Source organism: Amblyomma americanum, chromosome 1, assembly GCF_052857255.1.
Source record: "Amblyomma americanum isolate KBUSLIRL-KWMA chromosome 1, ASM5285725v1, whole genome shotgun sequence".
Lineage (NCBI taxonomy): Eukaryota > Metazoa > Arthropoda > Arachnida > Ixodida > Ixodidae > Amblyomma > Amblyomma americanum.
This window is the reverse complement of record NC_135497.1, coordinates 30,694,618-30,838,796: the sequence shown is the minus strand read 5'-3', so window position 1 is coordinate 30,838,796 and position 144,179 is coordinate 30,694,618. Positions and strand designations below refer to the sequence as shown.

Sequence of the window (144,179 nt, the reverse complement as noted above, 5' to 3'; positions counted from 1 at the left end):
CGACCTCTGTGACTCTCAAGTGTGAATGGGCTCTTAAGCAGCAGTTCCATTGCTGGCACTTTCGGACCAGGCCGGCTGTGTCTGTGACTGGCAGTTTGCTTTTCTATACGTGCTGTTGCTTTCGTCACATTGACACCAAGGCCAAATGAAAGAGACAATGGAATGGATCCTTACGGAATAGTACGACCCTTGGTGCGTGCTCAGGTCTATTCAAGCCATATACAGCCTGTTTTACAACATAATGAAAGCCACTTTGCTTCTTTATGTTGGCAACAGTGGAGACACACGAAGTGGATTGGCTACAAGAAGAGGGGCATTTGTCTGTGGGGTGGACAAGGTGCACTTGTACAGCGGAATTCCTTCCATGCCTTTGGAAGCTAATATGTGGCTTCAGGTACAGAGAGAGTACAGACACAACTGCAGCATGCGCTGGGCATGGTTGATGCATAGAGGAGGTCCAGGCCAGCCGGACCTGCGACGTCTGTGGCGCGAGCTACACACATTCCAGTAAAGAGCATTGAAAACATTCATGGTCATCTGTCATCTTTTGTGACTTGTGTTGCCACCTGCCGATTGCTTCAATTACACCACAAAAGGAAGATCAGCATTTCCATGAATGACCACAACAGAAATAGAGGGCATTTAGATGTAAGCATTCAAAATGACAAAAAGAACATGGATGAACCATCTGCTATGTCTCATCTGTAACTGCAGCTTTCAACGTGCCAGCCACGCCAAATGACAAAGTGGAAGTATCAGACACAGAGACTGAACCATCAAGAAATTGTGTTCCCTTTAAGTTTAGAGAATAACAGTTTCCGCGACAATAATTTAAAAGTACACTGATCTGCAATGGCTAGCAAAGGCATAATCTGTACGTTTCATAGCTCCTGCACTGCTCAATAATAAAAGCTCGCATTTTAAGCATCACATGCCAGAAATGCGTGTCATGTGCAAATATTTGAAATCACGTTTTGTTTTACACAGCGTAATGCATTAACCGGCCATAAATAGCACTACAGACTGCTTCGTCTGAAATAACTCGGTACAAATGACACGTGGCTCCACGTGCACTAGATAGAACCGAAAACGCCTGCGCCGTTAAGCAAGTCATCTAGTTTCCGTGGGAAAGATAAACGCGGTTTTACACAGCAGAAAAATAGTATCACTGGGTGTGGATTCACCAGGCGGTCACAGACACCCACTGGTTCATATGTCCAACACACACAGCGGGATCGAGGCACGCATCGGTGGATTCCTTGATTGCAGTCACCGCGTCCTGGCAAACACATAGTCCCTGGTACGCTCCCAGAGGCGGTACACGAGCTCGATGTCCAGATCCGGGTGGCCCAGCAGCGGGGGGCCGGCCGTCGCCGCGCAGCCAGGCGCGGGCATCGTCGGCGTCGCGTGCCAGGCGCGGGCCCAGGTCGCGGTGCACTATGCCCAGCCTCTGGGCGAGGATGCCCGTGACGAGGACGTCGTCGACCCAGAAGTAGGGCACGCCGGCTGAGGCCCGGTACAGGTCGCGCACCACGTCAGGAGACATGAGGATGGCCCACCCGGAACAGTAGGGCGGGTAGCGGTGGGGCCGGTACTCGCGGAAGCTGACACGCCACTTGCTGCGCTGGCTCCGTTTGACGTACGGCCTCCGAATGAGGCCACACATGAGCAGGCCAGGCGGGGCCCGGGGCCCCGTCTCGGCGAGTAAGTGCGCAGTCACTTGGAACAGGTCCATGAAAACGTCGTCATCCGTCTTGAGCACGTAGCGCGCCTGCGCGCAGCGGCTGGCCACCCACTTGAGGCCCATGACGTGCTTGTAGGTCAGGTTGTGGTAGCTGTCTACGAAGTTGCCCATCACCAGATCGCCGTGCGCGGCGCTCTCGGCGCGCAGCGCGCCCTCCAGGCCGGGCGCCGCCCTGCCCACAAGAAAGACGAGCGCCATGGCGTGCGCCGTGGCCGCGGCCAGCGCGCTCGCATTGCCCCACGTCTCGCGGATGGCGCGCCGCCGGCCGAAGTGCGCCGGCGCAGAGTGCACGAACACGGCCAGGAACAGGTCGGGCCGGCCCCGGCAGCGCGCGCTGTCCAGCACGAAGCTGAAGTCGCGCCGGTCCACCAGGCGGCCAGGCTCGTCCGAGGACACATTGCTGGGTGCATCCTCCTGCTCTGGCAGCCCGCTGCGCCGCGCCACTGACCACAGGGCCACGAACGCCAGCAGCAGCAGCAGCAGCAGGCGCTCGCGGCCCGCGCCGCGCGGACCCAGCATGGCCTGCGAGAAAAACAAAATAATGCATTTTCAACAAAGCCACCCAAGGCAAACACCTGCGGGTATCTCGAGGCGACAAATTTGTCCCCAAGAACTACCCACTTCTCCTTGGGGGCTAATTCAACCGCAATATGGACTGACCACGGCAAGCAAGAGTTAGACTGAGCAGCATCGCCCTGAACCTATCGCGGTGTCGGGAAATGACGATTTGAACACAAGAAGCGCTCACGGGCCAAAGCGGACCGATCGACCGCGTTGGAAGGTGCTCCCGATCCATGAATGGAACTCGGCATCTGAATGCAGATGAACCATTCTGCTCAGTTCGTGGAGCAAGAAAATGTGCTCCAGATCGCCGATTGGAATACGCCCTTACTAAGCCGGCATTGTCTGGAAACCACGCTGAAAAAGGCGCATTTAGCACGGCCATTCTGGAGGCTACAGCAGCACAACCTTAGAGTCCCGGGACATTCTGTATTCATGTATCACTACCATTACGTCGTTACCCTCCCCCTTCCTCCTCCTTCTCTTGGACCCAGCGTATGATCAACGGGCCGTCCCAGTCTTTAAATCCGAACCTAATGACACATCTTGAATCTAACAACTTCTTTTATCCGCACCAGCATGGTTTTAGGAAACCCCTTTCATGTGAAACCGGCCGCACCGGTGGCCGAGCGGTTGAGCATCCGCCTCGCATGCGGGAGGTGCGGGGCTCGATCCACAGTGCCGCTGGGTGCCCACCAGTGACACAATGGGTACAAGCTTCCCATGGCCTGGTGCTCGGCTTAATCAGGGTGAAATGCTTGGGAAATGGTTGTTTGACCCCACCTTGAGTATAACGAAAATACCTTGTGCCATGGCACTCTTTGGCCATAGATGCACTTGCGCCCTAAAAATTCATTACCATCATCATTTCATGTGAAACCCAACTTGCCGAGTTCATACATGATTTGCTAGAATCCATGGATGACAAGCTTCAAATAGATGCTATATTCCTCGATTACTCCAAAGCATTCGATCAGGTCCCCCACAATCATTTACTTCAAAAGCTTTCATCACAAGGAATTCCCATCAACCTAATCCACTGGATCGAAAATTTTTTTTCAGGGCGCAAGCAGTTCACTTCTACAAATGATAGCCCCTCTCCTCTTTCCAATGTAACATCGGGAGTCCCTCAGGGCGCCGGACTGTCACCACTACTATTCCTAATTTACATTAATGACCTCCCTTACAATACAAAATAGGAATTATGGCTTTTTGCGGACGATTGCGTCATATACAGAGTGATCAGGGCAACCAACAATTCATCTTAGCTTCAGTCCGATCTTGACACACTCTCCTCCTTGGTGTGATAATCCCTCTCCTGAAACATTAACAAATGCAAATCCATGTCATTCACCAGAAAACGCACCGTGAATCAGCATCAATACAGTATTGGCTCATTTTCCATTGCCCTGCATTATCCTACAGATATCTTGGCCTCCATCTAATACAATCGCCATCATGGGTGACAAGTTCAAAAGATCTGCGCTGAAGCCTCGCGCACACTCGGATACCTGCGCCTTAATTTGAAGGCCGAATCCCCTGACATAAAAAAAAAAACTAGCACATATAACATTCATTCGTCCAAAACTAGAATATGTGTCATCCACCTGGCACCCACAACAAGCGTATCTCGCCGCTGACCTTGAAGCCGTACAGAATCGCGCCGTCCGGTTTATAACACCTTGCTATTAAAGGAAAACCAGCATCACCATGCTGAAAGTCCCTTGCCATTCCATCACTCGAGTCACGCTGCATCACATCTCGCCTCCGCCTTCTTCATCATTTCTATTATCACCCAAGCACAAGACAGAAAAAGCTACAACCCCCCACAGGACGTCTAGCCAGCTGTCTAAGCCACGACCATAGTATTTCAAGCATCAACTGTCGTACCTTAGCACTAAAGTTTTCATTTTTTTCTGGACGCGATAGCACTATGGAATACCAAATCCCATCGCATCATGCACTAACCGCAAATCATTCTGGGAAAAACTACATGACCATTTTTCATGAGGGCAAAAAGTTTCTGCCATATTCACTTCGGCACTTCAAACGGCTGTTTGCTGTACTTTTCTTTTTGATGTCATGCCTTTTGCACTAGGTTTTTCTTTTGTAATGATTGAGTGCTGCATATATAAATTTTGTTTTTGTTTCGATCCCGTGCGTTCCAATTGGCATTGAATACTCGTCATAAGATCATTTAACTGTTACATACCGTTATTTTTCTGTTTTATTTTATCCAATTATTGTTTCTGTTTTGATACGTTCTTGTCTAAAAAATCTTGATTTTGCCCCCCCCTTACATAATGCCTTCGGGCCTTTAAGGGAAAAAATTAATGAAATGAAATAGCATAGCGGACACTTTCTTCAGGGACCTTGGCCTTGAGTAAAGTTTCTCCCGGGAAATACAACTCTGTTTGACAAATTAAAAAACAGCGCTCACCACGGTGCGAACTACTCCGAAAAGATGAACGAAACATGCAATCAGCTCCGCGCCACTGAGCAAGATGAGCTGCTCCTGATGGAAATAGCAAATGAGAGTACAGGCGCACATCTGCCTAGCCATTGCACAAAGTGCATTTGTAGCCCAGTTTTTAATGAAAAGTTCCAGCGAACTCAAGCGTTCAAGAATGTCGGCGTTGGGTGGCGATTTCGGAGAAAGTTTGTTTTCGGTAGTTGACCTCAACTTTGACTGCTATAGTTGAGTGCTTCGTTTATGTCCCTGTAAGTTTCATCCCTGCGCTGTTCTTTCTTGGTCACATGTTTCGGGGAATCCCCCAAGGTGGAGTAGATTTGTAATAAGGGAGTAATTACTCATTGGCATCCACCCAAGCGCAGCCATACGGCTACGAAGGAAAGCTCTACAGCTTTCTCAGAAACTTCGTCCTGGTCCGGGGTTCGAACCCGGGACCACTGCTTCACCAGAGCGGTCGCTCTACCAACTGAGCTAACCGGGACGGCAAGCTTATGGGAGGGCAAGAGCGAATTGATCAATAACTCGAAGTGGGAACAGTGTTGGTCAAATGTTTAGGGGAATCCCCCAAGGGACTGGCTGCACTTGGGTGGATACCAATGAGTAATTACTCCCTTATTACGCTGTTCTTTATTTGTCACACTTTGCTCCCCCTCCTCCAGAATGACTTGTGTTTACGCATCTCCCATAACTTGACCCCTTTGTGATCCGGCGTGATTATGCAGTGTACACGCCGGTCCCACGTAAATAAACCAACAGTCACCAGCACTATGCTATGTCGAGTTTGCATTTAGAGTGAACAGAACGGTATTCACCTGAAATATTGCTGATACGTCGCGAAATAAACTAATAACCGAGCGTCGGACCCACCCAGACTGGTCGTGCCTGTCGCAGTCGGTGGCGCCATCTGGCAGGCGCACTGACAAATTCGTTGCACTCGGTCGTTCTAAAAACACAACGCGTCCCATTGATTCAGAGAGACCTGTTCCCGCATTCTTGCGGTTTCAATGACCACGGACAAGTGCGAGATAGGAGTATTGGGACGAGGGCGAGCTACTCAGAACAACTACCACCGATATAGTTCAGGGTTCGATGGAAACCCGCCTGGTGAGGGAAATTCTGCATCTTAAGAAACAAACACTTGCCAAGGTGGAATGAAGATAAACGAAAAAAACATTGACGTTTTGGCACTGCTACGGCTGCAGATTTCACAATGAGACAGAAACAGATGGGCCGTTGCTTATGAAGGAAAAACGTGGAGTACAGAGCACGTGTACCACGTATTTCAGCGAACACTTTCAAAAATAGGTTTTTGGGGGTAAAAATATTGCTTTTGCGGCATAGTATTACCAGTGCTGACGAACACCAGAAAACTGGTGAATCGTCTTAACTAGTAACCATGGTGAGGGAACAGCGCGGAAACGTGACACAGGGAATATTAAAAGACATACACGGGCGCTGATTATCAACTGAATTTTTATTTCAAAGTACAGACAATATATAGCGAAGGAAAAAGGGGCGGTACATTGATAAGGGGGTTGCTCCGTCACTGGAATTCAGAAAATAGTCATGTCTGTGAGTAAAACATGTATTTATCAAAAAAGTGGCGGTGAAAGGCGATAAAGGGAGAGGTGAGTGTAGTGGCCCATCGCGCAAGCAACAGATAAACACTAACCGAAGGTGAAGTAACAAGTGCCCAAAACAGGCTAAAATATATATAAAAAACTTCAAGAAAAAACCCACTAAAACCTAATGGACGGTAGTGTTATAGGGGCCCAAAAGAGGCTAAAAAATTTAAGGGCCACAGAAAGGGGTGTTTGAGCTTGGCTTTAAAATGCTTTCACTGTGTAGAGTGCAGGCCACCGAGCGTCCATGCCGCGTACGAGGCCCCAGAAAAGAGCGGGAGATTTAAAATGCATTTTTAAAAATTCCCGCTTTCGCACCTCGCGGCGACGCGCAGTGCCGGGCTTCCGCGCGAAAACCTGGCATACGAAGTCACGTCGTGCAAATGACGTCAACAGCCGGGGTTATCATTGGTTCACAGCGCCAAATTCTTTCAGACGTCACGCCCTACCGCGGCCACGGCCACTCCGCGCGCGCCGCAGCTGGCGGAGGCAGGGGAGGGGCCGAGCAAATGGGGCCAGCGGAGGAGCGCCGCCGTTTTGGCGTGCGAGAGAAAAAGGCGGGAAGACGCGGAAGTTCAAATTTTGTCTGCATATAACTCAGCGTCCACAGAACGCATTGATATAATTCTTTGCTGGGGGATAATTATGAACCGTCGTCTTTTAACATCCCAGACATATCGCACCTTCATTGAGAGCCCCTTTCTGGGTCCCTTTAAAACCAGAAAGCTGCGAGTGGAAGAGGGCCTTCAAGCAAAAAAACATTAAATTCAGTCTAATAATAAAATAAAATAAAAGAGGGCCAAACGCCCAAAAAACTAGGAGTTAAACGATAAAACACAATGATGTGAACAGTGAAACACTCCAGCCAAGTGACCGGTCACAACGCATGCCCAGCTGTGCTTAAAAACTTCCAATTCTTTTTCAGAAAGAGATGGACGGCGCCCGTGTGTGTCTTCCGATGTTCCTCGTGTCTCGTCCCTGCGCTGTTCCCTTAATACGCAAAAGAACCAACTAGCCCGCCAACCCGCTCTTCATAACTAGTAAGCTGGTTAATATTTAATAACCAACTTCTTAACTTGTAGAGTTCGGCGCCTAGTCGCAATTAGAGACTTGTTGCCGGTCGTTAGTAATATCAGTTTTTATAATTTCGAAAACGCTGTTACCCTTGGTGCTGTGGCTCGACAAAATTTGGCTTTTTCGACTAGTTACGTGCACTGGAGGGGCTGCTTTGCCTGCATGCTTTCAAAAGCGCATGTATTTTCACACGATGCAGCCAAATTTTCTCGACCCACAGCGGCGTGGGTAATCGCGTTTCCGAAATTCTAAAAACTGATATGGCCATTACTAACGACCGGCTACAAGTCTAATTTCAACTATAGGCGCCTAACTCTACTAGTTAAAAACTTAATTATTAAAAATTAGTTAACCAGCTTACTACTTAAAGGGGCTGTAATAAAGCTGCGGTATGCCTGGTATGTTAAAGCACGCCGCTTTACGCATATTGTTCAGCAAAAATTTCTTTAATGCGCTTTGCAGAAGCAAAGTTATCCGTAGTCCAAATTTGAATTTCAGCGTCTTCGCGTCTTTCCCTCCCCTGTCGTCACTTTATGCACACTGGAAGGTCCGCGCTCCAGACAGGAAGGTCCGCGCCGGGCCCCCTATAGCCCGTTTCACATGCAAGCGAAACGCTCGCGAACTCCGCCGCGGCGGCGAGTACACCCTCTCTCAAGCGGCGGAGAAAGCCCCAGCGGCTGGAGCGGCGAGGTTCGGGCAAGTTGGAAATTTTCGCGGCGGCGACGCGGCAGCACCGCATCTCAACCAATGACCGCCCGGCAAGGGTGGCTAGACTGGCCCGGCGTTGCCACGCGAGTTTGTACGCCGCACGTACGAAGTTTTGTTTAGGACAGAAATTGTATAAAGCGCTGTTTACTGCTTAAAACGCAATAATTATATTTATTTAAATAAACTATGAAAAGAAAAGACAAAATAATGCTTTTATATTACGCTTTTTTTGTGTTTGCAGGCCACCAAAACCGGTTGCAGGCGCATATCTTTTGCCCGCAACATTGGTTTTCGCAGCGGTGGGAAACGCGCAGCGGCGAAACGAAAGCTCGCGAACCGCTTCGCAGCGCCGCGCCGCTGTTCGCTCCGTTCGCCAATTCGCTTGCATGTGAACCGCCCTTATGGGGGCGGAGCTTCCTGACCCACCGAAGCTACGCAGCTTATTGGCCCCAGCCACGGTAGCTGCCTGTCGTCTGAATATGGCGGAGGGTGCGATCGATAGAGGAAGTTGCGAGCATGAAAATGACGCCGGGAAGGGCTCGCCAACTTTCGCGCGTGATTGTGGGTTCTCTGCTGCGTGTGAAGTGTATTACTTAGCTCAGGCTTTCATGGCTCAGGTTTTCATGACAACACAAGGCAGTGAGTGAGCGAGTTGAAGTGCTCCCCTCGGAAGTGCTTCAGAGCCCCTTTAAGACGATTCACCGGTTTTCTGGTGTTCGCCAACAATGGTAATACTAAGCCGCAAAAGCCATATTTTTATCCCCAAAAGCCTATTTTTGAACATTTTTTTAATGTTTTCGCTGAAACACCCGCTATATATCGGGTAGATTGCTCCGCGTCCTGTTTATCGCTTCGCTAGTCACGAAGTTTTGCCCTCTGCAGCAAGGATTCGATTCAGCTACCGCGACTTTGGATACCGAACGCCTTGCCTGTTTCCTTCCTTGAAACATCATAAGTATGCGAGGATCACCACGTGGAATTTCACTAAGCTCGGTAAATAATTTATATTAAACTTTCCTCTCATGTGTCGGTTTCAACAGCCCAATGGTTTATATGGCGTCAATTTTTAGATGAGCTGACGTGAGGCACGAAGAAACTGCGATACAATCGCTGCGTCACCGTCCTAACTGCGTCACCGCTGCGTCACCGGCCAGCCCACCCCAAGAGAATAAATGATAACGAGTTAGAAGAACCCAGTTTTTCTTATGCCTCGCGTAAGCTCAAGTCAAACGCGACGTCAAAGCAACCGTTCGCCCGTTGAGACCGGTGCCGAAACAGAATGAAAGAAAATATCGATTATGAATACAGCCCTTCGTTCTTGCACCCCGAACTTATTTCTTGTATATCGGGTGAAACTCGATTTCTGCCTGAAAATGAGCCTTCTAGAGAATGCTGGCTATCCAGTTCACAAAGCTAAATAGACTGCAAGCAAACATTTATGGATATCTAGTGCTTATTCCAGAAAGGTGTCTTCGGTCAACTGGGGATATTAAACCTCTTTTAAAGGGGTTGAGACACCAAATTCTGAGGCTATAAAAAGTTTGCTATGGACGTCCTCTGTAGGTAAGGTCATCCACGGCCAAGTATTGGACGCACAAGAACTTAAAATATATTTTACTTCAGCTCCAGAGTCCTTAAATGCTTTCTCAAGACAGACCCATTGCTAGCGGAATTGCTAATGACGTCACAGCACAACAACGAGACGTACTTTGAACGACAACGCGCGACATCGGCAGATATGCGGTCGCTGACGCACCAGTCGGCACCAATATCGACGGCCGAGCGAAACCTTCACGTCCATGAGACGACGACCCGACTTCACATCATATGTTCACACTGGCACCCGCCGCGGTGGCTCAGCGGTTAGGGCGCTCGATTACTGATCCGGAGTTCCCGGGTTCGAACCCGACCACGGCGGCTGCGTTTTTATGGAGGAAAAACGCTAAGGCGCCCGTGTGCTGTACGATGTCAGTGCACGTTAAAGATCCCCAGGTGGTCGAAATTATTCCGGAGCCCTCCACTACGGCACCTCTTCTTCCTTTCTTCTTTCACTCCCTCCTTTATCCCTTCCCTTACGGCGCGGTTCAGGTGTCCAACGATATATGAGACAGATACTGCGGCATTTTTTTTCCCATAAACCAATTATTATTATTATGTTCACACTGGCACTCACCAGCGGTAAACAGTGAATTTTAGTCGACGCCAGCCCCCTCCTGCGCCGAGTAGACCTAGCGTGCCCGCGGGGTTCGTATGTGCGATGTCGGCGCTTGTGGAGTTCACAAGTTTCAGAGAATGCAAATGGCCATCGAGTATAGTTTTGACAACAGTGACCATAAATCGATGATTACTAACATCTTAGGACGCATATGCAGTGAACGGGAAGTGCCCCTGCTAGGCGGTCTGCCGACCAATGCTACAGGCACCCGGCAGCAGTCGTCAAAGTCGCGAGTGGACAACAAATTAGACCATATTAATTATTGCAAATGGGCGCCGCACATACTTCTAGATAAAACAATCTAAAGTCAAGCAACACATCAGAAAAGCCAGATACAGTGAGAAACGCCGGCCCAACGTAGTGTCAACCTATGAAGCGTAGAGCTTCCCAAAGCTGGCGCTCGCATTCAGCGGCGCTGCCTGTACAGTTAACGCCCTAAGTACAGAACTAAACGTACAACCGGCACAAAAGAGAAGAGACTGTTCACTCTAAGTAGAACGCAGCTTACATTTCGTGCTGAACGAACGCGCAGTTGCTGCCTATAGGTGGGTATGTAAAACAAAAGGTGTAGTCGTCGTCATGGGCGCATTCCTAGCGGAATTACGTACCTGAGCGATAAATGCCGAGTCCTGTACGCTTGAAGCATTTATTTAGCGAATATATCGACTGCATGCTAAACAGCAGCACAAAAGCAAGCAGAAGATATCGGCAGCCACGGGACCCACGCAGCCTATCGGCGCGGCTCCGTGAGCGGGTCGAGGAAGCGAGTATCGGTCGGTACTACGGACGGTCAGGCATCGTGCGTTGCTATGCAACCAGGGTATCTGCCGACTACGGGCCACCGGCACGGACGACCGCCGAGCATCGGCGTCGGCGAGGTATAACGAATCGAAATACAACGCAGAAACCGCGTTGGCATACGCGGTGTGCCGACTGAGATCGGCCCGAGCGAACCGCTAGGTTTCAGAGCTCGGTGTTGTTTGCCCGGCATTTCGAAAGGCGCCGGTGTACGCGCAGCATGTTGGTAAAATGTTTCGGGGAATCCCCCAAGGTGGAGTAGATTTGTAATAAGGGAGGGAAATTTTTAAACTGAGAAGTTTTTGAGAAATCTATTTAGGTTTCTTCTGTAGCCGTACGGCCAAGCTTGGGTGGATGCCAATGAGCAATTGCTGCCTTATTACAAATCTACTCCACCTTGGGGGATTCCCCTAAACATTTGATCAACACTGTTCCCACATCCGAGTTATTGATCAATTCACTCTCGCCCTACCATAAGCTTGCCGTCACGGTTAGCTCAGTTGGTAGAGCGACTGCGCCTGTGAAGCGGTGGTCCCGGGTTCGAACTCCGGACCAGGACGAATTTTTCTTCAACTGAGAGGTTTCTGAGAAAGCTGTTTAGCTTTCCTTTGTAGCCGTATGGCTGCGCTTGGGTGGATGCCAATGAGTAATAACTCTCTTCTTACGCGCAGCATGTTCACGAGAGCAGACGACGCAGCCATCCGTGAGTCACAACTTTGGGGCCCGCTTGACTAGAGCTGCTGCTCCTCCCTAGCTGTGACGTCATAGCACACCGCCAGCGCTCGGAAACCGAAATCGCTCAGTATAAACGATGCAGTCACAAATTATCTGCCTGGCATATATGGACCACGTAGCGTGGATATCAGGGCCCGTGGGCAATAGGCGCTTGAAACAAAGAATAATAATAATAATTGTTTTTTTTTTTGGGGGGGGGGCAAGGAAATGGCGCAGTATCTGTCTCATATCGTTGGACACCTGAACCGCGCCGTAAGGGAAGGGATGAAGGAGGGAGTGAAAGAAGAGAAATAGGTGCCGTAGTGGAGGGCTCCGGCATAATTTCGACCACCTGGGGATCTTTAACGTGCACTGACATCGCACAGCACATGGGCGCCTTAGCGTTTTTCCTCCATAAAAACGCAGCCGCCGCGGTCGGGTTCGAACCCGGGAACTCCGGATCAGTAGTCGAGCGCCCTAACCACTGAGCCACCGCGGCGGGTAAACAAAGAACGCCTAACCGAAAATTTGGGGCGTTTCGTTTCGTTGTTTTTTAAACGCCTTTGCAATTTGAAGATTTCCGTAATACTGTCCGACGATGAGAATTCAAATTGGCTATACAATTAGAAACTAATGAAGAAAAGTTCATTAAGCTTCGCACACAAGAGGTAAATGTATTGCTGCTGTGCATCCCGATACAGAGCAGATATTCGTGCCCAAAACAGCCAAAACATCTATTTCATATGTAAGCCAAACGAAACTGTCCTATGAAGTAGTTTCTTCAGAAACTTTCTCTAAAGTAGGTCATATCTACATATGCAATACGACATCTTGTGCAGTTCATAATGCAGCTACACTATAGCGGTGTGCACGTTAAGCTATCGAATGACGCCTACATTGTGCTGTTTCAACAAGAACAACGCGCAGAATGCTGGCGCCAACATAGCCTAAAATGGAGCATTCGAGCTGCCGAAGTGGGGCTCGGTTATGTTTTTTTCTTTGCCTATCACCGTTAGCAACCGTTCGGCTGTTGAAATGAGAGGAAAGGATTGCCGCGTCAGGAAAAGAAAAGGTCTCCGCCAACGCATCCTTCAGGGGACGACCGAAGGCGGGAAAGTGACACCGGGAGAACGGCTGCACAGATGGGCATTCACTTAGAATGTTTCTGGATGGGACTGAGAAGGCTGGCCCAGAAGGTCGGTGTACTCCCTTCAACTGGTGGCCACCACCGTGTGCCCAGCGTATCGGTCACACGAGCGGCAGGCGCACCGCGCAGCCTTCCGCTCGCCTGTGGCCCAGCAGCCCAGATACCTACTACGTACGGCTGTCTCAAAGGGGCATGATAACGTATGAACAATAGACTCCATTGTAGTACCTAATCGTATCCGCAGCATCGGAGAGTGGGGCATGATGATTAATCACCCGGGCGTCTCCAACCCCTGCGTCTGAAGTGCCTCTATCGCTGTGCCCATGCCTGCAATCTGCGCTGCCTGAAGTGACACAGGGGAGGCCATGTTCCCAAGCCGTGTGTCTCGCGATGAGTATTCATCCATATGCAACTCATCACCGACCAACTCGGGGCTTTTGCCAAAGTGGCGCTTCGTTAGCCGAAGCGGCGAACGGCGGCAGCTTTGAGGCGTCCTTCATTCTACGGTGGCGTCTTGAACCCGGCAGCGAATAATTTCTTCGTTTACGCCGCACACAGCCTTTTGAAAGCAGGGGCCTGCTTTTAAGCCGTGGGCACCTGTGTAGGCTTTCAACTTCGGAGCCTTTTCAAGAGGTTTGGCGATGCACAACTAGGCGTGGAGCGAAATTGGGCTTTTGGCGTTTACTTATCCCACATATCAAGAACGCACTGCGAAGCACAAACGAAAGGCATACCACCAGTGAATGAATGCGTGAAGCCGAGACGGCCACTGATATCAGCCAAGTGTAGCTGTCGCGGAAACACAACCGGCGCTTCAAGCATCCTCGGTCGCCGTATGAAAAAGAGCATTTAATGTGCACTGCTTTTTTGCCACTTGCCTATTCGCTCACCGGAGCCAAGAGCGACGTAAAGCACACCGCGGTGCGATGTACGAACTGCTCGCTGTTCACGCTGACCTCCGTCGCTTCTAAATCATTCTGTGCTCAGTGGGCCCACTGAGCACAGAATGATGTCTTGAAACGTCTGTAGGTCATAGACATCTTGGACTACAAAATATATCTACAAGACGCTGTTCGATACTTGTCTAGAAGATACGGTTTTTATGGGGGGATTTAACGTCCCAAAGAGACTCAGGCTATGAGGGACGCCGTAGTGAAGGGCTCCGGAAATTTCGACCACCTGGGGTTCTTTTACGTGCACTGACATCGCACAGCACACGGGCCTCTGGAATTTCGCCTCCATCGAAATTCGACCGCCGCGGCCGGGATCGAACCCACGTCCTTCGGGCCAGCAGCCGAGCGCCATAACCACTCAGCCACCGCGGCGGCTATGTCTAGAAGATATCTAGCCAAGATGTCTGGAAGATGTCTTAGGAAGATTTTTACGCCTTCAGCAGCTACACAAGACTTACTAATCCACTTAAAAGCAAGTTGTTTTCAAGGCATTCTGCTTCAGAATGCCTGGAGGGCTCCTTCACAAGATGTTTTACAGCTTGACCTATATGCAACTGCAATGCAATATTTACATCTAAACAGGAAACACCTAGAGAGAAGCGTGGCCACCAGAAACATAACAGAAAAAAGTTCACGTTATCAACACATATACGCATGCATACCTGCCTACGGCAGGAGTATTTTATTACCCCGGGCATGCTATTCCGATTCCAGTGCCACATGCGTGACAATAAACTCTCTGCGCATGGAGCATCAATCCATCTACAAGACAGATATAATGCTTCTTGCCAAGATCACCAAGCCGTCTCAAGGCCTCTCAACTGACCTCTGCGACAGTTACTGAATGTCTATAAAACATCTTGACAAGATGTGCAAGACATATTTCACATGATTACGAGGAATTTCTAGACATCTTGAAACACTTTGTAGACACCTTCTAGCTCAGCTAATGCTTCCACTTTTTTGAGCTACAAAACTTTTTGCAAGACTTCTTGTAGATATCTCAGACAAATTGTAGAGGTCTACAGAGGCTTGAGTGAGTGTCTACAACAAGAAACATCTCAATAACTCAATTTGGCCTGGCCGCTCACTGATCATAGTAGGTCTTGAAGACGCAAAAATCTAATCGTAATTTTTTAGTAAAAATTGAGACATCTTTCTACATGACGTTTCTACATGACCTTTTTTACATTGAATGCATGCGCGTGCTCATAAAGTAGCTTTCATTTCTGAGTTTATTTTTCTTTTCTGGTAAGAATAAAGACTTGCAACTAACAGAATGTCACATTGAAACCAATCTAATTCTAATGCACCAGGAATAAATTAAAAGACACGAAAATACCTTCAGTAACTTTGTGAAGAAAAACAATGTTAAACATTATAAGCAGGTCACTGATTCCGTTTAAGGAAACCGGCATCAGTCTACTAGAATGCTTAAAGCAGAACTTTAAATACAGAAAAGCTGGAAGCAAAATACAGACACACAACCAACAGCGCATATGTTTCGTTTCTTTGGCCAACGCACATATAGTACACTGTGGCGAACTAGGGCCATATCGACTACCATGCAACGAGCACATGCCCTCTGTTTTCACAAGGTGCGGTTTTGCGTTACCGTGCGCTGCTGGAAATTTAAGCCGTGCAGAAACCAAAAGGGATGGGCCCTCAATGATACGATCAGTCGAAGGTCGGCTGTTTGAACCGAGATCCGTCTTTCACATTTGGCGCCTCAACTGCAAGCTTAGCGAGCTTTCTCAAGTTGCACAACTTGCTGCTGACAGGCCTTTTTTGTTTGCCGAAATGTCACATCCTCATTGTAATAGAGTAATTTAGAAGACGTGCTATTAGATCAACTTTGTTCTCAGTGGATGGAATGCGATGCAAGCATTTCATCGACGGTGAGGTTGTATGCATAAGGCTTTGCAGCAAGTCTTCAAAAGCTGCTTCAGCTGGCTTAACCACTGTTGAAATGCTTTTCGCACTGATTTCACGAGAGCACGGTCGGTAGAGAGAATGGCCTTTCGTGATGCTTCCAGGAGAGTACAGTCTTTGGGAGTGCTGAAAAGTGATACCTCCTCATAGCAGGTTGCGTAGCCACTATTGCAGTCAGGCACAAAGAACTGCTTGCCCATATTAGGACATAATTATGCATTTCTTGCACTAGCTAAATGCACAAAAAAGTCGTAGGGATTCAACATAGTTAAACCGAGTAGAAGTGCAAAAGCAGGTGTTCATTCTTCAATTGGGGGGGACACTTAAACTCGGCCTGAAGGTTATGACGCGGTAGCTTTAGTGGGTTAATGCCCATGTATGCAAAATTGCTCATTCTCTGCTTAACATTCATAAATCGTGACGAGTCCTCATACAGCTAGCAGCGCAGTAGCGCAGCGGTGAAGTGATGCGCCACTGCCCTGGCAGGTGGTTGTTTCTATCACAGCTACCAGTAGGGATTGTGCAACCCATGCTGCTCTTCCCGAGCAACCCCTCGTGATTAATCGTTAATTTAGCTGTCACCTACTAGGGCAGGTTGTGATGAATGCACAAGGTTACGTGACCTAGTGGCGAGATGTCATCACATTGGCTGCAGCAGGTGCAACGCTCAACTTACACGAGCTTCCTTCCATTGGCTGCAAGCTTACCAGAGTAACACGGTTAAGCTCGGGTTAGTTCGGAGCACAAGACAAGAGGCACAAGACAAGATGACAAGATTCTTGCTCGGGGTTGATACGTCTGGAGTAGTGTTTTCGCACCAAACATTCAAGACAGCGGATCAAAGCAAGTCTGCAGTTACGGTTGAAGAGGATGCATCAGACGGTGATGCACGTTGCCGTACTCCTGTAAGCTGAGCAGCCAGCCACCCGATCAGGGACTGCTATCAATGCCACAATGTCATGAGACGGCTGTTTAATTGGCGAGCCAAAGCAACAAAACAATGTATCAGCCTCCGGTTCTTTACGCTCCAAGGCGCCACGCATCATCTGGTCAACCAGACGACATGTCTCTCTGATAGGAAATGTAAGTATTTGGACAGTAAGCAGTATGAAAGCATCAACCTGCTCAGAATTAGGCAGTTAAATAAAACAGGCATATATACTGTTTCAGGTCTTTCAAAACTGACTGAGGTCGCAAATGTTCAGTGCGTGTGCCGCTGCTCCATAGAAATGCTCGCAGAATCAGCGGAGAGGATAGCCACCTGAACACGTGTTTCCCCTAACGGCGGAGTTCACATCCAACCACAATACCAGCCTCTCTCTCTCGCCACAGTGTGGCCATGCCATCGGCGCACCTCTCTTCACTCGTCGCGGTAGCTCAGTGGTTAAGGCACTCGGCTACTGTGCCAGAGTACTCGGGTTCGAACCCAATCACGGCAGCCGCGTTTCATTGGATGCAAAACGCTAAAGGCATCTGTGTGCTGTGCAATGTCAGTGCACGTTAAAGACCCCCAGGTGGTCAAAATTATTCCGGAGCCCTCCACTATAGAACCTCTTTCTTTCCTCTTTCACTGCCACCTTTCTCTCTTCCCTCACAGTGCGGTTGAGGTGTACACTAAGATGCAAGACAATTACTGCACCATTTTCTTTCCTCAAAAACCACTAATTCTCTTTCATCCACCCTGCTCATGCAACTCACGCCAGCCACGCCACAGGGCTCCAGCAGGGAGCAGAGTTGCGCAACTGCTTTCCTCCGCTGACATCAAAAGTTCCATTTCATTTCGGCATATAAGCTGGAGGGGGCCTGCTGCTCCCACCTTAAGTGCTGTCTATATTGTTGCCCAAATGAGGGACCGGGAAGAGGAGGGGTGCCTCCAATATGCCACTTTATTAGTTTCGGCTGAGCCGACATCACTGGTGCAGTGCTCCTTCACCGCATGCGCAGGCTGCCCCGAGTATCACGGTCCTGCCACACGAGAAGCAGCTTTCCCGCAGAGTATGGAACATAATGGCGGACCTTTGTGCAACTATGCTCCCTGCGGTAGCGGTCCGCAGGAGCCCAGGGCGGAGGCACCTACCATGGATGGATGGGATGGAACATAGGAGCGTCCTCTTTGCAACAGGGTGGTGGCTGTTGCCACCATGCTTGGCTTTTTTCTTTATTATTGCTTTAAAAATGTTATTAATAGTGTTTTTAATCGTACAATTCTAACCTGAAACCTCTCTGCTTTTGAGCCACCAATTTTCCAATCGCTTTTTACCAGAGCTGCATCTCGCGCATCATATCTTCATGCAGCAGTGCACTGCTGGCTGCTTAGTTCTGGCGGCTAGCGCCAGTACACCAATCAGTTGCTGCCACGCGAGCCGACCAATCCGGGATGTTTCGCTCACAGCCAGTATTTATCCAGCGTCGTCCGGTTTAGCAGCCAAGGAAGGAAGCAAAAAAAAAGGGAAGATACACCACAGTGGACGGCTGCTAATCATTGCGCCTTTTGCCTTTCGCGTTAATCAAAATGTGGTCACGAATTCTAGCGGTGTCTTTATAGTAAGCAAGACTAAAGGCCTGATTTCATCCCACATCCTCAGCAGCTGGCTGTCGTAGAAGATGCGGTAGCAAGCTTGGAGTGCACATGCATACACAAAACCAACCACAATAAGCCACACAGCATTGGATGAGATATTTGGAAACAGTCTACGTAGTGTCGACTGTCTAAATTTAGCGTCAGAGTTCGGCCATAAATTCTGCAAAGTCCTAGAGTATGCGTTAGCGCAGTGCGACTCTGCACAGTATGTCTGGCGGCGATCAGCACTGCCTCAGATCTTAGGCCATCGTGCTGCACACCCAAAGATCGCATGCATTTCTGATATCCGTGCCACATGCGCACAAAAAATGGCAGTAAATGAAAGCCTTAAGTTTGTTAATGCCATTATTTTCGGACTTGGTGCTACATGTCCGCATTTAATGCCATTATCGAAAGTGACGATGATAATGCTTGCAAGGCAGTCAAAAGTTTCACCTGAATATAAAAAGCGCTAATAAGCACAACATCTCGGGAATGTTGTCCAAATGTAATGTAAAAATGATTTTCCAGAAAATATGCCTACTCTTGCTTATCAACTCGAAAAAGTAGCCATAAACTCACATGTCGGCACACAAGTCAAGAGTATCGGTCAGAAATTCTGGTAAAAATGGCATCCTTCGCTTCAAAAATGCAGTATAGATGCCTCACCTGACTGAAAGTTACGAATGAACCATTTGCTACTGGTTAGGAAGTTGTTACTGACAAAGTTGCATGCTTTTCTGCATGTGGAATGGGGACAAGAGTATGCATTGCGCGGGCGAATGAGTTGTAGCTAACTCAGTAGGTCACAAAAGGCAGTAAAGCTAATGCCATTAAATTCATGCCTGTTGCACCACATGAATGCCATTAAAACTTAAGGCAGTCAGCACTTCATGGCATTAAATCTACCCTTGTGGCACAGGTATAACAGGCTTATTGCCCGCTGCAAAGGTGAATGTCGGAGCAGGTGGCGATAAGCAGATTAGGCATGCCCGCTGGTTTTCGCTGTGCTACATTCACCACATGGCTGCCAAAATACACTCTAGGCAGGGCCAGGCGTGGACCTAACATACCAAAAGTAGAATGTGACATAACACATGGTCCGCGGGCCATAAACCAGCCCGTGGTCCACAGTCCGAAAGGGCGGTTCACACAAAGCATACTGGGGCTCTAGCTCTACTGCAACTGTACTGTTTGGGCATTTCTGGCAGTCATTGGAGCCGATATTACTTTTTCCTGAATATGATATGTTATTTGTTTTAAGCACGTTTACACACTCCTTGAAAGTGTTCAGCCAGAAATAAATGCCCACGCTTGGACACTGTTACATGGCTGGTCTTCAGTATACCATTCTCATGCAGAACGTTTCGCCACAAGCAGGTAAATCACCACACGCACAGACCCGCTGTCGTGAGATTGGCTCCTGGCCGCAGGAGCCCCATTTTGATGGAGGTGAAATACAAAGGCCACCCATGTGCTGTGCAATGTCAGTGCATGAAATTAACCTGGAGCCTTCCAATACGGCGCCTCTTTCTCTATCACCTCCTCCTTTATCCTTTCACTCACGCTCCAGTTCAAGTGTCTACTATAAGTGAGACAATTACTGTGTTACCTCACACGAGAGTCACTGGGCCTTCCCTACACTCATAATCAATTAATATTATCCACTGACATGCACACAGATTCTCAAACCCAGGTTGCAAATGTTTCCAATAATAATGAAATCTTGAAAAATGTGAAGGTTATGGGAAACCAAATGTCAAGTTTTTCGACTTAACTTCGGTGTTCTTAAAACCTAAACTCTAAAAATGTCTGCTGTTATATCTAGTAGGTGATAAGAGAACAATGAAATACGGCGCGCAGAAAGAAGAAAACGACGTCGCCTCTGGCTTATCCTGTTTCTAAGGGCTGTTTTTTCACCCAAACAAAGACGAGTTTGACTACAAATAGACTTCCCATATGCGTAATGGTCAACCATAGCCCTTCAAATGGAGGATACAACCCGCACCTGCTCCACAAAGACACTAGAAAAGCCGCGGCAAGCTAAGAATTGCGCATGTACTAAGAGAGAAACTACCGAACTTTCGAGCAGCACGTTACCGTTGAAAGCTTGTTACGTGCAACGAAAGCTACGCCACGCCACAACCGGTTTCCTAAGCACTGCGTTAACACGACCAGAGGCGTACTTTCAACGGAAGCGCCTGACGTGATGACGCCGCAACGTCCAGCCTCGGACAGTCGTCTGCTCAACGCCACTTCATCCGGGCTTCTCGCGGTGCGCGCCGGGATTGCACTGCGCCCGCCAACCGCCGGTGCACCACATCAGTGCTGGCCACATAGAAGCGACATTGTCACGAGACACACTGTCTGGCGCTTAGAGGTAGATGAGCCACAAAACAGACAGTAAAGCGCTCGGTAACTGCGCGTAATCAATAAGCAAAAATGGTAGTTTGCGCGTAAAACACCACCCGCCATGCCTGCTACATTCTACGCAGTTCCAAAACAGACATAGTCGACACAGAAGCTAGAGGAAAATGCGACAGATTCAGTCAAGCGCCGAGTGTCAGGGTGAAATCATCTGATGCAATAGAGCCATCCTAATGTAAAAGACGTAGCGCTATCAAGCGTGGCTGGAATCAACCGAGTGAGGCAAGATAAAACAACTGCACATTGTCAACATGCCGGGTAAGCTCCTAGCAATAATCGGAAACACACACTAGATCATTGAGAAGAGCGCACTGTGGGACTGAAACGCAAACGTTTCAAAGGCCTGGCAACGATATGCCCAAGATGTCATCACTCCAAACAAACGCACCTCAAACAGTCAGCATGCAAGTGTACTCACTGTGTCAATGTCGCGACTCCCCGTGCCCGTCTCGCATGGCTGCAGTGTCGACAAAACGCACGACTGGTGGTGCTGGGGCGTCTTTGCGAAGCACTGAGCACCGCTGCTTCTCGCCAGTGGTGGCCGACGCACACGCCCGTAACGCCAGCGTGACGCGTCGTCCGAGCCGCGACCGGCTGGCCGGTGCGAGCTTGGGCAAAGCCCCTTCCGGACTCTTCCTCAAAGAAGCGCGCGAATACACTGCGCGTGCGCCAGCTCCATGGTCTCTGACTGCAGCCACTGTAAGTTCATTCATTGCTATCCAAACGCTGCATAGATGACCACAAGCGCTCCTGCCGGTGGACGCTCGTACTGACAGCAAAAAAGTCGGAAAAACGCATTGAGCGGCGTTACTGTAGCGGCGTGTAAAAATATCGTGGTTGGAGTGCGCAGCAATGCACTGGCTCCGTCTGATCGACATTTTTCTGAAGTGAAAATATACGTAAAATTTTTGAAACGTCAAGAGCTGCTGGTGAACGCGGACAAAGAGACTTCTATTGCGCGCGAAATTTGATGTGTGGCTTCATTTCAACCGCTTGTGAGGCAATCAAAAGAACTCTGAAACACTTTTCTTGGCCCGTTCAGTTCCTGCGCTTCCTTCAGTCAGTCGTAGGAGAGGACGGCACAGCTTCACATCTGCAAATGAAAATTTTTCAGAAAAGTACGAACGCAGCGGTCGACGATTGCGCGTTTTGGACAGTGTGTAGGCGTTACCGCAAAAAAACAAAACAAAAATAACCTCATACGTAACTCGTTACGCTAAAAAAAGAAAGGAACGCACGTTACTTTGCCGTTACTCCATGCCACAAATTTTAATTAGTGCGTCTTCGCTGCAAGAATTCACGACGGCAATTTTAAAACGCTCATACTTCACATAAAACTTCTAACCCAAACAACGATTTTACCCGAAATCTTGAACTAACGAGAATAATTTGCACAAATGGGCAGGAGCTTAGCAATTTTATAGCGGCCTAAAGTTGCTTGTTACTCTGTGACACATGGTGAAGCCATTTTGCGAATGTGTCATTAAGCACAAAATGACACTTCATCATCAGTTCTAATTTCACAAAGAAATTAAACATCGCTGCACTCTCAACGAATTTACAGTAATTCAGACAAATGTAATGTTCCCAAAATGCTCGGCATGCTTCCACTCTTTACAGAGTTGTGTGTGTGTAAGTGACTTGGGGAGGGGAGGTAGGTATATATAGGCAATTGTGTGAATTCGTGTTTCGTGCACGTGTATATACTCTGTCTTTTTTTTTTTTAGCTGGGCGCGTCGTCAAGGGCAGGTGTTTTGTGGCCTGCAGTAGGGGTTGTCGAGAGCACATGTACATTTTGTTTATTTGCAACATCACTCTAAGCGCTCTGCACTTTTTTTTTCTGAAAAAGGGGTTGAGGGGGGGGGGGGGGGGGGGGATTGGAATAAAAAGTAACTAGTAACGTCACACCTCCCGTTACCGAAAAATGTTCACGTAAGTATACGTTACCCGTTACAGTTCCGAAATGGTATCGAGTACGTTACTAAGTTACCGAAAAAAGTAACGAGTTACTGGTAACGCCGTTAAAAAACTGAAATTGAAGATTGGTTTTTTGGGGAAAGGAAATTGCGCAGTATCTGTCTCACTTCTCGGCGGACACCTGAACCGCGCCGTAAGGGAAGGGATAAAGGAGGGACTGATAGAAGACAGGAAGGAGGAGGTGCCGTAGTGGAGGGTTACGGAATAATTTCGACCACCTGGGGATCTTTAACGTCCACTAATTAACGTACGCGGAGGGGAGCGTTCCTGCAGTCCTATTCGCCGCCTTTGTGAGCCGGATTTGCCATGACTAGACATGTTGCCTCTTGAACAGGTTTGGATCCACGGCCACCCGTTGCACTAGTGCTTTCTGGTCCTCCAAGCGTGAGTTGGTCATGCAGATACCCTCCCATATGCTCAACTGTGGGGTTTCTGATGATCCATTGCTCCTGTTTTTTTTTTTTGGCATGCCCACACCATACAAAATATATTCAAGTATTCCTTAGAAAATGGACATTTTTCTTAATATAACGTGGGATCGATGTATCTAGCTATGCAGAAGACTGAGTGAGGTGTGTGGGTATGAGTTTGTAGTTTGCATAACACTACTTCTTCCTCCTTAGTTCTTTGCGAGCCTGTGGGTATGTTTCCCTTTCCGGTTTGTAGTGCTGTAATAGCTCCCGGGATGTGGTTAGTATTTCCTTCTCCTCACCAACCTCGGATAACGCCCGGTAAGCATGGTGCTCGGACTGCGGCGTGGGCGCCATTGTTACCTCGAAGAGTCTCATGAGCAGGTGTCCATATTACGGTGACAATTTGTATCCTTTTGGAATGTTGCTTCAGGATTGTTGCCGCCTTCTTGCCAACTCTCCCTTTGACGAGGTTTCTGCAGGCAGCTTGCGAGTCTGTGATCACAAGTAGAAGTTGTAAGTGGTTTATTAAAATAATAGTAAAAAGGAAGGAAAAGATTTTTGCTAGCCCCGGCATCTGTCATCGATACTGAAGCACCTCAGCTGGGGCAGCGGAAATAAAGGGCAGCAGGCAGAATGGAGAACTGAAATGAAAGAGGTGAGGGGATAGGAAGAGAGAATAGGGGGAGAGGTACGTAATATACATAGTTATTTACACAATAATAAATATTTACAGGTTGGGCGCGTGATTAGTTCATGATGAAGCAATGATCACAATCTGATTATTTGTATCTGCTATGGCTAGTGCAATCGCTACCTCCTTGGCATCCTCCGGTTTAACTCCTTTAATTGGGGGGGGGGGGGATGCGAGGCTGAAAAGTCAACCTTGGAACTGCTGCACCAATTGAGATAAAATTTTTATGGATGATGCATCTTCTTCTCATTAGACTATTTTAAAAATTTTAGCTTCCTAGCTCAAACAGAAAAAAAACGTTATAGCTGTCATATCGAGCGATCAGGTGTGTCAGCTTAGGAAAACTATCATTTCAAAAATAATGGAGATATACTAATAGTTTGAAATTAAATATCTTCTAGACGGTTTATAGTGCAGGATAACGCCATGTTTTTATACCATATATGTAAAAATGTCATCACTCAAAAAACAAAGTTCAATTTTTTGTGGTCTATCTATGTCAGACGTCTCAAACTATTTAGTGTTAAAAATATTTAGCGACTTAAAAAGTACCTTATCTTGTTCCTCAGAAATTTTGAGTCGAGAAACCACCTTGAAAGCAGCGTTTGGAGATGCAGTTTGGAAATTGTAGTTATCCTAACGGTTTTGTTTTCTCAAAGAGTGGAAACTGAGAAAAATAAGTTCAAAGATTTCAGAACATGCTATTTTATTTTGGGGTAAAAAAAATAATCTAAGGGCCCTGCTCCATAGGTCGTCGGGCCTTCCTCTTCAACATGACACTGCCCTGTACATGTGGCAAATGCTTCAAACCTTCTTTTCTTTTTCTTGAGCTTTAGAGGTGCCCATCGCCCTTGCCTTCGCTCATGAAATACTTTGATGGGTTGCTCGCCGGACGCGCTTCATCGTCTGGACTCCGCGTTCTAGTTCTAGCTTGTCAAACACTCTCTTGATGTCATGTGCACCCTAATTAATTAACTTCTAGTAGAGCCAAGGCTGCTGTAGTCTCTGTGGTTCTTAGTGATGAAAATTCGATCTTCGGGTGATGAACCATCATCGGCGTTTGAAGGGTTCGCTTCGGTCGCCGGCGGCAAGCCTCGTTGGACTAAGTTTTCCTACTCCTTTATTTAATTTTTTTTACATTAAGTACTCTAATGCTATAAAAATTTAAACCAAAACAGTAGGCTTTCCTGAAATGCATATTATTTGACAATATCATTGATGTATATGATTCCATAACGGAAGGAAAATAGTCTTGATTCTCATTCAGACCTGTGAAAAGCTGTGCTCAGCCGTGCTTTAAAAAAACCACATACGCACTTGATCGCCTGGGGGTCGTAAACCATTTAAAATTCGTGTCACATCCCAGGTAGCATGCAAGGCCTTCAAAATATTTATTTTGGACATAAAAAGGATAGAAGATTTTCGACCAAAATAAACGCTTTCAAGAGGTCGTTTACCATCAGGATTCGATCTGTCCTAACGATACACTTAAAAGAGGACTGTAGAAAATGGCTCCTGGCCGGAAAGGCATCTTATTTTGGCGGGCTTTTTGGCCTCGGTATGGGTACGGGGCAGAAGCCTAGCTGGCTCTATGTCAACCCTATTTGATAAGACGACAGAAGTTCGGGCTGGAAAGCATATCTAATTTTGGCGGCCTTTTCAGTCTTGCAGTGTGCGGGGTTGAAGACGGGTTCTATTAGTGCCCTGTTTACGACAGATAATAGACGACAGAGGTTTCTGCAGAAATGCGCATCTAATTCTGGCAGGCTCTTTCGGCTCGGCATTTTTCTCAGTGGGCAGTTGCCTGCCTCGGCGCTTGCAGGCGGCGGCGGCCCCGCCATCTTTGCGTCCTCCACGATGCACTCCTGAAACCGAGCGCGCTCTCTTCAGAATTCCTGCGCCAAGCCTAATTCATGATGTCCAGTTTCCTTATCGTGGTGCCAACTTTGAGGGCACCTATGTTTGCCCGTAACCCTTGCCGCAACTATGACATGTTTCAGCCGCGGATCCCTTAATTGTCGCTCGTTCTGCTTCTCTGCTGCACGGCGGCCACTGCTTGTGCCAATATGTGCGTTAACCGGCCTGCTCTCCGTGCCACCGCTATGCGTGAGTGCCCAGTGGACCTCTCATTGTCGCCTGGTACTCATCCTGCGGCAGACTTCGCGTGAATCTTTGCGTGCCTGCAGCCCTGTCCTCGTCGCTGCCTATACACCGGTGGTTCCCTTGTCTTCGTGCGGTTTCCTCGCTGCACGGTGGATATTGTGCGTTCTTCCCTTCGCGTCACCACAGCGCTGTGGCATCCAACAGACTCTCTGTCGCTGTTCGACCTCCCCGCCGTACAGCGACCATCCAGCGCGCACACCTCTTCGCATCGCTATGTAGTTGTAGTGGATCCTCAGCGATCTTCCCCTGCTCGCGCGGCGTTTCCGCCGTGCTGCGTCCAGTTCGCTCACGTGCCTCTGAGTGTATACCATTTATCAGTGCTGCCGTACGACCTCGGGGAACTGTGGCCACCTCTAAGTGCGCTTCGACCGTCGCTCGATCATAACTCCTTCCCTGGAGCTGTTGCAGCTGCAGTGTCTCTTAAGGTGTCTCCGCGCTCTGCTGCTATTTGGGCGGAGCTGGTGGTGGAGACTCTAGTGATGGATCGTGCTTCCATGGATTGAACACAGTGACAATATATAATGTCTCCGAGGGCTGGTGTCGCATGCAGCAGATGACGTCACCAGCCAACTGCAGCAGTACACCATTGGGTGTGGTATGTGGGCCTGGAGACCCGTCTGCTCTTGCGGGTGTCATATGAACTTATCTACCGCCGCACGTCCCGCCGCCTGTTGTCATTGTCCTGTACCAGCTACGGTGCGCGGCGCTATAAGTGCGTTACTCGACCCATCTTTCCCATGAGTCCTGGATTAGCACTCAGAAACCACATTCCTTCCTACTCACTCCGTGTCCCCCTCTGCCTCGGTGTCTCTACCACAATTCTTACACCGTGGTCTCTACACATCCAATCCCCCCACAATCCTTTTCTCCAATCTCGAGTGAGCAGTGCTTTTTAAATGGCAGCAGAATTGTGAGTATGCCCCAATATTGTCGCACTACACCTCCTATCTTGCTCGCATGCATGGGTATGGCTTGATTCGCTTCTTTTTACAAGTTAGTATGCAGAATCTACTTTGGCTCTTGCTAAGATAATTGATTCACCGTGCTTATGCAGTCTCGATCCTCACCTTCGGGACAGGCGAATAATGTGCGCACAATTTACACTGGACCAGAGCTGTACTAAAAGCGCCATTACTTTTTTATTCAGAGACGAAGCCGCTATATGCACGCCAAGCAGAGGGCGCATTCATCTGAGTCAAAACAATATCGACGCATTTCCTTGCGCGCGTTTCGCGTAACTGTTCTGTTTTTGAGTTGCAGCCTATTGGTCAATAATATTGCCGCTATTGCGGGATGAAACAACAAGGAGGCGGGAAGGTTCATGATCTGTTGCCTCAATATTTATTACAAATTGGTTTGGGCCGTTGCGCCAAAGGCGGCGCGGTCAGGGCCATTTTTATTTTTTTCTTTGGCTACACACCATCTAAAAAATGCTTCGTGACATACCAAGCGCGGTCATGCATGTGCATGTCACTGCAACTAAAAGTGAAATACTCATGAGATTCCGAATGGGATCTTAGCTGCTTGTGCCGTAATGCTGCTTTTTTTTTTCTTCAGATACTGGCCGGTGATATGGTTTATTACGATCTTTTTCTCCGCTACCCCACTTAGTGCAACCAGCTGACATGCTGCTTGTGCCATTTGTTTTGAATATTTTATTCACTGTAATAAAGAGTGTTGCTTTGATATTTTTTCATTTACGCAGTACAGCAGCAGTTGACACCAGCATCAAGTTTGCAGCATGCAGCAGGGTTGTTGTGCAGTGCGCAGTGCAAGCTTGATGTGGGCCCAGTGTTCTAGCTCCTCTTTTGCAGAACAAAACGAACAAAATTCGCTGCAACAAAATGCGTGCTACAAATCTTATTTTAAACACCTTCTAAACTACATACATTCGTATAGAAAACGTGTTCCTGTTGCTCATTACTAGACATTTTTTATGACATTTTGAAGATATATTCTGTAGACTTCTAGAAGTTGGCTACGCCTAGAAGACGGATTCTGAAGAGTCTTTTGAGCCAGAAATTAGACGAGCTATATTACTGATTTGAGATGTTAACAAGTTGAAAACGGATTTTCCAGACAAGTTTTTTAACCGCCGCGGTGGCTCAGTGGTTAGGGCGCTCGACTACTGATCCGGAGTTCCCGGGTTCGAACCCGACCGCGGCGGCTGCGTTTTTATGGAGGCGAAACGCCAAGGCGCCCGTGTGCTGTGCGATGTCGGTGCACGCTAAAGATCCCCAGATGGTCGAAATTATTCCGGAGCCCTCCACTACGCGGCACCCCTTTCATCCTTTCTTCTTTCACTCCCACCTTTATCCCTTTCCTTACGGCGCGGTTCAGGTGTCCAACGATATATGAGACAGATACTGCGCCATTTCTTTTCCCCCAAAAACCAATGAAAAAAAAAGTTTTCTAGGCGTTTTTTTTTCGTTTCGGATAGTTGCTTTGAGGACATCTTATATCTAGTAATTATTCACAACAACGCAGGAAACGCAAACAAAAAGAGAGAATAGAGAGCACAAGCGCTGATTTCAACTGAAATTTATTACCGGAAGGGAAGAATATATACATATTCTAATCTTACAAAAAAATTGGCTGTGGTTTAGCTCTGGTTAACCCTAGTTGAATTGCGAAAGCTTCGTTTCCTCGGCACGTCGTCTACGCAACGTCTCATTCCGACGCTGTCGAGAACTCAAACTGGTCTCTTTCGCAGTTGAAGATGTCACTCCAGGACGTGGCACTTCTTTTAGCCGCATCTTCGCTACGACGCTTCCCGGGTCGTGCGGCGCGCTCTCTCTTCCTCGCTTCGTTCTGTCGTTGCGTCTCTTTCGCGCTCTCCGTAACGACTACAATACAGCGAGGCGAAGCGCGCATACATATTATATATATACCCCTCACGAGGCGACACCTCCTCTCCCTCTACCCCAGCGGAGCGAGCGGCGACGGCGGCGCCATCTGTGGGAGCGCGGCTGCGGAGTTGCTAGATAACGGCGGCTCAAGGTCGTTCGTGGGCTATGCATATGACATACGGCGCGACGAGCCGAAATGGCTCGCTGGCTGGAGTAGTAAAGCTTTCACTTTAAAACAAATGTAAACAGAATCGGCATACAAGGAGTGACCCTATGCGCACGTGTCAAACAAAAATTAGAACACTCTGGCCAGAGGAAGATAACACTTGAACACGTCCTTAATTGCGCTATCAAGGTGGGCACCCTTGAGGAAATCTAGTTCATTCTGTGACACCACTACTGAAGGCCAACTGACACAAGTGTATCCAGAATTATGCATGTTATAGGCTTCCATTATATATCTAGCCAATTGGTCCTTATGTCTAAAAAGAATGGTAGCAACTCGTAAAAGTCGTGCTATCTTCCTCTGGACAGTGTTATTTTTGTTTTGGGCACATGCGCATTTGTTCACGCCTTGTGTGTCGATTTCGTTTGTTTTTATAAGATTAGAAGATGTATATATTCTTCCTTTCCGGTAATAAATTTCAGTTAACGTCAGCGCTTGTGTTGTCTATTCTCCCCTTTGTCCGTGTTTCCTGTGCTGTTGTGAATAATGAATACGTACCAACTCGCCCAACTTTGTTCTCTTATATCTAGTTTGTACTACCCAAGATATTAGCGAAAAACTTTATTTTGTCCACGTGGTCTTAATGTGTGCAAGAAATGAAATTTGATAGCAGCTGCCCGTCACTGTAATTATACAGTGCACGCAGCTGTTCGGAGAAACAGTTGTGTGCAGTATAGAAAAATACTGTACTGTACTCATGGATTTATATTCAGTGATAAGCATTGGTATGCTGCAAACCTTGGTGCATGAAGAGCCTTGTATCATTAACCGTTATGTGAACCTTTCCAACCTTAGCATAATATTGCTGCCTGGACGGCTTTTTATACCTGGCGTTACTAATTTTCCACCAAGCTTGCATCAGGTGCGTGCAGGAGCATAGCGAACATTAAGACAACACCCAGGGAGTGCTTCGTAGAACAAAGTGCAAGACGAAAGGTATACAGTGTTTTTTATTGCATGTTAGGTCTCTTAAATGGGACTATGTTGAAAATGTGTTTTCCCGAATTAGGTTGTGAGAAAAGGTTCTGATGAGAAATAAGTAAGTCAAAATGTTTCCTGGGCTCGAGAATATTAAAGCTTTCTTAAGGAACCCAATTGCGTACTTGCGTTTTGACAAACTACTGCAAGCAAGTTGCAGTCGATCAGGTCGGCCCTGCGTCGGTGGCCTCTATGTTGCCCAGTTTTTGGCCGACGTCAGTCCCTAAGGATGGGCAAACCTTAGCAGGCAACCATGAGCCGACTGGAAAGGTTGGCCCCGTATGTCAGCCTTATGTCTGCGGCCTGTACGTTAGCCAGTGACGGTCAATCCCCAGTGTTTGGCCAACAGTGGTGGTGAACGTTGGGCGGGCCTAATTATGTTTGGCCGCAGTATGGCGGTTAGACGTACAGCGAAGGTTTTTCTATTTGGGACCACATTAGAGCAGTCTTTTATTTTTACCCAACAGCCACTCATAAGGCAGCAAACTGGGCTAGGAAGTCGCTTACTTTTGCACTGAGCACTGTGTTGACAAATTTCGACACGAGAGTACCCGGTAGTAGACACTTGATAGTCCGCGCTTCGTCAGTGTGTTGTCACTTTTCCGCGTCGGCTTCTAACACAGCGGACTATGCAGAAATTAGTGTGCTGTTTTGGTAAAGATCGAAGTTACCGCGCCTGCTCACGAGCTTGCAGTATCACCCCAACACAAGAATTTTACATGGTCCACGATAAAAGACACCGCCTCGGTGGCCACGACTACATCGAAAAGCGAACCGCATGCCTCAAGAATTCATTTCAAGGTCCAAGACAGCACGAGGTCACATACTTTCATTCAACTCTAAGCAAACATTGGTGGCCGTCCTGTGCTTTTCTGGGATGCACTTTGTCCAAAAAGTTCGCAGGTCACAATAAGATTAAAATATGAAGCATTATATCAAGGTCAGATATGTAGTAGAGCTCAGAAATTAAAGGTTCTGCGCTGATATGCACTCCACAGTTATGCAAGGAGCACTGCAGACAAGCCGCAGCTACCGAATGGCTGGATCACCGATCTCTTCCCCATGAATCTACCTGAACTATATGCGGCTCTCCAGATTGACGCAAGTGCTGCTGTCACTACTATCCAAGCTTCGATCCCAGAATCTAGTGGAACCAAACCCGCGACAGACTTTTGTTGCTGCGCTCGTTTTCTCGACCGGCTTGAGCAGCGCTAACAAGCAGTGACACCTTCCTTAAAGCGGAGCACCCCCGCCACTCGTGCCTTTCGCAGTGCACATGCACGGCAATGAATCCACGCAGGTCTTCTCAAGCCTGCCTTGTGCACACCCATGTGCATGATGGTGGTCTGGGAGCGTAAAATAAGAGTAAACATTTTTTATATATATACAAACCAGGGTAATAAATTAGATGCGCCAAAATTATGCGAGTAAATACGTATACACAATTTCCCCCTCCTTTATGAATTCCAGGTAGGCCTTTTAAGTACAATAAATTATATGCAAAATAAAATGTGTGCACATCTGCTTTTTTTCATAGCAGCGATTTATGAAGAAGCTGGTTCGATTCACAACCAATTTTTGTTATTCACGTTGGCTCCACAACAAAATATTTGGTATTCACACACACCTACTAATTGTGAAAAGCCGGCTAGTAGGGTGTGCTGTGTTTCAGTATCCTGCACCAGAGGTGTTGCTTGGGTAAGTGGCACATGGTGTGTGGCCTGGTGGGTGACAGCCCCCTTCTTTGCACTCCACCCTCAGCACCGCACCCAGTGTGGCTACACCACCCTTGGCGACGCCTGTGCTTCATAGACATGCTCCATCTGGGCCTCACTATCAAAATTCTCACATTTCCTCCTTTTATTTCTCAAGGGCCATCATTAAGCACAGCTGTTAACACAAAGATATCTCTGAATTTCCATAATGCAGGTCAGGATGTCACATTATGCAGTGTGCTCCCTCAAGTCTGCTGTGGTTCAGAAACATGTGCCAAAAGTATTCTGCAGTGCCATGTTCATGTTCCCTAATGATAAGCTGCCACCCAGTTAGTTCGGCTAAGTAATCAGAATGTGGAGTGGTGCCTCGCGCATGAGCCCTGATAAGGCTCAGATTCAAAAGCACACACGTCTTTGGCTACAATCTTTCAGCTTTAATGGTTCAGGTCTGTAGCCCACAGTATTCAATGCTCTATGCAGATGCATAAAACATGCGTTGCTGCAGCAAAAACACTGCCAATAAATAATAACTTGTTCCATGCAAGTCCGCCATAGTCCCCTGCACAGGAAAAAAAAAACAAGTCTGGTAGACAAAAGGGAATGCATTGGGTTGTTGGAGCTTACTCGTAAACACAGTGACAGTGAACTAGCATAGCTGCAGGATGGAAAAAAACAGCCCATGAACATGATAAGAGTGCTGCACAAAAATCACTACTGTCTTCCGCAACAAGCCAGAGCCCATCTAGCAGTACTGGAGCACGTCCATTCAAGCAGCGCACAAGAATCTCTGCATGTTCTACAGACAGCAAGTCAAAGAACGGTCCATGACCTGTCTGTTGTGAAAGGACCTGCCAGGCCAAGCTGTACAAAGCACTGCTACATGTGAGAGAGTACACCACTAGTAGGTCTCTCTGACCTGTCCTACCTCAAGAGCTGTGCAAAAGCCTCACCAGAGTCACATCAAGTGATCAAGTGCACCATTTACATTAGTAAAGAGACCACTGGCATAAAAAAAAAGCATTCAGAACATGGTCTGAAGCTGGCCACTTTCCTATGCACTGCTGCAAGTACCAGCTGTGGCAAACCCAGATGACTCAGGTACAGCGGGAGGATTCCACTGATGCGTGGTATACGTGAACAGTTGTTCTTCAGCGCAGGGCCCCTGCGACAATTTGTTCACGTACGATTATTACACTCCCAAGGATTCCTCATGCAATGCCAAGACCAGTGCAAGTAGAGATTCCCAAAATCGGTGCAAGCCAGCTATTCAATTCATAAAAATCAAAACACAAGCAAATGAAACAACCATGCTTCACATGTCCAGTGACAACAATGGGCACTACCAATCAGTACAGTGACTTCCAAACATACAGTGGAAGCTTAAATGCCATGTTTACTTCCCCAGAGCAGCCCACGTCCATGCTACAGGCATGCTTTATACAATGTCATCACCGTGATGTTCAGGCAGGTCAGGTTTTATTAGCCATGGAGTCATCTGATTTTTTTTAAATGTTATGTTCATGGTGCCTGTAGTTCATGCAGCAGTGCTCATTTCCAACAAAATTTAAAGTCCCTCACATTAGTGTAGCACTTTTCATTTGGTTCAAATGTTCCTTTTGAGCTTGTCTTCTAAGCAAGAAACAAGCATTAAGGAATGAAGTGCAAACTGTATGCTCAAGCAATCGCAGACGCAGTGCCAATAACACTGGCCACCTCAAACCAGCTGCCAAAAGCCATCGCTATATGGCGACACCAGGAGCCCCAAACAAGGATTTATAAACATCAATACCTCTGTGCTCTCATGACCCTGAGGCATTATACCTTATGCAAACAAATCACAGAAACGTGTGTTGAAGGGCTCTTTTATGGTGGTAACATGTCTGCAGGCCTGTTGCGACTGCTGCCAGATAAAATGTAGCTGCAGTTGGCAGCCCTATTCATAAGAACCGAGATGTAGGGGCACCCACAAGGAAGGTACCCCATGGGAGCTTTGACCAAGCAGATCCCGTCAAGCATTGGAATCCCCCTTTTCCATAGCACATTTTAGCAGGAGCTCCTCGTGTGCCTCAATGCATATACATTAAGACGCTCAACAGTCGACAGCTCACAACGAAGAATCAGAACACCGAAGCAATGACCAATACACCACTAACAAGCATATCCTACTGCTAGGAATAGCTCCACTCTCTGTGACCCACATTCAGGGTCAAAAAATAGGCTTTGCGCATTTCGAAGCAGCCAATATACCGTATTCACTCGCGTAATTTGTGCACCTTTTTTTTCTTTAAATTAAGGCTTCAAAAAGGGGTGCGCAAATTACACTGAAATTTTCTGAACACGTCCTAAAATACTTTACAAAGGTGATTATGCGCAATATATACTAGGTGATTATGCGCAATATACACTGTATATTGTGAAAGGGGGTTTGTGCACAAATAGATCAGGGGAAAGAGTTCACGGCGGGTGACACAAAACGGCGAGCAGGACGGCGGGCAGTGCCGACGGCCAGTCCAAAACCAGGTGATCTCGTGCAGCGCGGCGACGTCTTTCATTGGTGCCTCCTCTTCATCGGCGCCTGGTCAGTGATCTGCCTATGCGGCATCAGGCGTGGCCGTCATGGTTCGCTACAACGGCCCCGGGAACGAAGAGGAGCCACCCTGGCGACCTACGGGGAGGACAAGAGGAGTGGGTCGTAGTAGGTCTTCAGGCGGCTGACGTGGACGGTTTCTCGGAAGCGATGGCGCAAGTCCGAAAAGGGGTTGAGCGGCTCCACGATGTAATTCACAGGCGACGTTTGCTGGACGACGCGATAAGGGCCATGGTATTCTGTACGGAATTTTGACGACAATCCTGGTGGTGTGCCTGGAACCCAGAGCCAAACTAGGGATCCTATCGGAAAAACGTGTTGCCTGTTATTGTTATCGTGACGATGCTTTTGGCGGCCTTGGGATGCCGAGGTAAAAGAGCATGCCAACTGGCAGCATTCCTCTGCATGCTTTGCGACTTCGGAGAGGGGCGTCCACTTGGAGGCGTCAGGAGTATATGACAAGATGGTATCCATCGTGGACGACGGCTCATGCCCATACAGCAGGAAGAAAGGGGCAAAACCGGTGGTTGACTGCGTGGCGGTGTTGTACGAGTACGTCACGAAAGGAAGGACAGCGTCCCAGTTGGTCTGATCCGCTGCAACGTACATCGTGAGCATGTCTCCGAGAGTACGATTGAAGCGCTCGGTTAGCCCGTTAGTTTGGGGATGGTAGGCAGTGGTGGTCTGATGTACGATGCGACACTCGGTAAGCAGAGCTTCAACGACGTGGGAAAGGAAGACGCGGCCTCTGTCACTTAGGATCTCGCGCGGTGCACCGTGGCGAAGAACAAAATGATGCAGCAGGAACGTCGCAACTTCGCGGGCAGTAGCGGCAGGAAGCACGGCTGTCTCGGCATACCGGGTGAGGTGGTCAACGCCGACAATAATACAGCGGTTCCCAGAGACCGTACAGGGAAGCGGGACGCAAAGATCAACACCAACGCGATCGAAAGGAAGTGCCAGGCAAGGGAGTGGTTGCAATGGGTAGGTCACACGAGGAGCGGAGGTCTTCCGCCGCTGACATGCGATGCAAGATTGGACTTATTTCCGAACATAGGCGTACATGCCGTGCCAATAGTAATGCTGAGAAAGTCTTGAATGTTTTCAGCACACACCGACCCTCAGTGTGTGCACACTGAGGGTCGGTGTGGTAAGAGGCGCAAATCTGAGATTGTAAATGGCAGGGAATCGCGAGAAGCCATTGCCGTCCATCAGGCATGTAGTTGCGGCGGTATAGAAGGCCTTCCCGGAGGGCAAAGCGCGGAGCTTGACACCGTAATGTTCTTGAATGCGCAACATTTTATGACGAAGACACGGAGTCTATTAGGGAAGCAAGCCACGGGTCTTTCCGCTGCTCCGCAGGCATATTAGCGATGGTAAGAGACGAAAGTACGGGATCTGCCGCCGAGGAGCAGGCAGCATCGCTGGGAATGGGAGACAGAGACAAAGCATCGGCGTCCATGTGCTTATGGCCGGAACGCTAGATGTCAAAATCTTGAAGGCAAAGAGCCCATCGAGCGACGATAACCAGCAGAGTGCATGGTGGTCCGTAACGACGTCAAACCGGCGACCGCACAGATAGGGCCGGAATTTTGTTAGTGCCCATACAATAGCTAAACACTCCTTCTCCGTGACGGAATAGTTGGATTCAGCTTTGATGAGCACGCGACTCACATAGGCAACTACGTATTTTTCAAACCCATCTTTTCGCTGAGCCAAGACAGCTCCGAGGCAAACGCCACTCGCATTCGTATGGACCTCGGTAGGTGCTGTTGGGTCAGTGTCGGAGTATTGGTGGGGAAGTCAAAAGATGGCGCAGGGTAGTGAATGCTTCGTCGCACTCGGCCGACCAGCCAGACATGTCATTGTTTCCGCCAAGTAGCTTCGTCAGTGGCGCAATGATCGACACGAAATTGCGTACGAGGCGCCGGAAATAGGAACACAAACCTACGAAGCTTCGAAGTTGCTTGAGCGACATAGGTTTAGGAAATTTCGCTACAGCACAGAGCTTGGCCCAGGTCAGGGAGAATGCCCTCCTTGGAGATGATGTGTCCCAAGATGATCAACTTCCGAGCTGCGAAGTGGCACTTCTTGAGATTCAGCTGCAGGCCGGCGTCAGTCAGGCAAGTCAAAACCTGTCGTAAGCGTGCGAGGTGCGTGGTGAAATCGGCGGAAAAGATAACAATGTCGTCCAGGTAGCAGAGGCACATCTGCCACTTGAACTTCCGCAAGATGTTATCCATCATCCTTTCGAATGTGGCGGGCGCGTTGCAGACCGAATGGCATCACATTGAACTTGTAGAGGCCATCGGGTGTAACAAATGCTGTCTTTTCTCTGTCAGGTGCAGCCATCGGTACTTAGCAGTAGCTGGAACGTAGGCCAAGGGAAGAAAAGTACTCAGCGCCTTGGAGGCAATCAAGAGCGTCGTCAATGCGGGGAAGAGAGTAATTGTCCTTGTGGGTAATTTTGTTGAGGAGGCGGTAGTCGATGCAAAATCGGATTGAGCCATCTTTCTTCTTTACAAATACCACCGGCGAAGACCAAGGGCTGTGAGACGGACGGATGACACCACGGTGTAGCATGTCCTCAACTTGTTCACCAATCACGCGATGCTCTGCTGCCAACACACGATATGGCCGCTGTCGAAAAGGCGGGTGAGAACCGGTCTCTATGCGATGAGCGACAGCGGAAGTCCGGCCTAGAGGAGTGTGGGCGACGTCGAAAGCGGAGAGAAATGTGCGCAGAAGGGCTGAGAGTTGCGTCCGGTGGGCGGAAGGAAGAGCGTCGTCGATGGCGGCTTGGAAAGTGGTGTCAGGCAATGGATCAGGTGCCGAATCGGAATGAAGAGCGTTCATGAAGGAACGGCGGGAGGTCACGGGGGCATCCAGGTCTGAGAGAAGGTGGGCAGGTTGAATTGAACCAGGAGATACGCCACGTAGCAGGGTAAGCGGGCAAGGAGATGGATTGTTGATAAGCATCTTCGTGAGACCTCCGGGATCATCGAGAACAGCAGACGGCAGCGGCAGGTTTTTGAGGTGGACAAAGGAAGAAGACGGCGTAAATAAAACGGTGACGGCCGACGTGGCAGGACACGAGAGGGATACAAGCGCTGAAGCCTCCGGAGCGATATGGACGTCTTCAGTGACGGTAAGCTTCTGCGGACACACGAAATGGAGGTCGTCGGCTAGTTCATCACAATTTACAGAAAATTCTACCTCAGCGCAGGCGCAGTCGATCACGGCGTTATTTTTTGACAGGAAGTCCCACCCGAAAATCACGTCGTGGGAACAAGACAGCAAGACCAAGAATTCGAGACTGTACGAAATGTCAGCGATGACAACCCGCGCTGTGCATGTGGCCAAAGGTGTGATCCTCTCTTCGGTTGCAGTGCGAAGCGACAAACCAGAAAATGACGTTGTCACTTTCCGTAGGCGACGGCACAGTCTCTCATCACAATCACTGACACAGCAGCACCCGTGTCGACAAGCGCGGACACAGACACATCGTCGACAGACACCACCAGAATGTTCGTGGGAGAACGATGAGGCCTTGAACTGTTCGAAGAGTACGCAGTTTTTGCCTCTGGAACTGCGGAACTTAGTTTCCCTTGTCACAGGACGTAGGGCGACGGCGCATAGGCGACAGTGAACGGCGACGTGGGGACGGGGATCGACAGGTCATATACAGACGCTGGTCGGTGGTGTACGCTTCCGGAGGTGGAGCAGCCCGAAGCAGAAGGCGCAAACGCTGGAGGGGCGACATTGCGGCGACGACAGAGGCGGGCCCCGTGGCCGGGGAAACCGCACGAAAAGCATATAGGACAACTGTCCGGTGTACGCCAAGGGTTGTAATGTGGCGAAGAGGGAGGATGAAGCGGGGCCGCTGGTGGGACCGGTGCCAAACGCAGGACAGGCTGAATGGGTGGAAACGCCACAGGCCTAGGCCGTGCAGCGACGGTGGCGTACGTCAAGGGAGCCGCCACAGGAGTGAGGGGCTATAACATGTCGCGGCTTCGGCGTACGACAAAGGAGGAACGGAAGGAACTTCAGGCAGGGTAGGAAGAGAGCCTCGGCGACTTGTTCTCAGATGACGCGCTGAAGCGAAGACGCAAGAGGAGAGGCAGCGTCAGGATTTAGGTGGACGAGAGAGAGCTGACGAGCAACTTCTTCGCGAACAAACTGCTTTATCTGGGGTAACAGTGGTGACTGGTCGGATTAAGACGTCAAAGCCCCCAGAGACTCCAGGTGCGAGAGTGGAGAGCGAGTGAGAAGACGGCGGGCGACACAAAACGGTGGGCAGCGCCGACGGCCAGTCCAAAAACCAAGCGATCTCATGCAGCGCGGTGACGCTTCGTCTTTCATCGCCGCCTCGTCTTCATCGGCGCTTGGTCAGTGATCTGCCTATGCGGCATCAGGCGCGGCCGTCATGGTTCGCCACAATTGCTGACTATATGTGGATCCCCCATCTTGCGCCCCCTCCTGCCTCGTCCCACGTTATGTAGTTTCCGCGGGATGGCATGACGCCGTGTGCGCAGCTCAAAGCAATAAATGCGCAACGATACAATCGCTAAGCCAGCAGTGGGAGGCAAAGAAGATAACGGGTGATAAAATGGTGCCCTCGCGGGCTGCTCGGCTGACTAGCGACAAACAGAACGGCAAACGGTTCGGTAGTTCCGAATTCGGGGCGTGCGCGCACCTGTTGGGCGGGAAAGTGACCGCCAGCGCGAGCGAGCCGGGCAAATTGCACAATTCATGCTTTCGCCACTCGCACCTTTTGCAACCGCACACACGGACGTGGCCGCGCCTATCTTCCCAAGCTGCCTTGCGCGCGCCCACATAGCATACATGCTGGTGGTCTGGCGCAGCAGAGGTGCAAAATGTGCAAGTAAAACTTTTTTTTTTCACAATCCGAGTAAAAAGTTGTGGGTGCGCAAATAACGCGAGTAAATACGGTAATAGTACAACAGGTATTTCCAACCAATAGCTCACAATGAGCGCAACTGGAAGATGCAGCTTCATTCCTACTCTTTGCACTCTCTATTCTCAGGTTAACATGCCTACTCCAGGCAAAACGCTTAGATAAGACTGGCTGGCTAAAGCCAAGCTCTCCACATGGCAAGCCTCCCACCAGACCTCTGGGACCCAGCAAACACAGCTGCAATGTAATAATAAATAAGTAAAAGGGCATTATGCCATCTACCTTTTCTTGCCAGCAATCATTCTGGGGCTCAAAAGCTGTGGGATGACTGGTCCCAGAGTTGGGACTGGACCCCTTTGTTCACTTTCAAACATGTCTTGGAATGTCTGATGAGCATTGGAAAACAATGATAGTCTGAACAAAAACAAGACTGAAAAAAATACAGCTCTCAACACAAATAATGTGCGGAGGTGCTTGGCATGAAAAACCAGCATGGTCTGCTGTCTGCACTGTACACGAGGTGTCTACCAGACGGTCGTCTCTGTGTGGCCCGTCTCGCTGTTCACGTGTGACTGGCTGGGTGAGCTGTACGTGTCGCTGATGGTTGGCAACGGGTTCTGCACAGACAGGGACCACTGGTTAGCATTTCAACAAATTATTTCAGAAAGCATGCCATACTAGGCCACAGATTTTTTTTTCCCAGTCTGCATGCAAGCCAAAATTACAGGAATTTTTTTGCCCATAAGCCTAATTAATATCAGGTATATTTGCATTTACAAGAGAAAGGCATGTCAAATGTCTATAGTAGACTGCCTTCAAGGGACCAGAAAATTTGTTTGTCCCAACAGAAGTGCCCCTAAAAAAATACGTGAGCATGCTAGGTGTGTCCATACATATGTTACGTGAAAACAATGAATAAAATTGCATTTCAGTGAGAGGATAATTGCACATACAGCATTTGTTGCACTATGCATGAAGCGAGGTGAAGACTGAGAGCATAAAAAAAGCTCTCTTTATCCTACATGCAAATGGCATTGGCCTAGTTTCTTTTTCCGTACTCTTTTTTTGTCACAATGAATGCTGTTTGCACATTTTTCTTTGTTTTCCATCCTGCCCAGGGGCTTCAAAGGTGCCCAGTAGGGTAGCCTTGCATCTCTCCTATCTCGCTCCTTCTGCAGCATAGTTGTTACCGACTCCACGAGTAAGCATTCCACGCGTCTTTCCATACGCCACAGTGCATGACGCAGATATCTGGCCATCTCTGCGCCGCAATAATGCACGTTGTGACACTGCGTCAGCTGAAAATGCGGCCTTGAAATTTTTAAAGGGACACTGGGGAGAAATTGATGTTGGCTTGAATCGATAGAATACCAGTTCCCGATCACAAAAACGCCACTCTTCCTGAAAACAAAGCTCTTGTAAGGTGGAAAACAGTAAGAACCAAAATACAGGTATCGGCCCCACAGGCCAATCTCGCAAGTACAAGCGTGATGACATCAGAGGACAAGAAACGCCACCTTGTAGGAATTTTCCTTACTCCATGAGCCACAAATCTCTGAGGCTGACAAAGGAAGGTTGCACGGTTCAATATTGAAGTAAGTTTTGTTTTGAAACCGATAGTGCACTTTTATCACACAAAGAAGACAGACAAAAGACAACCTGAATGTTGAAAGCAAAGGAAACCGATGCTTGGTGGCGCCACAGGCGGCCAGGAGAGTTTCGGTTTGTTATGGCACTTCCCGTCTATGACCTTTGTGTGCCCCATGGTTTTGTTTTTGATGCACCTCGATTTACAAGCGCCGAACAGCAGAGGAACTGCAACTGCTGCTTCAAGTGCTAATTAACCTTTGAAGGAGCCTGTTAAGGCTGGTCAGATGATCGCCACGGTTGATGAAAAACAATGCTGGCACGATGGTCGTTGATCGTACAAGGCTGTTAGCAGTATAACGAGCACTTGTGTCTTCGTAAGCTTGCTCGGCGAAACGTTCCCGGCTGCAACAGACAACTTCGAACTACTTAACGGAAATCGTTTATTAGGGACGGGAGACAAGATACAAGGCAGTTAAGAAAAAATTGCTGATGGCCTAGCTCTGTTAGGCCAGGATATATGTAGCTAAAGCGCAGAGACTTCCGCATCGAAAGAGTGCATTCACTAGATGCGCTTTTATTCATGGCTCATGCTTGAGCCATGAATAATTTTGTGGCAGGCAGTGCACCTTCTTGAGTAGAAGCATTTTATGTAATGTTTTGCTTTCCTTGACAGTGCCGTGCGGACACCCCGTGAGTTCTGTTGGGAGGGATCACAGTGGTTCATGGCTGATCAAAGTTCGCCTTAAATAAAGGACACACAAAACAGTTCGTCTCAAGTGATTTTTTTTTTTTATGCATTGAGTCCTGTGGGAAACCAATCAAATGGCCTTGCATTGTTCCATCTTATCTGGGAAGTCATCTTAAACAAGTTCCTCTTAACAGGAGTCTACATGACATACACATACACATGTACTGTGGCAAAAGCAGAGTGTTGACTGCTTGAACACATAAAAAATAAGAATATAAAAGATAGTTTTAAACTTTCCCTGTGAAGACGTATCCTCAAAGGAGACCACAGAAAGCAAGGAGGTGGAACTGAATACAGTAAAAGCTTGTTAATTCGAACTTCAAGGGACCGGACAAAAATGTTCGAATTATATGAAAGCTCAAATGATCAAATGACCCCCAAAAACTGTGAAGGACTGCTTGCATCACTGTGAATTTATTTGGTAAAAGTCTGGGCAATGGCTGCCTGATTTGACATAAGAACAGCAAGGAAATGGCTATTTTTAACGCTTACATCAACACTGCATTCCACGCATACTGTTGGGAGCATCAAAGCAGAACTGCTCGAAAATCTTAAGAGCCTCCTGTATCCTTCACAGTCTGACTCAGTGGAGCTCCATCGCTAGCACGTCACACCCATCATAAGAGGTGCCGCCGTGCGTGTGGAAGCTTCATGGCACAAACAGCAAATGGCACATAAAAGTGCATACTTTTGACGCACTGGAAGAACAGAACCATGCGAATGGAAGTGAAGGAAATGGCTCTCCAACACCGATGTGGCTAGAAAAAAATATGAGAAAGAAAACACCAGCGACTGGTAATAAGTGTCCAAAACAGTGCTCATCTGGGTTAGGTTGTCTGGTAGATGCTGGCTGGTCGAGATGCAGTTGCTATGGGGCGACGTGAAATTTGGAAAAGTGAAACCAAAACTACTCAGCCTGACTGTTCTTGGAGACAGGGCTGGTCGTTTTTCGTCAAGCTTACTGTTGTGCACACATCAGAGGTGTGCGAGCGACTCTGCAGCATGGATCTCACGTTTTCAGAAGGGCTATTTTGACGATTTTGCGCCACACCAGACATACCTGGATGCAGCCTCCTTTGGAAGCCCGTTCAAATTATCCGGTGCGAGACCCGTAGTGTCTAAATTCGTGAGCGTCTGACACCATAGATTTACATGGTCGTCGGTCAGGACCGAGCAGGCAGTTTGAATTATCCGGATTTCCAAATTAACGAAGGTCGAAATTAGCTTTTACTTAATGTAGCAGCTACCCTAACAGTTATGGCCAAGATAACCTGACAACACTCAGAAACAGTCTTTTTTGCTTACCTCATAATTCGAACATTTTTTCCAACGTCTTGAAATTCAAATTAATGAGCTTTTACTGTCGTAGTCAAAGTTGCTGGAACTCATTTGTGCAGAGTCCTTTCATCCAAAACATATGAACTGGCAGCAGTGAAGTGTGTAAGACGTGTAAGGCTTCACGGAAATGGCAAGCAGAAGAAATTGGCAGTGCTTTGCAAAGCAAGGAGCTTGTACCTGTACCCGCTACAAAATGCATCGCAGCCCCGGCTGTTCTATTGCAACACCGTGAAAACTGGCATTATGATGACAGGCAAAATGCCTCTTGTTACATGCAAGCCACCACAAAGTGCATACAATAATGTATCGCGGGTTCTAAGATTGGCTTTCAGCCCTAGTCACTAGGCCTAATGACAAAAGCCAACGCTGACGGTGTGCTTGCTTCTGCCGTTTGTTGGTTCTTTCTTATTTTTACTGCCATCTTTGCTTTTTAGTTGCAGGCCCTCCACACAGTACGAGCAACACAGTTCCCACAGCAATGGTTTTGCATTTGTATCTGGACCTTGTCCCAATCTGTGCGTTCCATGGACCTGCTGAAGGCCGTACAGCAATCGAACACCGAGCTCATGAAAGCATTCACTGCCCACAGACTGTGCACATGTCAAGATTTAGAGTAGTAGCTTAAGAATGAGCCCAAAACTATTGACGCTTTCCTTCACCATACTGCCAATTAGAAGGTTTTTTCCCCGAAATTTGATTTTTCGGACTGCCTGATTTTTTGTATGGTTTTGTGGTCCCCAGAGAGCCCGAAAAATCGGTTGACGAGTGCACTCAATATTATCCAGTTTTGATATACCTAGAGGTCGGACTATTTTTGGAAATTTGGTGGATTTGTTTTTATTTCAAAATGCAAGTTTCTTTTTTTTTTGCTAATATTGTTTTCGATTAATGGAATACTGACTCTTTTCAGTGGTTTAATGTAGCTATCCTGAGTGGTCAAAGTCACTCTCGGTGTTCTTGTCAGCATGAACAGTTTGTTTACCAGTAATTGACGTTGAAATTGTAGTACTTGGAGCTGTGCTTGTGCAGAAATCGATATCACCATTAAAAGAGTAATTCAAGTTAAACAAGACAATCAGCAGAAAAAAAAAAAACGCAAGTGGGAGTTTACTTCTAAGAACTAGGTTGACATGTTATTGCCCGTTTGTCGAGCTGAATTGAGTGCGAGGGCGGGGCATCACATAGTCTGCATGTTGATCGCAGAGATGGAACTGCTGCTCAGTCATCACGGTGATCAGAAGATACTTATTCGTGACAACCCTGCACGATTTCGTGTTGATTAATCTGCTTAACCGACTAACTGCCATAAGCAGGAGACAATAGTGAATAAACAGTGCTTGGATAACAGGCAGTGGGGAGGTGGTGCTTCCCAAACTGCAGAGGTGTGTAAGCTACCAGAGCAACACCTCCAATCACACAACTGTACTTTAATCCAATAACAGTACCCTTGCAACATGCCCCTGGTTTCCTTACTTAGTTAATTTTTAACTTTGCTGCAACTCACATTCAACAGCTGGCTAGCAATGCCTTGCATGCCAAGAATACTGACAATACTGACCTTTTTCGGTTAAAACCAAATTTCGAAAACTGAATTTGGAGTACTTTTATTGGTTTAAACCTAAAAGTCCAACCCCTAGATATACCCTGGATAAATTGCGCTGTGCGTCATGCAATGCACCAACACAAGTAGCTCTGCCATGCTGTATTCTAAGCAGGCAGCTTGAGAGCCTGCAGTTATTGTGTGGCTTCCCATGGAAATGCGATTGGTGACCTCCTCTTTTTCGCAACAGAAGTAACAGGACCTACCCGCTTGAGACGCAGCGGCGGACGGCGCGGGGTGCGTCCGCAGTCACGCACATCCGGGTTGGACAGGCTGGACAGCAGCTCGGCAGGGGGACAGCTGGAGCACTCACTCGTGTTACCCTCCTCTTCCGACAGGTTGCCTTCTGAGCTGAGAGTCGAGATAGATTGACCGCTCACCGCTTGCCGCATTTTCGACAGCTGCCTGCATGTTGACCAGGAGTATGCTAAGGCTGGCACTTAAATCACAGATGGCCATTGAACACAAGATATAACAAGATCCTTGCAAAAACAAAAACTGCTTTTCTCAAAACAATATTGTAAAGAATTCAATTAGTTAATGCTAGTTTTTCAATTCCTAATTCTCCCTGTACAAAGCAGGCCTAGCTCTTCTGTACATTTAACTCTGTCTTCTTGAAGAGAGCCAAGCAACCGAGCAAAGCACACCAGGTGTTTGGGCACATAGATTGTTCTGGAAACAGCCTCACAAAGAAGACTGTTCAAGTTTTCGGACTCAAATTCAATCACGGCACCTAGGTGACAATTGCTTGAGATGCAGAAGTGATCGTAGGTAATGAGAAACAGTGACAACAAAATCAAGGTGAAGTCAAATGGCATCTGAAAAGGAAAAGCTACACGAGAAATGTATTCCGCGTCCAACTGCATCCCTACCATATACATCAGCACAGCTCCACTGCACTACCACAGCAACAGGCGTGACCTACCCTTGCCGTGCAGTGTACTCGTCGTCCACTTCACCCTCCTCTTCTGAGGTCGTCAAGTCCTGCACAAGAGCACAGTTCAGCCCTGCCCTTAGCCTTTCTGCTCATTTGCACACACTGTTTTCACTGCCCTCTTGATGCTCCGAGCTTGCACCTCACATCTTGAAAACCACTTAGCTTGCATAATTTTGATGCTTTGTCTGTACTTTTAAACAGCAGCTACACAAAATGCTCACAAAGAAATATGCAGCTAGCTGGCCCAAGGCGAAAGCACGCAGCCGGGATCTAGTCAGTGCCAACTATATGTTCTGGGACCAGGCCAGCTGTACCAGCTAGCAAGTACACTTGAGAATCTTGACTGCAATGGGCCAAGCATGCTTGAATAAAGAAAGACTGAATTTGGGCATGCTTGAAAATGACCACTGAGAGCTGGTAAATGTGCACTAAGTTTTATTAGCACTGGCTTAAGCATGGTCAAAAGACTAGCCTGCAGAAAATGTATTCCTGTTGATACAGAACAGAACGAAGACACAGGGACAAAGAATGGAAGGGGCTGGTTCTTGTCTTTGGTAACCAATCGGGGACTGTAGGTGCCAGCAAGAGACCTAGAAACACACCATTTCCCTGAGCCAATCCATACGGAGCAAAAGAGAAGGAGCAAAGAAATTTGTAACCTGGCTTCCCCGGCCAAGACTGCTGTGTGCCCTGCTGGGTGACTCATCACTGTCCGTCATGGCTCGCTTATGGCGACTGGGGGGAGGCAGCACAGGGCGCTGCTGCTCACAGGGTGTGTCGGCCGTCGAGGTCTGCACGGGGGCCCGATTGCTGTTGAGGTCCTCCTCCACAACGGGGAAGGCATCATCGCTTTGGGGTGTGCTCTCGGGCAGCACAGGAGAAGCCAGAGAGGGTGAGCTGCTCTCACTGAGCAGCTCGAGCGCATCCGTTTGCGTCTCGCTATCCACCATCACTGTGCGGCAGCAGCTGCTGCTCCCAGAGCCACTGCGGCGGTGTGTGGCTCGTCGAGAACGGGCCTTTGTGGAGGGAGAACCAGCTTGCTCCAAAGGCTCTGGGCTGCACATGATATGCCCCCAAGCATTCCTACCAGCACTATTATATGACATTCCAGCATGAAGAAACGCAGTCAAGGTTATTTACCTAAAGAGCGCTCTAAGTCCCTCATAACCTTCAAACAGGAGCACAAAACCCAAGATGGGATACAAAGGGAAGGACCACAAAAAAAAAAGACAGACGTCCGAAACACCACACAGGATGCCCCTGTGCATCTGGTCCTTTCCTCACTCCCATCTGGGTTTTGCCACTGCATTTCTGCACAGATGCGAGGACAGCTTTTCTTGACAATGAAGGGTAGGAGTGGAGCATCTGCAACAGTGTCATTCTGCCAAATAGTCTGGCAGTATGACGGTGTGCCTGGCCACCAGGCGCATTGCTCTCCATAGTAGCTTCAAAGTAGCTGGTATAACTGGAGTCATTTATGGAAGCTTCTTACAACAAGACATGCCATGTAAGTTTGTTGTAATCAAGAAAAATGTTTTTTCCTTGACTTTGTAATGTTGCGAGTCGGAAGTTGTGCTAGAAATACACCTTAACTCTACCCGTGCCATGGGTAAAAAGGGTGTATTTTGTGAGTTTTGGTTAAATTTTTTTTTTGGTCCAAGAACTATCAGGTTAAAAATTCAGTGCAATACATCAAAATGACTCCAGTAAAACTCCAGTAAAAGTAAGACTCTTTTTAATAATGTGAGCTTCGTTAAGGTGTTTCATGTCTTACTGTCAAATTTTACTGCTTAAATAAAAAAATTTTCAGATAAAATTTGAACAAAACGTGCAAAGATATTTTGAAGAAACTTAAGAATATACAAAACATCTGTCCATCCAATAGCAAATACTGTACTTACACGTAAATAATGCGACAATGAATATACCACAAGGGAAGAGGTTTTGGCCGTCCGAAAAAGAAAAAAAGTTTACAATTTTAATGTGAGCTCGGAACTCTACGGGCAATGATGCTTAAAAAAAAAAAAAGACTGCATAAAAAATTCAGAACACAAGTACCTGTAGGTGGTTTATTCACAGTCAATATTTAGTTCCTCATCACTGTCTGCGAACAGAACATCTGGAGCCGTTGCCAGTGCGAAGCTTGCTGCCGAGGCCACACCAGCAGCCCTCGCCGCGCCATCACCCATTGCTACACAGTGCCACGGGTTTTGCCCTTTCCAGTAATTTCCTATTCCCTACAGTTCTTGCCTGTCTTCTCTTTCTCAACCACCATGCCTGCCCCTCCTTTCCACTTTCATAGCCTCTCGATGCGCTTCGTTCCACAGCCCTGCCAAAAAGTTGGTTTCTCCTCAGGTGCCTGGTGGTAGAGCTATCTCGACAATCAGCCAAAAAAAAATCATTATATTTGTATCTTGTTTTTGAAATAATGCCAGATGCATTCTCAAATATATGATTTCCAGAAAAAAAACCTCATGTTAAAATCTTGCAAATATGGTACTTCTTAAAAAAAAAAAATCAAAATTCTAGTGCGTACAGTTTTCTGGCTATAAAACAATCACCACTTTGGGGCCAATAGTTGGCCATGCCATTGGGCGAAACAGTCGGGCGAACCATACACAGCACAGGCAGTGTCAGATCCTGCCTAAATGATGTCAAAACCGTTCAAACGAGACAAATAACAACGGTAACACCAATATCCTTTTCAAAACAGCCGATGAGTCGAGCAAAACAGGCCCAAATAAGAAACTAACAGAGGTGTAGCCACCGATGTTCTGGGCTGGTTTCTAGGTCTTCTTCGCCCTCTGAACTAAAGTCTGAGGCAGCATCCTCAGAGTCACTGTTACCTAGATCGTCAATCATGGATGCAGCTGAATCACGAGATTTGCCACGTTTCAGGACACAAGGCATGCTGGCGGAGGTGGCCATCCTCAACTTCTACGCTCTGCTGTTTTCACAAGCAGTCCAAAAATCGCTGCCCCGTGGAAAAAAGACAAACTGAAGAGAAAATTAAACTGTAGTTTTCTAGCTTTAAGGCAGATTGCACAGCACATTCAGGAATGGTGCGGTAGCATCTGAAAATGGCTTTCGCATCCATCATTAGCAGGCTAACAATAGTCAATGAGCATGGCACGGGAAAAGTTAAGTAACAAATACTGACAATATATTATGTTTTAAGAGAAAACTAATAACTGCAAGCGGGGACTATATTCCACTGCACAGGAAGAAAAGGCATGTTTCTGCTCTGTAGCTTCCACTCCTCGGCCAGGAAAAGTTTCGCATAGTATCAGTGAATGCACAATAGCATATATGACCCCAAGTACAGAACAGACGACTGCTCTCAGCTGCTTGCGAGGCCATCCATGGAAAAGTTCTAAAATATGCAGGCACAGGACACCATTTCATGTAGGCAGTCCTCAGTGTTCCTCCCACTGATTGGCATCTACTCAAATGTTACCAGTGTTTGTTTCTTCTTAAAATCTGCTGCCATGCTTCCCTAAAACAGCACTAGTGATTGCTGAAATTCAAGGCAAAATTACGTCTTTCAGCACATGCCTATCTTATGTCTTAACTAAGGCCCTCCAACTTTCTGCAGTGGAAAATCCCAAATTCCGCGGATACCAAATGAAGAATCCGCGAAATTCTGCAAATGCAGTATCAAGAATCCGTGAAATTTCGCGGTAACCATAAGACGCATGAAAGAAACCTGCAAGTTTATTTTTTGAGCAACACACATTGCATATTGCAAAGGTCCATCTTCTAAATTTGAAGGTGGCTGATGTAACTGAGCATCGAGTGATGTTTCGTGTTTTCTTAACTCAAAGAATGGTGCCGCCGCGGTGGCTCAGTGGTTATCGCACTCAGATGCTGACCTGAAAGACGCGGGTTGGATCCCGGCCTCGGTGGTCGAATTTCGATGGAGGCGAAATTCTAGAGGCCCGTGTACTATACGATGACAGTGCACGTTAAAGAATCCCAAGTGGTCGAAATTTCGGGAGCATTAAAATTTTGTGTGTGTAACAATACAAGTCATTGCAAAACAGGTGCGAATTACAACTGACAGTGTGTTAGAATCAAGTAAATATAGTAAATTCGCAATTATTTGTGAAATTTCGGAAAACTAGGGGCCCTACTCTTTAAGGAGAGATGCAGGTCTTGAAATTAAGATTTATATTATTAATGATACTGTACTGAAATTAAGCGTGTACATGTGTTTCTTCTTCCATTTTTCAAAAATACACTTAGTTTCAATATATCTCAGTTAATTGGTTTGAGAAGTAGGCGGTAGGGCAGTTCGACAGGATACCGGCAAGCTATCTCAGGAGACGAAATTTAGATCTGATTAAGAAACGTCAAAGCCTGAGGGCGTCTAACCCTACAGACAGGATAAAACTAGCAGAGCTACCGAAGTTTAAAAATAAGCGCAAGGTAACCGACATAAGGCAGTTCAATATGGAGAGGATCGAGTATGCTCTGAAGAACGAAGGTAGCCTGAAAGCGGTGAAGAGGAAACTAGGCATACGTAAAAATCAGATGTATGCATTAAGAGACAAGGAGTGCTATGACATTAGCAATATGGATAAGATAGTTAAAGCAGCCGAAGAGTTCTACGCAAATCTATACAGTAGTGAATGTAATCAGAGCTTTAATTAGAGAGACAGTAACGCACAGCAATGCATCATCCCGCCAGTAACGAAAGAGGAAGTAAAGGAAGCCTTAGGAGCAATGCAAAGGGGAAAACAGCTGGTGAACATCAGGTAACAGCAGATCTGTTGAAGGACGTAGGGGAAATTGTGCTAGAAAAACTAGTCACTCTGTATACACAATGCCTTATGACTTCGACCGTACTAGAGCTTGGAAGAACGCAAACAATCTTAATTCAAAAGAAAGGATACGCCAAAAACTTGAAAACTTACAGACTGATCAGCTTCCTGTCTGTTGCCTACAAGGCATCTACTAAGGTAATCGCTAATAAGAGTCAGGGCAACCTTTGACTTTAGTCAACCAAATGATCAGGCCGGCTTTTGTAAAGGATATTCCACAATAGATCATATTCACACTATCAATCAGGTGATATAGAAATGCGCAGAATATAACCAAACCCTATATATAGCCTTCATTGATTACGAGAAAGCATTTGACTCAGTGGAAACCTCAGCAGTCATACAGGCATTGCGGAATCGGGATGTAGAAGAGCCTTACGTTAAAATACTGGAAGATATATATAGGAACTGCACAGCTACAATAGTCCTCCATAAAGTCAGCAATAAAATTCCAATAAGGAAGGGCGTCAGGCAAGGCGACACGGTCTCGCCAATGCTATTCACCGCCTGTCTACAGGAGGTATTCCGAGGCATGAACAAGGAACAGTTGGGGATAAGAGTTAATGAAGAATACCTAAATAATCTGCGATTCACTGACGACATTGCCTTGCTGAGTCACTCATGAGATGAATTGCAAAGCATGATCAATGATTTAGGCAGGCAGAACAAAACGGTGGATCTAAAAATTAACATGCAGAAAACCAAAGTGATGTTCAACAGCCTAGCAAGGGAACAGCAGTTCACAATTTTCAGCGAGGTGCTGGAAGCGGTAACAGAATACTTAGGGCAGGTAGTGACAGCTGACCCGGATCATGAGAGGGAAATAACTAGAAGGATAAGAATGTGGTGGAGCGCATATGGCAGGTTCTCTCAGATAATGAATGGCAGTTTACCGAGGCCTGATTTGGGACCAGTTGGGAATAAAGGTTTATGAAGAATACCTAAATAGTCTGCAATGTGCTGATGACACTGCCTTGCTGGGTCAATCAGGAAAGAACGGCAAAGCATGATGAATGAGTTAGACAGACAGAGCAGAATGGTGGGTCTAAAAATTAACATGCAGAAAACGAAAATAATGCTGAACAGTCTAGCAAGTAACCAGCAGTTCACAACTGGCAGCAAGGTGCTGGAAGTGGTAAAAGATTAAGTCTACTTAGGGCAGGTAGTGACAGCTGATCAGGATAAGAATGGGGTGGAGCGCATATGGCAGGTTCTCCCAAATCATGAATGGCAGTTTACCAATATCCCTCAAGAGAAAAGTATACAACAGCTGCATCTTACCAGCACTCACCTATGGGGCAGAAACGTGGAGGCTAACGAAAAGGGTTCAGATTAAGTTAAGGACAATGCAGCGAGCCATGGAAAGAAAAATGACAAGTGTAACATTAAGAGACCGGAAGCGGGAAGAGTGGGTGAGTGAACAAACGCGGGTTAATGACATCCTAGTCGAAATCAGGAGAAAGAAATGGGCTTGGGCAGGGCATGTGATGCGAAGGCAAGACAACCACTGGTCCCTAAGGGTAACGGAGTGGATTCCGAGAGAAGGCAAGCGTAACAGGGGGCGGCAGAAGGTTAAGTGGGCGGATGAGGTTAAAAAGTTCGCGGGCATAGGGTGGGCACAGCTGGCAAAGGAACGGGTTAATTAGAGAGACATGGGAGAAGCCTTTGCCCTGTAGTGGGTGTAGTCAGGCTGATGATGATGATATCTCAGTTCCCATTATATAGAAAAATAACTGAAGCCTAATTACCTAAATTCTTATGGGGCGCTGAGTCACTTTCTTTCTACATTTTTTGGTTTCGGTTGAAATAAGGTTGTAGCCAATGACCTGCCATTTTGAAGCTATGCTAATTATATTGTGGTTGAAGTACAACATCATATAACAATGTTAGATTTTGTCCAAGCACCATAATTATGAAGCAAAGTTAGGTGATATTCATCATCATCATCATCAGCCTGACTACGCCCACTGCATGGCAAAGGTCTCCCCCATGTCTTTCCAATTAACCCTGTCCTTTGCCAGCTGCGGCCACCGTATCCTCGCAAACTTCCTAATCTCATCCGCCTACCTAACTTTCTGCCACACTCTGCTACCTTGCATCCACTCCGTTACCCTTAAGGACCAGCGTTTATCTTGCCTTCGCATTACATGCCCTGCCCAAGCCCATTTTTTCCTCTTAATTTCAACTAGAACGTGATTAACCCGCTTTTGGTCCCTCATCCACTCTGCACGCTTCCGGTCTCTTATCATTACACCTCTAATTTTTCTTTCCTTAGCTTGCTGCGTTGTCCTTAACTTAAGCTTAGCCCTTTTCATCAGCCTCCACGTTTCTGCCCCATAGGTGAGTACCGGTAAGATACAGCTGTTGTATGCTTTTCTCTTGAGGGATATTGGTAAACTGCCATTCATGATCTGAGAGAACCTGCCACATGGTTCACAAAATTTTTGAACTTTTGACTCAGCCACACAAAAGCATCACAGCTCCACAGTTTAGTTTTTTTCTGAATTATGTGGTATAAGACTCAATAAAAGTGCAGCATAAGAACAATAATAAAAACTTCCATAAGGCTAGTCGTGTTGGCAAAAAAAAACATGAAGCTGAAAAAATCGCATTTGAAGTGCGTGTGCCAGCCCTTCAGAGGTCATTGAAGGGGCCACAAAAATAGCATAATGCAAACGTCAAAAAAAAAAAAATTACAGGACTGCACTTCAAGTCTGCTTAAAAGCGGAAATGCAAAAGCCTTTCCCTTTCCTCTCTTCCTCCCTCCATTTTTCATTCTTTATTTTTATTTTTGTTTTCAATTTTTTTGTTTTTATTTCATTCCATAAATGTTGCTTATCAACTGTTGTTTAATCAACTTTTACATTTTATTTTATTTACCATACAACCTATGATTGACAGTTCGTGCGGACACTTCCGTCTACAACTTCTGTCCATGCCACTCATGAGCCAAGAAAGGCTTACGCGTTAATATTTTGCCATATTGAGTAATACCAGGTAGTGCGAAAGGGTCCCAGCATTCAAACAAAACCAAGATGGTGGTCATAGGGGACACGGTCGTGGGAAGCAACGGGCGCAAAGACCTGCCCCATTTAACTCTGAAATCGCCATTTTTGAGCTTCGTAGGCGCGAAACATATACAGATATTTTAGCAGTTGGAGGTCGAATTTAGGCCTTGACACTGTTTAGGCAGGAACTTTAGAGTGTATTGATCCCAAATACGCCATTTTTGCAAAATCATAATTTTCGCATTTTTTGATCATTTCAAGATCCACGTCTATGCCAAGTCGGTGAGCACATCCAGTGTACTCACATACAATTGTGCCATCCCAAGTAAAGAGACCTTCCTTTTCTTTATTGCCCGAAAAGTTACTGTGTGCACCTTTTTGTGATACAGCACTCGAATATGAAGTCTGCTTCGCCTGCCTGCGTGACGGATGACATTCCGAAAGCATTGGCAGAAAATGTGCAAATTGAAGTGCCACAGGAAATAAAAACAGCCTCTTTTGTCCATAATGATGCCACAAGCAAGTGTTACCTGCCCAGGAAATTGTATTCAAGCAAAGACAAATGGTGAGGCGATGCAGCATTCAGCTGCGGAGTGCCTTAAATCATTCAGGTTGCACGAAACACAACACTGCATCCTATTCCTGATATGTAAAATCTGCTTTGCATTACCTTCAAACTACAACTGCAGTAGTGCTCATGCAAGCATATGCCAGATAAATATAAAAAGCTTGCGTTGCAGAACGACTTAGCAAATGAAACTTGCAAGTAACTGCCAAAAAAATTGTAACAAATGCTTGTATGGTATGAGGGCTATGAGAGATACTACATTGAAGGGTTCTATTTGACTTTGACCACCTGACACAGACATTGTATTTTGCCTACAATGAAATGTGGTCACTGCAGTTGGAATTTGATCTTATCACTTTGGGTTCAGCAGCCAAACGTCATAGCCACTAAGCATTTATAGCGGTTAAAGTGTAACAAATGCAAGTGCATTTGGTTCAAGCAAGAAGACAGTGTCATGCAATTACTGCAAAAGAGCTTGCAAGGAACAACCAGTAGAGAAAATAAAACCCAGAGAAAGGCCTCCATAGCAACTGTTATCAAGCAAAAAGTCACCCACAGTTTTCCCAAACTATCCATTTTTTTTGCATTTCTTAAAAGAAAACTACAGTAAAAGAACTGCATGCAAGCCCCAGCCAGTGAGTGGCCGTTTGTGTCTTAAGATATTTCTTATTTTGCCAGTGGAAATGAAGACCAAGCCATTTGCCCCTGAATTGCCGAGCGAGCACTGGAGAGCTGGCTGTACCTGGGAGGGTCGGTGGGGAGCCGGTAGCTTCGTTTTTTGCCAAACCGTTCCTGAGCCTTTATGAGGGGCCGCACAATGCGCTTCTTGTAGGGGCGGTAGCCAGGACCCATCTCAAGGCTCTGCTCGCGCCTGCAGTGACAGACCAGCTGTTAGCAGACCATCCGAGAAAAGGACCACAAGAAGGGTGGACTGACCGAATAATCTCGCGCTCCCGCTGCTCCAGCTGCAGCAGACAGGCGGTGAACTCCATGTAGAGGTTGTTGGTGCGCTCTAGTTTACGCTCGTAATGCAGCCGGATGTCCTGGGCATGGCGCAGCTCCTCACGGCGCCGCCGGATGAGCTCCTGCTCACCCTGTGGCCCATGCTGGCTGTCCTGCTTGATGCTTTGCATGTATCGTCGAATCTCCTCCTTCCATCCAGCTTGTGCTGCAAAGTAGCTCTCCTTGGGTGTGCTGAGGATCTCTACAGCTGCTATGTCCAGGTGCATCAGGATGTGCCGGAAAGAGGGACGGTTCCGTGGCTTGGGGCTCCTGAACAAAGAGCAAGTGAATGCTGCAGGACGACAATGGCTGCCCAGCGCACCTCGAGCAAAGGACACTCCTCCAATCTTACTGATGCTCACAAATACTTGTTCAATTTTGATGTGGGTGCTAATGACTTCGCACATCATGTTTCAATTTCTTGTGTCTGCAACGCAAAAGGTGAAAGGTGCAAGAGGTGAAGTGATTTTCGTGGTGAGTACGTCAATAGGCAGCGGTCACAATTACATAATTTCAAATATGCACATTTACTGTATTTACTTGCGTAACGCTCACACCCCCTCCACACTGGCTATCAAAAGTTTTAATTTTTTTTCTCCACATAATCATCGCACCCCAAAAATTACTGCCGCGAGAGCCGACTGCTTGTGGTAACAAGCGCCATGTTCCAAACGCTACTGAAACTAGTTTGCCCGGTTGGGCGCGCCACCAGGCAGTGTTAGTGTGCTCTGCTCCCTGTGTGCAAAGGGTCCCTTTGCAAAGGGTCCCCTGTTGCTGTAAGAAAGAAAGAATGAGAGACGTATTAAGTGACATATTGAGAATTAATGAAATCCCAGAAAGCTGATGAAATAGTATAATGAGTATGATATACAAATGCAAAGGGGGTGGGAACCAGACCACAGTGGCCATGTTTCGATGCAGTGTACTTCAGTGCGCGTTAAAGATCTTCAAGTGGTGGAAATTCACTAAGGCACCTCTTTCTTCCTTTATTTTTCACCCCCTCCTTTATCCCTTCCCTTGCAATGTGGTTGGGGGTGTCCACCAAGATATGCGAGATATGTGAGACAGTTACTGCGTCATTTCCTTTCCTCAAAAACCAATTTTCAATTTTCAAACAGATCGCATTAAGTCCTATAGGCATGTAACGGTTGACATAGGTATATTTTATCGAATAAATGCAAGTCATCAAGAAACAACTACAAGGTTGGACAGAAGAGGGTTTTGGGAGAACTGCAGAATGGATTCAGAAAGGACGAAAACTTGTTCCCAGTAACCCAATGCATCGAAATTGCTGCAAGCGAAGAACGACCACTGTGGATGGTGTTTTTAGACATCAAAGGGGCTTACGACAATGTAAACCTCACACTGTTTTACGACAATGTAAACCTCACACTGTTATGGCAAATTTTGAAAGAAGGTGTGGGCTATGAAACAATCTGTTCATTAAAAGAAATTTACAAGGAGAACAACGTAGTTGCGAAATTGTAGGAAATGGAAAGCGCAGAGAGAGTTGCAGTTAAAAAGGGACTTGGGCAAGGATGTCCTTTACCGCCCCTCCTATTTATCTCTACATCAGGTAGATTGAACGAAAGATAGAAATGAGCGGATAAGGGTTTATTTACTGTGTCGTGGCAGCGAAGGACCCAACTGGAGACAAGTCGCAGACTAGGATTAATATATGCGATGAATTCATTCTTCTAGCAGATGGCACGAGAGGCCTTCAAGACTGGCAGAAATTTGCGGAAAAGAGGCCGAGACTGAGATTAGCCCTGAAAAATTGGGAGTCATGGTTTATAATGATAAGCCTGGCGTACAAGTATCTTAGTACCTGGATAAATGATGGCAGAGACTACGTGCAAGACCAAAGGCAGAAATTATTAAGAAAGCAAAAAGAAACGCAGGTGTCATGAAGAATTGCACGCTCTGGGGATATAACAAATATAAAGTTATTCTTGGAATCCGGAAAGGTGCAAAAGCTGTGGTGTGCCTTGGATCTGCCACAAATTAAGCACTTGAGATAAAGCAGAGGACAGTCAGAAGGCTTGCCTTGGGGGCACATGGAAACTTTAGTAATGAAACAGTTCAAAGTGGTATGGGGTGGTCAAAATTCGTAGCACGTGGGACAACAAGTAAGGTGCAGTACGAAGAACGGTTGAGGAATATGAATAAGAAACAATGAGTGGCAATAATTTTCAGCTACTTATACCGATGCAGTATCGATACTACATGAAGGTGAAGGACTAGATGGCTTGGTAATAAATACAAATGTCAAAGGGAAGAAATTGATAGTAAGACAACCTTGAAACAACGATGCTCAGAAAACACTCACTGGCAGAAGAAAATACTGGATAAGCCAACGTTGGAGCTCTATAGGACAGCTAATTCTAAGATTAAAAGTAGGGGTGTGCGAATATTGAAATTTTTAAATACAAATATGAAGAAAAAATGCCTTCGATTATCGAATATCTGTTGAGAAAAAAAAATATTTCAGAAAACAAGAAACAGGCAAATGTTGTTGCTCTTACTTTTCAAGATGGTGTAGGTCTTTGCAATTGAAACAAACAAACCTAGTCTGACTCAGCACCCCATAATAAAACATGATGTGCACAGAAATGTGTACTATTAAACAGGCCAACCGTATGCAACCTCTAATGCGGTCATACAAAATAAATCCATAAAATTACACATGACCAGCTACTAAAGATAACATGATGACCAGTAAAACCTTATTAATTTTGATTTCAAGGAACTGGAAGAAATGCCCGGATTATCCGAAGGTCCATTTATGTGAAATTCCCTGCGCCCCTGAAAAAAGAAAAGAAATGTTGAAAATGCGAAAATGGCGTGAAGCCCTATGAGGAGGATTCATCACAGAAACACCAAAAAGCCCGTGACGAGTGAGCAGCTTCAGCGTGCTGGAAGAACAACACAGACGTAAGCAAAGAGAATGCACATTGGCGTCAGAACGGCGATTCTCCTTTTAAAAAGGAAAAGTGACCAGCGATGCACCAGTTGGCGCTTGAAAGCGGCGTGGAACGGCCAACCGCTGCCGTCACTGTGCGTTAGCGGCGAAGCTCAGAAACCAGAACTATACAGGCAGGCTATTTTATGGCTAGCGATAGGAGCCCTCCCATCGTCGTCATGCATGCCATTAAGCGCATATAAGAGCTGCGTGGGTTACAGTGCGCCATTCGCGGAGTTTTCACACCGTCACTTGCGCTGCTGTGTGACATCTCGACTCGCCCCTTCGGGAGCCTCAAGCTAAGTTCCACAAGTGGGCTGTCCCGCGCATTGCAGTTGACCAAAACCAGACGGCGTAGCTCACCGCATGAGAGTTGGCAAGGCAACAAGATGAACGCCATGGGTGTGGGCATTAAGTATGCAACACATTAGAGCAGGATAACAGAAAAAACAGTGCACTTTCCCATTGTGATTGTTCAAAACGGGTGGTCGGCCGTCTTGTTTGTATCAGGGGTCATATGTGGGAAAGCCCGCTTACGGAATTTTGCAGTAGGCCAAGCCTAGAAGCATCCGAATGCGATAGGTCCACATGACAAACACCGAAGAAGAAAGCAAAGAGGACGCATTTGTATTGTTTTCCTGACATTTTAAACTCTATCGTCAGATAATTTGCGCAGATATCGTGGTTTTCCATGGTAAAATTTATGTAAGCCAGCGCAGTATATGATCACTGGTGAGTATTAGAAATTTTTTTGAATAATCGAGAATTTTCTAATATTTTCTCGAATAAGAATATGATCCGAATATCAATATATTCAATTTGTATTTGAAATATCGAATATTCACACACCCCTAATTAAAAGGGAAAACTTTTTTGACAATTCCAAAGGGAAGGGAATGGTTTACTTTTTGAGGCTAGGGATGGATGCTTGAGGAAGAAATGTTGCCGCAAAAAATTTAACACCACAAATGACATTTGCTCTGCTGCATGCAAGATAGGGAACATATTCTTATGCAGTGTAAGACTCTAACCCTTAGTGCATGATGCTGCCGCAGAAATCCGCAAAGCACTAGGGTTTTGGAATAGCCAGAACATGTTTAATTTTCAAAAGGTAGAAACAAGAGACGACTACAGCAGGGGTCCTCAAACTTTTTGCCTGAAGGAACCCCAACAGCCTTCAACATGTGCCAAGGAATCCCCCTCCTGCCCATGACAATCGGTCGTCACAAGCATCATAATTGGCCGATGTTGCCTGTGAATAGACCATATGTCTTTGTTCTTGCCGTTTCATCCACTTTTGTAAGTACCGTGTTTACTCTCGCAATTTGGACATTATTTTTCTTTAAATTAGGGCTTTCCAAAAGGGGGTGTGCAAATTACGCGAAAATTTTCTGAACATGTCCTAAAAACTCTACAAAGGTTATAACGCATACAGTATATTGCCGCCTACATGTAGACCCCCTATCTCGCAACCCCCACTGGCCAACAAAAAGTTGACTCCAAATATAAGACGCATCCCGTCCCGCCGCACGTTACGTAGTTCCCCACGGGATGGCATGATGACGCGTGCGCAGCTTAAAGTAATAAGCCAGCAATGATGCAATCACAAGGCCAGCAGTAGGAGGTAAAGGAGATAACAGCCGTATAAAACTATGCGATCGCGTGCGACCCGGCTGACTAGCGGAAAACTGAACAGCAAACAGTTCACTAGTTTCAGATTCAGGCACGCCTGCAACTGTTCGTCCGGAAAAGCGACCACCAGTGCTAGCGAGCCGGCTAAACGGTGCACAATTCGTGCCCACGCCACTCACACCTTACGCAACAGCACACAGCGACTTGGCCGCGCCATTCTTCCCAAACGTGCCTTGCAGGCACCCATGTACATGCAGGTGGGCTGGCGCAGCAGTGAGCGCAAAATACGCGAGTAAGTTTTTTTTTTTAATCCAGGTAAAAATTTGGGACTGACCAAATTATGTGCGGGCACAATTTACATGAGTAAATATGGTATTTATTTTTTTTTAGCTTTCAGCTATCATTTTTTAATCAATTTCCATGTCTCGCTCGTGCTCAGACCTTCAACCACAAGGCAAAAACGCAAAAAAAAAACTAGTAAAGTTCCCCCGCACACGCACACTCGTCTGGCTGGGCTGCGCACAGAATCACGTGACGCCTTGTCCGGCTTTCATTAGCTACCTGCCGCTCACCGCTCCGGCATCAGTGCAGCGTTAGCGTCCCACCCACCCCTAATTTCGACTGATACTGCTTTTGTGGCGCAAATGAGCTCGCCGGCGGCAAAACTCCGCCCTGCAGTGCCGCCGATGCCGTCAAATTGCCCGCAAAGGCGCCCAATGAGACGCGCATGCTTTCTTTTTGTTTTGGCTGGGCTTGGCTAACTTGGCGGTGCGGCCCACTTTCAGTTCCCATGCGCACAAATGCATATAACATACGTCGCCTTGTGCACCATGCCCTTTGTGCAGCACCTTGCCGGCATTCGAAACGTACGTGCACTAGTGCACCTTGGCGCAGCAGTGTCTTGGCACGCTGCCAATTTCGCCTGACAAGCCACCGCCACCTGTGCTCCCGTTGAAACATGAACACACAGTGCCATTACTGGTGCTCAGCATCTTGGCGTGCTTTCAAGGTCTGCGTAGCGGATGGCACAGACGCTGACGGCACGAAACTGAGAAAGAGCTAAGGTCTGAAATGAGTTTTAACAAACCAGGTACTGAGTTTGCTTCGTGCACGCCCGCTAGAAGTGTGCTGGAAAGGGGGGGCAGGCCAGTGTGAGTGCTCGCGGAACCCACAAAAGCTGCCCGCGGAACCCGGTTTGAGAACCCCTGGACTAGAGGGTGGGTGGCAAAGGTCAAGAGAGTAGTTGAGAAATGGGAAGAAAATTGGCAGTTAATTCGAAGATATTGAGCACGCTAGGCATTAATTGCTAGGTGACCTACCTGCCTGCCTGCCTTCTAGATCTGCTCTCGTGTCCATGGTCATACAGAGAAGCAAACGTTTTGCCAGTTCCGCCGTTCCGCCATTTTGCAAAGTTTCTCACTGGCCTCGTTGGCACTGTTCTGCACTTGTTACTTTTTTCACCATGCTCTTGGTGCTGCTTTGCCATGGGGCGGTACGCAAGCTATGCAGTTGCTTTCAAGCTAAATGCTGTCGAGTACGTGTTTGAGCATTGCAATCGCACCATCAGTTCATACATCAGTGTCAATGAGTTTTATGTTCAGTACTGGAGACAGCATCACGACCAGCTCAAGACAACAAATAAGATGCGCCAGGCCTTACGTGGTCCGAAGAGGGGAGAGTTTCCTGGCGTTGAAACGTTACTCCTAGACTACACCAAGGCTCTATAGGTGGATGGGTGCGCTGTGTCAACAGAACTGATACGGAACCAGGCGCGCGTAATTGCAAGGAAGGAGGGCATCTTGGTGCAAGATTTCCCAGCAGGTAATGGGTGGGCCAAGTGATTCATGTGGCACAATGGATTGTGTCTCAGGAGGCGGACAACGCTTTGCCAGTGGCTACCCACAGCCTATGAAGACAAAGTCGCGGACTTGCATAGTTTCATAATAAAGATTCGGCAGGAAAAAAAATTCTTGCTCTCGCAGATCGGGAACACGGACCAAATGGCGCTTAATTTTGATATGCCAAGCAGCACGACAGTGGAGCAGACAGGCGCACAGACTGTCTACATTCGGACGACAGGCGCTGAAAGGCAAAGATGCAAGGTGATGCTAGATGGAACGACGGACAGGCAGAAGCTGCCCCCTTATGCGATTTTTAAGCATCCCAAAAGAAAAGCTACCCCCCCTCCCCCCCTTCTGGTGTAAACGTGCAGGTGCATGAGAAAGGCTGGATAACTGCGGAGCTAATTATTGGCTGGATCAAGACTCTGTGGGGTTGGCAACCGGGAGCACTTTCTTTTCCATTGCTCCTCATTGATAGCTTTCACAGTCAACTTCTGCAGTCTGTTTGCACAATGTTGAGAGAATTGCACACGGACCTAGCAGTGATACCAGCTGGCCTCATGTGAATGCTACAGCCTCTGGACACGTCTTTGAACAAGCCATTTAAGAATAACGTTCGGAGGCTGTATGCAGAATCGATGGCCGAAGGCTAACATGCTCTGTAGCCGGGCGGCAAAATCAAGAGACCGACCGTCTGTGGAGCTGCTGTGCAGCTGGGTATCGAAGGCATGGGGCATGATTGTTGCAGAAATGGACATGAGAAGCTTCAAGATAAGAATTCCTAACGCCCTGGATGCGAGTGAAGGCCACTTGGTGTGGGGTGAGGACGAACCATCAAGAGAAGCCTAGGAAGAAGCTGAAGGAGCAGATGAAGCAGCAACCAGCAATGGCAGTGTCGACACGGACTCAGTGTATAACTGTACGGACTACTGTCTATCCAGGACGCTATACCACAAAACGTGAGATGTAGTGATGGTGAAGTTGCCGGCGGCTAGCCTTGGCAAATAAAATGCTTTTGTAGTTCATGATTATCTCACCCTGTATCTTTACTACAGCATAAGTTCTGCTTGAAAGTAATGTTTTGGTTATATTTATAATAGCTGGCTTGAGAATCCCAATTCACTGCCAATTTAAATTTGCTTTTACACTCCAAAACATTGGCTTGAAAATTTTCCCGGCGTAATTATCGCACCCCCTAATTTGTGGGCACCTGCCCTGCAGTCCCCTGAGTTTGCTTTCCCGTGAGGCACCGTGCAGCGGCAGTCTCACCTCGAGGCTGAGCGCATTCCCTTGTCAGTAACATTAACTGGCAGGAGAGGGCGCCAGCATCGCTGCGCGCGAGACTGCCAAAGCCCGCGCACGGGAGAGGGGGCATAGGGGGCTTTGGCTGGAATCGTCGGTGCGGGCGGACGTGTCGCTCGCGGCTCCGCTCTTCGCCGCCGGGGCGAGGAAGTGACGGGGAGACAGGCTCCCGTACTCGTCCCGTCCGACCTTCGGAGTATTTATCCCTTGCCCTAGCGCGGGCGAACATTCGCTCGGAACTTTGCTGGTGAGTCGGACGACCTTGATTCATTAGCGTACCTTGTTGCTAGCTGGCGTTATTGTTTCTGTAGCAATAAATGCCTGTTTGTGTCAGCCAATGTGTCGTTCCTTTGTTCGCCCAGAGCAAGGCCCGCCGTGGTCGGCGAGCGCTCGGTAGCGTACGCGACCATGGGGTGGGGTCCGGGCGGCTGGCTTTGAACCGTGTCAGCCGCGATTGAGTGGGGAGAACGTACTTATCTCCCCAAGTCAACCCCACAAATTCCACATCCATTTTCCGCGAAAAAAGTGCGAGCATTATGTGAGAAAATACGGCACTATCTTGACTGCCACCTCAGTGCTAACATGACTCGGTGTTTGCTCTGACGACTTTGTGAGCCGCCCGTCATCAAGCAAGCCACCAGTGTCACACAGGCCTTTACTACTATTTTACTTCAAATTTCTGGGAACTTATTGAGGTTAACTCATTCCTGTTGAGATGAAACAACAGATATTCCCTTATAAATGACAACACTCAGAACAGAACACCATGATTAAAACACAATCTGCGTTTTATGCAAGTCGTCTGCGCATGTGCAATTCTCTAGCGGCGTGTGGCGAAATGATTTGGATAGCAATGCTCAGTGCCACTCCCACAGAAAATGCATGGGAAGCAATCAAAACGGCGTTGCTGCTGCCAAGTCTTCACATGCACATAGCAGTGACCATGTGATTGACGCTGAACAATTTGCAAAGAGCTGAGCAGCAGAAAAAGCTCTCATGTGCGCTCATTGCTCAGCAAAGCAAAGCCTAGTGAGTGGCAGCGGCAGTGCAGCGGCTGATGCAAAATTGGAGTCTGGGATGTCGCTGCCCCGCTAGTCACTTTGACCAATAGCCATCACCTTTCACTTGGCTCCAACCACAGCTGCGCTGACACAGCTGCTCTGGCTTCCGTGCTTGCTGTAGTTGCTGCTGTTGGTATCTGCTTCTAGCCATTTTTTAACGACCTGCTTCGCAAACAAATCGTGAATTAGCTGAAAGAATGTTTAAAGACAATACTCCATGAGTTAATATCTACATAGAGAGTAGCACTCTCCTCAAGAAGGTAGCGATGAGGGTTTCAGCGCGATAGTGTGAATGTTTGTTTACACAGTTGGTTAAGGAAAGCCACTCTATGTCTTTGCTTGGTACAACATGCAAGCAGCATTCTGCTAGGTGAACAATGTCTTGACATTTGCAGCAACAAGTAGCAACAGAAGATCTGCTTTCGCCATGTGATAACACTACAAGAAGCAATGATACGATCGCATTGCTCAAAAGTGTTTCAGAGCCTGTGCAGTTTATGAGACCTGCTTGGCTGTTCTAGCTCAATCTCTTCTCATCCTGCGATGCGACCTATATTTGATTTTAATTTGATGAGTGCTCTCAGCCGCGCCCTCAGTGACCCTGCTGACCTCGCATCACATCGGTGCTTCCCGCTTCCAGCATGCGTGTGCTGTAATGTAAAATACTGTCGAATTAAATCACTATTCACAAAGCAAAACCAGTGCACCATTTCCAGTGCAGAAAATTGCTGAATAAGCTCTCCACAATTTCAGCATGAAAGAATTCCACAGATTAGGCTTATATCTGCCACAGAACTGCACTGCCTTCTATAAAAATATAAGGGTTGGGAAAAATGTTTGCTGCAGGCGGGTTTCAAAGAGGGAACATAAAACGGTGATGGCTGCTTCGGACCACCCTGGGTTCTTTGGCCTGAGCTCTTGTCACAATGCAACGGCATTCAGACAGCGGTAGTGCTGGTGTGATCACTGGGAAGTCTGCTGGCATCCCATCGACCGACAACGCTGGCGTCGAGTCTAACTAGTGTAGTTGTATTTCCAAAAAAAAAAAGCACAGCGATGCAGTTCATCTTCCTGTAATGCCATCATTGAGAACGCAACCCAAGCAGGCACTTGCTCCAATCTCTCTGTTTGCATGCAGATTGTTTACAACGCTACTAACTCTAGCCCTGGCGATTTGTACTTTTCTCTGACCTTGATCTTTTTAGCTATTTTCATCTGATACTTGCACAAAACGTGCATTCGTTACTTGACCTGAGGTTGTCTTCCATTGAACTCCTTTTTTAGCTATACAGTAGAGCGTTGTCAGCAAGGCCGCTGTCCAGCTTGTTTCCTAGCAGCTCCCGCATGGCGGCCCCACCTCCTCGCGCAAAAGGCGGATCCTGATTTGCATTAAACTTCACCACTGTTTCAGGCTGCCAGATGACACAGCAGCTACCACCATGGCAGGGCTATGATGTATGCGCAACTGAGGCTGGCTATTTTACCTTAAAGGGAACGCAGTTTTTCGGCAATAACATCTCCATGAATTTGTTTTTCAGCTTTTAGTTGCTGTGTAGCTTTGCTTCAAAGGCTGGGTCAGATTGAGGAGTATGCATAAATTTAAGGAGTTTCAAGGGCCCCTCAAGTTTTTTTTTGAAAACTAAGAGTATTTTTGAGGGCCTCTCCCAACCCTGTTGTACTAAAAATGTCCAATGTGCATGCTGCCACTGCTCTACAGCAAAACCGTGGTGCAGCAGATTTGTATAATGTAGGTGCATTCTAGGAGCTTGGAAACTGGCTCCGCTGACTAGCAAAATTGCAATTCTCAGCATTGCCACTTTGCCCAGGGGCTCGCAGTGTTGGAGATTAGTGCATGCACTCACCAGCACTGGCGCATGAGCAGCCGGAAGCCATCTGGACAGGTGGCTGGCACAGGCAGGTGCAGACTGTTGTTTCCCACTCCCCAGATGATGGCGTTAGAGTCCACGTCCTTGTATGGCGTCTCACAATTGAGCAGCTCCCACATAACCACGCCATACGACCTGCAAGATAGGTATCTAGTCCTTTAGTTGCAAGCACAGACCACTTACTTCCAGAAGCCCTCCTCAGAGCAGTGTGAGGGTTCGGGCTAATAGATAACACATGCAAACACTTGCAGTGCAAAAATAACCACATACGGACAAAGGAGAGAAGAAAGTAAAGCTTGCGTACCACGTTTCCTTCTCTGCTTTGTCTGCGTGTTTTAGCACTCAACAAAGAGGCATTCACAGGAAGACCTCCCATCAGCACACTGCTTAGAACAAACGTTTTCTAAATACAGGACCTCACTGTGTTGTGCTAGTGAGACTACAAATCCTGCCATGGAGATTGAAAGCCCATCCTCACCACCAAAATCTCAGCACAAGTGTTTTGAAATTTCACCTGTATCATGATGCATACATCATGAACAGGCTTCGAGCCTGCGCCTCAGAACTAAACAGCACATTGCCATAGCTGCTGGGCCAACACAGGGAGTATGCATTTCAAACAGAAAACAGCCCTTTGCTGCCCTAATAAGCGTCACTTTAAAATAAAAAAACATCAAAACCCTGTTCACGTCAAAAAATCCATGTTCCACAAGAGCTCCCTTTGAATATGGAGGCCACACAATGTAAAGTAACTAAAATAACACAGATGACATTCAGTAATATTTCTTAATGGGCCCCCAACCTCCTCATGTTGACTGCGATATTTTGGAGATCACTGAGCACCTTACAAGCATTTTTGTTTCAAAAGAATTATTTCTGAACATGCAGCAGGAGTGGTACAATTAAATGTGCAATCCCCCTCTTGTGCCGCTGTGTCCCCCACTTACTGAGGCCACTGCTAGCCAGGAAAACAGGTTCCCTTTGTAGAGAGAATGCACAGAATGGAACATTACCAGCACAAACTTGACATAAAACAATGGCAAACAATTTTCAATTGTACAATTGCTCTTCCGCCAGTAAAATAAAGTGAAAATAACCACTTTCAGCAGCTAGAACGATTTTACATTTGATTATTTTAGCTCTCACAGCCTTTTTCTGAATGATGTCACTCATACTTGATAGGTTGCGCAGAAACACCTCTGAACCTTGCTCTCACTACAAGAAGCTTCTGCCTGTACCAGAAAAGGGAAACCAGATAACAGTGTGCGTACCATAATGGCACTGAGCTCCTAAACCATGCTGACCCAATTCTACCACGCATTTTTTTAATGAAACCCGAACCTTGAATCGGCATGTGCGTTAGTCTAATACAAATCCAAAACCATGCTGCAACCAGCACAAGTGTCATTGCCATCGTAAGATGGCAGTTAGGCTTTAACGTTGGCATGTTGGGAGACGTTTTCCTGTAGGCATAGTTGGCATCTTGACATTAAGCCCAGGTGCGTATATTTACAAGTAAAATTATGCCTATTTTCACAAAAATGACCACTGAAAATTTGGAGGGTGAACTGAGGGTAGTACAGTAAAACTTCCTTAATTCGGCCAAAGTTAATTTGGGAATTCGAATAATTCAGACTGCTGCCAGAGTCCTGCCAAATGCCCATGCAAGTCTATGGCATCGGAAGCTCGTTTATTCGGATGCCGCTGGGTTCACATCGGTTAATTCGGACGGGCCCCCAAAGGGACGCCATGTCGAGATACGATGTGCTCAACAGGCAACCGTCCAGATATTTGTCCACAGGCCTGAATTGCATGTTACATGGTCTCCTACGCCCCTAGAAATGTGCACGCAAAGGCAGGCGTGTCGACTGTTGGCAGGTTAACGTTGATAGGTCGGGAGAGAGAGTTCGGCCATGTTTCGTTTTCAGAGCTGTGCAGCTAGCCCGCGGCAGCGGTTATCTGCTATGCACATCAGTGAGCCAGCTAAGCTGCACACAGTTTGGTACGACAATTGCCCTGTTGCTGATTTTTTTGTTTTGAAGGCGTCTTGCCGCTCCGGTGCCAATGCGCGCTTCCCTTGCTTCCGTGCATGAGGTATTTTCGTCCTTCCAGCTCGCTGAAACTCTGCGCTCGTCACGTGCTGTTTTCCGTTTTTTGTGGTAAAGCCTCCTCACATGCGAGGAAGCTCCAACACTACCGTTTCGGACACTGGAAGAAGCCACGGACACCCTTACCATTGTGGAGCCATTCTGCTTACGCCACTCCCGATAATAGCGTGCACGGATTAAAACATTTGAAGAAACTGTGAGAAATCGCTGTTGCCGCACTGTTTTCTTCTTAAAAAGAGATAAGCATCATCCAGGTTCCCACCAAATAAATTTCGCTTTCACGCAAACGATTTTTGGCACAGTTTTAGGGGGGGGGGGGCATTTGATAATTAAACATTCGGATAATTCAGACGTTTTTCTCCACTCCATTGAAGTTCGAATTATTGAGGTTTTACTGTACACATCCTGTATCAGTACCCCTTACCACCATGATGCAAGGAGCTCCACGTGTTGGGAAAAAAAAAAAACTATGCATGCAAATTCGTTTCACTGACAAAAATTCTAGCAGAGCATCATCTGCTCGCTTGCTCTGGTGGTCACTTTACGAGACTAGCGTTAGGCAGTATGAGAGAAAATTTCCGGTTAGTGATTTTACATTCAGTAACCTCTGGAAAATGCATCAAGCTGGAATCCGAAACTAAAGGACCGCTGGCATTTTGGTTTGGCACTTTCCAGGCTGCATGAGAATATGGAAAGTGTGAAAGGTGCACTGTGTAATCGTCTTTGACCTTAGCCTGCCTCTGACTGCTCGCCTTGCAGTTACGTTGCTACACGTATACTACCTTTGAGGTTCGCGCACTGCAATGATGGCAACGAACCATCAAGAGAGCAACGAGTAATGCGGAAGCAGACACGAACATATTGTACTTTTCTATTTTCTCAAACAAGAAAACTGACCGTGCGTTGCAGTCAAGTGTGCGTTAGAACCAGGCAATTTCGGCAGGCTGCAGTTTTGGTTCTGTTTCTAGTTCTGTTTATCCTGTGGTGGGAAAATTTTGGTTCCGATTACTGAGATTTTTTTTTTACACTGCCTTAATACAAAACCAACCAACCCTGAAGCTGGAGTTCCATTTAAGCAGGCATTCCATTTAAACGATTTCTGTTTATCAAGATTCCACTGTACCATCTTGAGTGGCGACACTGGCAGAAGTGTGGGTCATGATGGGCACTGACACTCTCCCCTCCCACCAGCCGCAGTACTATGTCATGATGATGTGGTAAAGGAGCCCCTAAAAAGGTAATGGGCCTTACTTTTGGGCTTTATTTGTAAGCACTACACACAGCACAGGACCATGTAAACTGATGAAGATGCTGTTTTTTTTTCTTTTAGCGCAAGGGCACCTAAGGCCAAAGAGCACCAAACACAAGGTTTTTGGTCGGCTTTCCTTAGGTGAAGTTTGTACACATATTAAAATCAACGCTGGGTGCAAAGGGCCTAAGAGGAGTGAGTATATGCATGATCTAGAGTGTGTTATGATGGTGTATAAGTAGAGGTGGAATGGCCTAAAGTGGTGTATAGTGCCTAAAATTGTGGTAAAAGTTGCACATAAAAGAATAAGCCAGGCAACCTCAACCACAGTCCTTGCTTGAGCAAGAAGAGCGAGGCATCTGGCAGATAAGGTTAAGCTCTGCCTTCTCCTCAGCAATGAAGAGGGGCCGGGGTCACATGGAATAAGAGACCTTATCCAATAAATACATGCAGTCATCCCTTTAAAATAAAGAACGGTGCAATGGTATTTCAAATGTGTACAGTTCTGGAAAGTGCCGTCATCTTTCTGCTTCCAATCTCGGGCACACGGTTAGTGTGTGGACAAGAGAGATGTGGGTTCCACATTTCGTGCATTGTAAGGCCGGTGTATCCTTAAAAAGATGCGAGTGTGTGATGTATGTATGTCCTATCCTCAGTCTGCAGGGAGCAACTTCTTTGAATATACAGTCGACGACCGATTTTTTGGACTCTCTAGGGACCGCGAAAACGACCGAAAAATCAGGCAGCCCGGAAAATCAAATTCACCGAAAAAAATCATGAACTTATTGCCAATATGCCGGAGGAAGGCATCAGTTGTATTGCTCACATTCTAAAGCTCCTCACGACTAAATTTCGCCACGCAACATGTGGACGGACGAGGACGGCAACCGCTTTCATGAGCTCAGCCTGGCTGTAATGCCCGTGGCATGTCGTTGATGAACGCACGGGTTGGGATAAAGTCTAAATGTGAAAGTGAATGCGCCGCTGTGGGAACCGCGCTGTGCCCGCAGTACAGTGGGCCCGGAACGAGAACACGAAGATGGTGAAACAAAAATAACCGAGAAAAAGCCGAAGCAAGCCCTCATGGAACATGCGGTTGTTACTCAGCCAAAAGGTAGGGCTCGTGCTGCCACTGCCTCTAAGATCAGTAGCCAATGCAAGACATGGAGAAGGAACTGAAATCTGAGCCACAAGAGCAATGCCACATGATGAGTGGGCACTGCCCTGCCTGTCCTCCTGGTATACTACATATTTTTTAGAAAGTTTGCATGTGTTGGGTTTAAGTGCGTTTCCTGTAGGCAAAGTACGCTTGGTTGCTATTGTGCCAGTATTTCACGTCACAAGTCACTCAGGTTCTTAAGTAGCTCTCAGCAGTTCCGGTGCATAATGCGCTCGACAGCCATATTTCTAAGTGAGAGAGAGAAGGCTAGTAGGAGTTATTCAAATATCACCGCCTTTATTAGGCGGCTTGAATGACATGTTTTTTTTTCAGTTTGAGGCAGTCTAGGAAACTCCGTCTCTCTTTAAGGAACTCTCTCAGGGCGGAGAGTCTGAGAATCCTGGGGTCACCTCCATTCTGTCCGCTGGAGACGTGGAAGCGGATGAGGATTTGTTAAGAGAGAGAGACTCCCTCTAAGTTGTCTGTGTCACTCAGAGATCTGTGAGAAGTTGACATCTGGGACCTGGAATGTTGGTGCAGCCGATGGCTGCTTGCTGGGGGGCCAAGATGGCCAAGCATCGGCAAAGCTGTAATGTGTGTCCACTGACACCGTCAGCTCCCCCATCCCCCCAGCATGCTGCGTCAGCATAGGATCTTCTGGAGAGAAGCCTTTTTCTGGGCTTCAGAGAATGTGATGTTTTCTGTTACGGTGATTCGAATGATTTTTTCTCATTCTGAAATGTTTAACCTGTTTGCAAGTACGCGGCACGTGGCCCGTGACAGTTGCAACATTCTGCTTGAGCGGCACTGCAGTTTTCAGTTGGGTGCCTATACTTTTGACAGCTGAAACATCTTCTTGGGTTAGGGACATAAGGACGGACTTCAGAGTGAATGAACTCTGCTTTCACAGGATCTGGTAGATGGGACCGTTCTAATGTCAGGATGATATGGGATGTCATCACCTCTTCATCGTTCCGCCTTATGGTGATGAGGCGAAGGGCAGTAACACTTTGATCTCGGAAGCCTTCAAAGAGGTCAGACTCCGCTTCATGGATAAGATCACATTCTGATATAACACCTTGTACTGTTCTGGAATGCGATGGGGGTGAAGAACACCGGGAGGTGAGTGAACTGCTTTTGCTCAAGAAGGCTAAAATGTGAAAACATGACAAACATACCATCCTCATGGCCTTCCAAACAGTACACACCACACACTGGGTGCTCCCGCACACTGTGCGCCAGCCAAAGCATGCAGTGGGAGGGAAGGGGAGAGGCGCACCAGATGTCCACCTTCTCGGAGCACGGCTCGTTGCGGATCACCTCAGGCGCCATCCAGGCCACTGTGCCAGCAAAGGACATCTTCGTGCTGCGCTCACACCACTGCCGGCTCGTGCCAAAATCCGAGATCTTGAGCACATCGTTGTAGCTGATCAGGATGCTGCCACGAAACAGTAAGGCTCAGGTTACTGCACAGCTTGACTGCTTCAAAACTACAGTCGAATCCCGATATATCGAACTCAAAGGGGACCACAGAATAGTTCGATATGCTAATAATTCAAGATAGAAAAATGGCAATTAATAAGCTTATCTGTAGCCTAGAAGCAAGAATACATTGCACCCACGCTAGTGTCGCACTCCTTACAGCGATGTGCTGCCCGCCGGCGTGCTGGGAGAGTAGCGCTCGCTAGGTCTAACCTGCTTCGCATTGAAGCCGTTGCGGACAGTGCTTTGGAACTAGCCACTGCCTATCCCAAGATGCCTAACCCTGCTACCAGGACACAATCGCTCATTAAACTTAAGACACAGTTGGTTTCCGCAATGCCATTGGCAGCTAAATACACCTAAATACACCCCACCTTCAGCTTGTCACATGGTTTCACAGCACTAGCCAGCAGCTGACCTATCTTCACGCGCGAAAAGTGATCCAAAAGAGTCGTTGGGAGAAGAATCATTTGCAGGGGTGCGTGCGCAGTTCGATATTTAGAACGACCGGAGAAATTTCAGTTGGACATAGTGTACGGCTTTCCTATACTTTTACACGGGTTTTCAAGGGGATAATCTGTGCGTTCATGTAGCCAGTAGTTTGAAATATCCAGATAAAATATATCCAGGCTCGACTATATTCCAGTGCACACACCATTTTGGCACCTTGTGCAAATACTCAGCCCGAAGGCTTTTGGCATACATGAATGATGCCACATATATCGCGGTGCTGAGAGCAAGCCTGTCATTTCAGAAAATGAGCTTAGCACCCCACTGTTCGGCAGTTTAGGATATGCCAAATTATCTGAAAAAAATCAGCAGCAATGGTAACTCGTAAGTGACAGGTAAGCTGCAAGAGATGAGAGCTTCCATACAGATGACAAGAAACAATCTCTTAGTTTACACACAAACGACACAAAAACTGCCATGATGCTCACATTCAAGACAGGTATTTAAGACTCCTCACCTATCACAAATGACGATGAAATGTGCTTGCTTTAGCCAGAATTTGTGTACTTAAGCAACAGCCTTTAATCGTGCCATGCCCCCAAAGTGAAGGGTGGGACGGCCAATACACGCTTTGAAACAACTCTTGGAGAAGAAAAATATGAGCACTGCAGCAGCCATGGCACAGAATATGTGTGCTTTGTAGCAGCTATGGAGCAGAAATACATACATTCGTTTTGTAGTAGCAGTGTCAGCATTTTAGATCAACTTAAGAGAACTAACGCTATAAATCTTCATTAAAACAAACTTGCATATCTCCAAGTAGTGGTGCGATTGAAAGTTTTCATGATGAAAAGTAAATTAACAAGCGCTGCATTTATCATCGCTTCAGTGGAAAAGTTTTCGCATTTGTCACAGCTTAACTTTAAAAGTTTTCATGATAAGATTCAGATATATGAAAATCTGGCATGTGAAAATTAGAAATAAGTGCCAGCAGTTGGCACGGTCCGCAGGTCACACTGCATACTATGCCCCAAGCCGACCAACGTCTGCACTCATGCACCGCAAACCAAGCCTCTTGCTGCCACTCAGTACTTCAGACAATTCTGGCCAGACGCACTTCATATGTTCCCAGCTGTGAAGCTAGGCGAGGGCACAGTCCGCTTTCAAGAAAAATGATGGCTGGGCAGACAGAGAGCAGGCATGTAGAAAGAAGCGAGTGCCTTTGCGCTGCGACGCAGGTTTGCTTCTTCAGGGCGAGAGCCATTAGGTGCTCAAGTGCAAGAGTTTTGGAAGAGAACTAAATATTTTCGAATAATTTCAACTATACGTGAACAGAAAATAGGGGCAGCTTAAACAAAAAATTAAGCGCTCTTCACAAAACTGAGCCATGAAAACAGAGCATTACTGTGTTCACTGAACATTACTGGATTCAGTGAAATAGGTTATTCAACAATGTACTGAATCTTGAAGCACTGTGAAATGACAAGATATTTCCTCACCGGTGGAGTGACATCAAAGGCTGCTATTGCAGCGAAAGGGCAAAATGTAACAAGACGTCTCTGGAAACAGAGCAGCAACTTGGAGTTACAATGCATGCAAGATCATTCCTTTCATGCTTTCTCACGACGCCTGAAGGCAGAGCACCGGTTGTGAGATGCCACCTCAATGCACACCATTCTCGACAGGACATAAACAGCCTAGCCCTCATGTATCAGTGTCGCAGCACTGCAGTAAGATCTCGATGATACGATCCTGGTTGATGCAAATTTTGGGATGATATGAATACGTAAAATGCCCAGGCCAGAGCGCATTGTATGCAATGGCAATTACTTTGGATATTGTGTACCTCTGCCCGCCCCACTGAGGGTGGATATGAACATAGTGCACCCTCGAGCACCATTACTTGCTGTCCGTACATTACTGACACCGTGACCGCAGTCGTACGGTACGCAGCGCAAGCAGTGACCGGCGGCACGTGGTCCATACATCACTAACACTACAATAGCCAGTCACGCTGTGCGCACAACCAGCACAGTGCCGCCATCGTGTGCCAGCGGTGGTGCACAGCTGTATGTAAAACAGTGAGCTCAAAACAGATTTGTGTGAATTCTTCATACAAATTCTCTTAATTTTGGATGATACAAATATTTTTGCAACCCTGTCAAATTCGTATGATCGAGATTCTACTGTAATAGTCCTACGATGAGTGAAAATGCCGTCAAAAACCGAATGTGTGAAAATGAAGCTATGTCGCAAGATGCAGCATGCGAGTCACACTGTCATCCACTTTTGTCTTGTCCCGTGCAGCTCTAAATACACAGCTGCTGGGTTCTAATATATGAAAATTGCGTAGCAGTGAAGCTGTCACCACAAAATGACTGCAGCCCTACCCATTCTGTGATCTTCCCAATACGCGTTTCCACGCGCGTCACGTCTCTGATGGTACAGTGATTGCGGCACTGGCACTCGTTCACTTTCTTCGCCGACACATTCATCGCCCCTCGTTGGCTGCATTGAGGCCCGATGCTATGACATGCCGTGCAGTGCTATGATGTGCCGTGATGAGTGAGTGGGCTGGGCTGCGCTAGCTTAACTGGCCGTCGACTGCGGTCGACGCATTGCTTTCATGCAAGGTCTAGCATTACAGCGCATGCTGACTGTTGATCTCATGACAGAAGATAAAATTAACTAATGTGACAAGTGCGAGATGCTGCAATAGTGAACATTGTCTGGTATCCACAATGGCCAGCTGCGAGTCTAGATAAACAAAAAATCCTGTAATTCCAGAATATTCAGAAAGGCTGAATGCTTCAATAATTAATGTGTGGTGCGGACTGAATTGAACAGCAAGCGCTACTCACAAAATATTAAAAATTTAAATATTCGTTGAATCTTATGAAGGCCAGAAATTTGCATTATCATCAATAGCCTGACTACGCCCACTGCAGGGCAAAGGTCTCACCCATGTCTATCCAATTAACCCTGTCCTTCGCCAGCTGCGCCCACTGTATGCCCGCAAACTTCTTAATATCATCCGGCCACCTAACTTTCTGCTGTCCCCTGCTACGCTTGCCTTCTCTTGCAATCCACTCCATTATAACCCCAAGCCCATTTCTTCCTATTGATTTCGACAAGGATGTCATTAATCTACGTTTGTTCCCTCACCCACTCTGCCTGCTCCTGGCCTCTTAACGTTACACCTTTAACGTTACACATATTTTTCTTTCTACAGTGCGCTGCGTTATCCTTAAGCTGAACCCTTTTCGTTAGTTTCTGCCCCGTAGGTAGGTGCCGGTAAGATACAGCTGTTGTGTACTTTTCTCTTCAGGGATATATTGGTAAACTGCCATTCATGATCTGCGAGAACCTGCCATATGCGCTCCATCCCATTCGTATTCTTCTAGTTATATACCTGTCATGAGCCGGATAAGTGGTCAGCGGTCACGTCACGTGGTCGGGCTCACGTGGCCTTTTGTGCAACTTCGAGCAATTTTGGCCAATCTACGGTATTGCATTTGGTGCAGCTGTTTCACCGCTTAAGTGCACCCATATGATGTAGTACCAGTGTTGAACACATGCAACTCTCTTATACCCTTTGCGAAGAATATTTATTATGTATTACTTATCATATACAGTAAAAGCTTGTTAATTTGGCCCCTATTAATTCAGAAATCCGGATAATTCAAACTGCTGCCTCGGTTCCAGCCAACGCCCATATAAGTTTATGGCGTCGCACGCTAATTCGGACACTAAGGGTCTTCACACTGGTTAATTCGAAGAAGCTCCCTAAGGGAGGCCGCACCCAGGTATGACCGGTGCAGTGCAGCAAGATATCGTCGAAATAGCGCGACTCAAAGCCCGAGTTTCAGGCTGCAGAGTCGCTTGCACATCCCTGACGTGTGCACGACGGCAGCTGTGGTGAAAAACAAACGACTCGAGCTCTGAGAGCAGTCCAACCGGTTAGTTTCGGTTTTCTTTTTTTAGGATTCGTGCCAGCCCACAGCAACAGCAGCTTGACCAGCCAGCATCAGCCAGACAACCTAACCCAGCTGAGCACTGTTTCGGATGGTGACTGGTGCATCACTGATGTTTTCTTCCCATTTTTTTTTCTTCTCACCGCTTCGGCACCATTTGTTTCGCTTGCGTTCACTTGGCTCCAATCTTCCAGTGTGCCGAAACTGCATGCTCATCACGTGCAGTTGTCTGTGCGGCGAAGCCTTTTCACAGGCAGGCGACGGTGCCACTTATGATGAGTGTGACGCGGTAGCGCTTGAGCTCCACTGCATCGCACTATGAAGGGTGCGATTTTGAAGAAGTTCTGCTTCAATGCCCCCAACAATATGCATGCAATAAAGTACTGGCAACCACTGTATTGGCCCAGTCTTTCATGAAATAAATTTAGCGTGATGCAAGCAGTTCTTGACTGTTTATTTTAAGCATCATTCGATAATCTGAACATTCGAATAATTCAAACATTTTTCCGGTCCTTTGAAGTTTGAATTAATGAGCTTTTACTGTACAATCAAATCTAGGCGAAACGACTTTTATTGGTTTATGAGGATTTAACGTCCCAAAGTGACACGGGCTATGAGGGACGCCGGAATGGCTTTTAGTACAAACTAAAAAATTAAACCCATTGCTTGTGATGTGTTCAAAAGAGCGCAGTCAGAACAAACAGGCTGTCACACACAAGTAAATATACCTGTGAGTTCCCTCTGCTTGACATTCAAGGAGCACCAACTTGAATAAAGAAATATTACGTTGCAGACACAACCCATCAAAATGTTTCCAGAATTATTCCTGTTTTGCTAGTGAAGTTACTGTTTCACATACTGCTCAATAATTCAATAATGTGTTGTCTAAACTCTCCATCCAACAGACATACATGGCAAATTAACCCCTTACTAAGGGCCAATTAAATATAAAAATTGTTCCAAAATTGCCAAATTACTTTATGACGTGAAATGCTTCAGTAATATGTTTAAAGCATAAAAATATTTACAGAAACATTTATGATACATAATAATCTTTTACTGGTCATTACTTGCCCCTTGTGTAATACTCCATGCCTAAGGTCTTTGAGATGCACTCTGAAATAAAAAAATAAATTTTTTAAATTCCAGAAAGTAAAAGTTGGCTTAGGATTGCCATGCAAAAAATGCACTATTGCTTCATAGTTGCCTTCAAACTAGATGAGACCACCATCTGTGTAGTAGCGTTCAGTGCATGGCACGGTCAGAGGGCCTTCTGGCACCACCTGCACCAGATCCTCGTTCCCTTGCTGACGTTTTGCCATATGCGTCTCGCTTTACGTAGCACGCTACACAGCGGCGTGTCGGTTCTTTCTTCTTTGTTGGTGGGATGTGTGACGCAAAGTGACGCTCACCAAACCACTTCATAGGGTATCCTGGCCACCCTTTCTTCTCGGTACTGCCATTATTTGAGTACTTGCTGGTGGTCTCCTCAACAAGTTGCAGCCGGTACTCCAGATAAGATGCCCTGCCTCCTGCTTTCTGATAGAGGATGAATGAATTGCAGGTCGCCTCATCCAGTAAGTGTTGAAAGATGTTCTTGTATGAGATCTTTGGCTTCCGTAGCACTGAATAGCTGGCTAGCATCTGATCAGCCCTGTCGGCTCCTCCCATTGTATGGTTGCAATCCATGATAACATCTGGCTTCATGGCTTGGTTGCCCATTTTGTCACTCAAAAGCACTGGTTGAGCACTGTGTACAGTGGATAAAGTCGTTACCAGCTTTTTATCCATCCACTGTATAGCCAAACACTTGCCCCGTTGAAAGGCATGATCTCGCCTTTCTTGAGCTTTGCCCTAGTGAAACCAGGAGGAAGGTCTTTGCATGTCACTCTTGTTGTGTCGTAGATATCGGTAGATCTCTTCAGCAAGAAGTCAACCAGTTCTGGAGATGTGTAAAAGTTGTCGATTGTGATGCAATAGCCCTTGTCTAAGACGGGCTCCGCAAGCTTCAGTACAACTGTTGCCTCTATTCCAAAGGTTTCTGTTCCTACTTACGAGCTCTCCAGATGGGTGACTTTCCTTGTATATATTACTCGAGTTTCAAATATAGTGGATTTCAGACTCGCACAGCAAGAATGACTCGATGACAAACCTTTCTCTCTTTAGGGGCATGTACTGCTTCCAACTGAATCGTCCTTTGAATAGCAACAAGCTCTCGTTGACATTTACATCAAGTTCAGGCACGTACAACATGCGGTATTTGTTCACAAGCTCCTGATACACTGGCCAGATTTTACGGAGATGAGGCTGAGGATGTCCTTCCAAGTTCTCAACAGCTATGTTGTCAACAAAGTACAACATTCTCATAATGAGTTGAAACCGGTTTCTCGGCATTACCTCGCCAAAGACAGGAGTCTCAATCAGCCAGTTAGTTCCTTGACCAGTATATCCTTTCATCTGGCTTCTGTACAATGCCCTGCAGCAGCAAGAGGCTAAGAGAAACAAGCAAGTCTTCTTGCATAACTGGAAACCATTTATGGAAGCAAGAGTGCTTGCCCAGCTCACTCAAAATCAACAGCTGAGAGGTGCACCGGCTTGTCTCCACAACAACATCAAGCAATTCAGCATCAAAGTAAGGCATCAAAGTAAGCCTCAAAGAGCTCCAGTCGTTGGGGAAGAGAACCTACTGACAGCTTCAGTCCTGAAGAACCCTTGAATTCAAACCGTGGAGGTCGAACTGGGATATAGTTCAGGTCTATCCAGCACCATTTGCGGGAGCTGGCCAACGTGTCATCACTGCTGTCTTCCACTTCAGACTCGCTGTCGGTAGGAACGTCATCACTATCTTCTTCACTTGAAGAATTACAACACAACGACATCTTCACCACTTGCACTATCACCCAACGTAGAATGATCTCCTGCACCAGAACCTCGCACAGATGATGCCATGTTTGTTATAAAGCGTGGGAAACGCGACGAAAGGCTTCCACCATCTATTGTGCCAAATTGCATTCAAGAAAAGCGCAAATGACGGAACCTGTGCTGCCATCTGTTTTATAGAGTAAAGCATCATTTGATGAGCTAAGCTCGCCAAAAGCCACTTGAAACATTGCAGAACACTCATGACGATCTCACCTCGTCATAAGCAAAAAAATGCCGATCACTCGTGACGAGCTGAGGTTGTCATAAGAGGCTAAGAAGGTGCTGCATTGGTCAGGTGCTGCATTACAGTTCATGATGCAAAAGAACAGGTTATACTATCTGAGAACGCTTCAAAGGTTGGTTGCAGCATGAGCTGACCAAATACCAGTTGCAGGTGCTTACTTGGGTGACTTGAGGTCCCGATGGATGATGTTTCGTGAGTGGAGGTAGTTCATGCCAGATGCTATGTGCTTGCTCCACTCAACCACGGTGGCAGGTGGAATGATGCGGCCATTCTTGAGAGCATCATAGAGCTGTCCATAGGGGCAGTACTCCATGACTATGCAGAAGCACGGCTCTTGAGTGCACACACCCCTGCGCAAACCCAGACAAGGCACACCTTGCATTCGCAGTGCTTAAGGCCCCTATACTCCGTTTCATACACAGCAGGCAACGCTGCGAAGGCTGCAGAAGTAACGCGTACGTGAAGCCATATTACTCCACCACGTATAATTTGTTCTTCTCATAGCCTCAGTGAGTGTTTCGACGAAAACAAAGAGCAGTGTAAAACGAAGTGGTAGCACTGAAAATCACGGTCAAAGCTGTGAGGCACTCAGTGTTCGGGCCTTGTGGGTATAATTTCACCGAGCGTGGACTACTTTTTAGTCGCAGATGGAGTAAGAGCGATTCACCCTGCCAGCCTTGTATCATACTGCCCCATGTCTTATGGGGGGACTTGCCCCGGTGTCCCCTTTGTTGGCCTTCCCGCGATGCACTGTGCTGCAACAGCATCGCCTCGATGCGGTGCGCGCCACGTGACTCTCCCTGATTAACTTAACTGACAAGAGAGAGCACTGGCGGCGTAGTGCGAGACTGAGTGCGCACAGTAGAGAGCATCACGTTCTTCGGCTGGGATCGGCGGCACGAGCGGACTTGTCGCACATGGCTCCAGGGCGAGGAAGTGGCGGGGAGACTTGCTCCCATATCTCATCCCGTCCGGCCTTGGAGTATTATCTGTCCTAGCGCGGGCGAACATTCGCACATAACCGTGTTGGTGAGTCGGACGACCTCGATTCCTTAGCGTATTTCGTTGCTAGCTGCCGTTACTATTGCTGTAGCAAGAAATGCCTGTTTGTGTCAGCCAGCGTGTCGTTCCTTTTTTCCCTCAGAGCAAGGCCCGCCGTGGTCGGCGTGCACTCGGTAGCATACGCGATCACGGGGTGGGGTCCAGGCTGCTTTGAACTGCGTCAGCCGTGGTTAAGCGGGGAGAAACTATTTATCTTTCTTATTAAAACCCCCGCACATTCTAACTTCTCGGAGTCTCGATGAGTCACAGGACAAAAATGGGACATGAGGTAAAACGAAGCGCAGGAGGTGCCAGTCACTGTACTTGAGATTTGCTGCAATAAAATATGCCTATGCTCACTATGGTTGTATAGCAAACTACTTTTTAGGCGCGGACTTACCCTGCCGCAAACAGGCATGCTAGCTTTGGCAGCGTCGGCTGCTATGTAAGAAACGGAGTATAGTTTCATGCAACTGCGTGAAAAATAGCAGATTTAAGCACTTTGTATGTTAGTAGCAACATTCTTTTTAACACAATAGCACTAAGGGTCTCGTTCAGCCCACTGTCCTGGTCCTGTTATCAAAGAGGAGAAGATGCAAATAGAAGATGCAAATGCAATTTTGACCTATTTAAAATAAAATCATGAAGAAAGCTATGCCTCATGGTGCACTTGAAGACTTAAGAAGCATGGGCAGTCATATAGTCTAACTCTGCTACCCAAGAAGTCAAAGCATTTGTTTTTTTCTTTGTAGAGTTCGCCATAGAATGTGGGCTCCACGGCAGGCTCACTTGAAGGCCACAATGTTGGGGTGGTTGAGCTTGCGCAGGTGCCGGATGTCAGTCTCAGCCAGGCTGGTAACCTTCTTGACAGCCACAGTCTCATCCCGCAGCTGGCCCACAAACACGGCCCCCTGAGCTCCACTGCCAACAAACTGCAACTGGCTGATGGCCTCAAATGGGATCTCCCAGCTGTCCCCTGCATGGAAAGAATGCATCATGTCCCATTAAAAGCATTCAAACAAGCAAGAGTTATTATTAAGGTTGGCTGAGTGATTGGTCTAGATATCTCAGGAAGATGCAACACTGGACCATCAGGCATACCGCAGTAGGTGGAATGTGGTAAGTGAGCAAGCTGTGCTCACCGGGGCCCTGGCGGTCATCCGTCTTGTGCAGGATGCTCCAAACTGGGCGCAGGCATCCCAGCAGGCCGTCCAGCCATCCACCAGCAGAGGCAGCTCCACCTGCCTCCCGGTACGCCACCTCCAACTCTGTGGCTGACAGTGCTTCTGTACGCACTTCCTCCTGGATGCATAGCACCCCTTTGCCAAAAGTGTCTTCCTTGTCAGTGCTGCAAGAAAATGAGATAATGCTCCTTCATTCCACCAAGGCCGCGAATCCCAGCACTGTGCCCGTTTTACACTTCATGTAAATTCCATACAAGCACTCGTCCCTACTGCTGATGCAAACATTGCAGCTAAATTTCTAAAGCTTTACTTTCACATGCAGAATACATGCACAGATTCAGCAGTACCAAATTTCAGCAATGTTAAGTGCTTCCAGAAGTTAAAGAAACTGCTTCTGCAAATACAGGGCAATGCAAATGTCATGCATTGAATATTTAAAATAAGCCTTAGTTCAAGGATACATGTATTAGTTTAAGGACTATGCTAGCAATGCCTTACACTGCTGCTAGTCAAAAATTCAAGTGCTTTCAAGCTTCACGTGTTTCTTCTCATTGGATCAATGGCTGAACCTGTAACCAAACGGCCCACAGTGTGATAGTAAAATGACAGCTGAAAGAGCTACCAACAGCATGTTTAAGGCCTCTATTATATTAAGCGACATGGATATTAGAAAAGATAATCAACTCAAGGACCAAGTCCTATAACGATCTTTCTAATAAAGTGCACAAGACTCAAATGACTGGTTCAATTATACAATGTAAGCATGATCATGATCAGGTCCTCTTATTTTCAGCAGTTATTGCTAATGAACTATATTAAGGGATGGAACAGAGAAAGGAAGTATTAAAGCAATGCGCAGAGAAAAAGAACCTTGATACTCCAGTAATTTTGACTAAATAAATATCCATCTTAAAAGACCTTAGAACAAACTTTCAACTGCAAATAGTTTAGGAGCAGAAAAATTCTATACATTTAGCATCCCCCAAGCAGACATACATGCACATATTCTTTATTTCTCTAAAAGAGTAAAAGGACCCTGAGCAAAAAAGTTACTTCAAAGTAGCTTGACTAGGCCCGGGGCACATTACAAGGCAGCAGAGAACATACAGAATTCATAAACATAATAAAGCACAAGGTGAATTTGGATAAGTCACACAATTTCGAAGCGCAACAGAGACGAAACATGTTTTTGTTTTTTTACCAATTAAATCAAAGTGAACACTACCCAATATTTTAGTTCACTGTACCGCTAGCTTTCCCTCTAGTGTATTGTAAGAAACTCTATGGCAACACCACTCGGAACGGCAGTGGTGCCGAGGAGTGTTGGTAGCTGACAGAAGAGCCAATGCTGCTCACGCATAGTTTCTTTGGCATTGACGCATTTGATGACTGCCCGCCATGTTTTACCAGATTTTAATGTAGTACTTCGTCAGTCGTCATTTGTACTCCATGTCCAGTAAATATCCTGCGGTTGTTCATGGCTACCTTGAAGATGGCTACCATTCTTTACGCTGAGGAAACGAACTGCGCGCCGGGCCACAAGTTTGTTGTCTCGGAATGGGTGATACAGGTGTGGCGGCTGCAGCGAGGCGAAATTTTCAGCTGTTACACACCATTTCATGGTGCGGCTGTTTGCAAAGTGCAGGATATCGCTAGACGACGTTAGAACTATGTTCTGTGGGACCGCGGCAGAGATCACGACGACAGCGCCAAAGAGGACGATGGCACAAGTCCAGAGGATTAGTTCAGTGATTAATACATTTTAGTTTTGGAATGTGCCCATGGGCATGCCTGCGCGGCAGCCGGTAGCAGCCGAGTTTAAGCGGCGGTGGCCAGATAATGCTATCGTACTCAACTATTAAAGGCTAAACTTAAGCAACCTCCAAGCTTTTTTTTTCCTGACATGCCATATGTGGGGTCAACTTACAATTGTGCAAATACGGTATGTACTACAGTGAGCCTGTGCCCAATGGCATCACGGCCTTCTTGTAGTGATGTGTGGTGGTGTAATAAAACGTATTCTCCCGCCAATGTAAGCAGGCTCTTATCTCTTGTCTCTTAAAGCTAGCAGTGACAGCAGCACTAAATGCAATTATGCAGCATCCACTGCTATTACGTGCAAGTTTGCAAAAAAAAACATGTCACTGATAACAAGAGGTGCAATAAGCAAGCAGAACTGTACTACTCTCTTCCCTGTTTACAAACGTCGCCACCACATATCACCACAGGTACAGTTCGAGGCTACAGTGAAACATCACTTGAACTAACTTCAGCGAACCTCAGAAGATGTGTTGCCTGAAGTGAAACCTAGCTCAAGTGATGTGTGTGATTGACAGAGACGTGGCAGCATCTTTTAATTAACCTATGTTTACACAAAACTGATGTGTCTGCATTTCTTTAAACAGAGTATGTCGATGTAGCCACTATGTGTCTATGGAAGAGCACAAGTACATGCAAGCTGTTTCAGTTGTAGCTTCTTCTAGCTAGGCAACTCCTTCGCACTGCATGTGCGGGAACGTACATGCTGCTTGTTTTGTCTAGCTCTTATTTTTTTCCCAGCTCAAAGTCATCCCTACTACTGTCAAAGTCTTGAGCTGCTTTTGTGTATTTGTAAATTTTTCTCATATTGAGGCTGCCCGCTAGCAGGACAGAAGTTGTGGGCGTATGTGTCTCCTTTTTTTTGTGTGTGTAAACTACTGGTGCGCTTTTTGGTATGTGCTTTTTTTTTTTTTTTGGACACCGACTCCGTGCATCTGCAAGTGCTTCGTCCGCTAAGGACCGAGGCCTTAAAAAGAGGCTGAATAGGCACGAGTTTCAGTGCGCTCCGCGGAGGGAAAGCCGCCACTGCGCACTCCCAGGATCCCGAGCCGCCGCACCGCATCCTTAAAACCGCCAGCTGCCCCTGAAGGACAGGCGACTTTGGGGGCCACCCAGACTGCGTCTTTGTGGATGGACAGCCGCCGCGCTCCCCGGTCGACTGTATGTTCGCTCCTCTTCTGAACTTTCTTTTCGACTGTCGCTAACTGGACACTCTCCTTCGTCATGATCTCTGTGGACAAGTTCTTATTCCAATATATAACTTAATTCAGTGTATTTAATGCGATATGTTTTTCCGCAGTCCGTGGTAATTGTCTTGTAAAATGTCCATTCCTCTCCTGTAAAAGCTGTCGTATTCCTCGTATCGATTCTATAAACGTTGTTTTGTTGTTGTTACCTCTTAACACGCCTCTGTCTCATTCACTACGTTTGCTTACTGGCTACGCCGGGCATTGAACGACCACCCCCTTATTGTCATGACTCAGTGATGACCTCGCATGATCACCAAACCTGTGACAATGATAAAGCAACTTGTCATCATCCAGAAAAATAAAAGAGCATAAAGCGCTCACTGTGGCAGCAATATTTGAGAAAACTAATTCCTGCACATTGTAGGGGCAAACGTTAAATTTTCTCGGATGTGGCGTGAACCACCTGTGAGCCAATGGCGAAACCAAGATGATGACGATGAATTTTGATGGCACAAGGGCATCTGTGACCATGGCACAAGGTTGGTTTATGGGGGTTTAACGTCCCAAAGCGACTCAGGCTATGAGAGACGCCGTAGTGAAGGGCTCCGGAAATTTTGACCACCTGGGGTTCTTATATGTGCACTGACATCGCACAGCACACGGGCCTCTAGAATTTCGCCTCCATCGAAATTCAGCCACCGCGGCCGGGATCAAACCCGCGTCTTTCGGGCCAGCAGCCGAGCGCCATAACCACTCAGCCACCGCGGCGGATCCATGGCACAAGGTATCTTTGCCTACTCATGGTGGGGTCAAATATCCACTTCCCGAGCATTTAACCCAAAAGAAGCCAAGCACCAAACCAGGAGAAAGCCTGTCCCCGCTGTATCACTGGTGGGCACTAGGGATCAAACCCCGCACCTCCCGCATGCGAGGAGGATGCATTATGATCGAGCTACATAATGCCTTGTGTTCACTAAAGTCTGAATAAACAGATGTTCTAACAAAGGTTACAGAACATCAGCACCCATGTTAAAGTGGGGTGATATTTTTTTTACCTGCATAAAACCGGTTTGGTATTTTTAGGCTGATTAAATAGGCAGAAATTAGTCTAAATAGTCTAAAATTAAACAGCCTTAGACAGCCTAAACTGTAACCAAGCACTGTTTTGGTGTTGTAACCGCCTTGCAAAAACTAAGTGTTTTCACAAAGCGTGCTTTTTTTTGTGTTCTTGTACCTTTTTCTCATGAAGTGCAGGCCACCGATCACTGAAATTTTTCGATAACAGCAGTAATGACTAAGGCACAATTGGAACTATGGAAAATAGAGGTGACGGTGATCGGGACTGATGGCGCGCCATGGATTACAGAGGTTGCTCGGTCACGTACTCTTCAATTTCACGGGGCCGTTGGCCAAACCGGGGCTTTGGCGCATCGGAGGAAAAACCCTGCAGTCCAAGCTCTCGATATGGGCACCGGCAGAACAGGTGACCGGGCTCCCCACAGTGGAAGCACAAACACCGGCAGTCAGGGCCATGCCAGACGTCCGCTCTGCGAAGGGATTGTCGATCACTCGGGATGTGGTGCTGCACTGGCTGCACGGAGGGTAGCAGGACGTCATGGTGGGTTGGAAAAACTGCCGCTGGATTTGGGGTAGGGCGTCACAGAGCATCAGCGTAGGTCAGGCGGCAGTATTCTGTCTGGTTGGGTGGTGGAAATGCCGGTGGATTTGGGGCAGGGCGTTGCAGAGCTTCAGCGTATGTCGGGTGGCCGTGGCCTGTCTGGATTGGCTGTGGTTTGCTGCGTACTAACGGAGGCTTGATAGCTTGCTGAACCTCTTCATGGATAATGCTCATAAGAGAGCTGGCCTCTGGCTGCGACGTACCACAAATCTTCTCTAGCTCGTCACGAACAACAGCGCGGATCATGTCGCGGAGAAAGTCAGTATTGCTGTTGAAAGCCGGGAGGGACTCCGTAACAGAAGCAGCAAGGACTGGCCGGTTGTACGTGGTGGAACGCTGCCGGAGGACCTGCGCCATCGTGACAGCCTCCGCTAGAAACTCGGCAACAGTGCTTGGGGGGCTGCGCACGAGGCCGGCAAAAAGCTGTTATTTAACACCGCGCATTAGGTGGCGCAGCTTTTTGGCTTCTGACATGGCTGGGTTAGCCTGTCGGAACAGCCGCGTCATGTCTTCGACGTACATGGTAATCGTTTCGTTGGGCATTTGCATGCGGGACTGCAGGGCGCGTTCAGCTCGCTCCAGACGATCAGCGCTGACATACGTGGCGAGGAGTTGACGTCGGAACTCAGGCCATGATGAAAGAGTGTCCTCACGATTTTCGTACCACGTACGAGCACCGTTCTCCAAGCTGAAGAAAACGTTCCTCAGCTTGGTGGCGTCATCTCATTGCTTAAATATGGCGACACGTTCAAACTGGAGGAGCCAATCTTCCACGGCCTTCAGCTGAGTCCCGTGAAAGGACTTTGGTAGCCGTGGGTTCTGGAGAGTGTAGTACGCGGCGCCTTGCATGACTGGTTGAGGGGCAGGCGCCGAGGTAGAGTCCAATGGCCTGAGCATAGAAGGCAATCGGCCAGGCGCCGAGGTAGTCTCCAATAGCCCATGCTCAGGGGGCAGTCCAAGATTTCGGCTGCTGACCCGGTGCACTGGCGTGTAAACAGGGAGAGGTCTGGGGTCCTCGGTGTTGGGAGGGGTGTGCAACATATTCCAGGGCAATTTCCCAGCCCCTCCACCACAAAATGTCACAAACAGGGTGCGGAACCAAAAGGGCTAGCCACAGGCTGCAAGCAGAGAAGCAGTGTCCCAGCTGCCAGAGCACGCGTCTCTCTCACTTCTTTGTCCTCAAGGCGCCGCCCGGAGACAACTGGCGGCACTATTATTATGTTGAAGTGCAGTTTTCGCATTTAATTACTTAACTGATTAAATCACATCGACCAAATTTTTCTCACAGAGAGAGCTCATCACACTACCGGACACAACCAAACTTTTGCACATTTACCTTCACAGAATGACGTAATCATGTGGAGAAAGTTTTGCCGACACGAAACTCGGGACATAGCCATCTAATGCTTTCGCATTAATAAATCAGGACTCTGACTTTACACTAAATGTTTGCAGCACTGCCCTTACTTCAGTCCTCAGGTGAGCAAGGCTTGCCGCTGCAGCATTGTGGATGCGTATGTGAACATCTAGAAGTGAGTCAACTTTTCAACAATTTGCACAGTAGCTGCTTAGCGGTATTTTATTTGTCAAAAACTGAGGTGATATTCTGCACTCACTATCAATTGCTAGGCCAGCAATACACATTATTAATAAGACAGCAAATCTAGCCTATGCTCTTAAGAATGCTTCACTGCCATGAACTCTGTTGCAGTGATAACCTTGCACATGCACAAAACATATCCATGAAAGAGAAGTGCAGGAGTGGGAACCGATGACCAGGTGGTGGAAGATTACAGCACTAGTTTACCGAGAAATGGTTGTAGACTTGGACTTCATGCTCACGTTCAGTCAAATTGGACTGTTAGCATTTATCAAGATGCCATGCAAGACCAAGCTTTCTTTCTTCTCAATTTCACATACAATCAGTAGCTGACATGCATGGCATGGCATGACGCAGTTTGGATGTACTGTTTGCTTTTTGGAAGGAAAAAGGTGGAAGTATCAAAAAAGCACATGTGGAGAAGTTGTCTCACCGCTATACAATCCAAACAATCTGAACTGGTAGAGCAAAAGCATCAAAACTGACCATTCGAAATACAGTATAAAATGGTACTTATTCACTAACAGATAAGTTGAAAAGACAAGGTAGCAGTTTTTTCAATTCTGTGGATTACGATCAGTCCAGACATGCTGACCTTCATCGCCACTCATTCTGCATGCATACAGTGGATTCAAGGACACTTTCAGTTCTACAAGGAAGACTCCCAAACAGATCAAGGGCGCAGGAAAAGAAGGGTGACACACATAGTCAAAAGGCATCCACACAGGAATATTCGCACCTGGCTCCGAGATCCTCTCGGTCGATGCTGGCAGTGAGGGCTGGTGGCAGGCTCTGCAGCTCTGTGCTGGCCTCCGCATCTGCCACCACGCCACCAGACATGCTCTCAGCCCCGGCTCCTCACTCCAGACATGGCCTCCTGCGAGCCCCCATCTCAAATCATACAACCTCCCAAGGCAGACTAATTTTTTTCTTTACCGCGGGAAAGCAAGCAATTTTAGGGTGATGTGCATAAAATTTTTTTCACCCATTATTTAAAAATTTTTCTTTATTGCAGCAAAGCATGGTGTAGCTAACAGAATTCTCTTCTCAATGATAAAAAGAAGAAACAGAATTTATGTTGCTTATAAAGGAAAAAAGTCTTTGTTAGGCAGTTTGAGAGACTCACACATAAAGTCGTAAAAATATTAAGCACATGAAGTTGGAAAATAGGAGAATAAAAAATCTAGAATATACGCATTGGTACGCCAAAAATGAGTATTCAAAGTTACAAAGCTCTTTTTGCGAAAACTTTCTGGCGAGAAAAAAAAAAACATTACTCAAAGGCAGCGCTTTGGGCTACTCCGCAATGTAGTCCCAAGGGGGAACCGAGGCAGCCATGCGCAAAACTGTGTCCGCTAGACTGCTGGCGGCACAGGATCATTGAGACCATGCTCAGTACCTTCAAAGAGGTCTACAAAGCAGTGAATCTCTTCAGCAAAGACGGAAACGAAAGTTAGAGATGGGCACCTGGCGATAGCAGGCCTGGGCAGAGCAGTTACCTCTCTGAACTAAAATAAGATGAATGCACATCATCTTTACGCACAAAGCTCTGACTTGCACCTACAGAGTCAAGCGGTGACTGCACAATGGTCGCCTGCTGTTGAGATGGGCACAGCATGACAGTGACTATTTTTTACAGTTTCATCAATGCTTAATTGTGTGCCCACTGCCGGGAGTGTCAATGCAGAGTAGCTCCAAGATGATAAAGGCCCCATGGCATATTTCATGGTGCGGCGCGGTAGCAATGGAGCCCTCTAATAAGTAGAAGCATCAAGAGTGAGAAGGTGCGCGGTTTTGGCGCTCTCACTAAAATAGTAGAATCATGTGGATGGAGGCGAGGGGAATGCGCAGTGATGCCAATCAGCATCCGAAACGGCGCACAGCTGTGCTCTGCTGGCTGGATGATGCGCGGCCGATAGGCACTGCAATCACCGCGGGTTGGCACAAGGCTCAGAAAAGCCAAACTGAAACTGGTGCCGCTTTGAAAAAGTGGTCAGAGGGATTCTAGTCAGACTGACCTTGGAAACGGGGCAGTTCGTGCAATTTGTTTCATCACGCCTACCGCTGCGCACACTTCAAAGGTGCACGGAACACCGCAGCATGCAATTTAGATTTTACTAGGGCTATTTTGACGATCACTTGCTGTGCCGTTGTCATACCGAGACGCGGCCTCCTTTCAACTTATGCGGTGCGAGACCTGTAGCGTCCGAATGAGTGAGCATCCAATGCCGAAGACCTACGTTGGCACTGGCCAAGACCACATCAGCAGTTAAAACTGTACAGATTTCCGAATTAACAGAGGTCGAATTAACGAGGTTTCACTGTAACGCGTTATCAACGCTTCTTGTCCTTCCCCATTCTTTGTTCTCCATCGTTTGACTCGTGCTAGAAGATAAACATTGGTGTTTGTTATCGTCCCCCAACTCATTCATGTAACTTTGTAAATGAGGTACATGATATCATGAACATCGTTACATGCCGTTATCCCACATTGCGTTTATTTCTGCTTGGCAATTTTAACCTACCGAATATAATATGGAGCACTGAACTTTCCACTTTACAGCCTTTTTCGTCATTAGCCAACGAATTCTTAGACGTGTGCTCTGTTTTCTCGTTCTCACAACTTGTTACGCAACCTACAAGAATGATGGAATGCGTTGCAAACATACCTGACCTTGTATTAACATTGCGGCCTGATCTTGTTTCCGACATCATGCACTTACCCGGCTTGAGCGACCACTCTGCACTTTCATTCAACATGAATATCTTGCGTACAAAAACCGCTAGAAAATTCAAACCTTTCCGAAATTATGCAAAAGCAAATTTTGAAGCCATTAACACTGAATTATCCATCTTTTCTTCATGTCTTTTTAACAGACTTTGATTGCCGCAGTGTCCAGTCCAAATGGAATATGTTTGCTTCTAAAATTACTGAACAAACTAACAAATACATCCCACTTCGCACCCCCGTATATAACCATAACGCTCCATGGTATAACATCTGTCTCAAGCGCTTATCTAATAAAAAAAAGCACCTCCACATATCAGACAAAGGTTCTTTCGGCACAACCCGGTGGACTAAATACAGACTGGCAGCCCATGAGTATGTAACGACACTTAAACAAGCCAAGGATAACTTTCTTTGTAATACCTTGCCATCCATGCCTAAAACCGACATAAAAAAATTCTGGCGTGTCATTAACCCCAAAGCGGATGATATAATAACCTTGATTGATAGCTCTTCCAGTGTTATTCCAACTAACAAATGTGTGTCCATACTTAACGAAGTTTTCCAGCGCAACTTTTCTTCAACCATCGATATCACTCTCCAATCCACGCAAGACTACGATTACCTAGCAATGTTTCCCATAACCATTGAAGCAGCAGGCATTGATTCAATAATTTCATCCTTAAAACCATGTTCCGCTCCTGGGCATGATTTAATCGATGCAAAATTTTTTTTAAAACACCAGCTGTTATTCTTAAATTTTTCTAACAACGATTTTCCACCCTCACAATGATTTTCCAGAACTGACACCATTTCTGCAATGAAATTAAATCTTAGCCTTCCATATTCAGCGTCTTGCCGTAATGCCTTTAGACTTTCACTTTTTCACAAGATATTTCATCATCCTTCCCTTCGCGATGAACTGATCTCTTCTCCCCAATACATTTCATCAAGGCTAGATCACAATAACAAAGTCGGAATTCCATTACGCAAAAATAATGCTATATTTCAGTCATTCTTTCCGTGCACAGCTGTTGAGTGGAATCACCTTCCTGCATCAACCCCTACAATTGTTGATAACCAACACTTCAAGACCGCATTAGATAACATTGTAAAAATAGAAGCATCTATTTCACTTGTACTACGAATTCCTATGCTGTATTACTGCATTGTATTATATTTTATTAACCAGCACATCAAGAACCCCTTAGATAATATTGTATAACTATGAGCCACCATTTCTGTATTACCAATTACTTTGCTGCACTGTACGTTGCTTTGCAACTTTGGGTAACCACTCCCCTCTATAATGCCGCTGGCCCTGAGGGTACATAAAATAAATAAATAAACAAACAAATAAATAAATAAATAAATAATCGGTCCGCCAGTCGCAATCACGCGATGAAAGGTAGATTCTAACGACAAGCAAGCTTGTGGGCATCTAGCAGTCTCCATCTCGACGCATGTGGTCCTCATGTTTTGTAAGCGAGAGAGAAATGTGCAGCAGCACGAAAACGTGTATCAAAGCTTCGCTGGCCCAAGACTGCTCGCGCATGCACATGGCACAGTTCACCATAAAAGTCCCCGTTGCGACGTTCGTTTTTGTCCCTTTACTGTAAAACTTCAAGACATAGGAAAAAATGCCACATGAAAGTCATTTTAGCTACGAGTAGGCTTCAACAGACCTTAACCTTTTGAAGCAGCGGCTAAATCTAAGGTTATGTCAGCATGGACAGTGGGCACAAGGTGCCGTCCAATCCGAAAGCTGCGAGTTTGGAGCAGTTTGGCGCATTTGGCGCAATGGTGGGGCCACTGTGAAACTGAAGTAAAGTACCTTTGTAATATGCTGAACGGCATTACTTGTCCAGAAGCGGTCCAGACTGCTCAGAATTGGGCATTCTATGCCATTGTTCAAACTGACCATTTTGAATAGGCACAGTAGGGAAAGAGTTAGTGGCAATGGCAGAAACAAGGGTTAGAGCAGACTGCTTCAAGAGCGGCACAAGGTAAAACCTGCTAAGCAAGGACTGCAGTGCCCACCATCCAGCTAGCACAACAGTGTCCGTAACAGTCTTCCTGTATGAAAAGCACAGATGCTTAGCGACACGAGTACAAGCCTTCAACTGCATCAGTGTGGTACAGAGAAACGTGGCTTTGAAAGTGGCCACTGTGCAGAGACACTTTATTTCACCTGCCAAAAGCTGTAGGAGGCTTCACTTCGCATCTGCTACCACTGCCAGGAAGGAGCCACAACATGGCAGCTAAGATCAGGAGCGAAACAGCTCACTCCAAGCACAACCGCACTTGACCATGTTGATGGGAATACCTTCTTTTTTCTTGCTCAACAAGGTAGAAGCAGAAAACCTGAAAACCAGTCCATCACCTTATGCAGAGTTATCCTTTAACCACAGCCGTTTCGGCTCACTGCCCGATCAGCAGCACGTCTTTGATGTACTACTGTGCTCAACATGAGTTGCAATGCATTCCAAGTGAACAAACTCGTGTTCCCATTTTATAGTAAATCAAAGTGCCTTTACACAAAACAATCAACTTGCAAAAATATATGGTGTAATTTTTCCTTCTCATTGAGGCCTATCCGCATAAATTTCCAGTACAATATAGCCTGCACGGCTTCGAGAACTGAGCTCCTACCACACCACATACACTGCAGCTCATACTGAGCGCGATAGTACATGCACATAACTACCCATATATGCATGCAAGTCCACACACACATGAGGAAATGAAAGCTATTTGTTTCTTTGGGGCTCTGATAGACGCGATAGTACATGCACATAACTACCCATATATGCATGCAAGTCCACACACACATGAGGAAATGAAAGCTATTTGTTTCTTTGGGGCTCTGATAGACGCGATAGTACATGCACATAACTACCCATATATGCATGCAAGTCCACACACACATGAGGAAATGAAAGCTATTTGTTTCATTGGGGCTCTGATAGACATGAACACATGCCTAGCCTTGCTCCTAAGAGATCTACCACAATTCAAAAGTATAACTGGCTAAGTAAGCATCACCAAGAACCAACTCAATTACAGACAACACCTTGGTATGCCGCCTAACATATGAAGCAGTGCACTACTCAACACAGCGACATTGCCTCAGTATGCAGCATAACACAACGTAGCTCCAGTTGCTTGACAAATGACAATAAAGAAAACACCACTTGATACAATGGCCCACAAAGACCAAACATAGGTGCACATCTACTAGGAATACAAATATAGTAAAAGCTCGTTAATTCAACCCCGCTTAATTCGGAACAACGGATAATTCGAACTGCTAGGTCGGCCTCAGACTATGCCAATGCTAGTCTAAGGTGTCGGACGCTCGGCAATTCGGACGCCATGGGTCTCACACCAATTTATCTGAACGAGCTCCCGAAAGAAAGCTGCTTCCAGGCATAACCGGCAAGGCAAGATATTGTTGAAATAGTGCTACCCAAAACCACAGTTCCAAGTTCCAGAGTCACTCGCACACCTGTGACATGTATGACGGCAGTCATGGAGAAAAACAGACAGCCCCATCTCCGAAAACATTGTTTCTAAATTTTACCTAGAGAGAAAGCTGGCGCCACCACCTATGCGAGTTTCTTAAAAGGGTACTTCATCCCCAATGAGAATGCCTAGAAGACGAGGCATCTTACTTGGCTAGCGTTAGTCCCTAAACATAACTGCGCCTGCAAAAATACAAATTTTTGCAAAGAAAATATTGCAAGGAAATGTTGCTTTACAATAAATGTCTAATAAAATATGCTTACTGAGCACTGAAATAAATGAGCACAACAGCAGACAGGTGTAAACGAGCACCGAATTTACCCACGGGAAGAAAAGGCTTTCTCTTCATGTCACCAAATATAACTAACCGTCAAGAACAATTTCTTCCATTTGACAGACACATTTTCCAGAGAAAATATTCTTTCAAAAAAATTGTTTGCATTTAAAATTATATACTTTATGAGCTGCTGTTCTGGCACAGTGAAAAATCGGAACATTTCACTGGTGTTGTCTGCTACTGTGGGTTTGCGCCCCATGTTCGAGGGCACGGCGGGACTGCCTCAGATGCAACAATGAAGCCCTTCGTTCTTCTTGTCAGGTCACGCTGAGGTCTTTGAGCAACTGCACATCATCAGATGGTGCCACGTGCAATTTCATTGTACTAAATCTGCTGCAAGAACATTTGACTGCGTATGCCAACCGAGGGCCAATGATGCAACCCATTGGCAAGATGACTACGACAGTGCCGCCGTTAGTCGGGCATAGAACTGCCAGCTACCTGGACAGTTGGACTATGATCGTCTATGTATAGATGGTTCTATCAACGTTTGGGACAAAACAACCTCCAGACCGGTAAAGCTGTCGCAGGCTGATGTAGCCCAGCCTCCTTGCTGACAACACATTAAAACATTTTGGATTGCCTTGCTAAATGCCAGAAGTTTAGTAAACAAATTTAATCAATTGGAAGATTTACTCTTTTTACATGACCCTCATGTCTTTAGCAGTCACTGCGATGAGGCTATCGTAAAGTGTTACGGACTCAAAAAATTATTCCCCCATCACATAAAATAATTAGGCGAGACCGTAGAGGATGGGGAGGTGGTGTTGCACTAACAGCAAAAAACGAAGTCATGTGCTTGACGATATTCCTGAACACAAAAGTGCTTGGTGTGAAATTAGGTACTGAATTTTTTCTGCTATTGTTTGCATTGTTTACAGGCCTCCAAAGAGCCTGCTATTCTATAATAATTGTTAACTGATCCCATTCCACAACGACTGAGACAAAAACTTAATTTAACCTTAACTAGAGATTTTAACTAGCCATGGTCAGACTGAAACAGGGCCAACATATATCAGGGCCCCAAGATGCTGACAGTACGCAGCTACTTTGAGATTTAGCCTTTTTTATAACCAAACTCTGGTGGTCTCTGCACCAACTCATGTCACTAACACATCTGAATCCATCCTTGTACCAACTCATGTCACTAGCACATCTGAATCCATCCTTGTACCAACTCATGTCACTAGCACATCTGAATCCATCCTTGACCTTGTTTTTCTGAACTTGCCAGAAGAATGTGCGGTAGAAATAACAGATGACATTTCAGACCAAATTTTAGTTAACATTGGTGTATATATAATAACAGAAAGAGCACCCTCAGTGATACGCAATTTTCTCGACTTTTCACCAGCCGATGACGAAGCAGTTGTAGACAACCTAGACTTACGCCTAGGATAATTTGAGAAAGGAGGTGATGTTTCACTCCTCTGGGAACGGTTTAAGTTCTTGATAACAACTTGAATAGACAGGTTTGTCCCTATCCATCGAAAAAATTACACCGCGCCAACCCATGGGTCACTTGAGAAATTATTCACCTGAAACAACCACTTGCGCGAAAACGTAAAGCATGCATGAGAAATGTAGCCTAGACTGCCACTCTCAAGAGCGATTTGGTTGAGAAACTAAGACATGCACAAGCACAGTTTCATGGACGCACATTGCCAAATTTCCTCAGAGAATTCCCTCAAAAGTTCTGGCAATACTTGTCTGACAAAAACATTCTGCTGCCCAACTTAAAATAAATGGCACAATGTGTACAAATTTTAAAGAGGTCACAGATGAATTCAACTTCACTTCCGAAAGGCTTTCACAAACCATAATCCCCTATCTGCGCATACTGTTAGTTCTGATGAATACAAGACGACGGACATCGTCATTTCTCAAGAGGGCATTTTTTCCCTACTTCTGAGCCTAAATACAATGAAATCTTGCAGAGCAGACAATATACCCACTTGTATTTCTTCATCAATATGCCGAATTAATTTCTTTTTACATTTTTGTCATATTTAACAATTCTCTTAAGCAAAGTTCAGTACCCAATGACTGGTTAATTGCGAGGGTAATGACAGTAAACAAACCAGGTAATAAAGTTGAAGCTCCAAATTATCAACCAATTTCGCTTATGAGCATGCGCTGCAAGATTTTAAAACGTGTTATCGCCAGCCATATAAATAATTACCTTGAAGCAATTAACTTCTTTGTAGATTACCAACATGGGTTTCGTAAAAATGTCTCCACCATAATGCAGCGTGTTTCTGTCATTCACGATTTTGCTTCCGAAATCGAAAAACAGCTTCTAATTGACGCTGTCTTTTTAGATCTGTCCAAGGCATTTGACCACATTCCACACAACTTGCTTCTAGAAAGACTAAAAGAAATTGGACTCCCTGACTCACTCATTAACTGGATAACTGCATACCTGTTTAACCAGACACAGTTTGTACAAGCTGAAGGAATCAAGTCAAACAAATTAGAACTCTTGTCAGGGGTACCACAAGGTTCCATGTATTACCCATATTACCCATTACAGTTTCTGATCTATGTTAATGGTAATGCAAAAAATGTGGACAACTGCATAAATGTGACATTTTTTGCTGATGACTGCCTTATTTATTCCGTTATTAACAGTGTATCTTCCCAATTATTACTCAATAAAAATCTTTGTAAGCTCGGGGATTGGTTCGAGCGTAAACGAATGCAAATTAATTTCACTAAAACCATTTCCATGTCCATTATAACAAAAAAGAATCCTCTTAATTTCACTTATTTTATCAATGGTCATGGTGTTAACAGAACTACCTCAGTTAAACATTTGGCCTTGACGATTACCAGCAAGATTAACTGCCAAGTGCACATCCAGAGCGCATGCATGAAAGCTTACAATAAGTTTTCCTGTGCACAAAACTAAAACATGCCTCCCCCATCATACGGCTTGAGGCTTATTGCACCTTGGTTCGCCCGGTCCTTGAGTATGCAGCAATTGTGCGGGACCCGTGCTATGAAAAAGATATTGCCGTGCTGGAGCGGATCCAACGACTTGCAGCCAGGTTTGCCCCATCAGACTACAGGCCAATGTCATTGATATCTAACATGCTGACACGGCTTGGGCTGGAGCCGCTCCAAGCACGACAAGCTGTGCATAACTAAAATTCCTGTATTTAATCTACCATCACAAAATAGGGTTGCCAAGAGATAAATATTTGCTTCCAGCCGACAAAAAAGCATCACGCCTCAACAACCATTCCAGAACCATGTGCCCATTTCTTGCAAGGACCAAACTCTTTCAAAAATCCTTTTTTTCCACATACCATTATGCAATGCAACTGTCTGCTGTTATCTGTTGTTCAATGAGCTGATATTGTTAGGTTTGGACACCCTGCAAAGACACACCTCTTGTAACGTCTCCTGCTTGGGCAGTGGCGCTGCCTGTAGTATTGTGAAATAAAATAATAATAGTTATGATTCGTACCATGAGAAACTTGCTCAAACCCTCACCCTCCTATGAGAAACTTGTTTGCATGTGCTAGCTGCAGGCTCTCACCATGTACTGGCATTGTGCTTACATATTTTGCGAACAAAAACGAGTTAGGAAGCAGAACCCTGTCCTATCGCAAGTAAGTGACGGCCATGTTCATGCTGACACATGCAACCACTCTGTTTAGCAAGGTTGTGTTGAAGGCCAGTTGGTGATCCATACTGAAAAAGCGCTTCAGTGGTGCAGCAAATGGGGATGAGATGATGGAAGAAAACATGCTGTATGATGTGTTTTCTTCCTTCATCTCATTTCCATTTACCGCACTGAAGCACTTTCACAGCGACAACTGTTAAGTGCCTGTTCATGGGTTTCGCGTCCGTAGTAGTGTGTCGTAGTCTGCCCTAGTCGTAGGTGTAACTGGTGGGTGAGTTGCCATGGGAACCACTGAGAGGGTGGTTACCGTGCAAGCAGAAAGGTGTGACATCACTGGAGAAATGCGTAACCAGTGGGTGGCTACTACAGGAACCATCCGGAGGGTGGTTATCGTAGAAGGAGGTGGGTGTGGCGACAGCGTAAGAAGGTGAGAGCGGCCAGCGGTTGCCACGGAAACCACACAGAGGGTAGCTACCCTTGAAGAATGAGGAGGGTTACCATGGAAGGAGGCTTTATAGCAAGATCTTAGGAAGGCGGAACAAGACCGTGGACAGAGGAGTGTGTGGTAGAAGTGGAGAAATCCACAACAGGAGGATGATTATCATGGAAGGAGGAGAGTACAGCGAGAGCCTGATAACGTGCTAATGATAACGTGATAATGGGAACCAACTGGAGGGTAGTTACCCTATAAGGGGGAGGATCGCTGTGGAAGAAGAATATGGCAAGAGTGTAGGAAGGCACACCACAGTGACCATCTGGAACGTGGTTACCATGGAATGACGAGGAAGGGTATGGCGAGAGAAAAGGAATATGAGACGGTCCATCTGCGGCAGCTGCTGCAAAATGCACTGTTCAAGGAGAGGGTCGTCGGCGGCGCTGCGCTGCTAGAGTGGCGGACTGGAGAGCAAGCAGGCTTAGACGAAAACAACTATGTGTGGAAAAGAGCGCCCTAGACCTATACAGATGTGAGGTCGCTCTCGTATTCTCTACTACAACATATCAAGGTACAAATACCTTAACAACTGTCGCTGAATTTCGTGTTAACCAGTGGTAACCTTCCTGTCAATTTTTTTTCAACCTTTCCTGACCCACACTGAAATGAACCACGCCAATTGCAGTTTGCAAACCAATAGTGGACCTGCGCTTATCACCTAGAGCAGATAATAAATTCTCACTTTACTGAAACAGCATGATCGGTGTATATTCAAGAAGAAAAAAATGAACAGGTTATTATGATAGTCGGTAATGTGAAATTTGAGTGCAGCTCTTCACATGCCACCTGTCACCGCTGGCAGGTGGTGTGTTACACTGTTAGCCACCCTCCGGGATCTTCCCCTGCCAGCCACCTTCCGGTTGTCCATTCTTCTGCTTTAGCCGCGGCATGTGGCGTTTCGCTCTGCTGCTGCCTGCCACGGTTGTCAGGTGGTGTGTTATGCCAATGCTGACGACGCGGAATCCACAAACGGGTGCCTAAGAGCTATCAACTCTAAACCCAGATTCGAGAACATGTGTACTGTTTTTGAAAATGAGACAAGCAGAAGCTTTCTCAGCAGCCATCATTAGTTATGTTGTAAACAGTGTAAAGTTTAGTCACTCTCATTAGTCTCTTCCAGAAGCGTGCACCAAAGGCAAACAAAAGATTATTTTCATTTCTCAATCACAGAACTAGGACCAACACAGACGGGCAAGCTTAAACACGACTTCATGTAAAATGATTGACGATATTCACACTAAAAGCAGATTACATCTGTGAATTTTACCATACAAAACCAGAGTTACTGCACCTGCACATTCTTTACGGAGGCCATATTTGCTGCCTTCAGATGCTTTGGATCGCATATGACCTGCTTGTGTAGTTAGATAACTCAGTTACACCTCCACAAAGTGCACAAAACATCAATGAAAACGAAACTGAACAACCAAGAAATCCAATCCATGGAACAGTCAACAAGCCACCAATGTCAATCCGAAGCCTCATCTTCCTGGCATGGATGAAGTGCACGGCTGCCAGCTTTCCCTCTGGTTTATAGTAAGACACATAACTAGTTCATAATAAGAATAGTAAGAAATAGTAAGAAAATGTTCGAGAACAGTCCAACCACACAGTCTAGGTTTCACTTTTCTGAGCTTCACACATAACCGCAGCACTGGCGGCTATGCCACCCAGCTTTGGCCAGCAACCTAACCCAGCTGAGCAACATTTCGGACACTAACTGGCACATCGGTGGTGTTTACTTTCCGATTTTTTTTTCCTCCCATCACTTCTGCGCAGTTTCCTTCGCTTGCCTCCACGCGGTTCCATTCGTCCAGCGTGCCGAAACTGCGCTCATCACGTGCCACTCGCCATTTATGCGGTGAAGCCTCCTCACACGCAACAGAGTCACTTTTGATGGGTGTGACCATAGATGGGCATCCTCACGAGGGCATCCTCACCCTCCCCTCATGAGGATTTCACTCAGTGAGGTGAGGGTGAGGAAGGATGGGCGCATGAAAATTCGCGAGGACGAGGGTGAGGGAGGAAAGACATAATGAGGTGAGGGCGAGGGAGGGCAAGAAGCACGGTCCGAGGGCGAGGTTGCTGGCTCGAGCCGTTCTCCGGGCTAACGCCTTTTCTGTGCCACCTATTATGAATTCTCTCTTTAGAGCGTCAGTTCCTAGGGTGAAGGTTACCGTGGAATACGTAGTTTCTAAAGTCTGGAGGTACACGAGGTGAACACAATAGGCGGGGAGACGAACACCTTCTCCGTCGCCGCGATGTGCTAAAAAGGTGACAATGCTATGCCGAAAAAAGCGCTCCTGTAACTAAAAAATCTTATTTTTTAAAATTCTGTAAACTTTTAGGTGAAACACTGTACAGTGTGCTGACTAACAAGGAGGCACTGGTCGGACTGTGCGGGCTGCCGCTGGTCCAACGGGAACCATGGTACCACAGTTAGCATTTTCATTATCAGCCCCGAGTCTGTTAGATCATCAGAGTGTAGACCAAAGCATGTAGAAATTACACCTAGTAAGGCTATTGAATTTGCAAGTTCTAAGCCTTGTTTCCCGGAACAAAGTCCGATTTCAGCTTAGTGAGGTTTCAAAGGACTGCCTGTAGTGCAAAAATACTTCTATGAAATTCCACTGTCAAATCAAAGGCTGATGGCAGCGTTGCTGTGGAATTTTTTCATTCACACTGTGAGTGATTCAGTACAGTCGTATCTTTCTAGTTTCGGGCATAGGAAAGCGGTACCGCAGTGTGGTGGGCAAAGCCAACCACTGTAATCTTACCATGGAATTAAAGCAGAAGCTTAACCACCTTGGTCTGAATTAACGCTCGTTCTGCCTTGCATTGTACAAGGTGCTAAAAAAGAAAAAGTTGCACTGCTCTCCAAATAATCGGAGCATCTCTTGGTTTATTTCTGTCCCTGGTGAGATGTGTGACTACGTAATCACGTGTCTAATTTTATGAACCAAATTTCTTGCAGGCATGGTAGGGAATTGACACTCAGCTTTTGGGTAATGCGTAGACGTACAAGCAAAAAAATCATGGGTGGTTTAGCTTGGGGTTAACCATGAATTATTGTGCGCTAGCACCATTAGCCGTGGTTGCATGTTTATCTTGACTTTTTATGCTTTCATTGACCTGAACTGGCTTACTTTGGTTGATACATCACATTATGTACGTTTGCACGATGTTGCATTATTTTGAGCTTGTACTGCGGTAGTATTGGTCAATTCTCTGCATTCACAGATCCATGGGAGTGCTAATTCCACTCCTGGCACAGAGGTACAGCAATTAAGCTACGCGCCACTGTCTTGTGACAGCAGGAGTTGCCATCAGTGGGGCTTATGAGACCAATGTTGTTCCTGAGGAATCTCTCGCGACTAATCATTAATTGAACTGCCACGGTGGACAGTCTGCTCAGACTCTGGTGGCCAGTTTGTGATGACGTCACAACATTACGTGACCAAGGTGGCCCAGGTTCTAGAAGCAGGCTTCGGACACACAGACAACTGCTTTTCGGTGGAGTGGAAGCGCCAGGGCACCTAAAATGGCAACCACAGCAATCGTTCATTCCGGACTCAAGGAGCTAGAGATTACCATTATTCAGCCCAAATGCTGTATTTTAGTGACCCTTTTTTTCAAGTGGCCTGAATAATGTTTTATTTTAAGAGACAGCATAAAAGCCTCACTGCAGCGGAAAGCCGGCATCGGATTGGGGGGAAGACACTAAAGCAATAAAAAACTTCATAGTTGGAGGAGCGGGATTCGAACCCACTGCGGCGCAAAAAAATCAGTTCTGCTGGCCACAGCTTCACATCACTACGCCACCGCAACAGCTATTTTTGAGCATGGTATTTATTACATTGAAAATATATTCTACTTACATTAACTAAATTATTTACAAGGCTATTAGGAAACGCCATGAAACACATCACAAAAAGACAAAGCAGCAGAGCACTAGACGCAAGGTAAGGCAGAGCACATCAAGCGGGAACGCCACAAGTCGGTCGAGTCAGACGCTTCCCACAGATGAATGATCGGTTGCGAGAAATGTTAACATATTGCCCGTATGAACTTCCAAGCTCTCGAGCTGTGCTTGCAATGTCGCCGTTTTTATCACGTACCTGTGTACAGCCTATTTTACATATAGCAAGCTGGTTACATCTATAAACAGCACTGCCAGGTCGTGAAATGTTTCCTAAACTATTAAGGGCTTTTTTTTAAAGAACTTTTTCATCGAGCCATAGCAGCATAAGCATGAATAACAACAGTCGAAAAGAAAAAAAGAAACACGCTCTTAAAGGACTATAGACACCTCATTTTATTGTGCGTTTTCTAATGTCAAATGATGCACTAGACATTACAATACATGGATAACCGGGTGGTATTTGCCTACAACTGCTAAGTAATCTATAATCGAATTTCTTCTCTCATGCTGTTTTGGCTTCATCGACCGAACGACGACTGTGACGTCAAGATGATGTTTGTTCACGTAATTCTTTAGAAAAACTAATATAACTGCTGATATGTAGTTTTAATTCACTACAACATTTAATCCCGCTTCTTCCATGACCTGGAATGAAAAAAAATGAACTGTCGGCGATAATATTACTGTTTTTCTTGGATCACGTGACCAAAACATCAACTTGATGTCACAGTCGTTCAGTCAATGAAACTGAAACTGAAACAACATCAAGAAGGAATTCAATTATAAATTATTTACCGGTCGTACACAAATACCACAGGGTGTTCCATGCATATGAATGTCTAATGCATCGTTTGAAAGAAGAAAACATTCAAACAATAATTTGGTGTCTATAGTCCTTTAATAGCGGAATAAGCATGGATTACTCCATCCTGCAACTCTATATGCCCACTACAAGCTTGCTGCACTGTAGTTTGGAAAAGATGCAATGACAAGGGACTTTGTGACCAAGTTGCAAGATAGTTTAAAATCAGAAATTGGAGGGCTCCTGTCTGCAGTTCTGGAGACAATGAGGTTAAATGCCACCCGAACACTCAAACAATAATTTGGTGTCTATAGTCCTTTAATAGCGGAATAAGCATGGATTACTCCATCCTGCAACTCTATATGCCCATTACAAGCTTGCTGCACTGTAGTTTGGAAAAGATGCAATGACAAGGGACTTTGTGACCAAGTTGCAAGATAGTTTAAAATCAGAAATTGGAGAGCTCCTGTCTGCAGTTCTGGAGACAATGAGGTTAAATGCCACCCGAACACTCAAACAATAATTTGGTGTCTATAGTCCTTTAATAGCGGAATAAGCATGGATTACTCCATCCTGCAACTCTATATGCCCACTACAAGCTTGCTGCACTGTTGTTTGGAAAAGATGCAATGACAAGGGACTTTGTGACCAAGTTGCAAGATAGTTTAAAATCAGAAATTGGAGTGCTCCTGTCTGCAGTTCTGGAGACAATGAGGTTAAATGCCACCCGAACACTCAAACAATAATTTGGTGTCTATAGTCCTTTAATAGCGGAATAAGCATGGATTACTCCATCCTGCAACTCTATATGCCCATTACAAGCTTGCTGCACTGTAGTTTGGAAAAGATGCAATGACAAGGGACTTTGTGACCAAGTTGCAAGATAGTTTAAAATCAGAAATTGGAGGGCTCCTGTCTGCAGTTCTGGAGACAATGAGGTTAAATGCCACCCGAACACTCAAACAATAATTTGGTGTCTATAGTCCTTTAATAGCGGAATAAGCATGGATTACTCCATCCTGCAACTCTATATGCCCATTACAAGCTTGCTGCACTGTAGTTTGGAAAAGATGCAATGACAAGGGACTTTGTGACCAAGTTGCAAGATAGTTTAAAATCAGAAATTGGAGAGCTCCTGTCTGCAGTTCTGGAGACAATGAGGTTAAATGCCACCCGAACACTCAAACAATAATTTGGTGTCTATAGTCCTTTAATAGCGGAATAAGCATGGATTACTCCATCCTGCAACTCTATATGCCCACTACAAGCTTGCTGCACTGTAGTTTGGAAAAGATGCAATGACAAGGGACTTTGTGACCAAGTTGCAAGATAGTTTAAAATCAGAAATTGGAGAGCTCCTGTCTGCAGTTCTGGAGACAATGAGGTTAAATGCCACCCGAACACTCAAACAATAATTTGGTGTCTATAGTCCTTTAATAGCGGAATAAGCATGGATTACTCCATCCTGCAACTCTATATGCCCACTACAAGCTTGCTGCACTGTAGTTTGGAAAAGATGCAATGACAAGGGACTTTGTGACCAAGTTGCAAGATAGTTTAAAATCAGAAATTGGAGTGCTCCTGTCTGCAGTTCTGGAGACAATGAGGTCAAATGCCACCCGAACTGAAAACAAGAGCACCAAAAATACCATACTGACTGTGATTGAAAGATTAAGAAGCATACCGAGTAAACCTTGTAATTCCACACAGCTCACAGGGAAGTCAATCTGCTTTCTTGATAATGATTCAATCAACTGCTGTAAAATTAGTTCCTCGAAAAGTTGATTAGATATCAGAGCCCCTAACCTGCACTCTGGTGTAAAAATACGCAGCCAGAATACATTCCGGTGCAAAATGGTAACAAACTAACTTCAACAAGAATAACCACAAGCAAAAGCAAAAGCTGCTGCTTTCATAACAAAATATCGGCATCACCATCACTGCAGTTACAACCATATCAGGGCAAAGGCTTTTCCATAAATGCTTCTCTTTTGTGCTATCTATAGCCTGTGTATTTCAGCAAAACTCCTCCACATGGACCTCTAGTGCTCTTCACTACATTTCATCGGAGAACTTGAAGCTAGGTTAGTTAGTGCACTAAGAAAGACAGATAGCTGGGCAAGTTGGTAATAATTCATAGTAGGCGATACAGCGCGAAAGAGACGAAAGACAAAGTGCATTTCCAAAAAGCTGAAAAAAAAATTAAATGTTTTGATGCCTCACGTCTTTAGCATGCTATCATCAGTAATCCCATTGCCTTAGTAGCCACTCTGGCAACTAAATGGCCACAATGTTATTTGTTACATACATTAGACGTCCCAAGTAGGTCGATTTTCTTTTTTCTATTTCCAGCAAGAATGTTAACATTTCAATTTTGTTCTGCAACTGTTCCTGCTCTGTCTGTCCTTAACTTTACACATGCAAATTTACTTTTTACGAGTTTTTGTGCTCTCCTCACACTTATTTCAAGCCTTCTTGTTAGCTTTAAATTTTCATCTTGATAGGCAAGTACATGGACAGTACATAGGCTACTTTTTATTTATTTAATAAAAAAAATTATACTAAGTGCTGCATATGAAGCCCCGAATGAAATCACACCACAGCCCTTTCAAACTGTGCTTATTTTTTCTCCCATGGCCTGGATCTTTCATATCTACTCACCCCAGATAGATGTATTCTCTCACTAGTTCCAATACTTCACTTCTTCTCACAAGCTGTTGCTCGCTCTCCATACTGCAGAGCATAAACCATTCGTTAATATAAATATTATAGTTTGTAGCCTACTGTTGCATTTTGTCAGCCCAGGCACTCAATCACTTGCACTAATTATAATTAGTTCATTGAGATGCTTAGCAGGTCACCATCATCAGCAAACAGTATATTGATCAAATGAAAGTTCTGCCTAATGTACTGAAGCCAATTATTCCTGTTTTAAGTAAAAGCCACTCACTACCTGCGCTGAAACAGCTGACTCAATTCTCAACAGATGTGGATAAGTGGCATATACAAAACGAAGAGTAGATAAATGCGAGATGAGTGCAATATGGCTCTAACCGTCCCTGCAGAGGACAGAAAACGTTACACATTGCAACAAGAGCACCAGTATCACGAACTAGTAATTGTACACCAGGAAAACGATCCGCGCTGTGTACAACAAAACTATGCTACGGAGCTACGTGCACCCTACCAACAATCGAGTTTCGGAGCCACAGTTTACTAACGCGCGGAAACCAGTCACCTTTTTGTGGCGACCCTTTGACACGCTGACACCGCGAGCTTTAGGATAGGGAGGAATACCACCGTTCCGAAACCAATGCCGATCGAAGGAAGCGACCAGAGCTATCAGCAATCGGTCATTCCAGACGCCGCTAGTACGCTGGCACATGCATGGCGAGCAACCAGCAGGATATACAGCGCGAAGCGAAATCGCCATTGGCGGCGTTATGTCGGAGGTAGCGGTCGATACCGCGCGTATATCTTCGGGTGTCTTGTCGCGCTTCTGAGACAAACACCACCAACCAGCAAAATCGGGACGTGAAGGCGGGCCGACATCGCCACAGCTCAGCAGTAACAGTAGTACCGCTGCACAGCCTACGGCCAAGCGACCGAAGCCAGTCGGCCAAAACAAAACGCCATTCCCTAGCGCTCACGCAAGGGCCGACGGACGGTGCAGAGCCCCTACCCAAGGAATTTTCACGCAATAGCTCCCGGGCACAACCGGCGTGGCCAACTCTTCCGTACGTAAAAGCGGAAGAAGATATGTGAAAATGACCAAAGTGCGGACGGCAACAGAAGAAAATACGTACTCGAAGAAGCATCCACGCACCACAAACTCAACAGCTCGGGACGATGGGAGCTGATGGGGGTTTTACCGTTTTACCACCAGGGCAACCAGAGGGCGCCAAGGCAGCTTGCTCGCTGATTTATTCAAAGCATTGGGCTTTAAGGACAGTGAAGGAAAAGTATATTTTAAGCGGGTAGAAGTAACCAAGCGAAAGTTATCTGATTGATGACTAAAATCAAGACAAGAGTAAACTTTCACAATGCATGGCTAGGTGGCATGAACCACCGCCCGATTTAAAGGGTTCTGCCTTATCCATCCACCCGTCCGTCCGTCCGTCCGTCCGTCCATCCATCCATCCATCCATCCATCCATCCATCCATCCATCCATCCATCCATCCATCCATCCATCCATCCATCGCTTGTTTATTCAAAATTATAGTGAACTAGAATACTGCTGGTATAGTGCCTAGAAATATACTTGCTAGTGTGGCAAGAGCGGACTTGGCGAAGGTCCCGATGTCGATGATTTCCGGCGGCGCCCGCTTGGTGCGCTGTTGTGCGGGTGGGTGCATCTGCGTTGAATTCGCGCCGTGATACGCGCGCTCGGAGGAGCGCGAAGCAAACTATTTTTTTTTTGTATTAAGAGCACTCTTCTAAAAAAAATATTTCGTAATATAAGAACTACGCGAGCTCGTTCACAATGCGCACATTTTGCAGTACCAAATATAGATAAATTTGTTGACGTATTCTAGCAGTTTGCTTTCGCCCGCAAAAAAAACACGATACTAATCATGCAACCGTTTTTTTTATTTACTAAGCTCTCGAGAGCGAAATTATTTCAGAAAGTCTTAAGCCCCTTACCAAATAGCCTTCATTTTACCATACTGAAGTGAAAATAAAGAATGACAATAAGGTTAAGCAATAAACTGCACACTGGCTGAAGGACCGTGCGATATGTTCATTGCACTGGAAATTAAAACGTTGAAATAGAGAACATTATGGCAGTGAAATTTAAAGCGCCACCATCGATTAATTTAAAATACACGCTGATATTTGGAAATGACTTTAAATGGCTGATTTTGTTGAAGGCGAATAATGAACTTAATATAAACTTCCCCAATCAGAGCATTTAGGAAAAGCACAAAACTTGCATTTCTTTAAAAAAACTACCATAGTGACATACGTTAAGGTAATAATATTTCCGTTAAAAATCTTGGAACAGCAGTGCTTCACAATGCAGAACATTAAAAACAAGCATTTTCTTATTTCTTTCTCATGAAGAGCCTAACCCAGAATATTACGACCACGATTCATAATAACTCCACCGATCTCAACAGCTTCCTTATAATTCAACTTGCCCACTTACCAGATAGCGAGATGTTGAGAAGTGAAGCTCGATGCCGCACGCAAAGACTGACATGCCCAAAGTATGCCAGCAATGAACCTGTTTCTCATTTCCATCCAGAATAAACAAGCTTCTAAAAAGTTGTATCACTGTTTAAGCACTCCGTCGGATCGAGTCGAGCCACTGGTAATTACGTGCATGAGATCCACGGATATCTGAAAAAAAAATAAAAATATGAAAACAAAAATCTGGTCGCCTCCGTTTACTGCTGCTTCCTTTCTTCTTTCAATCGCTCCCTTATCCCTTCCCTTACGGCGCGGTTCAGGTGTCCAACGATATATGAGACAGATACTGCGCCATTTCCCTTTCCCCAAAAACCAATTATTATTATTATTATTATTATATTATTATTATTATTATTATTACTTCAATTTCGTTCCCTTATGGCCCGGTTCGGGTGTCCACTGCGATATGTGAGACAGGTGTCCTTTCCTTTCATTAAAAAAAATTATTTTCATTTTCCCTGCCTTACGGCGCGGTTCGGGTGTCCACCAAGATATGTTTCCTTTCCTTTAATTATCCGGGCAAGAGGTTGCACCGAAGGACGATGGCTTTCCGTGGATTCCTTGGCAATGCTGAAGCGGTTCATCGGCCTCAGAAACGCATTTTATTCACAAAAATTTACACACGATTAAAAACATTTACCCCAATTTTAGGCAAGACTTGCATTGAAAGTGCAAATATTTGTAAAATAAAAATTATAGCAAATCATGGCTTCCTGGCAAGCGCATTCTTCGAGCAACAAGCCGAAATTATGTGAAATGGAATTTCATAACAGGTCCTTTCCAGGTCTAAGCGCACCGCCTAATTTTCTGGTACTCAGAATCTTTTTACTTCCGGTTGTTTTTGCCTTAAACACCAATATCAAGGGTACTGTCTGCACAGAGCTTTATAGGAGGCTAAAGCATTTCATGTAAGTATTTTCCAGGTCAGCTACAATTTGTAGAGGGGGCCTTACAGAGGGACGACGGTCACCCTTGTCGTTCATACGAGTGAACTCGGATGGCTAGTGCTCGCTGTCGCTTCTTTAATTGGTCATTAGAAGCAAATTCAGACAGCCTTCACAACCTGTCTTCAAGACGCCATCTTTTTTTTTTGCTACTTAACCGTGCAGCTAACCATACGAAACAGCGCTAACAATACGAGCGCGCATAGACGAGACGTATACACATGAGCGCTCGTGTGTACTTTCGCGATGGAAAGAAACGCGAACAACCCGGCGCCTACGCGCTCCGCTGTTGGAATTCATTTTGACCGCGCTTTTACCTGGAAAGGTAAGAAAGAGGTTAGAGTCATCCTAGAAGGCCTTACAGACGACTCTGGCGTCCTTTAGCTACCACCGAAGTAAAAGCGCGATGAAAAGAAATGCGAACAGCGGAGCGCCTAGGCTCCGCTCTGTTCGCGTTTCTTTCGATCGCCCCTTATTACCTATTGTCTCTGCACCCTCGAATTGTTAGCGCTGTGTTTAAAGAATGATCCACCACCAACACGCCCAAGCTTCTCCATTATAATATTAAACGCCTGTCACTTGATGCTACAGTGCAAGTGGAATGGTATGACGGTATTTTCTGAATTAAGTGCTGCGCCTACTGCATCTGCATGTTGCCTGCATCTAGAATTTATCATTTAGCTCCTGCGTGCCACAGGGACAGCATTGCTGGCTAGCATCTGCGTACAAAATGGCAATGAGGATTCGAGGCTCGAGGTTTCCCGTAGAAACTGAGTGGGAAATTAAGGATGTTAAGTGCAAGCAGATTACAGTATAACTAGGAACGTCTGAGGTTGAGGTTGGTTGAGGTTGAGGTGTTGAATGCTACAGGTGGGGTTAGCCTCGCTTTATCTGCCGGCAATTGCTCCACCGCAGTGTCCCTTCGATATTAACAATGCCGCACCTACCCCGCTAAGCTCACAGTGTCTTATAATAGTACACATTCTCTCCCGCAGTCACCATCTATGCACACGATCATTCCACACAGTTCACATCACAGTCCACTCCAGAAGTCACCATCTATGCACATATTCAGTCACAGTAGAACATAGGCCATTGTGGTGCCACACTCCATACACACATTCACTCACAGTATAAAGTAGTCAACTCCGGAAGAGACAATCTACGCACACATTCATTCACAGTAGGCCATAGTCCGTTCCTGCTGTCACCATTTAAAAACAAGATCCGTGTTCTGCAGAAATGTTAAAAGAAGGCGTGCAGCCTCCCTTCTGCACGTCTGGTTTCCATTCGGGTAGACAATGTCCTGCACTGTGCTGTGACGGGTTCCTGTCTTCTTGAAGGAAGCGAACATCACATGCCTTTCCGCGTTGTACTCTGGGCAGTACATAATATAATGTTCGATATTCCCGCACACACCACAAAAAGAGCAGAGCGGAGACGGTGCTATGCCGGTCTTATGCATCCATGCAGGAGTGCGAGCAGAGGCCGTGCGAATTCGATGTAGAAGGGTCGCCTGAGATCTTCTCAGTCCTTTGGTCACACATGGCTTGTGGGACGCACTCCACAGGGTACTAAATTAATCGAGCACCGTTTGCCTGCAGAGACTTTTCCCATCTTGAGGTATTTTTTTGATGGAATCCTTGAGAGAGCATATGGGCGAGACTGTCTGCCACCTCATTACCGTTGACTCCTATGTGAGAGGGCACCCACTGAAAACGTAGAGTAAAGCCTCTGCTGTGCAGATTCTGCACCAAGCGCAGAGAGCTTAGAGACAAGGCGTCAGTAGGGAATCCGCGCTCTAACCTCTGAAGGGCAGATTTTGAATCAGGATGACAACAGGTTGAGCCGGACAAGACCCTAACTTCCGTAAAGCCGCCTCAATAGCAACACTTTCAGCCGAAGTGGAGGATACGACAGCAGTACAGCGTACGGACCACTTACCGTCCAAAGAAGGAATGTAAAAAGCCGCTGCGCTAGCTTGTTTGACCTTGTCCACAGAACCATCCGTGAAAATTTGAAGATGGCAGGCATACTCTGTTTCCAAGTATTCCAGTACAAGCAAACGCGTTGCTTCCAAACGAGAGCTGCGCTTTGCACTCACATGGGGAATTGTGACCTTACAGTCGAGGGTCGGAAAAGACCAGCGGGGTTTAAACTGTTTCCTTTGCCTTCGGACATTAATGCCTAAAGAACTAAAAGTATTGAGTGCCAAGTAAGCCTTCGACTCATATCTCTTGCACAGCCGCTGGAGAAGAGATCGCCCAGCTACCGTCTCTCCTAAGCGGTCAAGATGCATTAATAGTCTCTGAGAAGTGATAAGGCTAAGAGGTTTCGAGCCGCCTGGGGAACTCCAATGGCTCTTCTTAGGCCCTTTCTGTGGACAACTTCGAGACGCTCAAGTTGTGATGCCGAGGGGGAAATTAAAGGTAATTGATACATTATCCGGCTGACCACCAGCGCTTCATGAAGTTAGGAATTGAATAAGGATGGTTTCCCCATTGCTCACGTGCAATTCTACGGATCACATTGAGACGAGAAGATATAGATGAAACAATCGCGTCTACAGCTTTTCGCCACTGTAGACGGGAGTCAATAATGACGCCCAGGAAACGCGCGTGGTTGAATTGACGGATGCAAGAGTGACCGAGGTCTATCTTCAACCGTGCTTGACGTCTTCCTACGCCTGGAAACAGAATAAAGCCGGATTTGTCCGCTGACAGAGACAACCCCACACCTTGAAGGTAAGCTTGTGCCGAAAGTATAGCCTGTCGAGCTATCAGCGCTAATCGCTTGTGTTGGTAGCCAGTAATCCAAATACAGATGTCGTCAGCGTAAAGTGACATACGCACTTGCCTGCAACTTCTTCTCAACGAATCGGGTAGGCCAGCCATTACGGCGTTAAAGAGCGTGGGGGAAAGAACATTTCCTTGAGGCACGCCTCGTGATAGAACCCTTTCGGTGCTTAAAGTACTCCCTAACCGTACACGAACCGCGCGATCACTTATAAACTTGTAAATGAATCTTAACATATGGCCCTGTATGCCCATGCCTTGCAAACTGTTTAGAATTGAGCTCTGAAGCACGCTGTCGTAAGCTTTCGCAACATCAAGAAAAATGGCTAAGGTGGAAAGGCCGAAAGCTCTCTGGTGTTCAATGTGACTGATCAAGTCTAAGACGCTATCTTGGGCACTAAGACCTCGGCGGAATCCTGTCATACATGATGGCAGTGCCTTGCTGTCCTCAAGCCACCATGATAAGCGCTCATTTACCAGCTTCTCCATCAACTTAGCTACACAGGAGGTCAATGACACAGGGCGATACGAGGCAAGGTCTGTCATGTCTTTGCCAGGCTTCAGTACTGGAACTACATGTGCCACCTTCCATGACGGAGGAACATCGCCAGTCTCCCAAACTCGATTGATGAAGTTGAGGAGCTCCTTTCTGAGTTGCAAGGGCAGATTATTCAGCATTTGATTGGTGATGCCGTCGGGACCTGGTGAACACCGGCGCCGCAGGCCACTGAGCGCAGTCTGAAGCTTACGAAGCGTGAACGGGACGTCCATGATAGACCTGGAGGAAGCAGGTGGTGTATATATATCTATTCCAGAATCAGCGCGTACGAGTGCGTCTGCAAATTCCTCTGCCAAGCACGCCATAGGTTTTCCTTGCGTATTGCAAGAGCTTCAAAAGGCTTCGAAGGGCGAGATTCTCCAGCAAGGCTGCCAATAACTCGCCATATTCTCGTTATCGGTGAGAACACAGTCAAACTAGCACAGAATGAGGCCCATTGCGACCTGTACAGCTTATTCGTGTGCCGTCCAATAGCAGAATTCAGCCTATTGAAGGTCGTCTTCAGTTGCCTGTCGTCCTTCTTCCGCACGAGTTGGCGCTCCGCCCTTCTCGCTGCGCAAAGGTTCCTGAGTTTTAAATCCGGGGCCGGAAAATGATCAGGTAACTTTACCGCCGTAGTTGCTGCTAGCTTACTAGAAATCATTCTGTCAACAACATCACCAGAAACACGTTCTAGGTGCTTTCTGTACTTGTCCCTGTTGACCACGTTGCTAATTTTAGGACCATGGATACGAAAGTCGGCAGCAAACACAAAAATCGGAGAGTGGTCACTTCCCATGCGGTCAGGCGCTGTTGACCAACTCACGCGGACGTCAGGTGAATGCAGTGTCAGGTCTATAGCTGTCGCTGAGGCTGGAGGCCGGAAAAAAGTGGGGCTTCCGTCATTGGCAGCACACAGGTCCAAACTGTCAATAACCTCTACAAGTTTGCATCCACAGGAATCCGTGTTCCTGTCACCCCAAACGGCATGATGGGCATTGAAATCACCGCAGATGATTCTAGGTGCTGGGCAGCGGTCGCAGAGCTGCTGTAGAAACAAATCTAATGCTACCTTCTTCCGCGGAGACACGCACACGGATGCAATAGAAAGGGTTCGAGAGCCGAGCTGTATTCTCACAGCCGCTACCTCAATGTCATCCGTGCAAAAATCCGCAACGCTTAGAGAAACATGTGGAATTTCTCTTCTTATGTAAAGCGCAGCATTTCTTGCAGGAAATGACTTTATGCTGCAGTTTTTATGGGCGACATATCCAGCAAACATCTCCCGCTTGGCAGGCCAGATTCTGACAGGGCCAATACTGGAACACAAGTCTCTTTCAAGAATAGTTTTAGTTCAGCTAACCGACTTAAAATCCCAGCGCAGTTCCACTGCAATATAAACGGCACTTTTCGGTGCATATGAGATCCACGAGGTTTAGCCCCATCCATTTTAGTTCGCACGGAAGTTTGCTGCGAAGGTGGAAATTAGGGACTCAAAAGAAAGCACCAGCTGTAGGAAGTTCTTCAGGTTACCAGGCGCCATCGCTGGAACATGTGAACGCAGGGCCCCAAACAAAACATGAAGAAGGTCACACATACCTTGATTTTTGAGCTCCTTATTTTGCGCAACGCACTCACTTACAACATTGACAAAAGATGCCGACGGGGACACACTCTTGACCGCAGTAGCTGGTTTTTTTGTCACTTGTGCATATGAGGGTCCCCCTTGCCGTGGAGTCTGGCTGTGATCCGGCCGCTCAGGAACATGTACACTTTTTGCTGGAGGTCGAACAGTCGACTCGCGCGCACTGGGCCTTGGCGTCTTGCTGGACTCAGGTCTCTTAGGGACATTGTAGGGCAACGCAACAACATCAGACTCCAATACTGGAACTCGTCTAATCCTGGGACAGGCGTCTCAGTCGGTGGGGTTTTTGGACCAGCATTAAAGGACATCTGACGGTGCAGAGCGCTCCCATGGAAGGGGCAGCCTCCGAAACTCGCTGGATGATCGCCACCGCAATTGGCGCAAGCAAAATCTGCCCTGCAGGTTTTAAAGTCGGGGTCGCCTCCGCACCGCTTACAGCGTCGATCCTTTGTGCAAACTTTGGCCGCGTTCCCAAACCGTTGGCATGTAAAACACCGTGGAGGAGCTTCAGTGAAATCTGCAACTGCGTGTTTTGTGAATCCCAGGTCAATTTTTTCGGGGCGCTCTGAGTTGGGAGCGAATGTCAACACGATAGAGTTGGTAGGTTTTTCGCAGCCCATTCTTTTCCTGGAGACTCCACACGACGAACAAGTCGTTTCACGTGCAGCACACCTTGAGGTTTCAGATAATCAAGTAGGTCGCGTTCTGAATACCACTTTGGTACACCCTTAATAACACAGGTGTTCTTCATGTAGGAATGGGGCAACCGCACGTTAACTTTGATGCCAAAAATCTGAGAGCTCTGCAGGAGCTTGTCAACCTGCTCTTCCGTCGAGACATCCAGCTGAAGAGCCCCGTGCATGGTGAACTGACTTCGAATAGGAGCTGATCCCAGCAGTGATTGAATGGCCGCGAAAAGTAAGATGGGATTCTTCTCTCTTAAATCAACCCCCTTTTCTGTGGGCTCAACCACTACCGGGATTCCTACCGTGCGTTGCTTGCGATGACTCACCAACTTGAAGCCCTCGTTGTCCACGTCAGCCATATCGGCCACTGACACGTCACCGTCCACGATCGTTGACTCAGCCCCACCAAGCGATGAGGTCTCGCTGGGCGGGTGGTCGAGTCTATGTTCTGGTCGCTCCACAGCCTGGGAAGCCATGGCCGCCTCTTCCGAGCCAGCCTCCTTTGAATGGCGTGGTCCCTTTAGGCTTGCCGGCGCCGGAGCAGCCGTACTCTTCCCGTAGGGACAGTACCGCTTTGAAGATGCTGCCGTTCTCGAATATTCAAATAAAACTAGGTAAATTAGGAAAATTAGCTAAATAAACAGAGCTGAGGCGACAGGCGATCGAACAACGATTTCGTCTTCCTCTTCCTCTAGAAATGTCTGCTCAGGCGCTGGGTATGGGTAGTGCAGCCAGAACGAAGACAGGCGCGCAATTCTGATAAGATGCCTAGCCGGATCCTGACTCACTGTATTTGTCATCAGGTAACTGAAACCTGCACGTTCTATTAGGTACTTCAACAGTGACAACTCGCTAAACAGTGCAGCACGCAGTTCTGTAGCAAACATCTCCCGCTTGGCAGGCCAGATTCTGACAGGGCCAATACTGGAACACAAGTCTCTTTCAAGAATAGTTTTAGTTCAGCTAACCGACTTAAAATCCCAGCGCAGTTCCACTGCAATATAAACGGCACTTTTCGGTGCATATGAGATCCACGAGGTTTAGCCCCATCCATTTTAGTTCGCACGGAAGTTTGCTGCGAAGGTGGAAATTAGGGACTCAAAAGAAAGCACCAGCTGTAGGAAGTTCTTCAGGTTACCAGGCGCCATCGCTGGAACATGTGAACGCAGGGCCCCAAACAAAACATGAAGAAGGTCACACATACCTTGATTTTTGAGCTCCTTATTTTGCGCAACGCACTCACTTACAACATTGACAAAAGATGCCGACGGGGACACACTCTTGACCGCAGTAGCTGGTTTTTTTGTCACTTGTGCATATGAGGGTCCCCCTTGCCGTGGAGTCTGGCTGTGATCCGGCCGCTCAGGAACATGTACACTTTTTGCTGGAGGTCGAACAGTCGACTCGCGCGCACTGGGCCTTGGCGTCTTGCTGGACTCAGGTCTCTTAGGGACATTGTAGGGCAACGCAACAACATCAGACTCCAATACTGGAACTCGTCTAATCCTGGGACAGGCGTCTCAGTCGGTGGGGTTTTTGGACCAGCATTAAAGGACATCTGACGGTGCAGAGCGCTCCCATGGAAGGGGCAGCCTCCGAAACTCGCTGGATGATCGCCACCGCAATTGGCGCAAGCAAAATCTGCCCTGCAGGTTTTAAAGTCGGGGTCGCCTCCGCACCGCTTACAGCGTCGATCCTTTGTGCAAACTTTGGCCGCGTTCCCAAACCGTTGGCATGTAAAACACCGTGGAGGAGCTTCAGTGAAATCTGCAACTGCGTGTTTTGTGAATCCCAGGTCAATTTTTTCGGGGCGCTCTGAGTTGGGAGCGAATGTCAACACGATAGAGTTGGTAGGTTTCGCAGCCCATTCTTTTCCTGGAGACTCCACACGACGAACAAGTCGTTTCACGTGCAGCACACCTTGAGGTTTCAGATAATCAAGTAGGTCGCGTTCTGAATACCACTTTGGTACACCCTTAATAACACAGGTGTTCTTCATGTAGGAATGGGGCAACCGCACGTTAACTTTGATGCCAAAAATCTGAGAGCTCTGCAGGAGCTTGTCAACCTGCTCTTCCGTCGAGACATCCAGCTGAAGAGCCCCGTGCATGGTGAACTGACTTCGAATAGGAGCTGATCCCAGCAGTGATTGAATGGCCGCGAAAAGTAAGATGGGATTCTTCTCTCTTAAATCAACCCCCTTTTCTGTGGGCTCAACCACTACCGGGATTCCTACCGTGCGTTGCTTGCGATGACTCACCAACTTGAAGCCCTCGTTGTCCACGTCAGCCATATCGGCCACTGACACGTCACCGTCCACGATCGTTGACTCAGCCCCACCAAGCGATGAGGTCTCGCTGGGCGGGTGGTCGAGTCTATGTTCTGGTCGCTCCACAGCCTGGGAAGCCATGGCCGCCTCTTCCGAGCCAGCCTCCTTTGAATGGCGTGGTCCCTTTAGGCTTGCCGGCGCCGGAGCAGCCGTACTCTTCCCGTAGGGACAGTACCGCTTTGAAGATGCTGCCGTTCTCGAATATTCAAATAAAACTAGGTAAATTAGGAAAATTAGCTAAATAAACAGAGCTGAGGCGACAGGCGATCGAACAACGATTTCGTCTTCCTCTTCCTCTAGAAATGTCTGCTCAGGCGCTGGGTATGGGTAGTGCAGCCAGAACGAAGACAGGCGCGCAATTCTGATAAGATGCCTAGCCGGATCCTGACTCACTGTATTTGTCATCAGGTAACTGAAACCTGCACGTTCTATTAGGTACTTCAACAGTGACAACTCGCTAAACAGTGCAGCACGCAGTTCTGTAGCTGTCGGCTTGCTTATAAAAGCCTTGCATTCCATTAGTCTGGTTTTCCCATGCACTCAGGTGTGACAGAAATAAATGAAGCTTGTCAACAGATGCAGAATTGGGACCTAGAACACCAGCAGCCAGGCGCGAAAAACAAGTGTTGAGCCGTTCCTACTGCCCGTCCAGCACGGCGGCAGAGGCGCGGAGCTAGTAAAAGGTGCGGTAGCGCCAATTGCGGCGATTTCAAGATTGTGTGTGCCAAACAGCACATCTGAGAACCCTTTAGTTGGTTCAGAAAGTAATTTTAAGGATAGCCCCTGCACTCGCCACTAGCGCTGCCCGACAGTTCTGATGGCCAACCCTGTGCTCGATGACGTCACAGGGATTATTAGAGAGAAAGCTGCGGGGCTGCGCATTTGGCTCAGACAGAGACAGAAAAACTTTATTTCTGCAAGTGAGTTTTAGACCCTTCTAGGTCCCTGGGCCACTGCGCGGTTCCGCACTGCATCATGTAGGTCATGTCGGAACATGACGTCGGCAGCCCGAGTCACTGCAGCAAGCTGCGATGTCGGGTCTGCAGACGTGAGCAGGGTCTCCCAGTCCTCCGAGCTCGAGATGACGTGCTGTCCCTGCGGCGGAGGGTCTGCAGGGCAGCCAAAAAGGATGTGGGAGAGTGTGGCGTGGGGGTCACCGCATAGGGAGCATGCAGGGGACGTGCCACAAAAGTCGGATAACAGCAGAGGGGATGACAGAGAGCGGGTCTGGATCGAGGCACCTGAAGAGGATCTGTTGGGAGTACGTAAGAGAGGGGTGGGGAGGGGGTAAGTCCGACGGTCCAAACGAGGTATTTACGTGAACTCTGCAAAAGTGTGCACCCGCTCTCTCGAGAATCCTTGATCGAGACTCTCCGGAACCCGGGAAGTCAAACCTCGGGCCAATTTATCGGCAGCCTCGTTTCCAGGGTTCCCAGAGTGAGCCGGCACCCACTGGAGCTCTACCCTGCGCGGTAAATTTTTGGTAGTGGTGTTCAACAATCGCCAGGCAGGGGTGTGAATCCTGCCCCTGGAAAAGTTGGACAGAGCCGTTTTGGAGTCGCTGAAGATGTATTGGGCGTCCGAATGCGAATAAGAGCTAGGGCGATGGCGGTCTCCTTTTCCTCCTCGGGCGTAGAGCCAGAGGGAAGACGGTGAGTTAAGGGGTGGGGTAGGGTTTGATTGTAGGCAACTGCTACCGCTTCATGCGCTGTACATGTGGCGTCTACCCAAACTGCATCGTGGGCCTGCCCGTAATACTTATGGAGGGCATTAGCGCGAGCTACGCTGCGAGGGATATGATATTGGGGATGGAAGTTTCGAGGAAGGGGTTTCACAATGAGAGGTGTATGGATGTGTCGAGGGCTGGCTATAAGGATTGTCTGGGTATGTTGATGCGAAGGGAGGAGAGTATATGGCGGCCAGTGGCGCTCGCGGCAAGTCTAAGGTACTGTGTCTGAAGGTGCGCGTCAACTAGTTCCTGAATGGTGTTATGCATGCCTAGTGCAAGGATTTTTGCTGTGCTAGTGCTACGAGGTAGATTTAGGACTGCCTTAGTCGCAAGGCGGATCATGGCGTTCACGTGTTCGGTTTCTGTGCGGTTCAATTTGGCATATGAGGTTGCGTATAGAATGCGGCAAGCGTAAATGCGTGCACTACTTTCATGTTGTCCGCTTCGTCTAAACCCTTGTTAAGGGAGGACACCCGGCGTAGAAGGTGCAACGTGGATTGTGTGGAGGCCTTGAGTCTTTTAAGGGTGTGTTCATTTCGTCCAGAATCCTGCAAGTGGAGGCCAAGGATGCGGAGGGAGGGTTTGATGGGGATAGGGGATCCTTTTAAAGCGATTTGGATGGGCGAGTTAGCGCCAGATTTTGGTCTAATTAGGAAGAGCGCGTACTTAGAGGGAAAACATTCGATCCCGGTGGATGACGCGTGAGAAGAGATGGTGTCTGCTGCTAACTGGAGAGTTTCCTCAATTTCTCCGTCAGAGCCATGAGTGGTCTATGTGGTAATATCATCAACGTACAGGGTATGCTTTATGTGCGGAATTAGAGTCAGTTTGGGAGCTAAAGGGATGAGAACAATGTTAAAGAAAAGGGGAGAAAGGACAGCCTCTAGAAAGGTTCCGAGCTCTCCGAGTGTATAAGGGGGTGTGGAAATCTGATCTATGTTCAGGGAGGCAGTGCTGCCCGAGAGAAAGGCGCGAGCGTATAGTTATAGGTTTTAGGGCCTACCTGTAGAGCCTGCAGTTCCCCTATGGCATCGTGTCGAATCCTGTTCTAAGAAGGAATTTTAAAATGGCACCACTAAAAGTTAAAGAGCTTCTATATTTCACCTATATTCGGCCAATATTGGAGTATGCTTGTGTTGTTTGGCACCCCCCTACTTTAAATTTAACAGACATGCTTGAGCGTATTCAGAACTTTGCCGCTCGGTTTGTCTCAAGTAATTAGGATTTTAACAGCAGTGTTACTAACATTAAACTAACGCTGGGATGGGAGCTGTTACGGAAACGCCGTACCAACTCCCGGTTAGAAATGCTGTACAGAATCTTTCACCGAAAAATAAAAATAGATAAAGAAAATTATTTGCTTCCACCGCATTTCAGGTCAAACAGACTTGACCATGGGTGGAAGATTAGAGAAATTAAATGCAAAACTAACACTTATCAAAACGCATTTTTCCCATCTAGCATTCATGACTGGAATCGCCTGCCCCATGAAATTGTTGAGTGCCGTTCCGAGTCTATGTTCCGCGCGTTACTGTCGGATGTATGAGTGCGCAGTTGGCTTTCTTTTGGCTTTTTTAATCACGCGGTCTTCGTTCTTGTTGGTCCAGCATCATTTGGTCAGTTGGCTTTTTTTTCTTCATGTCTTTTTGTTGTTTCATATTTCATTCATTTTGTACTTGCTGTGTCATGCCTTGTTGTATTGCTTTTTTTTTCTTCCTCTTTTTTTTCTGGCCTATTCTTCTGTTATGTATCCTCATCCCCCCTGCAATAATGCCTTCGGGCGCTGCAGGTATTTCCAATAAATAAATAAATAAAATGCCTTGGTGAGGTCAACTGCCAGGATAGCTTTAGTGTGGTGGGGGATGGTATCATCAAGCACGCCATGCGTAATTTGAAGTAGGGCGTCCTGTGCAGATAGATGCGCACGAAAGCCGAGCATACTGTGGGGGAAAAGGTGGTTGTCTTCCATGTGCGTTGTTAGCCGAGCAAGAATAATGTGCTCGAACACCTTGCCTAGGCAGGACGTAAGAGAAATGGGGCGGATGTTTTCTGGGGTGATAGGTTTGTGGGGTTTTGGAATAAAGATGATTTTTCTATGGTTCCACGAGGCAAGGAGAGTACCTGCCTCCCAACATTCGTTAAAGTAGTTGACTAAGTCAGAGATGGAAGCATCGTCATGATTCCGGATAGCTGCACTGGTACTTTTAATCGTCTCCGGGAGCGGTAGTCCGTAACTTCAATAGGGCGGCGCGAAATTCTGATTCTGTAATAAGGGTGTCAAGCTTGGGCTGCGGTGGGCCCGCGTAATCGGGGTATTTGCAAGGGAGACCGGGGATGGTATAGGTGCATTTCATCTGCGCGAGGAAGGCATCGGTGTCTTGTCGATGGTTGTGAGTGAGGCGGCGAATGCTAAGGCGCGTCTGGGATTTGGATTGCGTGGGATCTAGCATGTGCCGTAACAGGTGCCAAGCGTCTCCTATTGTGCTGAGTTTTCCGCCTTTGCGTTATGTTGTCCTGTGCTTGGAGGAGGTGGGCGAGCTTACTGTCAATAACAGGGTGTCTGGGGCAATACAAGATGTATACAAGCCAGTGGAGCATTCCTCCATCTGCGCCAGTGGGCAACGCATGAACGCCGCCGTGATCCAACGGTTTGTGTCATGATGAAGAGTTTTCCTTCCTCCATGGTTTGTGTCATAATTGAGTTTCATTTTAGAAACTCTGGATTGGATTTTAGATTGGATTGGATGTGGGGCTTACCTCTTTAAAACGGGCGGACATTAACGAATTTGAGACGCTACGGCGGAGTCTGTCCCGCCATTTTGTCCACACTAGCTGTCGTTTAAGCCTATTCCAATTTTCAAGGCGGCATTTTGTAGTTTCAACCGTCCTCGCCTTGAAAATGTCTTCGTGTTCCGTCACCCGGATGGATAGATGGATGGATAGATGGATGGATAGATGGATGGATAAGGCTGAACCCTTTAAAACGGGCGGTGGTTCAAGCCACCTAGCCATGACTTGTGAAATTTTACTCTTTTCTAGATTTAAGCCACCAATCAGATAACCTTCGCTTGGTTACTTCTACCCGCTTAAAATCTACTTTCCCTTCACTGTCCTTAAGCCCAAATGGCTTGGATAAATCAGCCCCGCTGCTTTCCACTGTAGGGTGCAGTTCTTTACAGAAAAGTATCAAGTGTTCAGTCGTTTCCTCCTCCTCTCCGCACGCAACGCACAACGTTCTATCTCGTGGTACCTGAGGTACCACGAGGTACCACCTCACTTCCAGCCGCACTGCCCCCTGTCGGTGGCCCAGAGTGAAAACCCAGCTACGGTGAACTAGAATAACCCAGCCAACCCAGCTATGGTGGCTAGAAGGGGTATAGACCTCCTGCATGTTTGTAAACAAACGAGGTGGCGCTGCAGTCGCTAGCGAGCTCGTGGTAGGCAAAAGGTCAAAGAGTGGCGTCGCGGATAGGTGTTGAGCGCGGGTTTTCAAGGCTTGTAGGCGCGCTTCCAGTTTCTGCGAATCATAGCAATGGTCGATGCTTCCAACTTAGTAATTTGTCGAAGTACACGAGCTCGCGTTGGCCATGTGCGGCCTATAAAGAGAAATAGTTTGCCACTGTATTGTATATATGGTTAGTAGTAAACATGTAGAAAGCGTTCCTGCCGTTTATTTATGCGCTAGGCATTGAATAAAACAAGTTTTGACACTCTGCACTAGCCGGAATTATTTTACTTCGGGACAATAGTGAGGGGAAGTGCTGGCCTTGTTTCGGCGGAGCAGACGTGCGCTCAGCGTCTGCTGACATACGTAGGTGTCGTGCTGTGCGAAAAGTGGGGACAGCGTCGTGTCCCTGATCTCCTGTCTCGCTTAGCGCTGTTTTTAGCCGCATGACCACGCCCCAGCCAGGCCGACTTGTCCGCTTGTTAGGTTGGTCGATTTGGTGAAAATTTTTGATTTCTAGAAATATTTTCTTTCCTAGCCCTGAAGTCTAGTTTCGTGACGAAAAATTATAGCAAAATATTGAATACAAATATATAAATTACGCTTTTTAGAAATGTGGTCGTCAAAAATTGTGAGGTAATTTCTTTGATTTCAGTGCCGCATTTCTTTGACCAAAGCGAAAGCGAAGATGCCATAAACGAGGGAATAAACTTTAAGGTTCGTTTTGTGACCTATCACGTTTTCTGCGACTGGATCACTCACCTGCGTAATTCGCATGAAAATCAAATGATTCCATTTGTCGCAAACTATTCCTGAGACGTTGAGGAGCGTAATAAATCTCTCGATTTTTTTCCCTACACGTGCAGTACTGTGTTAGTTATTTCTTGTAAGAAACGTTTTTATGTAACTATGCATGCATAAGAACTGGTCATATAGAAAAAGAACTAATCGCGTCATCGTACAGAACAGGGCTTTATGTACATGCTGGCATAAAAAGCTGCGCACTATCTACTCAATTATTAGAGACCTTGGGGGGACTTGACGACGGTGTTATTTATAATTACCCTGAACTGCACCAGGTATAGCTATAAATAAAAGGAATTACTGAAACTAGCGTAGTAATTTCATATTTGCACCAAGCTTAGTTACATATCGCATGCATGAATAACGAAAACACTTTTCATTGCCGCGTCCCCTCTCAATCTCGCCACGTGTCTGTTAGTAGCACGCCTGCGGCTGCTTCTTTCCAAACAAGCTTCGCGATCATGTACTACCTCATGAAACATGACACATGCATGATGCAATGAAAAAGCATATGGCGCTTAGCACACTTAAGGTACGCTATTCTAAGCACACCAACGCGACCGCGCAAGATTGACACAACTTACCAGGCTTCTTTCTACTCGAATGAAATAATTACGTCGTCATATCAAGAAACAGTTTCAAGTAAATATTAAATGTCATAAAACGCGCCATTAAAACATGGTGTGCTATTAACAAAAAAAACGCATTCCTTGGGGGCGAGTGAACCTGTCGGCGCCCCGTGCACTCCGGCTCAAGGTGATAAGTACGTGTGCAGCTGCATATGTCTTTTTTATTCCTTGAGCAATTATCAGCCTACTATCCTGAAGTTCAGGTGAATGAACGCAGTAACTTGCATGCTATTAAGTGCATTGAGTGGCAGTGCCTATCGACTCCCAGACTTCGCGCTTTACTACCGTGGCCCAATGCCTGTTAGCCAGTTTCCGAATGCGGCATTTATGCGCGAGAAACCTATCGAGGCTAATTTAATATTTTTTATGCTACTACGCGGATCCAGCAGTGACGCAGCTGGTCAATACATGCTGCTTCTGCAGTGCACAGGCTTGAAGCAGCCGCCGGTAGCTGTGGCAGCTGCGGTAGGCACGGGCAAGCGGAACCTGTTTTGCCTACCATGCGAAAGTCGCTGCTAACATCAGCGCCACCGCAGCTTCGTGACGTCGCGGGGTGAAGAGGGTCCATACCATACGAAGCATTTGAGAGCAGGTAAGCTGGAAACGCCGATTGGTCGGTGGGATGCGTGTCTTCGTGACGTTTTTCGCTTCGCCCTCGTTCTCAACCGGATATGGCGTCACTGCGCCTTTCTCGGCAATCGCTAAGTGCGGCCGCCCGCCACGCTTGCGTGGTCCGCGGGCTTTCGCTTCGCGAACCTTGGCGCGCGCGTTTCGAGAGCTGTCCAGCTATGGATTTTTTGCGTGGTGCGCTCGTCGGCGACAGTCAGCTGAAATTTTTGTGCAGTTCTCGCTTGCGCATTTCGCTGTTAGTGAGAACATGCACCTCCAGCTTTGGCGGCCACGATGAAATCAGCCTAGCTGAAATGATTCAAGAGACATGTTTTCGGCACGCCGATTTCGTTATTTTATATGTTGGCGGCAACGACCTCGACAGAGGAGATGACCCGTGAGAAATCGCCAGCCGCATAAAGGTGCGCATTTTATCTCAAATTTCGCTTCGTGAAGTGCTGTTCCGCTTACCTACATGCCTTGCGCAGTCCAGGACCTCGTTTTCCTGCTGCAGGAGCACGTCGTGCTGGTGTTCAAAATTTTGCAACTCCATTACGACGACCCACATAAGGTGCGGTTTGAGGACCGCCGGCGTCGCCATCTGAACCGCCGTCGTGACAGCCACGATGAAGCGCTTGTCGGGCGTGCACGTTCTCAGTCCCGAGGTAAGGGTTGAACAACGTTTTCGCAAGTTTTCTCGTGCAGAACTCGCCAAATTGCGGCGCTTGTAACGTAACTTTTTTTGCAGCATCGTTTCCTGGATGCTTCTGGCGAGCCGATGCTGTCCTTATTTGCCGCGGACCGATACCACGTGGTGATAGGCCGGGGCATCAACCAGATGTCAAAGATTATTGTCGCGGCCCTCGTCAAGATCTACGTCCCAGGGATCGCGTCGGATTCAAGGGCAAGGCCAGGAGAGGTGTACGTCGTGCACCGGTGTCGTCGGCGCCGAGCAAAAGGGCACAAGACGGACCACTGAACTGCAGGAAAATTCATGCACGTCGCGTGGCATACATGTCTCATTGTCTTTCTCGTTTCCAAAGTGAGTGGTTTTATTAAAATAATAAGAAATGGAAGGAAAAGATTTCTGCTAGCCCCGGCATCTGCCATCGATACTGAAGCACCCGAGCTTGGGCAGCTCGGGTGCTTCAGTATCGCAGAAATAAAGGATAGCAGGCAGAATGGAGAAATGAAATGAAGGCTTCATGAAAGGCTTCATCATGTGCCCTGGCGAAGCTTTTGAACACCTAGAACAAGTCCGCCCCTACTGCAAGGAGTCTGGTTAATGTGGCTTACCTGCCACCAGCTGTCGGGGGTGCAACCACGGTTAGTTAAATCTTGTCCTTAAAGTTGATTGTTGACGGCAAGGGTCTCAGTGAGGAGAAGATGACCGCTCTGGAGGGCCCGGAGAGAGCCGCTGAAAGGTCTGCTTTGAACAAGTAGACGCTCATGACGCATGAAGACATAAATGCTACTTTTGGTGGGCTAAATGTTTCTGGCTGTTAACGGAGAGTCCACTTGCTACGAACATCGATATAACCAACGGAATCTGCGTGGCCGTGAGGTTCGTCATCAGTCGACTCGACAGTATCGAGTAGAGCAAAATCAGGAAACCAAAACCGAAAGTGGTCACGCTCGCAGCTTCATACACCTCGCTCGATCTTGCTCGCGCATCCGCACAGTGGAGCAACCGCGCACACAGCAGTCGAGAGCCTTACCCGCTGAACCACCGCGCCGAGGCTACGGTCGCAAGATGTAAGGAAGGCACTCACTGAAACAAACATATACGTACGGAAAGGACGCCATGTAAACGGCCCTCGATTACAATAGCGTCCATACGAGGCGTATGAGTCGCGGGTCACACCGAACATTAGAATAATGGCTGGCAGTAACGTTAAATGCCGCATTGGAATGTTACATTAATGTAGAACATTGATAAATAACATTATGTATTTTAAAGAAAGCATTAGTTCAACATTGACAGCAAACATTATTTTGATATTGTGATTAATTAATGTTAATATATTGTTAAAAACTACCATATATGTTATATATTGTGCCAAAACATTACTTTAATGCTCCAAATGGACATTGTTTTAATAAAGTCTTCTAAACTTTATTAAAGTTTTGGAATCATAAATATGAACAAAAGTGCAATATGTTTATCCCAGACCTTTTATCACTGTTCTTACAGTAAATAAAATATTCGACTAGCAGTACGTTGCAAATAAATCTCTTATATTGTGCCTTTCATGCATTTTATGCACAGCTCCAATATTTTGTAAGGAAGTTTTCTTTATTACCCATTCATCAGTATTACTCTCCAGCCACCCGTTGGTAACGGGTGTATAGGCTTGACACGATGGTACCCGTTCGGAGGCGAATGTATGATTTTCATACTGTGCGGTGTGTGGAGCTCAAGTGCCGCCCCCGTGGTTCGTCTTTGAAAATTGTCAACTTGTGTACCGTCACAACTGGTGAACCCTCATGCTCGTGGGAGGTTGATTTAACATTTTCGAGAATGTTGCATTTAATTTTTATTGATTTTTATATGGTGCCACAAAACGTTATATATATATATATATATATATATATATATATATATATATATATATATATATATATATATATATATATATATATATATATATATATATATATATATATATATATATATATATATGACTACAGTCCTGAAGAAGACCGCACCGCGGTCGAAACGTTGATAAATAAAAGTGTCTTTGTAGAAGTTCCCACTTCTCTCAAATCTCTCTCTCTCTCTCTCTCTCTCTCTCTCTCTATATATATATATATATATATATATATATATATATATATATATATATATATATATATATATAACATTGCAAAAACACTAGAGAAAGTACATCACGAACTTAGAATTAACTCTCGACTGAAGCAAAAAAGGTAACATTCTTATAATATTTCGGTCCTGCATGGTATCAATATCAGTGGGTATGGTGCGAAGATGTGGCGGGCTGTAGCTTACGACTTTTTATTGCGCGGTAGCAATTGCCTCATCTAACTTGGAATATGTTTGTCCTTCCTTTGCAAGTTTTCTCCTATCTTTTTTCTCGGGCCCTGACTTTGTTGATGACCATTTGTGAACTTTCCAGGTAGCACCAAAACATTATAGCAATGTTACTTTGTGTTTGTCGAACATTAATTCAATGTTGTTAATGTATTTGTAAGGGGGATGCCCGTTTGGGATACATTAATTTTTATTAGTGTATGACGCCTGCCCCGCAGAAGATAGAGCGGCGCCACTCCGCCGGAGACGAGCCTGCCAAGGATCCACACAAAGGGTTTCTCGTTGTACAAAGATGCATGTGCTGGGAAACACGTGGCCGTGTCGGCTCCTCTTGTGGGAAGATGGTCTGAATCATGGTACGAAAATGTGTCATTTTTGTCGTTTTTTGTTTTAAACATCGACTTGCTCTCGGAAATTCGGAAAATAGCCGTTTTATTTCTCTAGCTGTCTAGTACCGATAACAAATATCACAGGTGATGAAACTGCTTACATGGAAGTAAAAAAAATACTAAAGTTGCAAGAAGGCCGGACGCGTTCAGGTCGTATTTCGATGGCGGCAAAGTACAAACAAAATTAATGTGGATTAGCCCAGCTAATCCAGGATATACAAAGCGAAAGCGAGATTGATGTCTCCACTGACCCACAGAGCCAGTTGTGCGCCTTTCCTTTCGTGATAATGAACGGCCTTTGCAAAGTTGTCAACGCCAATGAACTCTATGAACGCCGTCGGCTCACTTGTTTTGTTTGGTTTTTGAGGAAAGGAAATGGCACAGTAACAGTATCACCAATCCCATATTTCGGTTGACACCCGAACTGCCCCGTAAAGAAAGGGGTAAAGAGGGAGGAAAAGAAGAAAGAGAAAACTGAAAGTTGCATTTTTGAGGAAAGGCGCGGCGCTGCGCAGCGGCGGAACACCAGTGGCTCGGGGCTACTAGTGGCGCATGCGCAGTAGTGACTAGGGAGCGAGAGAGAGAGAGAAACTGCGCCGTGCGTGACGTCACTCGTGCTGCGACATAAGCCGGCTCACGCGAAGCGCGGTGTTGAGTGCTGACTAGCGTAGTGAAGCTTTTCACTTCAAAACGCCCGTGCGCAGTGCGATGTAAGTACGCGTTAAATAACCCCAGGCGGTCTAAATTCACCAAACGGCCTCCACATCGGCGCCTCTCATTGCTAACCTGTCGCTTCGGGACGTTAAAATCCACTTTTTTTTTAATTTAAGCCTCATTACAAAATATCGATGAACAGCAGAGAAAAAAAAACCTCGTAAGGTAACCTCTCCGAAAACATATAGCTGTCACAAATACACGCGCCCACACACAGGCACACAGACGCGCGTGCACACACACGCGCGCATAGACGCGCGCACGCACAGACACACGCGCCCGCAGACAAACGCACTCGCAAGCGCGCACACACTCACATAAACGCGATACTGAACGAACTCTTTCGTAAAACACGCCAGCCAACCACCTGGGAAGCACTGCGCCCCGTCGGCTCTGAGAGTGAGTGGACCATCCATGGTGGCGCCTAAAAATCACGTGATCGCAATTCGCCAGTAGGCGGCGCGGCGGAAAAGAGAAAACAGCTGCAGTACATTCGGGGCTCCAGTGACTTTATTCGCGACTCTCTAACCGCGCTTATCGCATAGCGCCCTCTCTGAGTGATCTCGACAACTAGGCGAAAACTGATGTTGCCGCGCCAGTGGCAAAGCAAAAGAAATGACGTGTGACGACTTACCATTATATGCAAGTGAACCAATATATGCAAGTGAAATTTGATGCATTATGAAGAGCGCAGCGTAAATATTAGTGGCAAAGGCGCTTCATTTAGCTTTTATGATTGCAGATTTTATATTCTTAAACTTCGCCCTTTGCAACTTTGAGCGTTCTATAGGAAGGCATTCACTAGTGGCTCAATGGATTGAATGTATCAGCGCTAGAACAGTTTGCTGCACTTGTATCGTGTCAGACACAGTGTACCGCGGAAGAGCACTCACCGCATAGTTTATGGGGACATCGCGTCAATTCTTTGAGTTCTCAACTTGGAAAGGCCCTGCGGCTGAAAAGTCGCCAGCTTCCAATACCTATATCGAGAGATCCTTACTTTTTCTTGAAGGTACACTTCTTGATTGCGATTTGACAGAATTGTCCGCGAGGGAAACTTCCAAATATGTTGCTTTTCGCACCCCGAATATAGACCAGCGCAGGTAAGTACGCAAAAGGCGGAAACAAATAATCTTTGCCTCTCTCCTCGCTGATGCATCCAATTTTACTTGGCTTCGCGAATGGGAGGCTTTACCCACAGCTGACCGCCTTGCGGCGTGGGGCGTGGCGCCCTCCGCCTCATGTCCGCAATGCGGTCGAACTGAAACTCTGAACCATGCCGTTTTTGAATGCCCAGTCACGCGCACTTTCTGGCGCTTGGTAGCGCGTATGTTCCAGGTGCGCATGCGGTGGCAGAGTCGCAATCGCGATTTCTCTGTTGATATAATAATGTGTTTGGGTGCTTATGTACTCTGGAAAAGGGGGGACTTGCTGTCTTGCGGGGACGCCCGCAGAAAGCAATGTTCCCTTTATTGTCCCGCCTTAGAACTTTGATGCTGAAACACTTGAATGAAGAACTGGTCGTGTTGGGTGAGGAGGCCTTCCTCCTCCGCTGGTCAGCAAGGTTCATTATTGTTAGCGATAGAGGTGTGTTCACGACCATCCTTCCGTATTAGCAAGTTTGGCGAGTGTAGCTCATTTTTCCTTCCTTGTATTCCACTTAAGCGCATAACGAACCTGCTTTAAGCCAGCTTGTGTAGAAACCACAAATTGTTCACTGAAATGTGATTTGCATATATGTGATACCTTTACAATGATGGCTCATGGTGATGTCCTTGCAAACGAGACCACTTGTGTAAAGAATCCTTAGCACTGTAGATATTCTCGAAAAAATAAAATTCTCCTAAAAGGAATAGTTGTGCCCACGCTGCTTCTTGCAACTGCAGTGGTTTCCTATGAAATAGAATAAGACGAAGTGAGGCCATTTGGTTGGTTTCCATATTCCCGATGGGAATGACCTGTTTTGTGCGACCTTCTATTAAGGCAACCTAGTTTTCAGCAGCTACCGCGAACCGCGGTGACCCCGAGTAACAGCACTCACGGGGCGTCCGCGTGGCACGAAGGAAAGGAAATTTATTAAAAAAATTCTGGCTCCAATCCACGCTGTGAAGGTAGTTGGACAGCGAAGCTATGCTGTCTTCATTCAATTTTTAGCCGGGCGTTTTTCGCTTACGACCACCACACGAAAACGCAGACATAATCTTTACCGGGAAACACATGCGGAGAGAAGGAACGTGCTTCGTATGGTTTGCAAGAGCCGTTATCGTACATTATGCGGTCTGCACTTCACACGAGGGCTTCGAATGACGTCAACCCCTTTCGAAGCAGCTGCCAACCTAATGTTTACCAGAAGACGTAGTAGTAATTGTCGGCACCGCCATCGGAAATATTCGTTCCCTTACGGCGCGGTTTGAGTGTCCACTGAGATATGTGAGTCAGACGTGACTTCCTTTCCTTAAAATCAAATTTCATTTCATTTTCCTTGCATTACGGCGCGGTTTGGGTGTGCGCCAAGATATGTGCGACAGGCGTCAATTCATTTCCTTAAAATTTTCTACGGGCCTGGCGTCGCGCCGAACGGACGATTGCGTTCCGTGGACCCCTTGACAACGCTGCAAAGCGCAGTCGCGTCCGGCTCTTAAAGACGGAGCTGTTCTTTTTAAGTTTTTTAAATCTGTTTTAGTTACTCGATTTTTATTAATTTGCTTTTTATTTTATTTATTTTTATTTTTACATTTTTCTTTATTTCTCTACATTACGACTCTTTTATTATTCGTCTTTAAGAGAGGGACGCGACAGCGTGTTGCAGCATGGCCAAGGAGTCCACGGAACGCAATCGTCTGTTCGGCGCGACGTCTGGCCTGTTGGACAAATAAAGGAAAGGAAATACCCGCCGCGGTGGCTCGTTAAAGAACCCCAGGTGGTGGTGGTAGTGGTTTTATTAAAAATAATAGTAAAAAGGAAGGAAAAGATTTTTGCTAGCCCCGGCATCTGCCATCGATACTGAAGCACCTGAGCTGGGGCAGCGGAAATAAAGGATAGCAGGCAGAATGGAGAAATGAAGTGAAAGAGGTGAGGGGACAGGAAGAGAGGATAGGGGGAGAAGTAATATGTACAAACTATTTACACAATAAGAGGTGTGTCCAGGTTGTGCGCGTGGTTAATTCATTTTAGAGGAATTAAATCACACGCGCACAACACTGTGTTGGTTACAACTGGAGTGGGGCGTCCAGTTATTAATCGTTCAAGGTAGAACTCGCGGAGCGTTCGGTCACTGCGTGTAACTACCTGACGGAGAACAGACGGGACGTCAAGCCCGTGTGTTCGAGGAATGCACAGAGGCTCACCAAAGTTCGCTCACGAGTGAGCGCACTTCCCTGCGGCCACAATAGCGTCTTGATGGAGTCTGGTAGTATGCCCTGCGCCCTATAGGCCGCGAGCATATCGCGACGAGCGTCGGCGAACGCGGTACAGTGAAGGAGCAGATGTTCTAGTGTTTCCACTGCACCGCATCCGTCACATACATCACTCGTCGCGATTCCGTGACGCACCCGTCGTTCCCCGGGCCCCACGCAGCCAATGCGCGCGCGGAGGATCATTGCACGTTGTGACCGTGGAAGTGCGCAACAGCCTGTGACACTGTCGATGCGCTCACCTCCCGCGATGCGTGGGTCGGGGTGCTGCTTTCGGAGATGGTCGTGGATGGCCGCACGCACGTCCTCCAGCGCAAGGGGCAGATCGCTGGCAGGTAGTTGGTGTGCAGCGGTCGCGAGGTCGTCAGCTTCTTCGTTGCCTGCGATGCCGCAGTGACCGGGCGCCCACTGTGCACGCACGGCACAACCTCTCTGCGTAAGGCACTCGATGCGCGAGCGAATTTCCCGCACTAGTGGGTACCGCGGCCGTTAGATTGCAGGCGGCTGAGGGCGGCGCGGGAGTCGCACAGCAGAGCACTCCTGGGCGGCGGAGGGCCGGGGGTGAGCAGCAGGTCCAGCCCGAGCCTGATCCCCATCAACTCCGCCGTGGTGGAGGAGCCCAGGAAGGCTGCGTGTTGCTGGCTGTGCAGTCTCAGGGCGGGGATGGTGGCCGCCGCAGCAAGGGAGAAGCTGTCGCGGGCCACTGAGCCGTCGGTGTACACGAGGAGATGGTCCTGGAGCTCCTCGTGTATGACGGCTCTGGCCAGCTGCTGCACAGCACAGAGGGGTGCGCTCCGCTTTCCCGCAATGACGACGATCTCTCGCTGTACCTCCTAGGCAGCAGGCCATGGCGCGCAGGAGCCGTAGGGGAGTGGGCCTTGGGTAAATTGCTCATACTCGAGCAGCGCCGCGCCCATTCGTTAGCGCGGGTGCGAGCGCAAACGCTGCAGCACCGAGCCGCCGTCCGGTGCGCGGTGAAGCCGGTCGATGTGATTCAATGCCCTGCGCCCTGCTTGGAGCTCAAGTGGCCACGCTCCTGCCTCGGCCAGCGTTGCGGCGTACTGCGAGTTTTTGGGCAGGCCTAGGCACACGCGCAGGGACTTGCGGTGCTGGAGCTCGAGTTTCTTCCAGCACGGCTTGCGCACCGTGACGAGCGGCAGCGCATAGAGCACCGCCCCCAAAGCTGCGGCATTGTATAGCCGCAGCGCGGCTTGCTGGGAGATGCCCTTGCCTCGAGCGGTGAGCTTGTGCACGGCGGCGGTGATCCTCTTCATCTGCAGACAGGCCTTGGTCGCCGCGGGGCGGAAGGAAAGGCGCCAGTCGATGTCCAGGCCAAGGTACCGCACCGATTTTGTACGCCCACCTTGCTTGGACTTAGTGTCCGCAGTATTTCATAAATAAAAATAAAAAAAAATTACGCCAAGGAATCGGAGTCCCGTCCAGTGAAAGTGGCGTAAGGTGCGCGCGCGAGCGCGAAACGCAGGCCATGGCCACCGATTTGTCCGCGCTCAGCGACAGACCAAGGCCGCGCAAGCTGGCATCGATTGCGGTCAGGGCTCCCTGAAGGCACCCCCGCACGCGGAACGCCTCGCCCGGTGGTCCCCGGCACCACAGAGCTATGTCGTCTGCATATATGGACATGCACACGTGGTGTCGGCCGCTCGTGGGGAGGGAGGCCGGCACCACCGGCATGGCCACATTAAACAGAAATGGTGATAGGACAGAGCCCTGCGGCACGCCCATGTCCACCGGGCGAGGCTTGGAGAGCTTACCCCCTACTCGTACGCGCATGGTGCGCCCGCTCAGGAAGCCATGAACGTATCGCAAAGGGCGCCCGCTCACACCAGCCCCCTCAAGCACCGCGAGAATTGGTGCGCGGTGAACGTTGTCAAAAGCGCCCGAGATGTCCAGTAGTAGCAGCAGCGCAACCTGGCCTGCGCCCTGGCATGCTCCAGCGCTGTAACAATAATAATAATAATAATAATAATAATAATAATAATAATAATAATAATAATAATAATAATAATAATAATAATAATAATAATAATAATTATAATTGGTTTTTGGGGAAAGGAAATGGCGCAGTATCTGTCTCATATATCATTGGGCACCTGAACCGCGCCGCAAGGGACGGGATAAAGGAGGGAGTGAAAGAAGAAAGGAAGAAGAGGTGCCGTAGTGGAGGGCTCCGGAATAATTTCGACCACCTGGGGATCTTTAACGTGCACTGACACCGCACAGCACACGGGCGCCATAGCGTTTTTCCTCCATAAAAACGCAGCCGCCGTGGTCGGGTTCGAACCCGGGAACTCCGGATCAGTAGTCGAGCGTCCTAACCACTGAGCCACCGCGGCGGGTGCTGTAACAACGTCCGATATAGAATCAGCCGTGCACCGCATCCCACGGAAACCCGTCTGCCGCTCGTCAAACAAATCAGCCTCCGCAAACCGCTCGTTCAGACGCTGCAACGCCATATGCTCCATGAGATTACCTGCCGCCGATGTTAATGCCACTGGCCGGTATCCGCTCAGCTCCGTAGGTGGGCGCCCTGCCTTTCGGATGGGACAAACAACCACGGTTAGCAAATCCTCCGGTAGCTCCCCGCGTTCCCACACCAGGGTACAGTGTACTAGAATAGGGGCAGTGTGTTCAGGCGGCGGGGCGCGCCACGCACCGTCGTGAAGCCGGCAGCGTAGACAGGTCCCGGATGTATGTGGTGGCGCTGCAGTCGCACCGGCTGTACGGACGCGTTCTCCGTGTGTTGCGGCGGGTTGCAGCGTGCTTCTTGAGCTCCACCTTGCTTGTGAAGAAACGGGGTGTTTCGGCCGCACGGGCAGTGCTAGCAGTGTGATGTTTTGCTGCGGTGTTCGCGAGTGAGAGCCAATGCCTAATCGCCGACGGCAACGTCATTGCTTTGCGCCGGGGTGCGACACCGGCTACAAGTGGGCCCAAGGCGAGCAGCCTTCCCTCTTCGCCGTGCCGAAAGATGAAGGAAAAAGAAAGGTTTGGGAACGAAACCTGCATCGAAAAGATAAGGTCCTTGATGAAAGTTGCTCGGTCTGCGAGCGTCATTTCGATCCTTCTTGTATCCTACGGGATTACGTCCACATTATAGAGGGAAAGAGGTACGCATTCCGCGAGGAAAGCCAGAGTTGCTGCCGGATGCCGTACCTACGCTCCTACCAAACACGCCGGGCTATTTATCGAAGAAGACGCCGACGCCTCGGGCGCCAAGAAAGCGGAAGAGCCCTACGGTGTGTTCTGCTGATCCCAAGAGGCCTTGTACTGAACAAAACAGTCACAATGACGCTGTAAAGGAACTCGCTTCACTTGACACGCCATATTTGCAAGGCGACGCACTTGAACCGCAGCTGTTTGAGGCAACCTCTGTGTTAGGCCTTCGCTCTCTCGATGTGCCTTCGGTGTACTGGAGTTCACACAACGTGCCGGGCCATAATGGATTTGTATACTGCAAGCTCATAATGTGCAAGTCCGAAGAAGTTGTCTGTGAAAGGGCGGTTATATTTACAGAGCACGACGGGCCTGAAGTCAAGTACACGGCGCATCTCTACGGCAGCATCGTCGAAAAGGGAACCATTCTGAGTCGTGAACAAGCAGCGGACGTTCTTTTTAGAACTGATTCGCATCGTGTCTGCCTTGGTGCCTTGCCAACGAGCCAGATGCCCAAGTCCAACTTAACAGAAGGCCTAGAGCAGCAGGTCACCATCCGTAATGGTGTCTCCAAACCCTTTGCTGTCAGGTTTGTTAATAAATCCGTCTAATGAGCGTTGTGATGCGCTAAAGTACACATATAATTAATCTCTTATGTGAACGTCAGTTCCAAGCATGCATCTCCACATCCTCCGAGCATTTGCACGTCTGTTCGAGGCGGAGGATGATTACAACACTTCTAAAAACGCGCAGCGCCAGCGCTGCGCCGTTGGTTCCGTACAGCCCATGCTCCTGTAGCGCCATCTCGTGCTTTCTGCATGAAGCGCCTCAGCGGCAAGCGCTCCTGAACATGGCATTTTTCTGGGCCAGTTGGTATGAATCCATGATTTGGGCCAGCATGAACTTTGGGACAAGTGGGACGTGTTTTGACAACTTTGGGACGTGTTCCATGTGTCTCTCTTCGTTTCTGTCCCAAAGTTCATGCTGGCCCAAATCATGGCTCCTGAACACACTGCCCCTATTCTAGTACACTGTAACCAGGGGCCCTATTCTCGACACAAATGGCCGCCGTTCGCCGCCATATTGTCTCTCTGATTGGCTCATTTGGGCGATCAAGTGCAAGTCACGAGTTTTAAATTTGTGGCGCGAAACCATCAGGCTTCGAAATCGCTTTCTGCTGTGACGTCAAAATGACGTGTCCTTGAAGACTGATTTTTAGCACAGTTATACTTGGTGCCAGGTTGGTAAATTTAAGTGTCTGTGGAGGGGAAACGAAGCTACAGCTGGCAGGAAAGAACGAACTTGGCTCGTTTTAGCAATTTTGAGAAAAAAAGTTCGTACTGTGAAGGGTTGCTTCCTAGAATGTGATTGGCTGGGAAAATGTCATGTGAATCACGTGATACGCAAGCGTAATTCAGTGAAGTCAAAATGACGTTTCGTGACGCAAAGGAAATGCTGCCATTGCTGAAAAATGCCCATCTGGCCGCCGTAATTTCAGACGGCCGCAAAATGGCCGATTTATTGTGGAGATAGTCGAATTATGACCACACTGATTTATACGGCTGTTAGCTCACCGTAGTATGGTAGGCGCTTATTTGAAGTAATGAACGGTTCAGAAACATGGTCGTTTTGAATGTAGAAGCATGGCAACGGCGTTATAATGGTACCTCTTCATTAAGCAGCCTTTTAGAGCCTTAATTATCAGAGCGTAATTTTACACCCGCGTGAGGACTCTAGCTGCGCTCCCGTTTCAAACGCTTGTCTCATGCTAAGAAATTATCGGTCCGCGCGGTCGCGGTTGCTACAGCGCGGATATGGCGGTGTCAGTAGCTGCTGTTTGTTGTCACGGGCTGCGAGAAGCGAGGCATTCGTGAGTACACCTCAGTGTTTTCGAAGGACTGCACGGTTCGTGAGTTTGACGGCCTGGCCAGTGATATGTGGTGTGGTGGCTGTGCAAGAAGCTCTGCGGCAAGAGGCAGCGCGTGAGCACCTTGGTCTGCCTTAAACATGGGATTGTAGGTGCTCCGGCCGTTACTCTGATCCTGTGTTTCAGGGCGCGATCGGTAGCTGTGAACGTCTGGACACCAATTAGTTCAGTGTTTGCCTCTATTTACACGCTGTCGCTGACCTGATATTCAAATGCGTGAGTGATGAGAGGGTGGAACAAAAGGTTGTCTGCCGGCTGAACAACATGCTTCCAGAATGTGTTAGGCTTGTCGGCGGGACTGTGCTCATCAGTGCATCATCTGTGTGCTTAATTTGTGTGCATCAGTGTCTGTGTGCATAAGGGCAGTTTCTGAAGACAGCGGTGTCAGCAAGGCAGCGTACATGTGCCGGGTACATCGTCTCGAGCATCGATGAGGTCAGGGAAACCGCAACGAAAAATTGCTGTTGATTTTCTTCAGATGGCTGCATGCAAGGTTATTCACATTGATGGCTGGTGGCTTTCTTCAGGTGTGTAATAACAAGTCCCTTATGTTCCTACCCTTTTTTGGTCACATGCAAACAGCTACGAATCTCATGGCACATTTATTTGTAGCCTATTAAGCGAGGAAGCCTTGTGCAAATAAAAACAGCATTTCAAAATAGTCTTGTCTGTAAAGTAAAACACACAACGAGTTTTCAGATTACTACAATATGCGGATGTGGGTGACTCGTAGGGCGTCTGCATGTCTATGGTTTTCTTTCGTTGCACACAAACACAATGGCTTGGCATCTGCATTTTGATAAATGCAGTTGCAAAAGCATTCGTGTAGTGAGATTTTACTGCAGTTAAATATTCTGAGGTAAAGTTAACCTTGGACTTCCCCTACAGTGTGCCTTGTAGCAGTTGCCTCCACTGCAACACAATAAAAATAAATATGTAATAATTATTTATACCCATCAGTCTGGCTATAGTCAAGCTGTTTTCACAGTTCTGTTTTATTTCCTCCATCATTTTGATAGAGGTTACCAATAAAATATAACTGGTACAAAAGCAGTTTATTTGAGTAGTAGTTACAGTCATACGTGAAACTTTAGTGTGATAATTACAGCCCTGTGATGTCTCGTATTTGAAAGTCTTTTCTCTTGTGTGTATGAAACTTGCATTGCACTCAAGCTCACGCACTAAAGACAGTGTTGATTGCCTTCCAGGTGACGTGTATATTGGCGCCTCTTCGATGCATCACTGCTATCCTAGGAAGTCTTGTGCTGAGTAATGCTGCTGCAAGGTTCAACATCGTTCACCTCTCAGCTAGAGTGCTTCTCAAGCAAAGAATCATTCTTTGGAAGGGTTGCATTGGATGTCTTCACAGGTGTCAAGTGCTGTACATATGAAACAGGATTCTTTTCAAAGGTGATCACAACTTGCACTGTGCGACACATTGCATGCATCCGCACTTAGCTGTAGGACTCACTGCCATAGTTTTCACCTGTAGCCATGCTATGATCAGTCTATGTAAACATTTTTTATGCTTCAAGTTTCATTGCACACAGCAAGAAAGCTGTTCAAGTCTGTGATTTTTGTGATGCTCTTTAAACAGGACCAAATTTTACTTTCAGTTTGTCACTAGAGTGTGTACTGACAGGTGCGTTTGATGTGTAGACTAGGCTTTTCTCTAGTGCTGCAGTTCTTCACGTGACAGGAAGCGTAGAAGAAACTTTTCTCCTACCATCTGCAAATTGGCCGGATGTGTGCTTAAACACATGCTTTAACGCTACTGAACAGTTGCTAAATCTTAATGTACTGCATTGCTGTGTGCTCTCTTTATGCAGAATGTGCATGTTTGTGCTTTAGTGCAGTGAAACAGAGAAAGTCACCAAAATGTTTTTCTCCTGCCAGCAGAGCTTCGAACCAGTACTTCTCTTTGATTTCTGTTAAAAGTTTGTGCTCCATGACGTGATTACTGCTTCACTGAAATTTCTTGACATGCACAAAACATAGGGATGTGTATGCAGTCATTTATCACATCTTGCTCAGGGCGCAGTCTGATTTTGTAGGCAACTGTTCGTTCGATAGGAGGTCCCTAATGTGTCATCTGTGTGTGCTCACAGAGCAAAGCAAGCTTTGTCTCCTGGCATTTCTTTGCCTCTGTGCCTGTTTTCTACTGTTGCTTTTAAATGCTATGTGTAGTGATACAGCAATCCACTAGTTTTCCTCTGAGCAAAAAGTGAGGCAACTCTTTCATGTTTGCCATCTGCCAAGCTTGTATGAATGAAAGACAAGGCAGCTGTCTGCTAGTTCGATTAGTTTCGCTGTGTAAGGCCCTGCTTTTACCAACCTTGTTGCTGGCACTTTGCTTCCTGGTTGCTGCTAATGCTGTAAGGCGAATTTGACAAAAATTCCAGACAATCTGTTCAACCTATGTTTCTTTGGTAAAACTGGGGCATCAATGGACGCATTGCAATTTTTTGATTCAACACAGGAATCTACTGGATTTGGCACTTCGTGAAATGGGCGTTAGCAATGCGCGCATATACCGCATCACACTTCTTTCACACATTGCAACTTGTCTTGTTACCGGAGAAATCGGCCTCTGTGACCCTGATGTGTGCGGGATTTTACCACTTTTGCTGTGTGGCAGCAGCAATCGGCTCATTACTGTCATTGCCATCACATGTCCTGCAGCAGTCATGAAATTTTCTTTTGTATCAAAAACAAATGTGTTTGTTGTGATACTTTGCAGAAAAGAAGTTTGTTCTATAGCTGACTTGCTCCGAAATTTTGCTTGAGCTTCAAAAGAAAATTGGAAGCAAAACAATTATTTTTTTTTAAAACAAGCTAATATTTCAGGGGGCTCAAATTTTGTGCAATATATCTTCCAGTGCACTCAATTTCCACTAACATATTGTAGTTTTCTCTGCCTTTGTATTACAGTTGATTTGTTTAGTCAATAAAATGCACCACTTTCACTTACATCTATCCTGATCACCAGTTTATCGTCTACTTTACCCAGTACTCAGCCCTTCCCTTGCGATTAACTGTGTCAGTGCCACCAATGTCTAATCCGACCTCTGTGTAAAATTATCTGTGCATGCGTGGCTGTGCTGATGTTCGGCAAAAAAAAAGCTGCAAATGACTAAATGCATGAGAAAATTGCATTCAACCCTTTAGGGCACTTTGTACACAACTGCGTACATTGCGAACAAATTTTTCTCGGGGTTTGCTTTAGTTGTCACTGATTTATTGATTTCAATTTAGCATCCATCATCCTCTAAGTAGGGTGCTTTTTATGGTTGCAGCACATATTTTTCTGGCAGAATACAACAGCATAGCAACTGCTCCAGTATGTATGTTTGTACACAATACGTAGATAAAAAACTGGAATGGTGGTTCTGCTTCGTATTTGGCATTTCTGTTTTGGTTTTTAATGGTGCACCAGCTGTCTTCAATTGTAATGAATTGCAGTGTTGTAGTCAAGTCTTCAGGCCACATAGCCTGCTTTTGATCCCCGAAGTGCAACACTCAGTGTTCTTGAAGCTTAAAGGGCCTTGAAAGGCTAAAATAAGGGTTTTCCTCACCTTGCAGAAGTTTATAGCATGATGGGTGCTTTGAATACTCCACTACACAGCTAAAAAGTGAACCCTGTGACGTGAAGTCTTCACGTAGGAGTGTACATGCACCGTATGGTTGCAATTCCTACTGTTGACTTCTCCTTTTAGCTGTGTATTGTATTGTGCTGTGAGGATAATTTATTTCGTGTTGAACAATCTCCTGTGGTTTATTAATTATCATTAATACATCCTGCGTGGTGCACACATTAGAAAACCTACCGAAAGCCAGTGACTACCGTCGCTGGCTAGATTGCTTTTTGTGCATCCTGGAGACTTTTATCCTAATAGTACCCCAACCAGAACACTACCGCTGTCTGTATTGGTGCCTCCAATATGTTGTCCTGTGGGCGACATCAACATCGAATGTCTTGCCTATTTTCTGTCTAATCTTATGCTTTTTTCCCCTGGTATGTTCCTGCCTCTATTGCTGCAATATCTGGCTGTACTAAATTCGAAAAAGCGGTTACCAATTTTATGTGTTCCCCCACTCTTCTTTGTATGCCTCCGGGCCTTCAGAGTATGGAAATAAATTAATTTCCTCCTTGTCTGTAGTGCTCTTAAGTTAACTGTCATGTTTTTGTTCTCCTTCAGCTATTCGGCTCATGGTGCCACTTAGTTGTCTCTTTAAATACTGCGTGCAAGACCAACTGGAATGCTTTGCCCCAAAACACATGTGCGGGCTTTGTGTGACGTGTACTAGGCAATGAGTGTGCATACATGAACATTAAATTAAGTTTCTTGCATCACACAAATAAAGTTTCCGCGGTGGCTCAGTGGTTATGGTGGTTGGCTGCTGATCCGAAAGACGTACGCAGGTTCAATCCCGGCCGCAGCGGTAGAGGCCCGTGTACTGTGCGATGCCAGTTCACGGCAAAGAACCCGAGGGGGTCGAAATTATCGAGAGCTCTCTACTACAGCATCTCTCATAGCTTGAGTCGCTTTGGGATCATAAACCCCATAAAACAAAGCAAATAAAGCAAGTATCTTGCACATTGCACGTGTCTTACTGTAATATGGTGTCACCACCGATATTTGCTCTCTACCTCTATGTTCATCCCCTGCCCCTTTGTGGAATAACAGGTGAAGGAACTTTTCCTTATCCGACCTCTCCACCTTTTCATGCATATATCTTTCTCTCTTACTTGGAAGCTTGCTGTACTGTACTTGATCAGGCATCTGAAGGAGCTGCTTGATTTTATGGTAGTTGCATAACTGTTATTCTACAACGAAGAAACTTCAAGACGCTGCCTGACTCGTGTTGCTTGTGTGGACAGCAAGGAAGGTGAGGCGGCCTGTAAGTGCTCAAGAAAATAATTTTGCCCACCTCACAGAATGTTGTGCTTACTTGCATCGCACATATAGTGTGGCTGCTTCTGTGTGGTGGTCGTGAGTATTACGCATTCACTTGAACAAGTAGAAAAAATTTATGCCTTTCTAGGAAGGGAAAAACAAGCAAAATTGCTGACAGCATTTGTAATTTTTATGAAGTAATATATGTGGCACTTACATCACAAAAGTGCATGCGTGCAGGCTTACAAAGCAAAATATGAGTACATCACTGAATTTTGTGAGGGTACGCTCTATTCAAATTATGTTGTGTGTGTGTGGGGGGGGGGTTTCACTTTGTTTTATGTTGTTTGTTATTAATGCCCGAAAAGAATCTTTTTTTTTTCCGGCTTTGTACATTTAAGTTGATAATAAGGGATGCGCACTCGGTGCGTTCTCCTTGACGAGATTTACTCCGATATTCCACGCTTTGCAGTTTCGTGCGCGGGTGCATGCAAACATGACTAACAACAGAGTCTGGTGCAACGCGTTGCCTAAAATGTGCACATCGGCTTGCCTTGCCAAGCATGCATTTCAGCACTAAACACATCTTGGAGGCCTTTCAAGCGCACACAGATACAACTCCGCTGCACCCCGCTCTCTGTTAAAGCCGATACGCAGCGATTAAAAGCTTTAGCACCCTTGCTGACCTGACGGTAGCTGACGCGGCGCCTAGGAAACAGTGGGTTTCCGCAGAATTTACAACGCTAAGAAGCATACGAGCGTTGTCCTCGGGCAGGGACTGCTGGCCTGCGCGGATTTCGGCGCCGCTTCGGGCGCCTTTTCAGCATTGGCGGCACCACTCTAAAAATATAGCTCTCGTTGCTTCCTTTCCTGTCTCGGACGAGATGACTTTTCCCCCAGAAAACTGCCTTAGTCTCAGTTCCTGCATTCAACTGTGGCTGGTAAGCGAATGTGCGAAGCTGTCGTCGATCGTTATGAGGAGCAATGCCACAAAGGCATCATGCCGGCCAAAGCTTTCACTTTCCGCTCCCATTCGGCACGTACGCCATTACGAATACCCTGACTCCGTTCCTGATGTTCGCCAGCTTCTCTGCGCAACAGTACGCACGCGTATGACGCCGCTCGTGACTCGCGGGTACGCCATCAGTTCACCTCGACTGAAAAGTCGTCTAGGCTGCGCCCTCGCTCGCACCGCCGCATCGAACTCGATGAATCCTTTGACAACCGACGTGCGAGTCTTTCGCACTGAGTAGCCTAAGTCGGTCTGCCCTTACCTGCAGCCGGACATACGACATGATACGCAAGAGGCCGCAACATATTTCACTCCTTCGCACTGCCCCTCGACGCGCATGCACCGAAGATTGCAACGCAGAGGCTCAGCGCAAGCTCCCGGAGCGGCGTTCTGCTGTTCCGTACTTGGCGCCAATAGTAGCAGACGACGATATTTATTTCTAGATCAGTTTTTACTTTTTTTTCTCTTGACGTAATCAGATTCTGTGGGTACGTAACCTGGCACCGCCTTGATGGTTACGTCACGCCTACGTCACAATTTGAACAAAATGGCGAATTGTCGAGAATAGGCCCCCAGGTTGATCTGCTGCAGGAGTATCTGTCGTTGCTGCGCATTAAGGTGGTCTAAATTATTCCGGAGCCTTCCACTACGGCACCTCTTTCTTCCTTTCTTCCATTATTCCTTCCCTTACGGCCGGGTTCAAGTATTCGCCGAGATGCGAGACAGGTACCGCTCTCTTTCCTTTCCCCAAAAACCAATTTTCAAGGAAAGGAAATGACGCCTGTCGAAAATATCTTGGTGGACACCTAAACCGCGTCGTAAGAGAGGAGGAATAAACTTTATTACGCGTTTCTATCGTCGTTAGCCCACTTTCGCCCCAGGTGGCCTTCATGAAGGGACGACCTCGAGGATCCAATCTGCGATGTTGGCTTGCACTTGTTTGCTTTCACTGCGTATGATTTTTTCCCAACTATCA

The 144,179-nt window shown here is 46.9% G+C and overlaps 1 protein-coding gene, 1 non-coding gene and 1 pseudogene across 4 annotated transcripts; all 3 read right to left on the bottom strand.

The window, feature by feature from the left end:
* Positions 1–162: 162 nt before the first annotated feature.
* LOC144112518 (beta-1,3-galactosyltransferase 5-like) lies at positions 163–21,618 on the bottom strand (annotated as a pseudogene). The gene is made up of 2 exons (XR_013310294.1): positions 21,347–21,618; positions 163–2,266 (listed from the first exon to the last, which is right to left on the bottom strand). The product of XR_013310294.1 is annotated as a beta-1,3-galactosyltransferase 5-like (transcript).
* On the bottom strand, positions 5,186–5,259 carry TRNAT-GGU (transfer RNA threonine (anticodon GGU)). Its single transcript has one exon. It is a non-coding gene; the product is annotated as a tRNA-Thr (tRNA).
* A 10,734-nt stretch (positions 21,619–32,352) lies between the features above and the next one.
* Positions 32,353–107,166, bottom strand: LOC144112497 (mitogen-activated protein kinase kinase kinase 13-like). 2 transcript variants are annotated; one of them, XM_077645324.1, is made up of 13 exons: positions 107,087–107,166; positions 88,582–88,719; positions 81,515–81,720; positions 81,162–81,348; positions 79,490–79,681; positions 71,539–71,697; positions 65,720–65,878; positions 54,994–55,329; positions 54,800–54,928; positions 46,318–46,714; positions 45,647–45,705; positions 44,928–45,126; positions 32,353–40,062 (listed from the first exon to the last, which is right to left on the bottom strand). In XM_077645324.1, exons 2-13 carry the CDS (start codon positions 88,680–88,682, stop codon positions 39,970–39,972), a joined length of 2,217 nt encoding a protein of 738 aa, XP_077501450.1. In that variant the 5' UTR covers positions 88,683–88,719; positions 107,087–107,166; the 3' UTR covers positions 32,353–39,969. The 2 variants fall into 2 exon arrangements, with proteins under 2 accessions (XP_077501450.1, XP_077501453.1); XM_077645327.1 differs by having other exon boundaries at positions 44,928–45,072; positions 107,087–107,164.
* Positions 107,167–144,179: the final 37,013 nt, after the last annotated feature.

What these genes read in the sequence shown, in the direction of transcription:
- LOC144112497 (XM_077645324.1), bottom strand. Translation starts at nt 88,682, where the DNA reads ATGTCTGGTGGCGTGGTGGCAGATGCGGAGGCCAGCACAGAGCTGCAG. An exon ending in CCCAACATTGTGGCCTTCAA is followed by an intron (nt 79,682 to 81,161) that starts GTGAGCCTGCCG and finishes GGGTTTGCGCAG; the next exon opens with GGGTGTGTGCACTCAAGAGC. An exon ending in GAGTACACTGCACGGCAAGG is followed by an intron (nt 45,127 to 45,646) that starts GTAGGTCACGCC and finishes GTCAACATGCAG; the next exon opens with GCAGCTGTCGAAAATGCGGC.